General features: G+C 49.5%; 1 protein-coding gene and 1 pseudogene across 2 annotated transcripts; both read right to left on the bottom strand.

The window, feature by feature from the left end:
* Positions 1–48,131: 48,131 nt before the first annotated feature.
* LOC147124491 (uncharacterized) lies at positions 48,132–49,017 on the bottom strand (annotated as a pseudogene).
* A 5,014-nt stretch (positions 49,018–54,031) lies between these two features.
* LOC147124490 (uncharacterized) lies at positions 54,032–133,660 on the bottom strand. 2 transcript variants are annotated; one of them, XR_015078377.1, is made up of 4 exons: positions 92,981–93,047; positions 92,822–92,897; positions 58,482–58,736; positions 54,032–56,060 (listed from the first exon to the last, which is right to left on the bottom strand). XR_015078377.1 is itself a non-coding variant. In XM_085987811.1 (4 exons), exons 2-4 carry the CDS (start codon positions 92,855–92,857, stop codon positions 55,953–55,955), a joined length of 399 nt encoding a protein of 132 aa, XP_085843937.1. In that variant the 5' UTR covers positions 92,858–92,897; positions 133,398–133,660; the 3' UTR covers positions 54,032–55,952. The 2 variants fall into 2 exon arrangements, 1 of the variants encoding a protein (XP_085843937.1); XM_085987811.1 differs by lacking the exon at positions 92,981–93,047 and adding an exon at positions 133,398–133,660.
* Positions 133,661–144,179: the final 10,519 nt, after the last annotated feature.

Here is a 144,179-nt window from a genome sequence, read left to right as displayed (position 1 = left end):
GCCTTATTGTACAGATCTGTGCTCACCTTTGGAAGTGTCTTAGTGATTTGCAGTGAATGGTGAAACATAATGGTATCCCCCGCAATGGGGATGAATTATTTTTTATTCATTTATGGAATGTGGGCGTCACTGGCTAGGCCAGCATTTATTGCCCGTCCCTAGTTGCCCTTGAGAAGGTGGTGGTGAGCCGCCTTCTTGAACCACTGTAGTCCGTGTGGTGAGGGTACTCCCACAGTACTGTTAGGTAGGGAGTTCCAGGTTTTTGACCCAGCGACGATGAAGTATCGGCGATATACTTCCAAGTCAGGATGGTGTGTGACTTGGAGGAGAATTTGGAGGTGGTGTTGTTCCCATGCACCTGCTGCCCTTGTCCTTCTAGGCAGAACAAGTCGTAGGTTTGAGAGGTGCTGCCGAAGAAGCCTTGGGGAGATGCTGCAGTGCATCTTATAGATGGTATACACTGCAGCCACGGTACGACGGTGATGGAGGGAGTGAATGTTTAACATAGAAACATAGAAACATAGAAACATAGGAGCAGGAGTAGGCCATTCGGCCCTTCGAGCCTGCTCCGCCATTCAATGAGATCATTGCTGATCATCCAAATTCAGTACCCTGTCCCTGCCTTCTCCCCATATCCCTTGATCCCTTTAGCCTTAAGAAATATATCCAAATCTTTCTTGAATATATTTAAAGACTTGGCCTCAACCGCCTTCTGTGGTAGAGAATTCCAAATGTTCACCACTCTCTGGGTGAAGAAATTCTTCCTCATCTCTGTCCTAAATGGCTTACCCCTTATCCTTAGACTATGACCCCTGGTTCTGGACTCTCCGACCATCGGGAATATTCTACCTGCATCTCGTTTGTCCAGACCTGTCAGAATTTTATAAGTATCGATGAGATCCCCTCTCATTCTTCTAAACTCCAGCGAGTATAAGCCCAATCGACCCAATCTCTCCTCATACGTCATTCCTGCCATCCCAGGGATCAGCCTTGTGAATTTTCGCTGAACTCCTTCCTGTAGTGTCCGTGTGTAGATAAAGACACTGAAGACAGGAGTTGGTTCATAGGTATTTAGTAAGCAAGTCTGGGGGGGGGGGTTTCTAAAGGATATACACAATACACAAGCTTATATAGCCCAAGTGGCAATTACCGGCATTACGCACACCTGGGGCTCTTAAAGGCACATACACCACAATTCCTCCCCTTCTAGCTAACTAGTACATCATATTTTAAGTAATTATTAATTACATGTTATATGCAAAATAATATACATTGCTGTATTAATTAATTATAAGTTAGTCTCTCAGGAGGCTTCCTGACTCGGTCCGGATAATGCCTCGGGGGTGTAGTAGTTTCTGGTGGTGTAGTAGGTTCTTCTGGCAAGGCTGATTCGGCTTGAAGGCCAGTGTCGGGTTCATCGGGCTCCAGTATCACCGGATCGGAGGTAGATATGGGTATCTCTACTTCATCGTTAGATGTATAGAGTGGTGGTGTAGGTTGTCCCTTTTCGGATGACTTGATGATTTGGTCAGCATGGCGCCTTATTATGCTGTCTCCGATGTCCACGGTATACATCAGTGGTCCTAATCGTGTGCAGATAGTTCCAGGCTGCCATTTCTCGGTACGGTAGTCCCGGGCCAAAACCGGTTGGCCTATCTGGAAGGCCCTAGTTGGCCTTTCATTCATGCCCTGAAACTGCCGGTTCTCCACGTCCCTTCGGATGTTGGGCTTGACCAAATCCAGCCGGCATCTTAGGTTTCTATTGTAGAACATCATGGCGGGAGTTTGGTTAGTAACCATATGCGTTGCATTCCTATATGCAAATAAGAAGTTATCCACCTTGTGCTGAAGTTTTATGTCTTCATTACCCATGGCCTTGATGGCCTTCTTGAAGGTCTGGACAAACCTTTCAGCCAATCCATTGGTGGCGGGATGGTATGGGGCGGACGTGTAGTGCTTTACCCCATTGCTCTTTAAGAACTTTCTGAATTCTTCGGACACAAATTGCGGTCCATTATCAGAACATATCTGCTCCGGCAGCCCATTCCTGGCAAATATGGTCCTTAATACTGTGATGGTTTTTTTCCGTGGTGGTGGAGGACATCTTTATTACCTCCGGCCACTTGGAGTGTGCATCAACTGCGATTAAGAACATTGAGTCCATAAATGGACCAGCAAAGTCGATGTGCACCCTTTGCCAGGGAGATGAGGGCCACTCCCATGGATGTAGAGGGGCCTGTGGCGGAGCATTTTGGACCTTCTGGCATCCTAGGCAGCTCTTGGTCATGTCTTCGATGTCTCCATCGATACCTGGCCACCATACAAACGCCCTAGCTAGGTTCTTCATTTTCACTCCACCCAGATGCCCCTCGTGAAGCTCCTTTAGCACTTTATCCTGGAGTTTGGGTGGAATCACCACTCTGGATCCACACATCAAGGTTCCTCGGCACACTGACAGCTGTTCTCTTCTTTGCGAGAATGCTGGCAACAGTGGTTCGCCATGTGCTGGCCATCCCTTCACTGTTAAATCGTAGACCCGTGAGAGAGTAGGGTCATTTCTTGTCTCCCTTTCAATGGCAGAATTTGTCACCGGTAGACATTCCACTATGGTAGAGTGGAATATCTCTACTGGGTCTACTGTAGGTGCCTCTTCTATCATTGGCAACGGTAGGCGTGATAAACCGTCAGCATTCCCATGCTGTTTTGACCCTTTGTATTCAATGTTGTATTGGTGTGCCCCTAGAAAAAGGGATCACCTCTGTAGTCTTTGTGCCGTCATAATGGGGACACCTTTTTTAGGGTTGAATATGGAGATGAGGGGTTGATGGTCAGTCAGCAAGGTAAATTTTTGTCCGTGTAGGTAATGGTTGAATTTCTTCACTCCCCATACCAGGCTGAGTGCTTCCCTGTCTATCTGGGCATAGTTACGCTCAGCTGAGTTCAATGAGCGTGACGCAAAAGCTATCGGCCGTTCCGAGCCATCAGGGAATCTATGGGACAATACCGCTCCTATGCCGTAAGGGGATGCATCGCACGCCAGTCTGATTGGTAGTGATGGGTTGTAATGAGCCAAAATTTTCTCGGATGTGATTAAGTCTTTACATTTATGGAAGGCATGTTTACAGTCTTCGTTCCATTTCCAAATCACTCCTGTCTGTAGAAGATCATTAAGAGGGTGTAGAATAGTTGATAAGTTCGGTAAAAATTTATGATAGTAATTTATTAATCCCAGGAATGACCTTAATTGTGAAACATTTTCAGGTGCTGGGGCTTTTATAACTGCTTCAATTTTTTCAGGTGACTTATGCAACCCTTCCTTATTAATTATGTGGCCACAATATGATATCTGATTTTGGAAAAATTTGCACTTGGGGCGATTTGCTCGTAGGCCCCGTTCTTTCAGCCTAGTGAGCACCTGCTCCAAATTGGCAAGGTGCTCGTTGTCGTTTTCTCCTGTTATAAGGATGTCGTCTAGGTGGCATTGAGTCCCCGGAATCCCTTGCAGGACTTGCTCCATAGCTCTTTGCCAGATAGCTGGAGCTGATGCTATTCCAAAAACCAGTCGATTGTACTGGTACAGGCCTTTGTGTGTGTTTATTGTGAGATACTTTTTAGAGGTCTCCTCAACCTCCATCTGTAGATATGCCTGTGCCAAGTCAATTTTTGTGAAACGTTTCCCTCCGGATAGTGAGGCGAAAATATCTTCTATCCTCGGAAGAGGATACTGTACCGTGTGAAGGACCGGGTTTACAGTCACCTTAAAGTCCCCACAGATGCGAATTTTTTTCTGTTCCTCAGAGTTATTTTTCAATGTTTTTTTCATGACTGGAACGATGGGTGTTGCCCATTCGCTCCAATCTATTTTGGATAATACGCCTGCCTTTTCCAAATTCTTCAGCTCTGCCTCGACTGCCGGACGTATTGCGTATGGCACCGGTCTTGCCTTAAAAAATTTTGGAATTGCTGCATCTTCCACTTTTATTGAGGCGGTGATGCCTTTCAAGGTTCCTAGTTTCTCTTGAAACACTTCTTTGGCGTTGGCCAAGATGTCTTTTAATCGTTCAGGTATGATGTCATCATTGTTTTTTTCCTTACTGGTCACCGTCAGTGGCTGAATGGAGTGCCAGTCTAAACGTATCTTCCTTATCCATTCACGTCCCAACAACGGTGGACCACCATCTTGTAGAATGTATAAATACAACTTTTGTATTTCTTTGCCGTTGTATACCACAGGCACCCTTATTTTTCCTTTGGGGTAGACTTTCTGCCCCGTATATGTTTTTAAGATAATGGATGTGTCTTTTAGAGGTATATGCGAAAATAGCCTCTCGTAATCTCGTCGATTTATTACGGTTAGAGCTGATCCTGTATCTAGCTCCATTTTAACTGGGGACCCTGCTATTGTGAGGGTAACCCAAATGGTTTGGTAATCCTCTTTGGCAAGTACATTATGTAATTTGAGACAGCTTAGTCTCTTGTTTCCGGAGTCGCTATCGCTATTCTGGTCTTCGGAGCTATTGTCCGTCATCATTTGTACCTTCCTGTACTTTTCTTTATTGATTTTTTGTTTTCTGTCAGTGGATTTATTTTGTCCAGATTGGCATACCCGTGCAATGTGTCCAATCTTACCACATTGCCTGCATGCTTTGCCCTTGAACCAGCAGTCCCTCTGGTTATGGGTGGATCTGCCGCAGCGATAACATCTTCCGAACTCCTGTGTCATTTTATGGGTGCCGAAGTCCTGTGTCTCTTGTTGTATCTCTGCAGCTCCTTTTGCTGCTGCTTCGTATGATACAGCCATACTGAAAGCTTTGTCCAATGTTAAATCTTTTTCAGAAAGCAGTTTTTTTTGTGTTCCTTCACTTAAGAGACCGCAAACAAATTTGTCTCGAAGATAATCCGATAGTCCTGCTCCGAATTGGCAGCACTTTGATAGCTTTCTTAATTCGGTTAGGTAATCAGCGTTACTTTCATTCTTGTGTTGATTTCTCTTGAAGAACTTGAATCGTTCCGCTATCAGCAGCGGTGTTGGGTTTAAATACTCCTGCAGGGTATCAACAATTTCTTTAAAAGTCTTGTCCTTTGGTTTGGCTGGAGTGATTAAATTTTGTAACAGCCCGTATGTCTTCGCGCCCATTAAGTTCAGAAGTACTGAAGCTTTTTTTTCATCTGTTATTCCATTTGCAGTGCAATAAACCTCTACTCTTTCCACGTATGTGGTCCAATCTTCTATTTCGCCATCAAAAGCCTCAATATTACCAGATTTAGGCATTTCAGAAAAGATATGGCGCTTCCCGCGCTTTTTTTTTCTCTCTCTCTGCAGCAACGATATGGCGCTTCCCGCGCTTTCCCGCCGCTGCTACCGATAACAACGCTGTTTTACTGTGGTTTCCGTTTATTCACTGTTGGAGACTTGTTCCCGACGGAGGTCTAAACGCTGACCTGCTTGCCGCGCCGGCCGTCTCTCGAGTGCACCCTCCCAGTCCGTTATTGCTTGCCTCCGATTTCGCTGCCTGTCTCAGCTGTGGAGCCCGCCGCTGGAGCTCCAGCCTGACGCCCAGGAAGGATTAGCGCAGTACCTGTCACCAGCTTGGCCAGCTGGTGAAACCACAGTTTCTCTTACTTCCTTGAGTCTTCTGGACGCTGGAGGAATCGATGTCCTTGAGGTGCTGCCAAATTGCAGGTAAGTCCGTTTCCACTTCTTCGCCACTGTAGTGTCCGTGTGTAGATAAAGACACTGAAGGCAGGAGTTGGTTCATCGGTATTTACTAAGCAAGTCTGGGGGGGTTTTCTGAAGGATATACACAATACACAGGCTTATATAGCCCAAGTGGCAATTACCGGCATTACGCACACCTGGGGCTCTTAAAGGCACATACACCATAATTGCTCTTAAAGGCACATACACCACACTTCCATGGCAAGAACATCCTTCCTCAGATAAGGCGACCAAAACTGCACACAGTACTCAAGGTGTGGTCTCACCAAGGCCCTATACAACTGCAGCAGGACATCCTTGCTCAAACCCTTTTGCTTTGAAGGCCAACATACCATTTGCCTTCTTCACTGCCTGCTGCACCTGCATGCTTACCTTCAGCCACTGGTGCACAAGGACACCCAGGTCTCGTTGCACTGCCCCTTCTACCAATCTATTGCCATTCAGATAATAGTCTGCCTTTCTGTTTTTGACACCAAAGTGGATAACCTCGCATTTATCCATGTTATATTGCATCTGCCACGCTTCTGCCCAATCACCCAACCTGTCCAAATCATCCTGGAGTTTCTCGGTATTCTCCTCGCAGCACACACGCCCACCCAGCTTTGTGTCGTCTGCAAACTTGGAGATATTACATCTAGTTCCCTTATCTAGATCATTAATGTATATTGTGAATAGCTGGGGTCCAAGGACCGATCCCTGCGGTACCCCACTAGTCACTGCCTGCCACTTGGAAAAAGACCCGTTAATTCCTACTCTCTGCTTACTGTCCGCCAACCAGTTCTCTATCCAAGTCAATACCTTGCCCCCAATCCCATGTGCCTTAACTTTACATGCAAATCTCTTATGCGGGACCTTATCGAAAGCCTTTTGAAAGTCCAAATACACCACATCTACTGGTTCTCCCTTATCTATTTTCCCAGTTACATCCTCAAAAAATTCCAGTAGATTAGTCAAGCACGATTTACCTTTTGTAAATCCATGTTGACTTTGTCCGATCCTGTCACTGTTTTCCAAGTGCTCAGCTATTACATCCTTCATAATGGACTCTAACATTTTCCCCACTACCGATGTCAGGCTTACCGGTCTGTAATTCCCCGCTTTCTCTCTACCACCCTTTTTGAATAGTGGGGTAACATTAGCTACCCTCCAATCCATGGGTACAGTTCCAGATTCCAGCGAATTTTGGAAGATGATCACCAATGCATCTACTATTTCTAGGGCCACTTCCTTAAGTACCCTAGGATGTAGATTATCAGGCCCTGGGGATTTATCGGCCTTCAATCCCGTCAATTTCCCTAACACCATTTCCCTACAAATACTGATTTCTTTCAGTTCCTCCCTCTCATCAGACCCTATGTTCTCCAACATCTCTGGGAGGTTATTTGTGTCCTCCTTTGTGAAGACAGAACCAAAATATGCATTTAATTGGTCAGCCATTTCTTTGTTCCCCATTATAACTTCCCCTGCTTCTGACTGCAAGGGACCTACACTTGATTTCACTAATCTTTTTCTCTTCACATATCTATAAAAGCTCTTACAGTCAGTTTTTATGTTCCCTGCAAGCTTACTTTCATATTCTATTTTCCCCTTCTTAATTAATCCCTTTGTCCTCCTTTGTTGAATCCTAAACTGCTCTCAATCCTCAGGGTTACCGCTTTTTCTGACCAATTTATATGCGCTCTCCTTGGATCTTATGCTATCCCTAATTTCCCTTGTTAGCCACGGTTGAGTCATGGTAGATGGGGTGCCAATCAAACAGGCTGCTTTGTCCTGGATGGTGTCAAGCTTCTTGAGTGCTGTTGGAGCTGCACTCATCCGGACAATTGGAGAGTATTCCATCACACTCCTTACTTCTGCCTTGTAGATGGTAGAAAGGCTTTGGGGAGTCAGGAGGTGAGACAATCGCCACAGAATACCTACCTCTGACCTGCTATCACTGCCACAGTATTTATGTGGCTGGTCCAGTTAAGTTTCTGGTCAATGATGACCCCCAAGGATGTTGATGCGATGGTAATGCCATTGAATGTCAAGGGGAGGTGGTTAGACTCTCGCTTGTTGGAGATAGTCATTGCCTGGCACTTCTGTGGCACGAATCTTATCTGCCACTTATCAGTCCAAGCCTGAACATCGTCCAGGTCTTGTTGCATGTGGGCATGGACTGCTTCATTATCTGAGGAGTTGTGAATGGCACTGAACACTGTGCAGTCATCTGTGAACATCCCCATTTCTGACTTTATGTTGGAGGGAAGGTCATTGATGAAGCAGCTGAAGATGGTTGGGCCTAGGACACTGCCCTGAGGAACTCCTGCAGCGATGTCCTGGGGCTGTGATGATTGACCTTCAACCACCACAATCATATTCCTGAGTATGAAATGAACAGCTTGGTCATTGTAGGAGTGCTTTATGGTGCTGGTGTGTGGTGGTGTTAACCTGGTGCATCATGTGACAGCCAAGGTGTAGAGCATCAAGTGAAGTAAATCTGGCCATGGTGATGCCATCACTGGCCTCCTGGGCAGCAATGTGGTCAGGTGCTGATGCCCTGTTTCCTGTGCAGCATCAGGAGATTGCGGAGAAGGTTGGTGTTGTTGTTGGTGATGTTGGTATGCCTGGTGATGTAGGTGTTGGGGCTAATCCTAAGGAGGTGGATACTGACAAAATATCGGTAGAAGTGGAAACGGTAGAAGCAATGGAAGGGGTGAAAATTGATAGACAGGGTGGACTAGAAAGGCTGGGTATGCTTAGAGTGAATAATTCACCTAATCTAAATGGATAAGTTGCCTGATCTAGATGGCTTGCATCCCAGGTTGTTAAGGGAATTGGGGGAGGAGATAGCAGAAGGGCTTGCCATAATTTTCCAATCTTCCTTCGATGCGGGGGAGGTGCCTGAGGATTGGAAAGTGGCAAATGTGACACCATTGTTCGAGAAAGGGTGTAAGGACAATCCTAGTAACTACAGGCCGGTCAGTTTAACATCAGTGGTGTGTAAAGTTTTAGAAACAATAATCAAGGAAAAAAATTAACAGGCACTTGGAGAGGTTTAAGCTAATTAAGGAGAGCCAACACGGATTTGTAAAAGGCAGATCGTGTTTGACCAATCTAATTGAATTTTTTGATGAAGTAACAGAGAGGATTGATGAAGGGAATGCTGTCTACATGGCTTTTAGGAAGGCGTTTGACAATGTACCACATAGAAGGCTGGTGAACAAAATTGAGGCTCATGGAATAGGTGGGTCAGTGATGGCTTGTATAAGGAATTGGCTTAAGGACAGAAAACAGCGAGTTGTGGTAAATGGCTGTTTTTCAGACTGGAGGATGGTAGACAGTGATGTTCCCCAAGGGTCAGTGCTGGGGCCACTGCTTTTTTTGATATGTATAAATGACCTGGATATTGGAATACAGTGTAGAATTTCTAAATTTGCCGATGACACCAAACTTGGGGGTATGGCAAACAATGAGGATGATACCAATTGACTGCAACAGGACATAGAAAGTCTAGCAGAATGGGCAGACGAGTGGCAGATGGAATTTAATACAGAGAAGTGTGAGGTGATGCATTTTGGCAGAAGGAACAGGGAGAGGCAATATACACTTAATAGCATAGATTTAAGGAGTGTGTAGGGACAGAGGGACCTGGGAGTTAATGTGCATAGGTCCCTGAAGGTGGTGGGACATATTGAGAGAGTGGTTAGCAAAGCATATGTGATCTTGGGCTTCATAAATAGAAGTATTGAGTATAAAAATAGAGAAGTTATGCTGAACCTTTATAAAGTGCTGGTTAGGCCACAACTGGAATATTGCATCCAGTTCTGGTCACCACACTTTAGGAAGGATGTGAAGGCACTTGAGAGGGTGCAGAGGAGATTTACCAGAATGGTTCCGGGGATTGGGGATCTTAGCTACAAGGACAGGTTGGAGAAGCTGGATTTGTTTTCATTAGAGCAAAGGAGGTTGAGGGGTGATTTGATAGAGGTGTACAAGATTATGACAGGCTTGGATAGGCTAGACGGGGAAAGGCTGTTCCCACTAGTTAATGGTACAAGGACTAGGGGACACAGATTTAAGGTTTTGGGCAAGAGATACAGGGGGGAAGTGAGGAAAAACTTTTTTACGTAGCGAATGGTGAGGACCTGGAACTCACTGCTGATGGAAGTGGTGAAAGCGGAGACACTCGGTGTGATTTTAACTCAGGTGCGGGCTGGTGCCATGTTATCCGAATTTCGTGTTTCCCACACGAATCTAAATGGATGTGGGAGATTGACGCAATTTTAACTGAATTGGCCAATTGATTTCCAACATGTGGGAAGCATTTGCAAATGGGTTTTTCATGACTGAAAGTCCCCTCCGATTATGTCATAATTGCTGCTGCATTTAAGGTCCACAGCAAGCCTTGCTTCTTCTGCAGACTGCCAAGCTTCTTGACTGTGCAGAGTGAGGGGGCTGCAGCAAATATGACAAGTGGGAGGGCCAGATCAGCTCCTCGCTTTCACGAGGTGGCCCTGCAGGCATTAGTGGATGGGGCTAGGGCCAAAAGGGAGGTGCTCTTCCCTTCATCAGGGTGGAAGAGGCCTCCCACTCAGAGCAAGGCAGTGTGGATGCAGGTGGCTGAGGAGGTCAACTCCTTGGGAGTCAGCCGCAGAACCTGGATACAGTGCAGGAAAAGATTTCATGACCTTCAGAGCACTGGAAAAGTGAGTATGAATTTCCCATCATCCTCAATCTGATCCCCATTGCCTTTCCTCACCAGCACTCAGCTTTAGCAATCTCTTCCTCCACATCCCACTTGACACTGACATCCATGCACCCTTACCCATTCCCTCTCTCTCTATGCTCACCTTCACATAACTATTTCACCATGCACTCCTCACACTCCCTATCACTCTGATGCTTTGAACACAACTGACAGCACACAGGGAGGGCCCTTGGTCTTGCAACCTCACTCCATCTTTGTCTCCTTCTAAGTACCTATGCTATGCAATCTCAACACTCACTCCTTCATTCTCACTCAACCTCCACTTGTCTCCCTCATTGCAGGAAAAGAGAGCTCACAACAAAAGAGAGCGAGCCAGGACAGGAGGAGGGACAGCCTCAATAGCCCACCTGACCCCCTGGGATGAGGCCATCCTGGAAATAATGGGAATAGAGGATGATTCGCGCATGGGGGATGGACAGACCGGTGCAACACAGCAAGCTGGTTGTAGTGTATGTGCCTTTAAGTCAGAACTACTTTTACAGCTCTTGTATACTGTAGTACCGGCAGTGACCACACCTGTATATAAGCTTTGCGCATGCCTCTGTACCCCAGTCTTGAGACTACCCTCCTCCAGTAAAGACCTGTTTATTGTTAATGTACAGCATCCGTGTGATTATTTAATAACAGCATATCCACTGAACCACGGATCAAACAGTGGCAACGAGTGTCGATTCGAATCTACCTGCAACATAAAAAAAATAGTCGAGGCCAGGAACACGGGCGTCAACCACGAGCAACCGCCCAGCAGTCAGGCAGAGATTGAACTTCGCAGGGGAGGCTGTGGAGAGCCGGGCTTGGTTCCCCAGCCATGACGAGCAGCAAGAGACCGACAGCAGGTCCAGCGCAGACCCTTCCCGAGCAGCAGCGGCTGGAGCCGACCGACGGCGGAGAGAAAGCCGAGCAGCGTCGACGGGGTAATACAGAGGGTGAAGAGCACAATGCGCAGCCGGGGGTTGAACACCGAGCGGCGTCGAGAAAAAGAAAACAAACCAGAGAGAGAGAGGGTAGAGAAACAGCCGGGTTCTAGATTGGGCGGCATCGAAAAATATAAAAAGAAGAATGCGCAGAGCACAGCCAGGGCTCACGGGCTGAACAGGGTCTGCAGGGCGAAGAAAGGGGAGCGCGGGAGACGCCATTGAGCCGCCATTTTTAGAAGCCGCAGCGGAGAAGAAGGGCGAGCGCGGGAAGGAAGGAAAGCGCGGGAGATGCCATTTTGTGCCAGCGGAGAAGAAGGGGAAGTGCGGGAGGCGCCATTTTTGACAGTTAACTCACACCCAAGGATGCCGAAGAGCGGCAGTATCTCTATGTTCGACAATGAAGTCGAAGATTGGGCGACATATGTGGAACGTACTGAGGTGTACTGCAGGGCGAATGAAGTGCCAGATGCTAATAAAGCACTGGTTCTGTTAAATTCCATGGGTGCAAAAACTTATGGGTTACTGCGAAATCTAATAACCCCAGAGAAGCCGGTAAACAAGAATTTTGAAAGCATAGTAGAAATCCTACAGGACCACTTAAACCCCACACCGCTGCTGATAGCAGAACGATTTAAGTTCCATTAAAGGAACCAACACAAAGACGAAAGCAATGCTGAGTACCTAACGGAACTGCGCAAGCTATCGAAACACTGCCAGTTTGGAACGGGACTAGCAGATATGTTAAGGGACAAGTTTGTGTGTGGGCTACAAAGTGAAGGAACCCAGAAACGGCTTCTATCAGAAAAGGACCTTATGCTGGACAAAGCTTTCAGTATGGCAGTATCACACGAAGCAACCCCAAGGGGTGCTGCAGAGATACAATGGAGACCGCAAGAATATGGCACCAATGAAATGTCCTATGGAACAGGGAAGTGCTATCGCTGCGGCAGAACAACACATGACCAGAAAGATTGTTGGTTCAAGGACCAAGTGTGCAGACAGTGTGGGAAAGCAGGACACATAGCAAGAGTATGCAGGTCTGGGAAGAAACCCAACAGTAAGAAATCTCCACAGGAGAAGTACAAAAAGGTACACCAGGTGATGGACAGTGGTTCAGACGAACAGAAAAGTGACACAGACTCCGGAATCAAGGAGCTGGGTTGTCTGAAACTACATAAGGTAACAGAAATGGAGGATCACCAGACTATCTGGGTTACACTCAAGATAGACGGAGTCCAAGTGAAAATGGAATTGGACACAGGGTCAGCGCTAACCGTCATAAATCAAAGAGACTACAAGCGGTTATTTTCACACATACCCTTGAAAGCTACAGAGATTGTCTTGAAGACGTATACGGGGCAAAAAGTCTACCCCAAGGGAAAAATAAGGGTGAAAGTGACTCATAAAGGCCAGGAAATACCTAAAATGGATATATATGTATTGCCAGATGGAGGACCACCACTGCTAGGACGTGAATGGATCCGGAAGATACAATTAGATTGGCATTGCATACAGGCACTGAAGGTTGAGGCCAAAAAGGATGACGACGTCACACCTGGACAACTGTCAAAAATGCTAACTGACGCAAAAGAAGTGTTCCAGGAGGGACTAGGAACACTAAAAGGAATAACAGCAACGATTAAAATAGAGGAAAATGCAAGCCCAAAGTTTCTGAAGGCCAGACCAGTGCCTTATGTGATCAGACCAGCTGTTGAAGCAGAGCTGGAAGGGTTGGAACGTTCAGGAGTACTGTCCAAAGTGGACTGGAGCAAGTGTGCTACACCCATCATTCCTGTAATGAAGAGGTCGTTGAGTAATACACCTGGGGAACCAAAGAAGCTCCGCATCTGTGGGGATTTTAAGGTGACAGTGAACCCAGTCCTTCACATGGTACAATATCCGCTTCCACGAATTGAGGATATTTTCGCCTCGCTATCTGGAGGTAAACGCTTCACCAAAATTGATCTAGCCCAGGCGTACTTGCAAATGGAGGTAGAAGAAGCTTCGAAACAATACCTTACGATCAACATTCATAAAGGTCTCTATCAATACAACCGGCTGGTGTTTGGAGTAGCCTCGGCTCCGGCTATCTGGCAAAGGGAGATGGATCAGGTCCTGCAAGGGATTCCAGGGACCCAGTGTTATTTGGACAACATCTTGGTCACGGGCGAAAATGACGGTGATCACCTCACCAACTTGGAGAAGGTGCTCACCAGATTAAAGGAGTATGGACTACGAGCTAATCGCCACAAGTGCGAGTTTTTCCAGAAACAGATCTCGTATTGTGGCCACGTCATCGATGAAGAGGGGTTACATAAGTCCCCTGACAAGATTGAGGCAGTAGTCAAGGCTCCAGCACCGGAAAATGTGTCACAACTGAGGTCGTTCCTCGGGCTGGTAAACTACTACCACAAGTTCTTACCAAATTTGTCTACGGTATTACACCCACTGAACACCCTACTGCAAACAGGGGTACCATGGAAGTGGGATGATGAACGTAGGTGAGCTTTCCAGAAGTGTAAAGAATTGATCACTTCAAAAGAGGTGTTGGCCCATTTCAACCCAGCACTACCAATTCGTTTGGCATGTGATGCATCACCCTATGGTATTGGAGCGGTGCTGTCGCACAAATTCCCAGACGGGTTGGAGAGGCCAGTAGCCTTTGCATCTCGGTCACTAACCTCAGCCGAGCACAACTATGCCCAGATTGACAGGGAGGCCCTCAGCCTAGTATGGGGAGTAAAAAAATTCAACCACTATCTGCATGGGCAGAAGTTCACCTTGCTGACTGTCCACCAACCACTTGTCTCCATCTTTAATCCTAAGAAGGGTGTTCCAGTGATGACTGCACAGCGGTTACAAAGATGGTCCCTGTTTCTAGGGGCGAATCAATATGAAATAGAATATAAAGGCACGAAACAGCATGGGAAGGCTGATGGGCTATCGCACCTGCCACTGCCTACTGTGGAGGAAGCACCAGCAGTGGACCCTATCGAGATATTTTATTCGTCAATAATTGAACGATTGCCAGTAACGAACGCGGATATAGAGAAGGAGACCCGCAATGATCCAACGCTGTCTCGGGTATATGAATTGAATGTGAGGGGATGGCCAACTCATGGCGACTCACTGTTGCCAGCATTCTCATCCAGAAGAGAACAGCTGTCAGTATGCCAGGGGACAGTGATGTGTGGATCCAGAGTGGTGATTCCACCCAAGTTAAGGGAGAGAGTGCTAAATGAGCTACATGAAGGTCATCTGGGGGGAGTGAAAATGAAAAGCCTTGCTAGGGCTTATGTGTGGTGGCCGGGAATCAATCAACAAATCGAAGACCTAACTAAGAGCTGCTTAGGATGCCAGAAGGTCCAAAATGCACCACCACATGCCCCTCTACACCCATGGGAGTGGCCCTCCTCTCCATGGCAATGGGTGCATATTGATTTCGCTGGTCCATTCATGGACTCAATGTTCTTAATAGCAATGGATGCTCATTCAAAGTGGCCTGAGGTGATAAAAATGTCTTCAACCACGACAGAGAAAACGATTGCAGTCCTACGGACCATATTTGCCAGAAATGGTTTGCCAGAGCAGACTTGCTCTGATAATGGACCACCGTATCATCCAGCCACAAATGGATTGGCTGAGAGGTTCCGACAAACCTTTAAGAAGGCGATAAAGGCCATGTGCGACGATGAAATTCCACTACAGCATAAGATGGACAGTTTCTTATTAGCCTACCGAAACGCGACACATGCAGTTACCAACCAGACCCCGGCCATGATGTTCTTTAACCGAAGGTTGAGATCTCGTCTGGACTTGCTCAGACCAAATGTGCGAAGAAATGTTGAGGACAAACAATTCCAGCACATCAATGAGAAGCCGACAAGGAGCTTCAATGTAGGGCAACCAGTATTGGCCCGTGACTATCGAACAGAGAAATGGCAACCCGGAACGATAGGTACAAGGCAGGGGCCATTAATGTACACAGTGGATGTTGGGGAGAACATTGTGAGACGCCACGTCGATCAGATCTTAGCATCACAGGAACACGTCAACCCCATGTCTCGAGTACCTGGGGATGAACCCGACATACTGGTAGCATCTACCTCAGACCCAGGAGCAGTGGAACCCGATGAACTACCCGATGAAAAGGTAGCAGTGGGGAAATTAAAAACCAGAGCGTGTCAGGAAGGGGCAGAGGGTATGGAGTAAAAGGTAAAGTAATAAAAAGGGCAAAAGCAGGAACTAAGTGTCACAAAACATCTTTGAAAGTTCTCTATCTGAATGCACGTAGCATTTGAAACAAAATAGACGAGTTAATGGCACAAATAACTACATATGGGTATGATCTTGTGGCCATTACAGAAACATGGCTGCAGGGTGACAATGCCTGGGAATTAAACATACCAGGTTATTTAACGATCAGGAAGGACAGGCAGGAAGGAAGGGGAGGTGGGGTGGCTATGTTAATAAAGGAAGGAATCACTGTAATACAGAGAAATGATATTGGGTCAAAAGATCAGGATAATGAAACAGTTTGGGTGGAGGTAAGGAATAATAAGGGGAAAAAAACACAAGTGGGCATAGTCTATAGGCCTCTGTTGGACAGAGTATCAATCAGGAAATAGTTGAGGCTTGTAACAAGTGTCTGCTGCTACAGGATCTCCAGCTCCGTGTTGATGAGCTGGAGTCTGAGCTTCAGATACTGCGACACATCAGGGAGGGGGAGAAGTACCTGGACTCTGTGTTTCAGGAGGTGGTCACACCTATGAAGTTAATTAATTCAGATGTAGCCCATGGTCAGGGACAGGACGGTGTGACCATGAGTGAGGCAGGTACGGGGATCCAGAAGGTAGTGTTGGAGGAGCCGCAGCCCTTGCTCTTGTCCAACAGGTTCGAGCTTCTTACTCCCTGTGGAGACGGAAGCAGGGGCTGCAGGGAGGATGAGCAACCTGGCCACAGCACCGTGGAGAGGGGGGCCATTCAAGAGGGGGGAGTAAATAGAAATGTTGTAGTGGTAGGGGATAGTATTATTAGGGGGATAGATAGAGTTCTCTGCAGCCAAGAGCGAGAGTCCCGTAGGCTGTGTTGCCTACCCGGTGCCAGGGTTAAGGACATCTCCTCTGGGCTGGACAGAAACTTGGAGTGGGAAGGGGAGGATCCATTTGTCGTGGTCCATGTTGGTACCAACGACATAGATAGGACAAGGAAGGAGGTTCTGCTGAGGGAGTTTGAGCAGCTAGGGGCCAAATTAAAAAGCAGAACCACAAGGGTAATAATCTCTGGATTATTACCTGAGCCACGAGCGAATTTGGCTAGGACAAATAAAATAAGAGAGTTAAATGCGTGGCTCAAAGACTGGTGTGGGAGAAATGGGTTTTGCTTCCTGGGACACTGGCACCAGTACTGGGACAGGAGGGAGCTGTTCCGTTGGGACGGGCTTCACTTGGCCAGTGCTGGGACTAGAGTCCTGGCGGATCATATAACTAGGGCTGTAGAGAGGGCTTTAAACTAACTAGTGGGGGGGAGGTTCCTAGAGAGCAAATAATAAAAATGACAACAGAGAAGGTCAAAGACTTAGGTAGCAGTGGGGAAATTAAAAACCAGAGTGTGTCAGGAAGGGGTAGAAGGTGTGGAGTAAAAGGTAAAGTAATAAAAAGGGCAATAGCAGGAACTAAGTGTCACAAAACATATTTGAAAGTTCTCTATGTGAATGCACGTAGCATTCGTAACAAAATAGACGAGTTAAAGGCACAAATAGCTACATATGGGTATGATCTTGTGGCCATTACAGAAACATGGCTGCAGGGTGACAATGCCTGGGAATTAAACATACCAGGTTATTTAACAATCAGGAAGGACAGGCAGGAAGGAAGGGGAGGTGGGGTGGCTATGTTAATAAAGGAAGGAATCACTGTAATACAGAGAAATGATATTGGGTCAAAGGATCAGGATAATGAAACAGTTTGGGTGGAGATAAGGAATAATAAGGGAAAAAAAACACTAGTGGGTGTAGTATATAGGCCTCCGAACAGTCGCAACTCGGTTGGACGGAGTATCAATCAGGAAATAGTTGAGGCTTGTAATAAGGGAACATCTATAATTATGGGGGATTTTAACTATCATATAAATTGGACGAATCAAATTGGGCAGGGCTGCCTTGAGGATCAGTTCATTGAGTGTATTAGGGATGGGTTTCTTGAGCAGTATGTAACTGAACCAACCAGGGGGCAAGCAACCTTAGATCTGGTCCTGTGTAACGAGACAGGATTAATTAAAAATGTCCTAGTAAAGGATCCCCTTGGAATGAGTGACCATAACATGGTTGAATTCCATATTCAGTTAGAGGGTGAGGAGGCTGTATCTCAAACAAGCGTGCTAAGCTTGAATAAAGGAGACTATGAAGGTATGAGAGCGGAATTGAGTAAAGTGGATTGGGAAAATAGGTTAAAGGATAAGACGATACATGATCAGTGGTGTACATTTAAGGAGTTATTTTACAAATTCCAAAAAAAGTATATTCCACTGAGAAAAAAAGGGTGTAAAAGAAAAGACAGCCATCCGTGGCTAAGTAAAGAAATTAAGGATAGTATTCGACTAAAAACAAGGGCATATAAGGTAGCCAAATCTAGTGGGAGGATAGAGGATTGGGAAAACTTTAAAAGACAGCAAAAAATAACAAAAAGATTGATTAAGAAAGGGAAGATAGAATATGAAAGTAAATTAGCAAAAAATATAAAGACAGATAGTAAGAGTTTTTATAGTTATATAAAAAGAAAAAGGGTGGCTAAAGTAAATGTTGGTCCCTTAGAGGATGAGACTGGGAAATTAATGGTGGGAAATATGGAGATGGCAAAAACACTGAATGAATATTTTGTATCAGTCTTTACAGTAGAGGACACCAAGAATATCCCAACACTTGACAAGCAGGGGGCTATAGGGGGGGAGGAGCTAAATACGATTAAAATCACTAAGGAAGTAGTACTTGGTAAAATAATGGGACTCAAGGCGGATAAATCACCTGGACCTGATGGCTTACATCCGAGGGTTTTGAGGGAAGTGGCGGTAGGGATTGTGGATGCATTGGTAATAATCTTCCAAAACTCCCTGGACTCAGCAAAGGTCCCGGCAGACTGGAAAACTGCTAATGTAACACCCTTATTTAAAAAGGGCAGTAGACAGAAGGCTGGAAACTATAGACCGGTTAGCCTAACATCTGTGGTAGGTAAAATTTTGGAGTCCATTATTAAGGAGACAGTAACAGGACATTTGGATAATCATAATTTAATAAGACAAAGTCAGCATGGTTTTATGAAGGGGAAGTCATGTTTGACAAATTTGCTGGAGTTCTTTGAGGAAGTAACATATAGGGTGGATAAAGGTGAACCAGTGGACGTAGTGTATTTAGACTTCCAAAAGGCATTTGACAAGGTGCCACACAAAAGATTATTGCTTAAGATAAAAAATCACGGGATTGGGGGTAATATTCTGGCATGGATAGAGGATTGGCTATCTAACAGAAGGCAGAGAGTTGGGATAAATGGTTCATATTCAGACTGGCAATCAGTAACCAGTGGTGTTCCGCAGGGGTCAGTGCTGGGTCCCCAACTCTTTACAATCTATATTAACGATTTGGAGGAGGGGACCGAGTGTAACACATCAAAGTTTGCAGATGATACTAAGATGGGAGGGAAAGTAGTGAGTGAAGAGGACATAAAAAACCTGCAAGGGGACATAGACAGGCTAAGTAAGTGGGCAGAGATTTGGCAGATGGAATACAATACTGGAAAGTGTGAGGTTATGCACTTTGGCAGAAAAAGTCGTAGAGCAAGTTATTATCTTAATGGCAAGAAACTTGAAAGTACTGAAGTACAAAGGGATCTGGGGGTCCTGGTGCACGAAACTCAAAAGGTTAGTATGCAGGTGCAGCAAGTGATTAAGAAGGCCAATGGAATGTTGGCTTTCATTGCTAGGGGGATAGAATATAAAAATAGGGAGGTATTGCTTCAGTTGTAGAAAGTATTGGTGAGACCGCACCTGGAAAACTGCATCCAGTTTTGGTGTCCATACTTAAGAAAGGACATACTTGCTCTCGAGTCAGTACAAAGAAGGTTCACTCGATTAATCCCGGGGATGAGGGGAAGGACATATGAGGAGAGGTTGAGTAGATTGGGACTCTACTCATTGGAGTTCAGAAGAATGAGAGGCGATCTTATTGAAACATATAAGATTATAAAGGGGTTGGATCGGGTGGATGCAGGGAGGATGTTCCAGATGATGGGTGAAACTAGAACTAGGGGGCATAGTCTTAGAATAAGGGGCTGCTCTTTCAAAACTGAGATGAGGAGGAACTACTTCACTCAGAGGGTGGTAGGTCCATGGAATATGCTGCCCCAAAAAGCTGTCGAAGCTACATCATTACATAAATTTAAAACAGAAATAGACAGTTTCCTAGTAGAAAAGGGAATTAAGGGTTACGGGGAGCGGGCAGGAATTTGGACATGAGTCTAGGTTCGGATAGGTCATGGCCCTGTGGGTAGCGGAGCGGGCCCAGGGGCCGTGTAGCCTGATCCTGCTCCTGTTTTCGTGTGTCTAATGCTGTTCGATTCAGGAGATAGTCCTGTCATAGTGGATTGGCGGTTAGGATCAGATCAGCCATGATCTTATTGAATGGCGGAGCAGGCTCCAGGGGCCGATTGGCCTACTCCTGCTCCTATTTCTTATGTTCTTATGTTCTTATAAGGGAGCATTTATAATTATGGGGGATTTTAACTATCATATTAATTGGACAAATCAAATTGAGCAGGGCTGCCTTGAGGATGAGTTCATTGAGTGTATTAGGGATGGGTTTCTTGAGCAGTATGTAACTGAACCGACCAGGGGGCAAGCAACCTTAGATCTGGTCCTGTGTAACGAGACAGGATTAATTAAAAATGTCCTAGTAAAGGATCCCCTTGGAATGAGTGACCATAATATGGTTGAATTCCATATTCAATTAGAGGGTGAGAAGGTTGGATCTCAAACAAGCGTGCTAAGCTTGAATAAAGGAGACTTTGAAGGTATGAGAGCGGAATTGAGTAAAGTGGATTGGGAAAATAGGTTAAAGGATAAGACGATACATGATCAGTGGTGTACATTTAAGGAGTTATTTTACAAATTCCAAAAAAAGTATATTCCACTGAGAAAAAAAGGGTGTAAAAGAAAAGACAGCCATCCGTGGCTAAGTAAAGAAATTAAGGATAGTATTCGACTAAAAACAAGGGCATATAAGGTAGCCAAATCTAGTGGGAGGATAGAGGATTGGGAAAACTTTAAAAGACAGCAAAAAATAACAAAAAGATTGATTAAGAAAGGGAAGATAGAATATGAAAGTAAATTAGCAAAAAATATAAAGACAGATAGTAAGAGTTTTTATAGTTATATAAAAAGAAAAAGGGTGGCTAAAGTAAATGTTGGTCCCTTAGAGGATGAGACTGGGAAATTAATGGTGGGAAATATGGAGATGGCAAAAACACTGAATGAATATTTTGTATCAGTCTTTACAGTGGAAGACACTAAGAATATCCCAACACTGGACAAACAGGGGGCTATAGGGGGGGAGGAGCTAAACACGATCAAAATCACTAAAGAAGTGGTACTCGGTAAAATAATGGGACTCAAGGCGGATAAATCACCTGGACCTGATGGCTTACATCCGAGGGTCTTGAGGGAAGTGGCGGTAGGGATTGTGAATGCATTGATAATAATTTTCCAAAACTCCCTGGACTCAGCAAAGGTCCCGGCAGACTGGAAAACTGCTAATGTAACGCCCTTATTTAAAAAGGGCAGTAGACAGAAGGCTGGAAACTATAGACCGGTTAGCCTAACATCTGAGGTAGGTAAAATATTGGAGTCCATTATTAAGGAGACAGTAACAGGACATTTGGATATTCATAATTTAATAGGACAAAGTCAGCATGGTTTGATGAAGAGGAAGTCATGTTTGACAAATTTGTTGGAGTTCTTTGAGGAAGGAACATATCGGGTGGATAAAGGGGAACCAGTGAACGTAGTGTATTTAGACTTCCAAAAGGCATTTGACAAGGTGCCACATAAAAGATTATTGCTTAAGATAAAAAATCAAGGGATTGGGGGTAATATTCTGGCATGGATAGAGGATTGGCTATCTAACAGAAGGCAGAGAGTTGGGATAAATGGTTCATTCTCGAACTGGCAATCAGTAACTAGTGGTGTTCCACAGGGGTCAGTGCTGGGTCCCCAACTCTTTACAATCTATATTAACGATTTGGAGGAGGGGACCGAGTGTAACATATCAAAGTTTTCAGATGATACTAAGATGGGAGGGAAAGTAGTGAGTGAGGAGGACATAAAAAACCTGCAAGGGGACATAGACAGGCTGGGCAGAGATTTGGCAGATGGAATACAATACTGGAAAGTGTGAGGTTATGCACTTTGGCAGGAAAAATCGTAGAGCAAGTTATTATCTTAATGGCAAGAAACTTGAAAGTACTGAAGTACAAAGGGATCTGGGGGTCCTGGTGCACGAAACTCAAAAGGTTAGTATGCAGGTGCAGCAAGTGATTAAGTATGCCAATGGAATGTTGGCTTTCATTGCTAGTGGGATAGAATATAAAAATAGGGAGGTATTGCTTCAGTTGTGCAAGGTATTGGTGAGACCGCACCTGGAATACTGCATACAGTTTTGGTGTCCATACTTAAGAAAAGACATACTTGCTCTCGAGTCAGGACAAAAAAGGTTCACTCAGTTAATCCCGGGGATGAGGGGATGGACATATGAGGAGAGGTTGAGTAGATTGGGACTCTACTCATTGGAGTTGAGAGGAATGAGAGGTGATCTTATTGAAACATATAAGATTGTGAAGGGGTTAGATCGGGTGGATGCGGGGAGGATGTTCCCGATGATGGGTGAAACTAGAACTAGGGGGCATAGTCTTAGAATAAGGGGCTGCTCTTTCAAAACTGAGATGAGGAGGAACTACTTCACGAGGGTGGTAGGTCCATGGAATATGCTGCCCCAAAAAGCTGTAGAAGCTACATCATTACATAAATTTAAAACAGAAATAGACAGTTTCCTAGAAGTAAAGGGAATAAAGGGTTATGGGGAGCGGGCAGGAATTGGGACATGAGTCTAGGTTCGGATCGGTCATGGCCCTGTGGGTAGTGGAGCAGGCCCAGGGGCCGTGTAGCCTGATCCTGCTCCTATTTCGTGTGTCTAATTCTGTTAGATTTGGGAGATGGTTCTGTGATAGTAGATTGGTGGTTAGGATCAGATCAGCCATGATCTTATTGAAAGGCGGAACAGGCTCGAGGGGCCGATTGGCCTACTCCTGCTCCTATTTCTTATGTTCTTATGTTCTTATGCGTCAGAATCGCCTCTGCACCAAGAACAAGAACCTCCACAAAAGCGCTATCCCGAAAGGGTCAGGAATCCGCCCCAAAGACTGAATCTATAAATGGACTTTTGTTGTTTAATGTACATGTTGAAATGTTAATTGTTATTTGAATATTAGGGGTACTACTAATCTAAAAGGGGAGGAATTGTAGTGTATGTGCCGTTAAGTCAGAACTACTTTTGCAGCTCCTGTATACTGTAGTACCGGCAGTGACCACACCTGTATATAAGCTTTGCGCATGCCTCTGTACCCCCAGTCTTGAGACTACCCTCCTCCAGTAAAGACCTGTTTATTGTTAATGTACAGCATCCGTGTGATTATTTAATAACAGCATATCCACTGAACCACGGATCCAACACTGGTGACAGAAAAGTTTCTCATCTCTCTCTTTGACATTGCATGAGTCGCTGATAATGATTGTGAAGCTGTATCAGATGGACTTATGAGCATCTGCAAAAAGCTATGTACATGTAGCCTTTGCATCATATCTCTGACTCTTTCCTTTACTCCCCCACAGGACCATCACAAGCATCCGTCCCCACTAGCCAGGAAGAAGAGGCTAAGCAGCCAAACTCCTCAGAGGAAGCTGCAACCTCTGAGGACGCAGCGTCAGCAGAATTCAGCGCACCCAGCACCAGCGCAGACACTCACACCTCGGTGGGACTTTCGGGACATAGAGTAGTGTTGTCACCTGGTGTATCACAGCTCACAAGTGAGCATCAGCAGATTGTGGAGACAGGGACAGCAGCGGAGAGTCCTGGTCGGAGGGCGCAGGACTCTGCCAGCTCGGCTCAGCAGCATGTCGACCCTCTGCCTTGGGGTCCATCCATAAGATCAGAGGTGATGGAACTCCAGGCACAGATGCAGGAGTCTCTGGCAGGTTTTGTCTCCAGGGTCGCTGCAAGTGTGGAGCGAATTGAGGAGTCCATAGCGAACATGAGCAGAGCCTTTGTGGAGTCATTGGCGCATGAACGCATCACCACGGAAAGGATGGCAACCTCCATGGAAAGAATGGCTACCTTCGTGGTAAGGCTGGCTACCGTAGAGGAGAGGCTGTCTACGGTAGAGGAGAGGATGGCTACGGCTATGGAGGAGCTTAATCGCCAGGGTATGGAAAACATGGTCATTGTTCAGAATAGAATGATATCTCTTGAGGAGCGCTGGGCACCTATTGAACAGAGAAACCAGACCTTCATGGAAGTCCTTCTGAGTAGTATTGCCATTGCAGATACGGGTCCCCATGGCCCCCCTGATGTGCAGCAATGTGCTCGCCAGCCACTTCCAGGCGCTGGCCCCTTCTGGCCCATGCAGCTTCAGGTGGGTGAGCAGCAGCCTGGCGCTCCTGCTGCTGCTGATGTTGCTGGTGCTGCTGTTGTTCCTGGTTCTGCTGCTGCCGCGGCTGGTGCTCGAGCTCCTCTAATGCCCAGTTGGGAAGGAAATAAATGTCTCCCATGCTACTGGTATATGCCTCCATTGAGGAAGCGCTGAGTGAAGGTGGCGAGAGGGGTTTCCCTGGAGGCCACACTGGAGATGGGTGTGAGGCTCCAACCTTCCAGAGGTGTGGTTAAGCCTTCTAAAAGTTGCCCCAGACCTGAGACTATAATGATGGCTGATCAAATCTCCTCTTTAATGGTTGACCTGCAGTTGATAGTCAGCAATCCAATAGTGCTCCCACCAGGTTTCACATTCGTGTTTCCCACCAGGCGTGTTTTACATGGGAAAAGGGTTAAATTTACAAGGGCCTGTCAAAATAGGATTATAGAGGCCATTTAATGGTTTTTAAGGGCCTTAAAGACCAGTCCTGCCTGTTGGATGCGGGATGGAGTCGGGACCATCAGACACGCCTGAGTTAAAATTGCTCGATGTCGGGAACCAGGCAGGGGGGGTTCCCGCCTGCCATTTTTTGCGATTTTAACCCCCCGCACGCCTCCAAGCCCGACTCCACGGCTCAATGAAAAACGGGCCCTCAATGTTTTCAAGGGGAGACTGGATGGGCACTTGAGGGAAATAAGCTTGCAGGGCTATGGGGATAGAGCGGGGGAATGGGACTGACTGGATTGCTCTACAGAGAGCCGCACGGACGTAATGGGCCGAATGGCCTCCTTCTCTGCGTTATGACTCTACGGGCTGGATGGTGCCAGCCCTGGGGAGGCAGGTTTGGAGGCAGGACTGCCGGGAAAATGGCAGAATTTGGGGGCAGGTGCCCAACCCGCCCCCAACCCGCCTCCATGCCATCTTGCCAGGAGGCGGGTAGCCGACCCGCGCCAGGTCCCGACTCCTCGAGGCGGGAAGGGGATTAATGCCAATTAACTGCCTGTTAACAGGTAGTTAACAGGCAGTTTTTTGGCTAATCCCTATTTTGAGCCCTGAAGTGTGGGCTTCCCGACGGCTCCGAACCTCGCCAGGGTCAGCGAGGTGGGCCGTCGGTCTGCGGGGGTTGGAGGGGCAGAGATGTCCGGTGTGCAGGTGAGTAATGGGTGTATGTGTGCAGAGGTAAGTGTGTGAGGTGTTTGTAAAGTGTTTTAATGAGTTTTACTTACCTTCACTTCTTCCTGCAGGCTTCCTCCCTTCAGGTCTCAGGAGTCCCTCAGCTCACCGGCACAGAAAGCAGAATGGCAGCTGAACTGTCAAAAGCTGCAGCCTTCTGCTTTCTGGTCAGCAAGGCTTTCTAATTGAGTCTTGAGTAAAGACACAACTTAGAAGACAGATTGTCAGTGTTTGACAGCTTCACAGAGCTGTCAAACGATGACATTTCATCTGTCAAATGCTCTTGGCAGATGAAACGGCACTTGCTGACGTCACCTGTAACTGGCTTTCCCTTAATTGGCCTGCTAAGCCCACTGGGCAGGCTTAACAAGGTCAATCAAGGGAAAATAGCATGGGTTGGCCACAAGTCGATGGAGGCGGGACTAAAACCCAACAAGTAGGAGTCCCGCCTCCAAAAGCTCCCCATTGACAAAATCCAGCCCTATGACTCTATGATCGTTGTGGGATTCAGAGGACCAAGGTGAGATTTTTTCAAGGGCACCAATGTTGCTGGAATAGATGGCAGCTGAAGTTGAGATGACAGAAGCGATCTGTTAATGGTGAGAGAGCATGGTCCAAGGAAGTGACAGTGGACAGAGAGTTTACTCCAAACACTTCCAAACTGCATTCAGCTCAAAAGTGTGTTCCAAGTCCTGAAGGCTCAAGCTTCTGACATTGGAAAGTGACCAGCTGTGAAATGGTAGCTTTCATACCCCTTTTGCAGCTGTCACCTATTCGCAGCAATGGGGAGACATAGAGAATCCAACCTACTTACCTGACGTGATCTCCGAATGACGTGAACCCCGTTAAAAATGTGGGAAAATAGAAAAAGTCTGGCAAAATAGTAGTTAACAAGCACTTAACAAGCAGTTAACTATCTTAAGTGCCTCACCCGCCGCTTGGTGTCAGGTCTGTTCTGAAATCGCAGACCCGACACTTTGGAAACTTACATGGAGGCGAGTTCGCGGTGGGTGCCTAACCCACCGTCAATCATCTCGAATTTAACAGCTGACCCGCTGCCGAACCTGCACTCTGAGTGCCAGCAAAATCAAGCCCTTTGTGTTTGTCTTCACGGAAGAAGACGCAAAAAACTTCCCAGAAATAGTGGAGAACCAAGGATCTGGCGAGAATGAGGAACTGAAAGAAATTAGTATTAGCAAAAAAATAGTACTGGAGAAATTAATGAGACTGAAAGCCAATAAATCCCCTTGACCTGATGGCCTACATTTTTGAAAGAGGTGGCTATAAAGATAGTGGATGCATTGGTTGTCATTTTCCAAAATTCCATAGATTCTATAACAGTTCCTGCGGATTGGAAGATAGCAAATGTAACCCCACTATTTAAGGAGGGAGAGAGAAAATGGGGAATGACAGACCAGTTAGCCTGACATCAGTAGCAGGGAAAATGCGAGAATCTATTATTAAGGATGTGGTAACAGGGCACTTAGAAAATAATAATAGGATTGGGCAGAGTCAACACGGATTTATGAAAGGGAAATTGTGTTTGACGAATCTGTTAGAGAGTTTTTTGAGGTTGTAACGAGCAGAATAGATAAGGGGGAACCAGTGGATGTGGTGTATTTGGATTTTCAGAAGGCATTCGATAAGGTGCCACACAAGAGGTTATTAAACAAAATTAGGGCTCATGGGATTGGGGGTAATATACTAGCATGGATTGAGGATTGGTTAACGGACACAAAACAGGGAGTAGGAATAAACGGGTCATTTTTGGGTTGGCAGGCTGTAACTAGTGGGGTAACGCAAGGATCAGTTCTTGGGCCTCAGCTATTAAAATCTACCTCAATGATTTGGATGAGGGGACCAAATGTAATATATCCAAGTTTGCTGATGATACAAAGCTAGGTGGGAATGTAATTTGTGAGGAAGATGCAAGGAGGCTTCATGGGGATATAAACAGGCTAAGTGAGTGGGCAAGAACATGGCAAATGGAATATAATGTGGAGAAATGTGAAGGTATCCACTTTGGTAGGAAAAGTAGAAAAGCAGAGTATTTTTTAAATGGTGAGAGATTGGGAAATGTTGGTGTTCAGAGGGACCTGGGTGTCCTTGTACACAAATCACTGAAAGTTAACATGCAGGTACAGCAAACAATTAGGAAAGCAAATGGTATGTTGGTCTTTATTATAAGAGGATTTGAGTATAAGAGTAAAGACATCTTACTGCAATTATATAGGGCCCTGGTGAGACCACACCTGGAGTATTGTGTACAGTTTTGGCCTCCTTACCTAAGGAAGGATATACTTGCCATACAGGGAGTGCAATAAAGGTTCACCAGACTGATTCCTGGGATGGGAGGATTGTCCTACGAGGAGAGATTGAGTAGACTCGGCCTATATTCTCTAGAGTTTAGAAAAATGAGAAGTGATCTCATTGAAACATACAAAATTCTTACAGCTCTTGACAGGGTAAATGCAGAGAGGATGTTTCCCCTTGCTGGGGAGTCTAGAACCAGGGGTCACAGTCTCAGAATAAGGGGTCGGCCATTTAGGACTGAGATGAGAAATTTCTTCACTCAGAGGGTGGTGAATCTTTGGAATTCTCTACCCTAGAGGGCTGTGGAGGCTCAGTCGTTGAGTATATTCAAGATAGAGATCGATAGATTTCTGAATATTAAGGAAATCAAGGGATATGGGGATAGTGCAGGAAAGTGGAGATGAGTTAGAAGATCAGCCATGATCTTATTGAAAGGCGGAGGAGGCTTGAAGGGCCAAGTGGCCTACTGCTGCTCCTATTTCTTATGTTCTTATGAATAGGCCATATGGCCCCTCGAGCCTACACCGCCATTCAATAAGATCATGGCTGATCTTCGATCTCAACTCCACTTTCCTGCCCTATCCCCATTTCCCTTGATTCCTCTGGAGTTCAAAAATCTATCTACCTCAGCCTTAAATATACTCAACGACTCAGCTTCCACAGCATTTGGGGCAGAGAATTCCAAAGATTCACAACCCTCTGAGTGAAGAAATGTCTCCTCATCTCAGTCTTAAAAGGCTGGCCCCTTATCCTCAGACTATGCCCCCTAGTTCTAGACTCTCCAGCCAGGGGAAACAATCTCTCAGCATTTATCCTGTCAATCCCCCTCAGAATCTTGTATGTTTCAATGAGATCACCTTTCATTCTTCTAAACTCTAGAGAGTATAGGCCAATCTACTCAATCTTTCCTCATAGACAACCCTCTCATCCCTGGAATCAATCTAGTGAACCTTTGTTGCACCGCCTCAAAAGCAAGTATATCCTTCCTTAAATACGGAGACCAAAACTGTGCACAGTACTCCAGGTGTGGTCTACCAGAGCCCTGTACAATTGTAGCAAGACGTCCTTACTCTTGTACTCCAATCCTCTAGCAATAAAAGCCAACATGCCATTTGCCTTCCTAATTGCTTGCTGTATCTGCATGCTAACTTTTGGTGTTTCTTGCACTAGGACACCTAGATATCTCTGAACACCAACATTTAACAGTTTTTCACCATTTAAAAAATATTCTGTTCTTCTATTCTTCCTACCAAAGTGAATAACCTCACATTTCCCCACATTATACTCCATCTGCCAACGTATTGCCCACTCATTTAATCTGTCTATATCCCTTTGCAGGCTCTTTGTGTCCTCCTCACATCTTACTTTTCCACCTAGCTTTGTACCGTCAGAAAACTTGGATACATTGCACTTGGTCCCTTCATCTAAGTCATTAATATAGATTGTAAATAGCTGAGGCCCAAGCACTGATCCTTGCGGCACCCCACTAGTTACAGCCTGCCAATCTGAAAATGACCCTTTTATCATAGGAACATAGGAACAGGAGTAGGCCATTCAGCCCCTCGAGCCTGTTCCGCCATTCAATGAGATCATGGTTGGTCTACGATCTAACTCCTTTGGCCCATATCCCTTAACACCTTTGCCCATATCCCTTAATACCTTTGGGTAACAGACAGCTATCAATCTCCGATTTAAAATTAACAATTGATCTAGCATCAATTGCCGTTTGCGGAAGAGAATTCCAAACTTCTACCACCTTTTGTGTGTAGAAGTGTTTCCTAATTTCACTCCTGAAAGATCTGGCTCTAATTTTTAGACTATGCCCCCTAGTCCTAGAATCCCCAACCAGCAGAAATAGTTTCTCTCTATCTACCCTATCTGTTCCCCTTAATATCTTGAGAACTTTGATCAGATCACCCCTTAACCTTCTAAATTCTAGGGAATTTGTGTAGTCTCTCCTCGTAACTTAACCCTTTAAGTCCGGGTATCATTCTGGTTAACCTACGCTGCACTTCCTCCATGGCCAATATATACTTCCTAAGGTGTGGTGCCCAGAATTGCTCACAGTACTCCAGGTGTGGTCTAACCAGGGTTTTGTACAACTGCAGCATAACTTCTACCCCTTTGTACTCTAGTCCTCTAGATATAAAGGCCAACATTCTATTAGCATTTTTGATTATTTTCTGTACCTGCTTATGACATTTTAATGATCTATGTACCTGAACCCTCAAGTCTCTTTGGACATCCACTGTTTTTAGTTTTTCACCATTTAGAAATTACCCTATTCTATCCTTTTTAGGTCCAAAGTGGATGACCTCACATTTGCTTACATTGCAATCCATTTGCCACAGTTTTGCCCATTCACTTAATCTATCAATATCCCTTTGTAATTTTATGCTTTCATCTACACTGCCTACAATGTCACCTATCTTTGTGTCATCGGCAAATTTGGATATATGACTTTCTATGCCATCATGTAAGTCGTTAATAAATAATGTGAATAGTTGAGGCCCTAACACAGATCTCTGCAGGACATCACTAGTCACATCCTGTCAATTTGAGTACCTGCCCATTATCCCTGATGTCTGTCTCCTGCCACTCAGCCAATTTCCTAACCAGGTCAATAATTTGCCCTCAATTCCATGGGCTTCTACCTTAGATAACAATCTCCTTTATGGGACTTTATCAAAAATGCCTTCTGGAAGTCCATATAAATAATATCCATAGACATTCCTCTATCCACTACTTTAGTCACGTCTTCAAAAAATTCAATCAGGTTCAAAAAATTCAATCAGGCATGACCTACCTTTCACAAATCCATGCTGGCTCTCGCTGATCAACTGAAAATTTTTGAGGTGTTCAGTCCCCTATCCTTAATTATAGACTCCAGCAATTTCCCGACAACAGATGTTAGGCTAACTGGTCTATAATTCCCCGGTTTCCCTCTTTCGCCATTCTTAAAAAGTGGAGTGACATGCGCAATTTTTCAATCTATAGGGACGGTTCCTGAATCTAGAGAACTTTGGAAGATTATAGTTAGGGCATCTGCAATGTGCTCACCTATTTCCTTTAAAACCATGAGAAAGAAATCATCTGTCACTCTTTAGTGCCATTATTTTCTTCATTACTGTTATTTTACATACGTTAACTTTATTGAGTCCCTGTCCCCGATTCAATATTAGTTTCTTTGGGATTTCCAGCATGCTATCTTCTTCTTCTACTGTAAATTCTGTAAATTCTGACGCAAAATAATTATTGAACACGTCCGCCATTTCCCCATTGTCATTGACAATATCACCACTTTCAGTTTTTAAGGGGCCAACATTGCTCCTGACCACCCTCTTTTTCCTAATGTAACTGTAAAAATTCTTCATATTGATTTTGATATCCCTTGCAAGTTTCTTTTCATATTCCCTTTTTGTAGCTCTTACTATTTGTTTTGTGACCCTTTGCCCCTACTCTCTGTTTTCTGTCTGTTAAAGAATCCTTTATCCATGTTAATATAGCACCCCAACCCCATGTGCCCTTATCTTGCTTAATAACCTTTCATGTGGCACCTTATCGAATGCCTTTTGGAAATCCAAATATACTACATCCACTGGTTCCCCTTTATCTACCCTGCTAGTTACATCCTCAAAAAACTCTAATAAATTTGTCAAACACGATTTCTCTTTCATAGAACCATGTTGACTCTGCCTAATCATGTTATGATTTTCTAAGTATCCTGTTACCACTTCCTTATTAATGGATTCCAGCATTTTCCCGACGACTGATGTCAGGCTAACTGACCTGTAGTTCTCTGTTTTCTCTCTTCCCTCCTTTCTTGAATAGCAGGATTATATTTGCTACCTTCCAATCTGCTGGGACTGTTCTAGGATCAAGGGAAGTTTGGAAGATCACAACCAATGCATCCATTATCGCTGCAGCCACCTTTTTTTAGAACACTAGGTTGAAGGCCATGAGGTCCAGGGGACTTGTCGGTTTTTAGTCCCATTAGTTTTTCAAGTGCTTTTTCTCTACTGATATTAATTACTTTAAGTTCCTCGCCCTCATTAGCCCCTTGGTACCCCACTACTTTTGGTATACTTTTTGTGTCTTCTACTGTGAAGACCGATACAAATATTTGTTTAAAGTCTTTGCCATTTCCTTGTTCCCCAATACAATTTCTCCTGTCTCAGCCTCTAAGGGACCAATGCTTACTTTTGTTACTCTCTTCCTTTTTACATACTTGTAGAAGCTCTTACAATCTGTTTTTATATTTCTTGCTAATTTACTCTCATATTGTATTTTCTCCTTTTAATCAATTTTTTGGCTATTCTTTGCTAGTTTCTAAAGCTCTCACAATTCTTAGGCTTACTACTATTCTTTGCAACATTATAAGGTTGTTGGCCTTTTAGGGCAGGTGGACGTTCTGCCCCTACTAGGCCATTGTAGAATCCACAACTTAAGCCTGGGACTCGGTGTATGTGGGTCTCAGTCGAGATTGCAACTGATCTGGTGGATTTCCACTGGATCTATGGCGGGAGTTTGCCAGAACAGGCACAGATTTTTGAGGCCCGAGTTAACGGAAAAAAAAGTCAGATAAACTACCAGCTAAGGCACAAATAGAATAATTAGAGTGGAAACTAGACTGTCATGAGCATAGATGTGGTTTGAGGTCATATATAGCAAACTTGAGTATAACCCAATGATTTGCTATGAAAATAAATAATTTCCAACCTATTGCCCTTTAACAATTGTGGGGATGGAATTGAATAGCGCAGGTTGGCTGATCCCTGCTCTGCAATGGATAGGTCCAAAGAACACTTGACATCGGGCCTTGGTCCTCATTTAAATTAGACCGGCGAGCAATGTTCCTGTTAAGCTGCACAGCCACACTGCTCCACAGCCATCTGGAGGTCTTGTGCAGGTCGCTCACCTGCTGTTACATGGGAAAAACCGCACATGCAGGAACATTTGAATGGGCCACGCAGTCGGTTAAAGGGGCCACGTACCCCAAAAAATTACAGGGAACTTCGCTGGCAAGCTGTGGACACCTTTTGTGTGTCCTTAGGCAGCTTGCCAGTGAAGTGGATTTAACTTTGGCCATCTGTGGCACCAGCAGCTTCTGCCAGGTATCTCCTGGTAGGGAGGGCAATCGGCAGGTGGTGGGGGGGAGGCAATTGGGAGGATGGGGGAGGAGAACTGAGTGGTGAGGGAGGTGATTGGGATGGGTCCAAGTGGTACCTGGCACTGAACTTCTGGATTCCTCCTTGCTCCATATTTAGGTAAGTATTTTTTTTTAAAGCTTACCTATTTGGTGGCGGTCTCCAGCTAGGCCACATATAGACATGGGTACCCTGAATGCAGCAGGCCCTGTGCCAAATATCTAGGCCACTCAGTCTATACTATTTCCTATTTTTACAGTTTAAAGTGTTCATGTATAAGCAGCCCTTCCTGTTAGCTACAGAATTTACCGGAGTAGATTAACTACTGCACCAAAACATCCTGTCGTATGGTGCAACAACAGGCACTGTTTACAGTAGACTATTATGCCAGGCATCTGCAGTAGCTAAAGAAGTTGCATCCTTTACAGTGCCATAATCCTTCATATGTTCATACAGCCAGCACATGCTTTTATTACTTAAACTATCAGGTAAGTTCAAGCCAGTTGCAGGCTGAGGGGTTCAGATGAAGTTCCAAATCTGAGGGGTTCAGATGAAGTTCACAAATTGCTCAAGCTTTGCCTTTGTGGTTTGTGATATTATCTGAAAAGCATTCGATAGTGTTTGCAGATTCATTACGTACTCCAAATCAACTGTTAATCTAACATGTTGCACGAAATTGTATTCCTAACAACATGTTAGTTCAGCACCTGCTCCCCAGCCCGCAAAACAACAAATTCTCCAAAAAGATTAAGATCATTGGCACACAAATGTTTAAATTTGGTCCAATGGCATTGATGAAGGAATTGACATAGGATTGACATGCTGAAGATAACTCCTGAGTTGTCAAACATTTATGTTTTATGTCTTTCTTTTGGACCAGTGCTGAGACAATGATGATGGAAATGAAAGATTAGTATTGAGTTGCCTGACTGATATCTTCTCCTTCTTAGGCAGTCCCTCAGAACAAAGGATGACTTGCTTCCACATTAAAAATGAGTTCGCAGGTATTGATTAGTCCAATGCGGGACCTACAGTCTCTGTCACTGGTGGGGCAGACGGTGGTTGAAGGGGCGGGTGGGTGGGGTGCTTGGGTTGACGTGCGCTCCTTGCGCTGCCTGTGCTTGGCTTCTGCTTCCTCCCGGCGAAGAGACTCGAGGTGTTCGGCACCTTCCCGGATGCTTCTCCTCTGTTGTGTATGTAATATGTGTGCTACTTTGAACCTATGGACAGGACTGCACTACTTGTAGGGCGTAGTGATACGCAGTACCACTCCTGGCCATGGGGTATAAATAGTACTGTGGGTACTGATCTCCCCTCAGTTCCCGCCTGTGGGCATGAAGTAAAGACCTACGTGCAGTCCCTACCTCTAACCAGTAAAGACCTGTTTGAGTTATACGTTTAAGTCTTTGTGTTAATTGTTCAATACAATACACATACTTAACACTGGCGACGAGTCGGTTCGAACCCTGCGGCAGTTATTCCACGGCGGCTTCGTCCAAAGACAGGACGTTGAAGAGAGGTTTCAATCCTCAACACCCCACTCAAAACTGAAGGGCAGCAGAAATCCTGACAGCTTCCAGCGACTGGAAGCGACAGGCATTAGGACCCTGAAGCCTCCATAACCTCGTGGGTAAGCCAGAGCCCGGGAGGGAGCGAGCAAGAGCCGCGCGAGCGGGTGAGCCAGAGGCCGGGAGCCGCTTCAAGTGCGAGGCGCAGCGCGGGCCAGCGATCGGGACCAAAGATAAGGGCCGCACTCGGGCGATCGCGGCGAAGATAAGGGCCGCACTCGGGGGCTGAAGGGAGATGGCGTCGGGGACGGGTGAAGACCGCCAAGCGCGGGAAAACCGCCATTTTGTGGGCGGAGGACGACGGCAAGAGCGGGAAGCCGCCATCTTTGATAACAAGTAAAGAAAATAAAATCTGAGAAATTGCAAATCTACAATGCCTAAACACGGGAATATTAGCACCTTTGATCGTGACCTCGAAGAGTGGGCCATATATGTTGAAAGAGTAAAAAATTATTGTAAGGCCAATAAAATTCGTGACCAAGATAAAGCTCTAACATTATTAAATTTAATGGGTGCGAAGACATACGGGCAATTGAAACACCTGTTATCACCAGATGAACCGGCGGATAAGACGTTCGATGAGATTGTTACTGTCCTGAAAGATCATCTAAACCCCACGCCGCTGATGCTAGCGGAACAATTTAAATTTTACGACAGAAGGCAGCTACAGCATGAAAGCAATGCTGAATATTTGCTGGAATTGCGTAAATTAGCGAAATATTGCCAGTTTGGAACGGGACTGACAGATGCACTACGAGACAAATTTGTGTGTGGTTTATTTAAACAGGATACACAAAAGCGACTGCTCGAGAATGAGCTGACGCTTGAGAAGGCGGTCACTATGGCAGCAGCACACGAAGCCGCAGCGAGAGGCACGGCAGTAATGCAGCTACGGTCACCGGAGCTCAGTGCACACAAATTGGGTGTGAGTTCTGGCAAATGTTATCGTTGTGGAAAGACAACGCATGATCAGAACCAGTGTTGGTTTAAAAACCAAGAATGTAGAACTTGTGGTAGGCTTGGACATATAGCTAGAGTATGCAGGTCAGGGAAGAAGACCAGCAACAAGAAGTCACCGCAAGGAAAATACGCAAAGGTACACAAGGTGACCGAACAGGAGTCCGATTCAGACGCTAGCAGTAATGAACTGGCTAGCTTAAGCTGTAATGAACTGGCTAGCTTAAGAGTACTCAACGCTGGTAAGGGTGCAGACCTCCAGACAATTTGGGTCACTCTTCAGATAGAAGGAGTCCAAGTAAAACTGGAATTGGACACTGGATCGGCATTGACGGTCATAAATAAGAAAGATTACGGAAAGTTATTCCAACATATTCCCCTACAGGATACGGGGATTATATTGAAAACATACACGGGGCAAAGAGTGTACCCCATCGGGAAAATAGAGGTTGCAGTGGTCCACAAGGGCGAAGACAGTCAAATAATGGACTTATATGTGATATCTGAAGGAGGTCCTCCACTACTAGGACGGGAGTGGATTAGGAAAATGAATATGGACTGGCATTTCCTACAAACAATAACGAGTGAGAACTCGGTGAAGATAGTCGGCCCAGACTCTGGAACGGATGATGGTAAGCCCAACTCAGGTGCAAAAGACAAAGTTTCAGCACAGAATTCCACTGAGCAACAACAACATAGTTTAACTGTGGATTCTGAGTCTGGCAAGTCTACTGATGTGCCCATTTCTGAGGGACACCGGGCTCGAACTCAACTCCATTTCAAACTACAACAGCAATTAGAACAAATGCTTCGCCGTTTTGAGCAAGAGTTGAATGCAACGAAAGAGTTCTTTGATATAGAGTTGGTGAATCTGGAAAGACAACAGAAGCAGCTGATGGAGAAAATGGAGCAGGAGCACACAAAACGTCTGATGTCAGAGGAGTTAACGGTCAGCCAACTCCTGCATATGCTGAAGGACAGGACTCTGAAATGGGAAAAACTTGAACACGAACTTCAATATTCAAACGAAAGGGGTTCGGAGCTCTCAAAGGCTATTGGAAGAGCTGAGGTGGCAACACAGACTGAGATGACTGCAACAGAGCAGCCCTTGGATGCCAAAAGTACGCTGACTCACGTCAACGTAGAACAACAGACCGCTGAAACAGCTGCTCCGGTAGAGGGATTGAATAGTCCGATCAATCAATCTCCAAAAGAAGTTGAAGTAGTAAAATCTCAAATGAGATCATTAGTAAACGACTTGCTGAAAGCCCAGAAAAAGCTGGATGAAGAGGTACGCATGAAGAAGTCTCTTCAGGAAAGATGTCTGGACTTGGAACAAAAGCTGGCTAACGCCAAGCTGGGTATGGAGGAAATAGAAGACCCTCTCGCTGGCCTAGATCAGGACGACACCGAATATTACTATGTCCTGTCCTGCCCAACTTGTAACTTTGACTCCCACCATACAGAAATCATGGAGGAGCACCGAAAGTCTACGGAACATCGGGAGAAGGTGGCTCTACTACAGAAAAAGGAGGAAGAGAAGGAGGAACTGCGCATGCAGCTGGCAGCTGACAGTGGAGCCCAGAGAGTCTCCAAGAAGCAGAAAAGGAAAAGTCGAAACAGAAGATGACCCATCTGAACCATTATTACCTCTACCAGATCACACACGTGGTCCCTCCGAACGGAGCCAATTCAGTTCGGAAGTTCAAACTGTTAAATCCATGGAAGGACTATTGAATGAGTCACTCCAGCAATGTGAACCGACTACACCACAGAGATTGAATCTGTGAACTGTTTTCCGCAGAGACTGAATCTGTGATCTGTTTTGACATGAAGTTATCTATGTATCTATGTTATTCTGTTATGTAAACCTGAAGTTATATATGTATATAGGTTATTACGTTATGTTAAATGGGGAGATGACTGTAAAGCTAAGAAGGGAGGAATGTTGTGTATGTAATATGTGTGCTACTTTGAACCTATGGACAGGACTGCACTACTTGTAGGGCGTAGTGATACGCAGTACCACTCCTGGCCATGGGGTATAAATAGTACTGTGGGTACTGATCTCCCCTCAGTTCCCGCCTGTGGGCATGAAGTAAAGACCTACGTGCAGTCCCTACCTCTAACCAGTAAAGACCTGTTTGAGTTATACGTTTAAGTCTTTGTGTTAATTGTTCAATACAATACACATACTTAACATCCTCCACTTTGTGCGGTCTTGGGCCAGGGATTCCCAGGTGTCGGTGGGGATGTTGCACTTTTTCATGGAGGCTTTGAGGGTGTCCTTGAAGCGTTTCCTCTGCCCACCTGGGGCTCTCTTGCTATGCCGGAACTCCGAGTAGAGTGCTTGTTTTGGGAGTCTCGTATCGGGCATGCGGACAATGTGACCCATCCATCGGAGCTGATCGAGTGTAGTCAAAGCTTTGATGCTGGGGATGTTGGCCTGAGCAAGAACACTGACGTTGGTGCACCTATCCTGCCAATGGATTTGCAGGATCTTGCGGAGGCAGCATAGGTGGTACCTCTCCAGTGCTTTGAGGTGCCTGCTGTACATGGTCCATGTCTCTGAGGCATACAGCAGGGCGGGTATCACTGCTGCTCCGTAGACCATGAGCTTGGTGCCGGGTTTGAGGTCCTGGTCTTCAAACACTCTCTTCCTCAGGTGAACAAAGGCTGCACTGTCACACTGAAGGCGGTGTTGGACTTCGTCGTCGACATCTGCCCTTGTTGACAGTAGGCTCCCGAGGAATGGAAAGTGGTTCACGTTGTCCAAGGCCTTGTCGTGGATTTTGATAATTGGGGGAAGTACTGTGTGGCGGGGGCAGGTTGGTAGAGGACCTTTGTCTTACAGATGTTTAGAGTAAGGCCCATGCTCACGTATGCTTCGGTGAAGGTGTTGACGATGGTTTGGAGTTTGACCTCCGAGTGAGCGCAGACGCAAGCGTCGTCTGCATACTGTAATTCGATGACAGAGGATGGGACGACCTAGGATCTGGACTGGAGGCGACGGAGGTTGATCAGTTTCCCGTTTGTTCTGTAAATTAGCTCCACTCCAGTGGGGAGCTTACTGAGGGTGAGATGGAGCATTGCAGCAAGGAAGATCGAGAAGGGCGATGGTGCGATGACACAGCCTTGCTTGACCCCAGTTCATACGTGAATTGGGTCTGTGGTGGAACCGTTGGTCAGGATCACAGCTTGCATGTCGTCGTGAAGCAGGCGGAGGATAGTGACAAACTTTTGAGGGCAGCCGAATTTGAGGAGGACACTCCATAATCCCTCACGGTTGACAGTGTCGAAGGCCTTTGTGAGATCAAAGAAGGCCATGTACAGCGGTTGGTGCTGTTCCCTGCATTTCTCTTGTTATTGACATGCGGTGAAGATCATGTCCATTGTGCCCCTTAGTGGGCGGAATCCGCATTGCGACTCTGCGCGGAGCTCTTCTGCCACTGGGAGAAGACGATTGAGGAGGATTCTTGCGATGACTTTCCCTGTGGCAGACAGCAGGGAAACTCCTCTGTAATTACCGCAATCGGACTTGTCACCTTTTTTGAAGATGGTCACAATTACGGCTTCTCTGAGATCCCCTGGCATGCTCTCCTCCTTCCAGATAAGAGAAATGAGTTCATGAATTCACACCAGTAGTGCTTCTCCGCCACGCTTTAGTGCCTCGGTGGGGATTCCATCTGCTCCTGAGGCCTTGTTGTTCTTCAGTTGTCAGATGGCCTTTTCAACTTCATGCCGGGCTGGGGTTGTGCTGAAATGGTGACAGGTAGCATGCTGTGGGATGGAGTTGAGGACACTCATGTCAAAGACAGAGTCGTGTTTAAAGAGATTGTCGAAGTGCTCCTTCCAGCGGGCACTGACTGCCTATCTGTCCTTGATGAATATCTCTCCATTCTTGGCCCGCATTGGGGAAGGGCCTTGGGTACTTGGGCCATAGATGGTCTTGACTGCGTTAAAGAATCCACGCGCGTCGTGGTTGTCGGCTAGCTGCTGGATCTCCTGCGCTTTCTCCACCCACCATCTGTTATTTAGGTCGCAAGTTTTTTGTTGGAACTTGGCCTTCAGGCTTCTGTAGAACTGCTTTCTTGCTCTCGAGTTCTGTTGCTGTTTCCAGATCAAGAATGCCTTGTGCTTGCGGCTTATTAGCTCCTGGATCTCCTGGTCATTCTCGTCGAACCAGTCTTGGTGTTTCCTGGTCGAGTGACCGAGCGTCTCTTCACAGGTGCTGATTATGGAGGCCTTGAGTGCAGACCAGACGCTGTGGGCACTCTGTGCCTCTGCATCACTGGGAGTCGTCAGGTTGTTTGTGAGGCACAGGCTGAATAGGGCTTTCTTAGCAGGGTCTTTGAGTGCTCCAGCGTTAATTTTCCTGCGGCATTGTTTCTGTTGCCGCCGCTGTTTTGGTGCTACATTGATGGAGATGACAGAGTGGATTAGGCGCTGGTCTGTCCAGCAGTCATCAGCTCCTGTTATGGCACGGGTGATGCGGACGACCTTGCGGTCCCTCACTCGGACGATGACGTAGTCCAGCAAATGCCAGTGCTTGGAACGAGAGTGCTGCCATGAAGTCTTGTACTTGTCTCTGACAGAACAAGGTGTTGATTATGACGAGGCCATGTTCTAAGCATTTCGACAGGAGGAGGGTACCGTTGGAGTTGGCTTTCCCTACCCCCTCTCTGCCTAGCACACCTCCCCAGAGGTCTGTGTCCTTTCCAACTCTGGCGTTAAAGTCGCCAAGGAGGATCATCTTGTCGCCCATTGGGACTCGGGACAGGGATTGTTCGAGGCTGGAGTTGAATTCCTCTTTGGTCTCGTCTGTGGCTTCCAGTGTTGGGGCGTATGCACTGGTGACCGTAGTTCACTGGTTCTGGGCTAGGGTGAGTCGAAGAGTCATGAGGCGCTCGTTTATACCACTAGGGGAGTCTCTGAGACGCCCAACCAGTTCATTTTTTATGGCGAAGCCTACCCCATGGAGGCGGTGTTCTACAGGTTTGCCTTTCCAGAAGAAGGTGTAACCATCGCCTTGCTCCTTGAGCTGGCCTTCCCCTGCCCGCCAGGTCTCACTTAGGGCGGCGATGTCAATGTCGAAGTGTCTGAGCTCCCGGGCAACGATAACAGTACGACGTTCCGGTCTGTCACTGTTGGGGTTGTCCATGAGGGTCCTGACATTCCAGGTTCCGAACTTCATTTTAAAGGGTGGAAGATGCCTGTGCATGAATTCTTTTAACGTGGGGTGGCCGTTGCACACCAACTACCACACAGGCTTGACAGAGCAAGGTCTTGGTCCAATGGCAAGGGGATCCAAGACGATTGGAGACCAGGCTCTGCTACAATGGCCTAGCACACACACACAAACATACTGCTACTGTCCTCCTCCCTCCTTCCCGCAGGTCCTCTCTGCTTGGGTTTCGTAGGATGCATTGTGGTCCTCCCGACCTCGCTGTTGGCCCGTGCCGCACCTTCCCTGGGCTCCAACCCCGCTGCTGGTCCACGCTGCACCACTCCTGGGCCTTGACCTCGCTATAGGCTCGTCCTCGTTCCTGGGTCCTGGCCTCAGACATGAATGAGGCCTGACTGATATATTTTAAGCTCATCGAAGGAGGAGTTAATTGCACTGTAATGCATCATGAATTTATTCTCATCAAAACTATCATTTATTCATTTATTTCCCAACCCATATCATAGGTCGTGGGAATGCAGAATTTATTAATGCCATTTATCATTCTATTTTAGTAAGCCTGTTCAAAAGAGATAGAGCACGACCATGTGAAAGGCAGGCCAAGAGCTGGGAACAGGCTAGGCACATTGACCACGAAATTCGGTGGTTTAGCGCTGGCCACTAAGGCCGGTTTAGATTTTAAAATTGGCGGCTGACTCGTTTCCGTCCACCGTTGTCAGAGCTCGCTCCACATATTTAGATGAAGCATATTGTCAATGAGTGTGCAACGCTGATTTGACGCACCAACTGCCATTTTGGACATCACCACACCTTTTAACGCCCTCTCCTAATCATGACCAGCTGACCAAGCATTCAGCAGCTGGAAGGAGCCCTCAACAGCACTATTTAAAGGGATCATCAACAATTTGCTGCTCACTTGGTTTTTCAGTTCTCCTAGCTCTGTCTACGTTTATGCAACTGTTTGGAGCTTTCTAGAGTTGTTCAAAGTTGCTGAGGTCACAGGGGTGTTGCTGCTAGTGGAGAAGGCCTTGCTTCTCATTTAAAGAGTTCTGTTCACACCACTTGCTCACAGTCATGGGGGCTCTACTTGCAGTCCCACTCACGCTTGAGTATGATAGGGAGATGGAGCGGAGGCATTGAAGAAGATGACAAGGTGCTCGCAAAGGGAGGAGGAGGAAGGGCAGGAGGGTACTCAGCAGGATACCTTACCCACCTAGGGTCTTCCAAGAGCACTTCTCCTACCTGCACTTAAGCCAGGAACAGTGTATTAGGAGGCTCCGCTTCACCAGGGAGGTGGTCACAGAACTCTGCTACCTATTGGAACCAGACCAGCAGCCTCAGAGCAGGGAGATGATGGCTCTTACAGTGGTCCTCAAGGTCACCGTGGCTCTCAATTTTTTCACCACCAGATCCTTCCAGTCTGTAACAGGCGTCATAGCCAACATCTGCCAGCTCGCAGTCCATTGCTGCATCCAGGAGGTCACAGAGGCTCTCTTCTCCAGGAAAGGGACTAAATTGTCTTCTCTCTGAACAAAGAAAAGCAGGATGAGCATGCAGGTGTCTTTACCAGGATAGCGGGCATCCCCACGGTGCAGGGCACCATCAACTGCACACACGTGGCTTTGCGTGCACCATATAGCAATCCTCAGATGTTCTGTAATCGCAAAGGCTATCACTTACTTAATGTTCAGTTGTTGTGCGACCATGCCCAGCGCATCCTGATGGTCAATGCCTACTATCCTGGAAGCAGTCACGAAGCCATCATCCTGTGACAGTGCGGTGTGCCAGCAATCTTCCAGCCACCACGTCAAACCCAAGGGTGGCTGCTCTGAGACAAGGACTAGCCACTCTGCACCTGGCTGATGACTCTCCTCCACAACCCCACCACTCGTGGCCAGCATTCATATAATGACAGCCATGCTGCCACGAGGAACATCATCGAGCGGAACATCATCGAGCAGACCATCAGGGTGCTCAAGCAATGGTTCTGCTAACTTGTCCACTCAGGAGAAGCCCTCCAGTACTCGACAGAACGGGTGTCCCATTTCATGGTGATCTGCTGCATGCTCCACAACTAGGCCATCATGAACACGCAGCACTTGCCACCAAGGGTTCCAAGGCCATCTCAGGTGGAGGAGGAGGAAGAGGAAGAAGATGAGGAAGGGAGGAGGCAGGCAGAAAATCCCCATTCTGGATGTGCTATCCATGAGCACCTCATCAGACTCCGGTTCCAGTGAATGAAACCCCAGATCCCCATTGCTCACCACTTCCCCATCATACCGTCCCTCTCTCATGGAATATCACAGCGTCCTCCTGGGCACAAATCTGAAATGAGAGCCACCACAAAACACACATTTCAAACAAAATTCATAAATTTATCAAATTCAAACCAAAAGAAAAAAGTTAACTACTCACCCTTGTGCATTCCCTTAGTGTCTGTCTTTCATATGCCTTTTCCTACTTTAGTGCTCCTATGAAGTGCTCCCCCATTGGCTGCAGTATGTGTAAGGGTTGGGGCTTCTTTAAACTGGTTTAAAGTAATTTTCCTGGTCTTGCAGCCTTTGCCTGCACTCAGACCAATTCCAATAAAACCAATTTTAAAACAGCGGTTTCGAATCGCTACCCCACCTTCCAGTTCTGACTGCAGGGCTTATAATTATTGATATTAAAACAGACACGTAGTTTGGATGAGAGAAAAAAATCAAGTTTTATTAGCTAAAAGAAACTATAATCAAAATATCAAACTATCCCACACGCACACAGTAATTACAGCAAAATTGCTTAAAATGGGGTAAGGCAGACGGCAAAAACGAGGGGTAAGTGACTACAATGTTGGTTAAACAATCTTAGCAATATCCCCTTAAATTGCCATCCCCCAAACTCCTTAACTAGGTTGCTTTGCTGAAGAGTCAGAAACTCTGCTCACATGTGGTCCAGCGAAGTGAGAGAGAGCGAGAGAGAGAGAAGCTCACCTGTGGTCCCAGGAAGTAAAGAGAGAGATAGCTTCTGAGCAGCTATCTTTATACCTGGTGAGGCCCCTGCCGTTCTGCCTTGCAAGGGCTGTGTGCAAAATTCCCCGCCCAAAGGGTCCAATACACAAGAGAAAGCTGTGATTGGCTAACAGAGTGGTTGGACTGGATTAATGTGTCTTCCGGAGCTCCCTGGGCTGAAACAAAAGGGAAATACAACTGCTCTATTGTCCAGCATGCTAGGTGATTTAGACGCGTTCAATTCTTAAACGGATCCCATTCAAGATACAAAAGTCTCTTCTGCAGTTTAGATGTATCCACTCGATATACAAACAAATGCTAATAGCATTCAATTGCTTTGTAAACAAAGCATTGTCCTTTGTCTTCGGCCATGTGGTGACAGCCATTTTTTTATCCCTGGAAATTTAAAAGCACAACGCCCAGGGATTCTTTAATCAAAAAAATTGATCTTCAGAACTGTAAATTATTGCGAATTCTTACACATGGCTGGTGGAAAGCTGCTGACTTTCAGTGTGGGAGACTACAGATGGCCTTGCAGGATGACCTCAAGCAGCTCTGGGCCTAGATGGCCCAGCTGTAGACTGCTGCACCTCAGCATGGGTGGGAGCAGTCTGGGCTGGCTTGATGACAGACAGCAGCAAGGGCACTGGCAGAGTACTCATAGGTACTCATAGAAAGTTACAGCATGGAAGGAGGCCATTTCGGCCAACAAAGAGCTATTCAGCCTAATCCCACTTTCCAGCTTTTGGTCCATAGCCCTGCAGGTTACAGCATCCCAAGTGCACATCCAAGTACTTTTTAAATGTGATTAGGGTTCCTGCCTCTACCACCCTTTCAGGCAGTGAGTTCCAGACCCCCACAACCCTCTGGGTGAAGAAATTTCCCCTCAAATCCCCTCTAAACCTTCCACCAATTACTTTAAATCTGTGCCCCCTGGTTTTTGACCCCTCTGCTAAGGGAAATAGGTCCTTTCTATCCACTTTATCTATGCCCATTATAATTTTATACACCTCAATAAGGTCTCCCCTCAGCCTCCTCTGTTCCAAGGAAAACAGATCCAGCCTATCCAGTCTGTCCTCATGCTAAGATTCTCTACTCCCGGAAACACCCTTGTAAATCTCCTCTGTACCCTCTCTAGTGCAATCACATCTTTCCTGTAATGTGGTGACCAGAACTGCACGCAGTGGCAGTGGTGGGAGTACCAATGCTGTCATCCTGAGAGAGGACAGCAGGTTCTTGCTCCACTGACCCACTGCCACTCCCCGGGCAGCACCTCAGCATTCCTAGCAACCTGTTGGAGAACAGATTGCTGGCCTGCTGCAGCACCCTGAAAGCCCAGTCGATGATGGCCGCAGTCTGAACTTCTACTGCAGCAGTGAGATGTTGGGTCACTTCTGCCTGTGCTGCAATGGAAGCTGCGAGATCGTTCACCACACCCACCATCATATTTCCATCCTGCAAATCACAGGCTCCAAGCTTTGCGTAAAACCCCGTGCAGTGTTGGAGCCGGACTCCTCCATGCTCCTTGACGCTGACAAGAGGCTCTCTGACAGTCTTTGCTTTGCACCAACATTTCCGTGTGCATGCCCATCACCCTCCTTCTGAAGGCCGCACCATCGAGGCCATCATCTGAGTCCTGTGGAGGAGAACAATGCGTGAACCTGCCCTCTGGGGAACTCACACCCGAGCCTTTTCCCCTGGCCTGGCTGCAGCCCACTCGTGCCCAGTAACTCACCACATGCAGATCCCGCCTCTATACTACCCTCTAAAGTCCGCACGGTGCCATTTTCTGAGCTGGTATCTGCGAGTGTCAGATGCAGTGACGATGTGTCTACTTCTTCTTTACCTTCATCAGTCTCTTCCTCATGTTCAGGGACAGGCTGGCTAGCTTGTAATTATTATGTTTCTGAATGTAGAAAGGTACAAGGGTTGGGTTGTGGTGTGGGGAGGGGGGGAAAGCCAAATATCTATGCATACACCATCAGCAACTTGTGAATGTGAAGAGATTGTGGGATGAGGGGGAAGTGAGATGTGAGAAGAAGGATTAGGTATGAGCGTTTGAAATGGACTCTCACAGCCCCTCCAATTATTTGTAACACTGATTCCTCCAGGTCAGTTAGGTTCTCAAATCTCACTTGGCCACTTCCTGGCTGCTGTTGCTCTCTGCAGTTATGAGCCACCTTTCCCTGCAAGAGAAAGGGAAGTGTGTCACTGAGTGTAGTGCAATGTGTTTGGGTGATGTGTCTGCCATGATTGAATAGCTGGCAACGTGTGCAAGGTGTGAGTTGTGGGTGTGAGTGATGCAGCAGTGGTAAGTGTGTGAGGGTGAAGTGAAGCAATGATTGTGAGGTATGAGTGGTGATAGCTAGAAATTGTTAGTAGGTGAGTGAGTGGGGTGCAGTGCATTGAGCAGTGTGTGAGGCTTGTGGTGCAGATCATAGAATCATAGAATGGTTACAGCACAGAAGGAGGCCATTCGGCCCATTGAGCCCGTGCCAGCTCTCTGCAAGTGCACTTCAGCTAGTCCCACTCCCTGCTGTTTCCCCGTAGCCCTGCAATTTCTTTTCCTTCAGGTACTTATACAATTCCCTTTTGAAAGCCATTATTGAATCTGCCTCCACCACCCTCTCAAGCAGTGCATTCCAAATCATAACCACTCACTGCGTAAAAAAGTTTTTCCTCATGTCGCCTTTGGTTCTTCTGCCAATCACCTTAAATCTGTGCCCTCTGGTTCTTGACCCTTCCACCAATGGGAACAGTTTCTCTCTATCTACTCTGTCTAGACCCCTCATGATTTTGAATACCTCTATCAAATTTCCTCTCAACTTTCTCTGCTCTAAGGAGAACAACCCCAGCTTCTCCAGTCTATCCACATAACTAAAGTCCCCCATCCCTGGAACCATTCTTGTAAATCTTTTCTACACCCTCTCTAAGGCCTTCACATCCTTCCTAAAGTGCGGTGCTCAGAATTAGACACAATAATCCAGTTGAGGGCGGACCAGTGTTTTATAAAGAAATAACAACAGAAAACGCTGGAAAAACTCAGCAGGCCAGGCAACATCCATGCAGAGAGAAAGAGAGTTAACGTTTCAGGTCAATGACCTTCAGCAGAACTGAGAAAAAAGGCAGGAAATGAAACAGTTTAAAAGGCCAGTTTGGGGGCTGGGAAATGGGGGAGGGGATGAAAGCACAAAAGGGAAGTGAAGAGACATTAAGAGGTGAGATACTAAGAGGACAAGTAAAGAGACAAAAGATGGCTCTAGATGAAGTGTTAAATGCGCTGGCAGAATGAAAGACAGCTGCCATGTGGGAGAGAAAAAAAAAGGAAAAGGCACAAACCAAAAGTGTGGATAAAAAATATATAAAAATGTAATAGGGGCCGAGGTTATGATCTGAAATTGTTGAATTCAATATTGAGTCCGGAAGGCTGTAAAGTGCCTAACCGGAAGATGAGGTGCTGTTCCTCGAGCTTACGCTGAGCTTCCGTGGAACAATGCAAGAGGCCAAGGACGGTGAGGTCTGAGTGGGAATGGGGCGGTGAATTAAAATGACAGGCGATCGGAAGCTCAGGGTCACCCTTACGGACTGAACGGAGGTGTTCCGCAAAGCGGTCACCCAATCTGCATTTGGTCTCCCCAATGTAGAAGAGACCACATCGTGAGCAGCGAATACAGTATACTAGATTGCAAGAAGTACAAGTAAATTGCTGTTTCACCTGGAAGAAGTGTTTGGGGCCCTGGACAGTGGGAAGGGGGGAGGTATAAGGGCAGGTGTTGCATCTCCTGCGCTTGCACGGGAAGGTGCCGGGCGAAGGGGAAGGGGTGCTGGGGGTGATAGAGGAGTGGACTAAGGTGTCTCGGAGGGAGCGGTCCCTACGGAATGCTGAAAGGGGAGGGGAGGGGAAGATGCGTTTGGTGGTGGCGGAAATGGCGGAGGATGATCCGTTGAATGTGGAGGCTGGTGGGGTGAAAGGTGAGGACAAGGGGAGCCCTATCATGGTTCCAGGAGGGAGGGGCAGGGATGAGGGCAGAAGTGCGGGAGATAGAACGGACACGGTCAAGGGCCATGTCAACCATGATAGAGGGGAATCCTCGGTTGAGGAAAAAGGAAGACATGTCGGAAGCACTGGTATGGAAGGTGACATCGTCGGAGCAGATGCGGCAGAGACGGAGAAACTGGGAGAATGGAATAGAGTCCTTACAGGAGGCAGGGTGGGTGGAAGTGTAGTCCAGGTAGATGTGGGAGTCAGTGGGTTTGTAGTGAATGTTGGTCAATAACCTATCCCCAGAGATGGAGACAGAGAAGTCGAGGAAGGGAAGGGAAGAGTTGGAGATGGACCATGTGAAGGTGAGGGAAGGGTGGAAATTGGCGGCAAAGTGAATGAAATTGTCTAGTTCAGGGCGAGAGCAGGAAACGGCACCGATACAGTCATCAATGTACCGGAAAAAGAGGTGAGGGAGGGGTCCCGAGTAGGACTGGAACAAAGAGTGTTCCACATATCCCACGAAAAGGCAGGCATAGCTCGGACCCATGCGGGTACCCATAGCAACACCTTTAATTTGGAGGAAATGAGTGGAGTCAAAGGAGAAGTTGTTCAATGTGAGAACAAGTTCAGCCAGGCGGAGGAGGGTGGTGGTAGATGGGGACTGGTTGGGCCTCTGTTCAAGGAAGAAGCGGAGCGCCCTCAGGCCATCCTGGTGGGGGATGGAGGTGTAGAGGGATTGTACGTCCATGGTGAGGAGGAGGCAGTTGGGGCCAGGAAACTGGAAACTGTTAAAGTGGCGGAGGGCGTCAGAAGAGTCACGGATGTAGGTGGGAAGAGACTGGACAAGAGGAGAAAAGATAGAGTCGAGATAGGAAGCGATAAGTTCCGTGGGGTAAGAACAGGCTGAAACGATGGGTCTACCAGGGCAATCCTGCTTGTGGATCTTGGGAAGGAGGTAGAAGCGGGCTGTGCAGGGTTCGGAAACTATGAGGTTGGTGGCCGCGGGTGGAAGATCTCTAGAGGAGATGAGGTCAGTGACAGTCTTGGAAACGGTGGTTTGATGTTCGGTAGTGGGGTCATGGTCCAGGTGGAGGTAGGAGGAGGTGTCAGAGAGTTGGCGTTCAACTTCCGCTAGGTAGAGGTCAGTGCGCCAAACAACAACAGCACCACTCTTGTCAGCGGGTTTAATGACAATGTCGGGGTTGGATCTGAGCGAATGGAGTGCTGCAAGTTCAGAGGGAGGTAGGTTGGAGTGAGTGAGGGGAGCAGAGTAATGGAGACGGCCGATGTCACGGCAGCCGTTAGCAATGAAAAGATCTAGAGAGGGTAAGAGGCCAGAGGGAGGGGCCCAGGTAGAACTAGAATTCTGAAAGCGGGAGAAAGGGTCAGTCGTGCGGGGGGAAGACTCCTGGCCAAAGAAGTGAGCACAGAGATGAAGGCAGCAAAAAAGGAGCTCAGCATCATGCTGAGCTCGAAATTCTTTGAGGTGAGGGCGTAAGGGGATGAAGCTCAGGCCTTTGCTGAGGACTGATCGTTCGGGGTCAGAGAGGGGAAGGTCAGAGGGGATAGTGAAAATGCGGCAGGGGGTGAGATTGGGCGAATGGGGGTCAGAGGAAAGTGAAGGGGAAGAAGTGTCTCTTCACTTCCCTTTATTCTTTCATCCCCTCCCCCATTTCCCAGCCCCCAAACTGGCCTTTTAATTTGTTTCATTTCCTGCCTTTTTTCTCAGTTCTGATGAAGGGTCATCGACCTGAAACGTTAACTCTATTTCTCTCTCCATGGATGTTGCCTGACCTGCTGAGTTTTTCCAGCATTTTCTGTTGTTATTTCGGATTTCCAGCATCCGCAGTATTTTGCTATCGTATTAGTGTTTTATAAAGGTACATCATAAATTCCTTGCTTTTATAGTCTAAGGGCTCGATTTTGCCAGGCCCGAGGAGGCGGGATTGGAAGCGTGTGAGGAGTTAAAATCGCAAAACTGGCGGGCGGGCCCGGTCCAGCCTCCATCCCGCCTCTGAGCAATTTTCCCACATGCGAGTTTTCTGGCCCGGTCTCCATCCCGCCTCCAAGAGGCGGGATAGGCCCTTAAGGCCCTTAACAACCAGTTAACTGCCTCTATAATCCCATTTTGAGAGGCCTTTCTGATTTTAACAGTTTTCCCACATGCTGCACGCCTCCTCTGAAACACGCCAGTGAAACCTGGTGGCAGCACAAGTAGATTGCTTACTAATAGCTGCAGCTCACCATTAAAAAGGAGTTTTCACCAATCATCATTTGCAGGTGGTAGAACTTTGTTTTTTCAGGCCTGGGGGACCTTTTAACAGGCCTACTCATTGTTGTGGAAATTTGGAGCCTGACACCCATCTCCAGTGTGACCTCCTGGGAAACCCCTCTCCCCACCTTGAATGAGCGCTTCCTCAACTGAGATATATAGCAGAAGAATGGGAACCATTTATTTCCTTTCCTCCTGGACATCAGATTCGGATGAAGACCAGCCGCAGCAGCAGCAGGACCTTGAACAACAGCAGCACCAACTGCAGGAGCAACAGCAGGAGCACCAAGCTGCTGCTCACCCACCTGAAGCTGCACAGGCCAGAACGTGCCAGCGCATGGAAGCCCGTCGGCGCAGGAGATACCCCCCAAACAGGGTCTACAGACAGAGGATGAGCTACCTCAACATAACTGAGCAGCAGTGCCAAAGGAGGCTCAGACTTTCGCGAGAGGTAGTGGGTGACATCTGCGCAATGCTGCAGCAAGACCTGGAGCCCAGAGGAGCAGGTGGACACCCCTTATCAGTGGCCGTCAAAGTCACCACCGCATTCAACTTTTTTGCTTCAGGCTCATTCCAGGGGTCAGCAGTAGGCATCAGCGGTGTCTCCCAGGCGGCCACACACACTTGCATCACGCAGGTAACCGATGCCCTCTTTGCCATCGTGCACAATCACATCCATTTCTCCAAGGATCAAGCCAGTGTAACTGTGCGTTCGGTTGGGTTTGACAATCTGGCAGGCTTTCCAAGGGTGCAGGGCGTCGTTGACTGCACACATGTGGCCCTTAAGGCACCTCATCACAATCCAGGTATTTTTGTCAACCGCAAGGGCTTCCACTCCCTCAACGTACAGCTGGTGTGTGACCACAGGAAGGACATTTTGCATGTTTGTGCCAAGTACCCTGGCAGTTGCCATGACTCCTTCATCCTGCACCAGTCTAGTGTGCCTCCGCTCTTCAGTCCGCCAGACCAACTTAACGGATGGCTACTTGGAGACAAGGGCTAGCCCCTGAGGACGTGGCTAATGACGCCATTGAGGAGCCCATCCAACGAAGCTGAGGAGCGCTACAACGCCAGCCACATTTCCACCAGATCCATAATCGAGCAAACCATTGGCTTAGTCATAGAGTCATAGAGTAATACAGCACGGATAGAGGCCCTTCGGCCCATCGTGTCCGCGCCGGCCATCAAGCCCTGTCTAATCTAATCCCATATTCCAGCATTTGGCCCGTAGCCTTGTATGCTATGGCATTTCAAGTGCACATCCAAATGCTTCTTAAATGTTGTGAGGGTTTCTGCCTCCACAACCCTTTCAGGCAGTGAGTTCCAGACTCCAACCACCCTCTGGGTGAAAAAGTTCTTTCTCAAATCCCCTCTAAACCTCCCGCCCTTTACCTTGAATCTATGCCCCCTAGTTATTGACCCCTCTACTAAGGGAAAAAGCTCCTCAGCATCCATCCTATCTATGCCCCTCATAATTTTGTACACCTCAATCATGTCCCCCCTCAGCCTCCTCAGCTCCAAGGAAAACAAACCCAACCTGCCCAGTCTCTCTTCATAGCTGAAGCGCTCCAGCCCTGGTAACATCCTGGTGAACCTCCTCTGCACCCTCTCTAACGCGATCACATCCTTCCTGTAGTGTGGCGACCAGAACTGCACACAATATTCCAGCTGTGGCCTAACCAGTGTTTTATACAGCTCCATCATAACCTCCTTGCTCTTATATTCAATGCCTCGGCTAATGAAGGCAAGTATCCCATATGCCTTTTTTACCACCTTATCCACCTGTTCCGCCGCCTTCAGGGATCTGTGTACTTGCACACCCAGATCCCTCTAACCCTCCGTCTTGCCTAGGGTCTTTCCATTCATTGTGTATTCCTTTGCCTTGTTAGTCCCCCCAAAGTGCATCACCTCGCACTTTTCCGGGTTAAATTCCATTTGCCACTGTTCCGCCCATCTGACCAACCCATCTATATCGTCCTGCAGACTGAGGCTACCCTCCTCGCTATTTACCACCCTACCAATTTTTGTATCATCCGCGAACTTACTGATCATACCCTTTACATTCATATCCAAGTCATTAATGTAGACCACAAACAGCAAGGGACCCAGCACCGATCCCTGTGGTACCCCACTGGCCACAGGCTTCCAGTCACAAAAACAACCTTCGACCATCACCCTCTGCCTTCTGCCACTAAGCCAGTTTTGTATCCAATGTGCCAAGGCACCCTGGATTCCATGGGCTCTTACCTTCTTGACCAGTCTCCTGTGCGGGACTTTATCGAAGGCCTTACTGAAATCCATGTATACCACATCCACTGCTTGCTGAAGATGCGCTTCAGATGTCTGGATAGATCAGGTGGAGCCCTGCAGTATTCAGCAGCCAGGGTCTCCAGAATCGTCGTGGTTTGCTGTGCACTTCATAACATGGCACAGCATCGTGGCTTGCAGATGCCTGAGGAACAAGTGGCTCATCACATAGCCTCCTCAGATGAGGAGGAGGAGGAGGAGGAGAGCGACATCGACCAGCTTGCAGAGGCGCATCAACCAGCGCCAGCAGCATGCGAGCACATAGCTGGCCGGGATGCAAGGCACGCATTCATCATGGCCAGATTTGCTGAGCCTAACCAATCAAGCACTTTTGCCTCACAGCTTCTTACCAGAGCATCGACAATGGCCAAGAACCTGCAGTTCCTACCACTCTGACCACCATACTGACAATTGCAAGTCATCCTAAGCCCTCAATGTGGAAGCCCCATTTGCGATACGACACACGCCACAACTGCAACAGTTGACATCAGAATTTTTAATGACAATAACCAACTGATGGCTTTTCAACATTAAACATAACATTTCACCCAAGTGACTACCCTTGTGACTACTTGTGCATTCTCTTCCTCTTACGCATGCTCCTACGTGGTGTTTCCCCTGTGGCTTCAGCAAATGTGGAGGCCCCCTACTCACTTTTTTGCTGCTCTTGTCTCGACACCTTTGGCGGGCGTCCTCTGGGGTTGGGAACCTGTGAGGGCTCGGCAACAGTCTGCTGCTCCTGCGGCTGTGCAGGGGTTGAGACGCCGATCTCAGTTGGGTGGGGACTCTTGCTGCAAATCAGGGGGGCCATGAGGACCCGTTTTTGTACTGGAAGTCCTACTCCCGAGGACTTGCCTGAAGGTCTGGTTTGTTTGCTCAAGAGCTGACCATTGCTCCTCAAGAGATGTCAGTCTATTCTGAACAAATACCATGTTTTCCATACCCTGGCAACTAAGCTCCTACATGGACGTAGCCATCCTCTCCTCTATCATAGCCATCCTCTCCTCTATGGTTGCCAGCTTTACCATGGAGGTAGCCATCCTTTCCACGGAGGTTGCCATCCTTTCCGTGGTGATGTATTCATGCACCAATGCCTCCACAAAGGCTCTGCTCATGTTAGCTCTGGACTCCTCCATTCACTCCACACTCGCAGCGACCCTGGAGACAAAACCTGCCAGAGACTCCTGCGCCTCTTCCTGGAGTTCCAGCACTGCTGATCTTCTGGATGAACCCGGAGGCACAGGGTCGACATGCAGCTGAGCCGAGCTGGCAGAGTCCTGCGCCCTCCAACTAGGACTCTTCACTGCTGCCCCTGTCTCCACCATCTGCTGATGCTCACTTGTGAGCTGTGATACACCAGGTGACAACACCGCACTATCTCGCGAAGGTACCACCGAGGTGTGAGTGTCTGCACTGGTGCTGGGTGCACTGAATTATGCTGATGCTGCACCCTCAGAGGTTGCAGCTTCCTTTGAGGAGTCTGGAGGCTCAGGCTGTTCCTCCTGGATAGTGGGGACGGGGGCTTTCGATGGTCCTGTGGGGCAGTAAATGAAAGAGTCAGAGATATGAGGCCAAGTTTACATGCACATTGAATATTGCAGATGATCAAAAGTCAATCTGTTAGAGCATCAGAATCATTATCAGTAACTCATGCAATGTCAATGAGAGAGGTGATAAACTATTCTGTCACCTCCCAGGGGGTGAGCTGGGCTACTGAGGGTGGCCCTCCTCCTGTCCTTGCTCTTTCCCTCTTATTGTGAACTCTCTTTTCCTGCAATGAGGGAGACAAGTGGAGTTTGAGTGAGAATGAAGAAGTGAGTGTAGAGAATCCATATCATTGATGGTTAGAAGGTGTAGGAATTAACAGCGGGGTTGGGGTTATTTGTCTCTGGCCAGTCAGAAGCCTCTGAGCTGCTCTAGGAACCCCCGTGCGGTTTTAAAGCGCTCCCCTATTCCTGGTTCTGACCGCCGGACTTATTCGGCAGCGATGTGGACAGAAAAACGTGACTCGTGGTTTGAGTGCAAAACAGATCAGTATTTATTGAAACAAAAAGAAACAACATAAAAATCGATGCAGCACCGCTTGTGCCTGGTACAGCACTTCTGCATAACGCAGTACACTCAGTGTCCATCAGAGTGCTCCTTGCTCAGTGCAACACTTCTTTAAATACAGCACTTTAAAAACAGCTACACTGTGTTTACCACAGCACTTCTCTGCTAGGTACAACACTCCTTTATTACAATATGCAGCACTTTTAAAATACAGCCACTCAGTATCCACTGGAGCACTTCTCTACTCAGTGCAACACTCCTTTAAATACAGCACTTTAAAAACAGCTACACAGTGTTTACCACAGCACTTCTCTGCTAGGTACAACACCCCTTATTAATACAGTTTCAAATACAGAAACACCTTGCTCACTACAGCACCTTTGCTTAGTGGCTTTTACTTAAAACAGCACTTTAATACAGCTACTTTCGGTGTTCACTGAAGCACTTTTCTGCTCATGCAACACCATCTTACTTAAATAGGGGGGGAAGAAATGGACACAACGAGGGAAGATCGACTAAAATCACAGTTCTGACAAAATTCCCACTTAATTCCCACCCCTATTCTAAGTTGCCTTGTGAAAGGCCAGAAAAATATATGCTCACCAATGAAAATGCCTCCTCCGTGCCCTGCGATCTTTGATCTTCACTGCCCCAAAGTAAAAACACCCCAGTATTTTAGAAGTAAACTGCTGGTGTTCCACTTCTTCAGGCAGACTCCCACGTTGTAGAGAGCATGGAGGCGAGGCCACAGAGAGAGAGATGGCTTCTGAGAAGCTATCTTTTATACCCCAATTTGGGGCCCGCCCAAATCCGGATGTATCTGGGCTAAAACAAAAGGGATCCAAGCTGCCCCATTGTCTAGGGTGGGTTTGAATAAAGTTGCAGTTTAAATGTGTCCATTGTCTGTGATGGCTATCAAATAAAGATGCAGTGGTTTGAATGTGTCTTCATTGTCTGTGATGGGCCATCGAATAAAGCTATTTCCTTGATTGCTTGAGTAAATAGCCTTGAAGGTATTGTAAACAGAAAGTCATTGTCCTGTGGTCAACTGAAACTGCAGTCTCAAGTGGTTACTCCCTTGTGTACACAAAGTAGCAGTTTCTGTAAACACATCGATTGTCTCTGCAGGGAGGGGGTGAACTCCCCTTTGATTGGCAGTTTTGACTGCTCCATTGTCCTTTTCTCACAGACACAAGCTGCTCTTTCCAAGTCCTTTTGTCTTCGGCCATGCAGTCTGATGGCCATTTTGATCCCTGGAATTTTAAAAGCATATTACCCAGGGATTCTTTCATCAAAATTAATCTTCGGAGCTGTAGAAAATTTTGAAATGATTGCGAAATCCTAGAGTCCCCCCTCGGATACTAAAACTTGCTTGTAGTATCCTTGCCAAAAATGAGCAATAATTTCTGACCCCTCACAAACAACCTTCCCTTATACTTAACTAAATCTATCTTTGATCCCCTGACACCTCCATCTCCCCTGCCCAGAGAGAATCGTAGTACGGCAGGCATCTATTGACAGAAAACCCAAAATTAATTAAATAATCAAAGCATGGAGGGGGTCCCACGCCCCTGCAACGCTTATATTCATAATAAGTCAAGCATGGAGGGGGTCCTATGCTCCTGCACTGCTTGTAACATTATTTTAACATCTTTAAAGGGATTGTCACCCAGTCAAAATATCTGCAAAAAAAACAGATGGAAGACAACGAGCTTCCTTTTCTTTTTATTACAATGAGGCACTTTATTAAATGGCACTGTTCTTCAGCCAGAAATGTATTTTAAATATTCATGGAACTGCAGGCACAACAATTCCTAAGCATATGCAATCTGTTCCCTTAACTCCAAACAAGCAGTAAAAATTCCGTAAATTGTGTTTTCAGCAACTGTTTAAAAGTTGTGGGCATCCGCCTCCCGTGGTCCCCTTTTCTTCGCGAGCTGGGAGTGCTTTCTTCCTCGGGTCTCACGACACGCTGGTCCTCGGTGCCTTCCGGAACTCTGAAAAAAACAAAAGAAAACATCTCACCAGGTCCCCTGGCTCGGGGAAGTGTAATCAGGTCCCGTGACCTTGATCCACAGTACAATTCTGGAAGCGTACCACACTCAAAAACTTATACACTAATATGAATTTCAGTATAAAACAAAACTTCACGTTCTACCTTAATAACATGTTCTACCTTGATTCATTAATCACACATTACTTGACCAAAACTACATACAAGCGCCGCCCGTCTCCGGGCGGCCAGCTTAATCCCTGGTTGGGCTGCCACAGGCTGCTCCCTGTGGCATGGCTGGACTGATTCCAACTTCTAGTCCCTCGCAGCTTATGGCTGCTAGTTGGGGACCTCTGCTCCTTGGCCTCTCCCTGACTCGGGAGCCCACCCTACTCCACTGGACAGTGGGTGACCATACCTTCTTGGGCTGGGGTACCCGAAGAGATCTCCTAGGGAGTGTCGCCAGTGGGGCTACCGTGGCGAGCAGACCCTTAGCTCGGGTCACACTCCCTGCTGGCTGGGGACCTCCTCCTTTGGGTCCCTCCCTTCCCAAACCTGGGCTAGGGACAGGCAATCCCTTGCCACCAGCAGCCGGTGGCTGAGAGCCTTCCCCTTCAGGTCTAAAACCTGGTTCAGGCTCCTCCCCGGAGTCCCACAAGAGAGGGGGAATTGCTCGGGCCAAATGCTGGGGGGTCTTCTATAATCCCAGCTGCCTGTTCCCCTGCCCCCTGCTTAAACAAACCGCGTTGTTTGATATAACTGGCTGCCTGCCAGTAATCTTGTTCAAAATCATGCATAGCTCCTCCCCTAATGCAAGCCACAGTGCTTGCCTGTGCAGCCTGTGAACTTGGACCTGCTGTGAGCTGGGGATTTCTATTCTCAGGTTCACTCCCAGCTGCCTGTTTCCCTGTGGGTCCCATTAAGCTAACTGGGACCTTGTTAGACCGGGGTGAGTGGGTCAGGTCCTCCGAGTGGACCACCATGCTGGAGGCTCCAGTGTCCACCGAATATCTCCCCTGCAGCATCTCCACCCCCATCTCAACATAGGGCCTGCTCCCCTCAGCATTTTCACGGGGACATAGGTCAACAGGCTGCGCTGGCTCTAGTCATTGCTGGGAGTGAGGTGGGGCAGACGGGGTCAAAACACTGGTGGTGGCTGCTATTTTTCCCTGGTTAGTCAGAAGAGACCGCAGGGACCACAAAAATGACTCAATTGCTGCAGGAGGGAGGCCTGGCCCTACCTTTTGGGCTGGGGCTGTGGGACCCTTTCCCCTGTCCTTCCAAGGATTTTTACAGTCTTTTCTCCAGTGACCATCTTTCGCACACCCGTAGCAATTTAACCTAGCCTGAGAGGGCCAGTTCCCCTCCTGGTGCCACTCTTTCTTACTCTGGATCCCAGGCTTAACCTCATGGACTCTTCCCTTGGGTTGGGGAGCCTCGATACCCCTCATGTTCCTGAAGGCATGATTAGCCACATCCGGCGGATCACCGCTTCTTCAGTGGTCTGGGGGTTTCGGGGGTCAAACCAAGCCATGACCTGGGCTTGGATCTGGGGTAGGCTGTTTGTCATGAGACACCGGAGCCAGTGAGTCAATTGGACTGGGTCCAGTGCTGCCCACCCTGGCGTTCCCAGGCATGCGCTCCAGTAGACTGGCCACAGCCTGTCTGCGAACGCCTGCGGGGACTCCCCTGGGAGCTGCACCGTTCTTTCCACCCGAGCGAACGGGCTACCATCATTGAGTCCCATGGCCTCCAATACCTCATTCTTAAGACCATCATAATCCCTCTGCCCCCTTTTGCACTCGCCAGATAGGGCCTGGAGGAGATCACCTGCCAGGGAAAACAGCAGCATTTTTGCTTGCTCTGCCTCATCGCAGTCATTTACACAAGCTGCCTGCTCTATCTCCCTGAAGTGCAGAGAGGGGTCTCCCTTTTTAGTGAGCTTGGGGATGTGGCTAACCATGTCCCTGAGCTGGTGGGTGCCATACGGCACCACAAACTGATTCTGGATATCCCCTGGGTCATCTTCATCGACGGGTGGACCGTACCTTCGTTGTCGGAGGGGGTACACTGGTCCTGGTCCCGGCCTATCTAGCGGGGCCTGCTGTGCTACTTCCCATCCTCCACCCCGCTTTGCTGCCAGACCTCCTGAAAGCTCGGAGCCATGGGTGGCGGTCATGCAAAGGAGACAAAGATGGAGTGAGGTGGCAAGACCAAGTTGTTTTCATAGCATCACAGCGATAGGGAATGTGAGGGCTGCATAGTCGAATAGTTAGGTGAATGTGACCATAGAGAGAGAGGAATGCATAAGGGTGCAGGGATGTCAGTGTCAAGTGGGATGTAGAGGAAGAGGTTGTCAAAGCTGAGTGCTGGTGAGGAGACGCAATGGGGATCAGATTGAGGGTGATGAGAAAGTCATACTCACTTTTCCAGTGCGCTGAAGGTCATGAAACCTCTTCCTGCACTGCAGCCAGGTTCTGCGGCACATAGAGATGGCATTGACCTCCTGGGCCACTTGTACCCACACAGCTTTCGTCTGCTGGGGAGGCTTCTTCCTCCCTGAGGAAGGGAAGAGCACCTCCTTATTTCCTCTGGCTCCCTCCACCAGAGCTTGCAGGGCGGTGTCATCGAACCTTGGTGCAGACTTTGGCCTACTGCTGGACATATTGGCTGGAGGAATCTATCACAGCAAAGGGCATAAGGTTTGTAGTCTGCAGAAGAAGCAAGGCTGCTTGCAGGCCTTAAATCCAGCAGCACTGATGATGTCATCGGAGGTGACTTTCAGGATGGAAAGACTAAGTGGGCCAGGGGTTCCCACATGCTGGAAATCAATTGCCCAATTAGGGGAAAATTGCATATTTTTCCCACATCAAATTGGAGTCCGGTGGCTAACACGAAAAGCGACTGACTCGCCCCCAGCCTGCATCAATGGCAAAATCAAGCCCTGTGCCTCTACTTATGAAGCCCAGAATCCTGTATACTATTTTAACTGCTTTCTCAACCTGCCTGCCACCTTCAACGAATTGTACACATATACCCCCAGGTCTTTCTGTTCCTGCACCCCCTTAAGAATTTTACCCTTTAGTTTATATTGCCTCTCCTCGTTCTTCCTACCAAAATGTATCACTTCGCACTTTTCTGCGTTAAATTTCATCTGCCACCTGTCAGCCCATTCCACCAGCCTGTCTATGCCCTCTTGAAGTCTATTTTTGAGCAAGGATGTAACATTTGCAATTCACCATTCCTCTGGCACCACTCTGTAAATAAGAAGGATTGGAAGATTATGGTCAAAACCTCTGCAATTTCCACCTTTACTTCCCTCAGCATCTCAGGATGCACCCTATCTGGTCCTGGTGACTTATCTACTTTAAGTACAGCCAGCTGTTCCAGTACCTCCTCTTTATCCATTTTTATCCCATACAGTATCTCAATTACCTCCTCTTTCACTATGACTTTGGCAGCATCTTCTTACATAGAAACATAGAAACATAGAAGATAGGAGCAGGAGTAGGCCATTCGGCCCCTCGAGCCTGCTCCGCCATTTAATGAGATCATGGCTGATCATCCAAATTCAGTACCCTGTCCCTGCTTTCTCCCCATATCCCTTGATCCCTTTAGCCTTAAGAAATATATCTAACTCCTTTTTGAATATATTTAATGAATTGGCCTCCACTGCCTTCTGTGATAGAAAATTCCTTGGTAAAGATGCAAAGTACTCATTTAGCACTTCAGCCATGCCCTCTGCCTTCATGCATAGGTCTCCTTTTTGGTCCCTAATCGGCCCCACTACTCCTCTTACTTTTCCGTTTACTATTTATATGCCTATAAAAGACTTTTGGATTCCCTTTTATGTTAGCTGCTAATCTATTCTCATACTCTCTCTTTGCCCCTCTTATTTTCTTTTTCACTTCCCCCCTGAACTTTCTATATTCAGCCTGGTTCTCACATGTATTCTCAACATGACATCTGCCATATGCTCCCCTTTTTTGCTTCAACTTACTCTCTATCTCTTTCGTCATCCAGGGAGCTCTAACTTTAGTTGCCCCTCGTGGAAATGTACCTTGATTGTACCCGAACCATCTCCTCTTTAAAGGCAGCCATTGTTTGGTTATAGTTTTGCCTGCCAATCTTTGATTCCAATTTACCCAGGCCAGATCCTTTCTCAAACCCACTGAAATTTGCCTTCCTCCAATTAAGTATTTTTACTCTAGATTGCTCCCTGTCCTTTTCTATAGCTAATCTAAACCTTATGATCACTGTTCCTTAAATGTTCTCCTACTGACACTTGCTCCACTTGACCCACCTCGTTCCCCAGAACCAGATCCAGTAAGGTCTCCTTCCTTGTTGGGCCAGAAACATACTGGTCAAGAAAGTTCTCCTGAGCAAACTTCAGAATTTCTTCCCCCTCTCTGCCCTTTATACTATTACTATCCCAGTTTATATTAGGAAGTCCCCCATTATCTTGCACCGTTCTGTAATTTCCCTGCAAATTTGCTCCTCTATATCCTTCCCACTAGTTGGTGGCCTATAGAATACACCTAGTAGTGTAATGGCACCTCTAGTGTTTCTTAACTCTAACCAAATAGATTCTGTCCTTGACCCCTCCAGGACATTCTCTCTCTCCAGCACTGTAATATTCTCCTTAACCAATACTGCCACCCCACCTCCTTTCTTTCCTTCCTTGTCTTTCCTGAACACCTTGGGCTCGATTTTGCCAGGCCCAAGGAGGCGAGATTGGAGGCGTGTGAGGTGGTAAAATCGCAAAAAATGGCAAGCGGGCCCAATCCCGCCTCCATCCCACCTCCGAGCAATTTTCCCAAATGCATGGTTTCTGACCCTGTTTTCATCCCACCTCCAAGAGGCAGGATAGGCCCTTAAGGCCCTTAACAACCACTTTATTGCCTCTCTAATCCCATTTTGAGAGGCCTTTCTGATTTTAACAGTTTTCCCATGTCCTGTATGTCTCCTCTGGAACACGCCAATGAATCCTGGCAGCTTCACAAGTGAACTGCTTACTAACAGCTGCAGCTCCACCATTAAAAAGGAGTTTTCAGCAATCATCATTTGTAGGTGGCAGAACTTTGTTGTCTCAGGTCTGGGGAACTTTTAGCAGTCATACCCACTGTTGTGGAAGTTTGGAGCCTGACACCCATCTCCAGTGTGACCTCCTGGGAAACCCCTCTCCCCACCTTGAATGAGCGCTTCCTCAACTGAGGCATATACCAGAAGCATGGGAACCATTTAATTCCTTTCCTCCTGGACATCAGATTCGGATGAAGATCAGCCGTGGCAGCAGCAGAACCATGAACAACAGCACCACCAACAACAGCAGCAACAACAGGAGCGCCAAGCTGCTGCTCACCCACCTGAAGCTGCACAGGCCAGAAGGCGCCAGCGTGCGACCACATTGCTGCCCGGGATGCAAGGGACGCACTCATCTTGGCCAGATTTGCTTAGCCTGCACAATCAAACACTTTGGCCTCGCACCTTCTTATCAGATCATCGACAATGGCCAAGAACCTGTGGATTCCTATCAATCTGACCACCATACTGACAATTGCATTTTGCCCTAAGCCCTCAAGGTGGCAGTCCCATTAGTGAAATGACACATGCCACAACTGCAACAGTTTGCCATCAGAATTTTTTATGACAATAAGCAACTATTGGCATTTAAAAAATAAACACAACATTACACCCAAGTGATTACCCTTGTGACTACTTGTGCATTCTCTTCCTCTTACGCGTGCTCCTACGTGGTGCTTCCCCTGTGGATTCAGCAGATGTGGAGGCCCCCTGCTCACTTCTTGCTGCTCCACCTTTGGCGGGCGTCCTCTGGGGTTGCGAACCTGTGAGGGCTCAGCAACAGTCTGCTGCTCCTGCGGCTGTGCAGGGCTTGAGATGCCGATCTCAGTTGGGTGGGGACTCTGGTGGGGCTCTGGCCGAGGGCTCTACAGTGGCAGGGTCATGTGAGTGCTTGGAGAGGAGCCCTCACTTCCTTGTTGTATGCCACCAACATCCCTCTCATGGGTCAGCCCCACTTCAGAGCTGGCAAGTGGCTTGACAGCACCTTGCTGCACTGCAGGGGGGCCATGAGGACCCGTTTCTGCACTGGAAGTCCCACTCCAGAGGACATGCATGAAGGTCTGGTTTGTTTGCTCAATAGCTGACCATCGCTCCTCAAGAGGTGTCAGTATATTCTGAACAATTACCATGTTTTCAATACCCTGGTGACTAAGCTCCTCCATGGACGTAGCCATCCTCTCCTCTACGGTAGCCATCCTCTCCTCTACAGTAGCCAGCCTTACCATGGAGGTAGCCATCCTATCCATGGAGGTTGCCATCCTTTCCATGGTGATGTGTTCATGTGCTAACGCCTCCGCAAAGGCTCTGCTCATGTTAGCAATGGACTCCTCCATTCACTCCACACTCGCAGCGACCCTGGAGACAAAACCTGCCAGAGACTCCTGCACCTTTTCCTGGAGTTCCAGCACCGCTCTCCTTCTGGATGGACCCAGAGGCACAGGGTCGATATGCAGCGGAGTTGAGCTGGGAGCATCCTGTGCCCTCTGACGAGGACTCTCCACTGTTGTCCCTTTCTCCACCATCTGCTGATGCTCACTTGTGAGCTGTGATACACCAGGTGACAACTCTACTCTATGTCGCGAATGTCCCACCGAGGTGTGAGTGTCTGCGCTGGTGATGTGTGCGCTTAATTCTGCTGACGACGCGCCCTCAGAGGATATAGCTTCCTCTGAGGAGTCTGGAAGCTCAGGCTCTTCCTCCTGGACAGTGGGAATGGGGGCTGTCGATGGTCCTGTGAGGGAGTAAAGGAAAGAGTTAAGGTTATGAGGTCAAGGTTACATGCACATTGAATAGTGCAGATGATCATAAGTCAATCTGTTAGAGCATCAGATTCATTATCAGTGACTCATGCAATGTCAATGAGAGAGATGCCAAACTATTCTGTCACCAGCTTGCTGGGATGCGCCTGCCTGTCTGTCCCCCACTTGGGAATCCTCCTCGATCCCGGCAATTTCCAGGGCCACCTCCTCTGAGGTGGTGAGCTGGGCTACTGAGGGTGGCCCTCCTCCTGTCCTCGCTCTTTCCCTCTTATTGCGGGCTCTCTTTTCCTGCAATGAGGGACACAAGTGAAGTTTGAGTGAGAATGAAGGAGTGAGTGTAGAGATTCCATACCATAGATGCTTAAAAGGAGACAAAGGTCCCTCCCTGCGTGTTGTAAGTTGTCATTGCATCACAGTGATAGAGAGTGTGAGGGCTGCATGGTCGAATAGTTAAGTGAATGTGACCATAGAGGCATAGAGGGAGAGGGAATGAGTAAGGGTGCAGGGATGTAAGTGTCAAGTGGGATGTGGAGGAAGAAGTTGGCAAAGCAGAGTGCTGGTGAGGAGAGGCGATGGGGATCAGGTTGAGGGTGATGGGAAAGTCAGACTCACTTTTCCTGTGTGGAGAAGGTCATGAGACCTCTTCCTGCACTGCAGTCAGGTTCTGCGGCACATAGAGATGGAGTTGACCTCCTGGGCCACTTGCAGCCATACAACTTTAGTCTGCTGTGGTGGCTTTTTTCTCCCTGAGGAAGGGAAGAGCACCTCCTTATTAGATCTTGCTCCCTGCACCAGAGCTTGGAGGGAGGGCTCATCAAAGTGAGGTGCACACTTTTGCTTGCTGGTGGACATGGTCGGTAAATGAAGTTCTTCATACAATGTCCAAAGCGTTTCCAGTCTCCAGAAGAAGCAAGGCTGTTTGCAGGCCTTAAATCCAGCAGCACTGATGACATCATCGGAGGCGACTTTCAGGATGCAAAGACTAATTGGGCCAGGGGTTCCCACACGCTGGAAATCAAGTGCCCAATTAGGGGAAAATCACACTTTTTTCCCACTTCACATTGGAGTCGGGGTCCTGACACGAAAACCACCTGACACACCCCAGCCCGACCCCAATGGCAAAATCGAGCCCCTTATATCTAGGAATATTTAGTACCCAACCCTGCCCTTTTGTGAGCCAGGTCTCCGTAATTGCCAAAACTTCATATTCCCATGTGGCTATTTGCGCCGGTAGCTCACCAACCTTATTTACCACACTTTGTGCATTCACACACATGCACGGTAAACCTATCTTAGTCCTTCTTGTATTCTCTCTTAATCAGACCCCACCTAATACCGTACTATTTCTTACTCTAGCGCTATCTGTCTCTCCCAATCCTTTGTGCACCTTGGGGGCGATTTTTCCATTGGAGGCTTGTTGGAGGCTGGTTTCAGTTTTGGGCGGGTTCCAAACCCATCTCCACTGTCAGGTGGGAAAAATTTGCAATTTTTCCCTAATCAGCCAGTTAATTTCAGAGGTGTGGGTTCCCCTGGGCCAATTAGTCTTTCGGGACCAAAACTCGCCTCTGCTGACGTCACTTATCCAGCTTCATTTATGGGCTGCTTGCTGCCTTGGCTCATTCCACTGGTTTTTGGTCGATGCTGCACCACCTCCAAACTTTAATCTCATTGAAGAATGGGCAGCTCTAAGGCAAGGGCCTCCCCGAGGCTCTCGGATGAGGCACTAGGTATCCTGGTTGAGGGGGCGACAGCTAGCAGGGCGGTGCTCTTCCCCTCATCTGAGAGGAAGAGGCCTCCCAAAGAAACCAAGGCTGTGTGGGTCCAACTGGCAAGGGATATAACCTCCAGATCTGTGTGCAGCAGGACATGGCTGCAGTACCGTAAAAGGTTCAATGACATTGTAAGATCAGGGAAAGTGAGTATACCATCAGCTTGACCCTCCTTCTGCTTCCCTTCTCCTCTCATCACCAGCAATCTGCATTATCAATCTCCTCCTACACATCCCACTTTACCCTTACAACCCTTGCACCCTTCACCATCCCTCTCACTCTATGAACCCAATCACAGGGAGGGCCCTTGGACATGGAACCTCACTCCATCTTTGTCTCCTTCTAAGCATCTATGCTCTGGACTCTCTACACTCACCCAATCATTCTCACTCCAACTCCATTTGTCTCCATCACTGCAGGAAAAGAGAGCCCACAATAGAAGGGAAAGGGTGAAGACAGGAGGAGGGCCACGTTCCATAGCCATTCTCACCCAGGCTGAAGAGGTGGCCCTGGACATCGCCGGCGCAAAGGTGGAGTTGGAAGTGGGGGACGGACAGACGGACGATGCAGACCAAGCTGGTGACAGAATAGTTTTGCTTCTCTCTCATTTACACTGCTTGAGTGTTTGAAATGGCTGCTGGTGTACATTATTAGAATGCCACTTGAGCATCTGCACTATTGCATGTGCAGGCCACCCTTCCGTCAAATGTCTAACCCATGCCTTTACTCCCCCACAGGACCATCCATAGAGCCACCCACCCCACCTCCCCCACCACCCCACTGTCGATGAGGAAGAGGCAGCAAGATTCTTCAGGGGAACCTGCAACCGCTGAGGATGCAGCGTCAGCAGATGTAAGCGCACCCAGCGCAGATACGCACACCTCGGTGGGACCTTCAGGATATAGAGTACTGTTGTCTCCATGTATATCACATCTCACAGGTGAGCATCAGCAGGTGGTGGAGACAGGAACAGCAGTGGAGAGTCCTCGTCGGAGGGTGCAGGACTCTCCTAGCTTTGCTCCGCTGCATGTGGACCCTGTGCCTCTGGGTTCATCCAGAAGGAGAGCGGTGCTGGAACTCCAGGAGTAGGTGCAGGAGTCTCTGGCAGGTTTGTCCCCAGGGTCACTGCGAGTGTGGAGAGGATGGAGGAGTCCAACTCTAACATGAGCACTGCCTTTGTGGAGGCAATGGCGCATGAACGCACCACCACGGAAAGGATGGCAACTTCCGTGGAAAGGATGGCTACCTGCATGGCTACGATGGCTACCTATCTGAAAAGGGTATCTACCTCTCTGGAAAGGGTGGCTATGGTAGAGGAGAGCATGGCTACAGCCATGGAGGACCTAAGTCGCCAGAGTCTGGAAAACATGGTGAATGTTCAGAATAGACTGACGTCTCTGGAGGAGCGATGGGCAGCTATTTAGCAGAGAAACCAGAGCTTCATGGAAGTCCTTTTGAGCAGGACTGCCAGTGCAGATACGGGTCCCCATGGCCCCCTTCATGTACAGCAAGATGCTCTCAAGCCACTTGCAAGCGCTGAGGTGGACATGACCCATGAAAGGGAAGTTGGTGGCAGAGAACAAGGAAGTGGGGGCTCCTCTCCAAGCGCTAACACTTCCATGCCACTGCATAGCCCTCGGTCAGAACCCCACCAGAGTCCGCACCCAACTGAGATGGGCGTCTCTGCCCCTGCACTGCCGCAGGGTGAGCAGACGTTTGGCAAGCCCTCACAGGCTCGGAAACCCAGAGGACGCCCGCCAAAGGTGCCGAAGCAGGAGCAGCATGAAAGTGAGCAAGGGGCCTCCACTTCTGCTGAAGCCACAGGGGGGAGCACCATGTAGGAGCACGCGTAAGAGAAAAATAAAGCACCATTAGTCACAGGGGTAGGCACTTGGGTGATTGTTTCTGTTTATTGATGAAATGCCATCCCTGTGTGAATGTATTAAAATGAGGTGATCGCAAACTGTTGGCGTGATGGCATCTGTTATTTCGGCTTAGGCAGCTCCACATTGCGGGCTCCGCAACACTTGCGTGGTCAGAGTGAAAGGAGGCCAGAGAGTTATATCCATTGTCTATCATGTGTTAAGAAGGAGCCAAGCACATGTGCCACAATGGGCAACCTATGCAAATCTGGCCAGGATGAGTGCATCCCTTGCATCACGGGCAGCCGTGTGCTCGCGTGCTGCTGCTGCTGGTAGATGCACTGCCACTCGGTCCTCCTCCTCCTCCTCCTCATCTGAGGAGGCTATGAACTGAGCCACTTGCTCATCAGGAAGCTGCAAGCCATGACGCTGTGCCATGTTGTGCAGTGAACAGCAGGCCACGACCATTCTGGAGACCCTGGCTGCTGAATACTGCAGGGCTCCTCCTGATCTGTTGAGGCATCGGAATCACATCTTCAGCAAGCTAATGGTTTGCTTGATGATGGACCTGGTCGAAATGTGGCCGGCATTGTAGCGCTCTTCAGTCTCGTTAGCTGGCCTCCTGATCGGCATCATTAACCACTTCTTCAGGGGGTAGCCCTTGTCACCAAGGAGCCATCCGTTAAGTTGGTTTGGCGGATTGAAGAGCGGAGGAACATTAGAGTTCCGCAGGATGAACGAGTCATGGTAACTACCACAGAACTTGGCGCAAACATGCAAAATCTCCTTCTTATGGTTACACACCAACTGTACGTTGAGGGAGTGGAAGCCCTTGCGGTTGAGAAAGATAGCTGGGTTGTGATGGGATGCCCTAAGGGCCACATGTGTGCAGTCTATGACGCCCTGCACCACTGGCAAGCCTGCCATATTTGCAAAGCCAACTGAATGCGCGGCCACACTTGCTTGATCTTGAGAAGTGGATGTAATTGTGCGCCTTTGCGAAATGGGCATCGGTAACCTGCCTGATGCAACTGTGGACAGCCGACTGGGAGATGCCACTGATGTCTACTGATGATCCCTGGAAGGAGCCTGAGGCAAAAATGTTGAGTGCGGTGGTGACTTTGACAGCCACTGGTAAGGGGTGTCCACCCGCTCCTCTGGGCTCCAGGTGTTGGTGCAGCAGTGCACAGATGTTTCCGACAACCTCTCGCAAAACTCTCAGCCTCCGTTGGCACTGCTGCTCACTCATGTTGAAGTAGCTCATCCTCTGTCTGTAAACCCTGAGAGGGGGGAATCTCCTGCGGCGACGTGCTTCCATGCGCTGGCACCTTCCGTCCCGTGCAGCATCAGGTGAGTGAGCAGAAGTTTGGGGCTCCTGCTGCTGTTGCTGCTGAGCTGCCTGGTTCTGCTGCTGCCGTGACTGCTCCTCATCTGAATCGAAGGTCCATGATGAAAGGAAATAAATAGTTCCCATGATGCTGGCAGATGCCTCCGTTGGGGAAGCGCTCAGTCCAAGCAGGTTCCAAACCTGCACTCACTTTGTGCGATTTTCACAAATGTCCCACCTCTAAACCCGCCTCCTCAGGGCTGGGAAAATCGCGGACCTTGTTTCTCCTTTCTAATGCTGCATCCTGGTGCCCATCCCCTTGCCAAATTAGTTTAAACTTTTGCACTAGCAAAACCCCCGCGAAGATATTGGTCCCAGTTCTGTTGAGGTGCAACCCATCCGCCTGTACATGTCCCAACTTCCCCAGAACTGGTCCCAATGTCCCAGGAATCTAAAGCCCTCCCTACTGCACCATCTCTCCAGCCATGCATTCATCTGCTCTATCCTCCTATTTCTATACTCACTAGCTTGTGGCACCGGAGTAATCCAGAGAATACTACCTTTGAGGTCCTGCTTTTTAATCTCTTTCCTAGCTCCCTGAAATCTGCCTACATGACTTCATTCCTCTTTCTGCCCATGTCGTTGATACCCGATATGGACCACGACCTCTGGCTGTTCACCCTCCTCCCTCAGGATGTTCTGCAGCCGCTCAGTGACATCCTTGACCCTGGCACCAGGGAGGCAACATACCATCCTGGAATCACGTCTACGGTCGAAGAAACGCCTGTCTGTTCTCCTAACTATTGAATCCCCTATCACTATTGCCTTCCTGATCTTCCTCCTCCACCAGCCGGCCCCCCACCCCCCACCCCCGTACAGCTGAGCCACCTATAGTGCTGTGGAGTTGCCTCTGTCTGTACTCTCCAGAGGAACCATCACCCTCACAAATAATAGAGAGTGAGATGCACTCAGGGGACTCCTGCACTACCTGCCTGGTCCTGCTTGCCTGTCTGGTGGTCACCCATTCCCTCTCTGCCTGTACACTCTTACGCAGCGGGGTGACTACCTCTTGAAACATATTATCCACGTAGCTCTCAGCCTCATGAAAGCACCACAGTGATGCCAGCTGCTGCTCAAGCTCCGAAACCCGGATCTTGAGCTCCTCCAGCTGATGACACTTCCTGCACACGTGGTTCTGGGCACGGGAAGCATCCTGGAGTTCCCACATGCCACAAGATGTGCATTCCATGGGATTGAGGTGCCCTGCCATGCCTCTAGTTAATAGACTATTAACTAACTTAACAGAAATAAACTCAAGACTTAAAAGCTGCACACCAATCAGTTCCTTCCCTTGTGCTGACTCACTTGAGTTTTTTTTTACCTCGCTCCCTGGCGCTCTCGCTCCCTCCGGGCTCTGGGCTCTCCGGTCTACCTTTGTCTCTAGCCGCTCCTCTTGCTCTCCCGCAGGTCCACTCTCAGACCTATTAACTTAGAGTCCTTGGGTTCTGTGGCTCCACTCCTCCTTTTCAGTTAGATGTCTGAACCGCCTTCCTCCTCTCCACTGATTTCCTGCTCTCACCAAATTCTTCCACTCTGCTTGTGATCCACTCCGAGTGTGATGGTGGTATATGGCGTTTGATGCATTCACTCACCTTGACCAACTGTGTGAGATCATTAAACTTTTTGCGGCACTGGATCCAGGTCCTGGGGACAAGACTCATCACAGTGACGGATTGAGCTATCTCCTCCTAGATCCTTTTGCTGTTCAACTTTGAAGGCCTCTTGCCCCCATGCAGGTATAGGGCATCCCATCATCGTTGGACCTCCAGGACCAAGGCCTCCCGTGCCCGCAACTGAAAAATGTTTGCCCTTTCTCTAGGTTATTGCACCATGCATTGTTTTCACCTGACAATGAGATCCTTCTGCAACAAAGCACCTCCCCTTTAAGTAATGGAGAGAGCCTAGGCCAAACTTTATTGGCCAGTAGATTGCACCCAATATTGCCCCCCCCGTTGAGCGCTAAGCCAATTAGCAGCGTGTTTAGTGCTGAGATCAGTGCTGCAATAATGTAAATAAGCAGGCAGTATGAATTTTGCATGTTGCCTGCACTACTTAGAATGGGCGCAGGGAAATAATGCTGGGCAGTGCCCCCGCCCTTTTTCGGGCCTTATCCAATTTCTTGGCCATTGCGTCAAGTGTAGAAAACTAGAAGTGGGAGAATAACTTCTATAGGAGTGAAACAAACTTCAGTGGTATAATGAAGTGACTTCTCAATAAAGTCAAAGGGGGAAAAATTCATTAGCGACCATTTTGGGTTGCTAACATCACCTGGGTGCTAAATTTAGGGCCCGGCGAAAAATAGCACTGGCGATCACGAAATTCAGTTTTAGCACCCCAAGAGGGAGGTGGAGTGCTAATTCAAGTGCGCCACTTCCTTCTTAGAACGCTAACCCCGAATATCGAGGCGGTGCGTTCTGTAGCGCTACGCACTGGGCCACGTGGTGCTGCCACATGGAGGGCCCGTCCCCTCATTAAAGGGGAGGGCCCAATCCTACAACTCTGCGGGGCCCTACCTGGACCACTGGGGAGCGGGGTGCCGTGCCAGCAGCCCAGCTCTCAAGAGGAGTGCCGGGCTGCCAGAGCGCGGCACGGACTCCGCGTTGAAAGACGCAACGGGCCGTGGCAAGAAAGTCAGATGATTTTTTTTCCCTCGCCTGTCACCTCCCCTTTACTTACCACCCCTCGAGCTGCCTGCTGCTCCATTCCCGCCCCCAAATCGGTTGCTGTCATCACCTGATGCAGATTCCGGGGGCGCGGGCCAATTTTGCAGGCGGGGCGAAAATGGGGCGCTGCTCACGGTGATGATGTCGTCCTCGCCTGTGCAGCGGAGTGGGGCGCTACCGGTTACCGCCGCCGCTAAACTCCCACTGAATTTAGCGAGAGTTGTTAGCGGCACCGCACCCTGGCGAAAGTCGTTTGCACCCCATTTCACCGTAATGCACCGAATTTCTAGCCCAGAGTATAAGGACAACAAAATAAAGTTTTGCATACCCTTAGCTAACAGAGTTAAATTACATTACCACAGTGACTACACTTCAATGATACTTCATTGGGTACCCTGAGGTGTGAAAGATGTTGAATAACTGCAAGTCTTTCTTTCCCTTTTTTTTGATTGTTCCAATTGGCAGTGAATACCAAGGATAACTTTTTAAAATGGTTATCATACTGCTGGGATGGGAAGGGAGAAATGTTATTTATGGAGAGAAGCAGACCAGGGTTGAATAGTGACAATGATGTCGGAAGAGATAAATATTCTGGAGCTGTGTTAAATACTTTTGTGAATAAGGGAGTATTTATGCAAATTTTTCACCCAGGAGACTAAATCCACACCAGAATAGATTGCACCTGGTCTATTTAAAAAGCTGACTTGATGAGCAGAATGACCATTTGTCATAACGCGTTTGCTAATATTCTTATGATTCAATAAATCATTGTTTAGAACTTCTTTATTCAGCTTTGTAAGATAATGCTGGGTGTGAAGAAAACTCCAATTAGTGATGCCAAATTGTATTCACCTCTTGGTAAGTAGGTTTTATTCTGCTGGTCTAACTTTTTTTAAACTTTATCATTAACTAGAGGAACCGGATCCTAAAACAAGAATGAAATAAATGCAGATGAGGAACTAGTCTGGTAAAGTCATACTTGCAGTGTTTTTAGTGGATGTGAACTTGGCTGAGTATTCAAAAAAGAAAATGAAAGATTATTGATTCAGTTCAAAGAGAGAAGTTTACACTAAAACAGAAGGGAGATTAAGTGAATCCTCTACAATGATGTGACTGACGGGGAAGATCAGAAGCACTGAATAGCCTCTTCTTATACCTACTCATACAGATAAGCTCAAGCAGGGTGAAACGATTGTATACAGCAAGAAAAGAGAGAAAGAAACAATGAAGGATTAGACATAAGGGAATTAACATTTGCAATGGGATTACCTTACATGTGGTAATATTATTTTTGCTGACTACACTATGCTACCACTGGTGATAAAGTGCCACGTATGCTCATTACTGCTAATCTGCATCAACCAACGAAATAAACCCAGCTATAACGGGATGAACCACAATGATTAAAACATCAATTAAAGCCAGGTATTACTGGATGGAACTCCTTATTACATTTTTATGATTATCTAAATTAAATTGGAACTAGGGATAGTAGGTCTCACTGACCTGTCTTGATACTTGCTTACAGAATCTATCATTTGTTTTCATAAATGAGAATCTGCTAATAATCTTACAACTTCAAGGTTTTCATTAATCATAGAATCATAGAATGATACAGCGCAGAAGGATGCCAGTCAGCCCATCGTGCCTCTACCGGCTCTTTGAAAGAGCTATCCAATTAGTTTCACTCCCCTACCCTTTTCCTATAGCCCTGTAAATATTTCCCCTTCATGTATTTATCCAATTCCCTTTTGAAAGTTATTATTGAATTGACTTCTACCACCCTTTCAGGCAGTGCATTCCAGATCATAATGTCTCGCTGCGTAAAAAAATTCTCCTCATCTCACCTCTGGTTCTTGATAGGGATGTACTTCAGCAACTCACTGTGGTTACTATGACAGCACCTTCCTCCCTTCTGATCTCTACCAATGAGAAGGACAAGTGCAGCAATGTTGTGAGACCACCATCACCTCCATGTTCCCCTCCAAGTCACATATCGTCCTGATTTTACTAACTTCCAGAAAGCATTTGATAAAGTTCCGCACAAGAAATTATCAAAAATAAGAACACATGGAATTGGAAGGAACTTTATGACATTGGTTGATAATTGGTTGGGTGGTAGGAGACAGAGAGTGGTGTTCTCCAGGAATCTGTACTTGGTCCTCAGCTTTTCACCATATATATTAATGACTTGGAATGAAGGAATAGAGTTGTATATTCAAGTTTTCAGATGATACAAAGTTAGAAGGCACATTAAGTTGTGTGGATGCGAGGAGGAAGTTGCAAAGGGACATAGACAGACTGTGGAGTTAAATTTGGGGAAGTGTGAAGTCATCCACTTTGGATTTGACTAGAAAAATCCAAATTTTTTCTTAATGGTGAGAGACTAGGAGCTGCGTGGGAGCAAAAGTATTTAGGTCCATGTGCACAAATCACTAAAAGCTAGTGCACAGGTACAAAAAGTAACTTTAAAAAATAGAATGTTTTTATCTCAAGGCGATTGGAATTCTAAAATAAGAAAATAATATTTCCGTTATACAGAACCTTTGTCAAATCCCATCTGGAATACTGTGTTCAGTTTTGGGGACTGCACCTCAGGAAGGATATACTGGCCTTGGAGGGGTTATAATGCAAATTCACCAGAATTATATCAGGGCTAAAGGGTTGAATTGTGAGGACAGGTTGCATAAACTTGACTTGTATTTCCTTGAGTTTAGAAGGTTGATGAGTGATCTAAACGAGGTATTTAAAATGATTGAAAGATTTGATTGGGCAGATACAAAGAAACTATTGCCTTTTAAAATTAGAGCTAGGCCATTTTGGAGTGAAATCAAGAAGCACTTTTTCGCATAAAGGATAGTGGAAATCTGGATCTTACTCCCCAAAAGACTGTGGATGTTGGGTAGATTCAAATTTTCAAGATTGAGACGATAGATTTTTATAAGTTATGGGTAGCAAGAGAAATGGAACAAATGTGTGTAAATGGAGTTGAAGTACAAATCAGCTATGTTTTAATCGAGTGGAGGAACACACTCAAAGTGCTGAATAGCCTACTCCTGTTCCTAAGTTTCTCTGACTTGGATATTTATTGTCATTCTTTTATCACTGCTAAATCAATATCCTGGCACTCCCTCCATTGTAGGAGCACCATCAGCACAAGGACTGCAACAATTCAAGGCAACAGCCCACCACCACCTTGTCAGGATGACTAGGAATGGGCACTAAATGTGACCTTGTCAGTGTCCACAACATTCCAAGAACAAATATAAAAAAACAAGGCAGCACAAACACTCCTTTAAGGCCCAATAATCTTCTCAATAATCACCCTGGTAGAGATATTATGGTGTGTTTTAGAGCTCCTATGCTGCTGTTCGTGGAACTCTTAGTGGAGTCGTTATCCTTGGCTACACAAGCCATCCATTCACATGATTTTCTTCCTTGAAGAGCTCAGGGACGGCCAAATTTAAAAGGATAAAGACATTGGGCTAGATTTTCAGTATAGACAGTTTTGGGGCGCTAACCTTAGCGCCCGCCCGAAGTTAGCGCCCGCCCCAAAGTAGCGCCCCGTTGCCGGAAATTCAGTGGCTTCGCCCTAAGAGATTGGTGGAGCGCTAAAAGAGGCGTTCCACTCCTATCTTTAGGCGCTAAGCCGGCGGTCCAGAGGGATAGCGCCCAGGCGGGGCGCAGCGCGGGTACGGTCATTTTTGGACTGACAGCAGACCCCGTGGCGCCGACCAGCTCTTAAAGGGGGAAGGGACGGATTGGTCTGCTGCCACGCCCTGCACACTGCAGCCTTGCAAAGAGGCCTCAACACTGCTGCTCAGCCCCAGGGAGTCATGGCAACGCCAGAGAAGGCCCGTCAGCGTGCCCTGCGTTTCTCAGAGGGTGATCTGGACATAATGGTCACAGCTCTGGAGGTGAGGCGCAAGATCTTGTTCCCAGAGAGTGGGAGGAATCCAACCCACCACGACTACACCAAAGCCTGGAAGCAGATCGCCCAGAGGGTGACGTTCACCGGCGATGCCCCCAGGACCCACAAACAATGTCGTAAAAAATACAACGATCTGACCAGGATTGTGAAGGTGAGTAGCCTTTCCAGTCTCCTCCTCATTCTTGCATGTACACCTGACATGATGGGCAAAGGGAGCTGAAAGTCCTATTGGCCAGCCCTCAGCCAGCAGCATTGGGACAGTCATGAGCATCACATGGCCATTCGGCACTCTACACTTTGTCCAAGCTATTCCACCATGGGAGGCAGTGCACACTACATCAGGGCTTCACTCTGTCCACGCTATTCCACCATGGGAGGCAGTGCACACTACATCAGGGCTTCACTCTGTCCACGCTATTCCACCATGGGAGGCAGTGCACACTACATCAGGGCTTCACTCTGTCCACGCTATTCCACCATGGGAGGCAGTGCACACTACATCAGGGCTTCACTCTGTCCACGCTATTCCACCATGGGAGGCAGTGCACACTACATCAGGGCTTCACTCTGTCCACGCTATTCCACCATGGGAGGCAGTGCACACTACATCAGGGCTTCACTCTGTCCAAGCTATTCCACCATGGGAGGCAGTGCACACTACATCAGGGCTTCACTCTGTCCAAGCTATTCAATCATGGGAGGCAGTGCACACTACATCAGGGCTTCACTCTGTCCACGCTATTCCACCATGGGAGGCAGTGCACACTACATCAGGGCTTCACTCTGTCCACGCTATTCCACCATGGGAGGCAGTGCACACTACATCAGGGCTTCACTCTGTCCAAGCTATTCCACCATGGGAGGCAGTGCACACTACATCAGGGCTTCACTGCGCACTTACAGCCCGTCCTTTCTCTTGCAGGCTAAAGTAGTGTTTAATCGCCAGGCGCGTGCCAGGGGTGGCCGCGCCAAGCTGCAGAAGCTCACTCGGCTGGAGGAGCGCGTGTGTGTGCTCATGGGAGCCCGTGTGATTGTCCCCACAGCGTGCGGAGTATCCGACCCTCCACTGCCCGGCAATGGTAAGGACCTCGCCTTTTGGCCCTCTCGCGTCGCACTGGCCCATCCGAGCTACCTCCTTTGCCACTGTCCCACCAATGCGCTGAATGCCACCAGTCCTAACTCCCTCGCTGACGCCGTCTCCTCACTCTGAAGCTACTCTTGTGCATTCCTGCTTTCAGCTGGTGACGACCAGGACCCTGAAGCTGCCAGTGACAGCACCTCCGACCAGGAGGAGGAGGAGGAGCAAGCCGGACCTTCGGGGGAACAGTCACGTCCCGCAGGAGAGGAGGAAATGCTTGACACCTCCTCACTGGACGAGTGCCTGGAGGAACTGTCGAGGGCAATGCAGCTTCTGGGACCAGTGGCGTCCAGCCACCCAGGAGCCGTGCGCGTGGCCCGCGGCCTTCCCCCCAAAGGGGGGAAGGATCAGAGGGGAGTGCTGCTGATCGGCACACTCGCCGCCACCAACGCGGCAAGGGTCCCCTAGTTCGGCCCCCTCCTCCCCAGCGGGAGAGTCGCGACCCCAGTCCGGACACCTTCACCTCGGAGGAGGTGCGGAAGCTGGATAAGATGGCCGAGGATTCGGACCGGCGCCACACAGAGCTCATGAGCGTGGTGGGGCGCATGCCTGAGGCCATCGAGTCGCTGGCGACCAGTGTGCGCGAGTTCGGGGCAGCAACTGCCGCGAGTGGCCGCATGCTGACTGATGCCGTCAAGACCCTGGCGGCTGTGATGCGCGCGCACACCAGGACCACAGGGGCACTCACTGCTGCCACACGCGCTGTCTCAGGCAGGCATCGCCAGGGCAGCCGCCGCGCTGGACCATCCCAGCAAGCCGCCCCTCGGCTGATTGTTGCGGATCCTGCAGTGCGGGCCCGGCCGAGTGCCACCGCGCCACAGCACCAGCCAGCGCATCCCAGACGCCAGCTGGCCCACATTGCGCCATCCGTCGCCGCCATTCCCCCACTGGGGCGTCAAGGGCAAGCAGCTGCAGCTGATGGTGGCCAGGCTCAGGTGCGCCACTCAGCAGACGACCCCTCGAGGCCCAAACGCCGTGTAGGCCGCCCCCCAGCGGCATCTGGCGGAAGGGCATCTGAGCCTCAGGCACCTTCCCCCAGCCTCGCAGCAGCCACTGGGCAGAGCTTGCGAAGGAGCAGCAGGCCGGGCAGGGGAGGCAAAAGGCTGGGCAAGGTCTCGCCCTCGCGGGCCACTCAGTAGAGGGTGTGGCCAGCTTTCCTTTTATATGGCGGTGGCCATCTTTATTTTGCCCATGGTTGTGTTGTTGGAGGGCTTATTTTTTGCGTTAGGCCGACGTTGAGGCCCGGTTTGAAGAAAGGTGGAGTGACTCCTCCCCAGTTTGTGGGAGTGAGTCATTTGTTGGGCTTTTTGTGGGGCCCGTTTATTGTTTTTGGGGATTCATGTGGGAAGGGCTTTTCATTTTTGTGTAATAAAAAATTATCTTTATTCATGCAGTCTCCATGGTTGTTCTTCTTAGTGTTTGTTGGCTTCGCCGGCTGAGGGCTTGCGGAGCGGCTGCATTCATCTTCCCTCATGGCCCCTGGCCATTCCCTGACAGGGGGCTTAGAAGTACCGTGTAATAAGGTGGCGTCGTGCGGCCCTTGGCCCTGGTCGCTCCCTCCTGGGAACGTATTCCTGCTCCTCCTCCTCCTCCTCCTCATGCTCCTCCTGCTCCTCCTCCTGAGGTGCTGGTCCAACGTCAGGTGGCAGTGCCTGAGTCCTGCGGATAGCCAGGTTGTGTAGCATGCAGCAAACCACCACAAATTGGGAGACCCGGTCCGGCGAATACTGGAGAGCTCCTCCGGAGTGATCAAGGCAGCGGAATAGCTGCTTGAGGACCCCAATAGTTAGCTCGATGATGTTGCGGGTGGTTTGATGGCTCTCGTTGTAGGCCTCTTCAGCAGCGGTCCTGGGCGCGCGGAGCGGGGTCATGAGCCAGGTGCACAAAGGATAGCCTTTGTCCCCGAGTAGCCATCCTCTTGGGGGAGGCTGTGCCTGGAACATGTCATGCACAGTACTCTGCCGCAGGATAAAGGCATCGTGGCTGCTGCCTGGGAAGCTGGCATTGACTGCCATGATGCGCTGCTTGTGGTCACAGACCAGCTGCACATTCAGAGAATGGTAGCCCTTCCTGTTGCGATACTGCTCGCCATGCTCCAGAGGGGCCCGCAAAGCCACATGCGTACAGTCAATGGCGCCCTGCACCAAGGGGAATTCCCCGAGTCTGGAAAATCCCAATGCGCGCTGATGCTGGCTCTCCAGGGCCATGGGGAAGGAGATGAATTGGCTTCTCCTTCTGAACAGTGCTTCGGTCACCTGGCGGATGCAGCGATGCGCGCCGTACTGGGAGATGTTTGCTATGTCCCCAGCAGCGTATTGGAAGGAGCCGGTGGCATAGAAGTTCAATGCCACCGTCACCTTCACTTCCACCGACAGAGACGTCCTGCACCTGAGCTTTGGCCGCAGATCTCGGCGAAGCAGGTGGCAGATCTCTGCAATCACCTCCTTTCGGAATCGGAGCCTTTTAACACATTGCGCGGCACTCATGTTTAGGTAGGAGCGCTGCTGGCGGTATAGCCTGATTGGGTAAGGCCTACATGGCCGACGCCTGTAGCCCCCTCTGCCTCTAGCCAGGGCTGCCCCTCTCACAATGCGTCTGCGAGCCCTACGGACATGGAGCTGCAGCTCCGCGTTGGCACCCCATGCAACCCCCATCAAATCCTGGCAAACACTCTAATTTCCAAAAGGCCACTTGCAGCGCTCTGGCCTGAGTCCAAAAATACCTGGCTCTTGCTGCTTGAAACCAGTTAGCTATCCTCCTTGTTGTGTCTCCAGAAATGCGTTGCACAAGAGTGTTTTCTGAAAAAAGGCTGGCCTTTATATTGGAGAGTACGTCCCCTTTAATTTGCGCCCCCCGGGGCCCGCGCTGGTTGTGTTGCGTTCCTTTTTCCAAACGCTCCGGCCGCCAGCCGCACAATGGGGCGGTCCGACTGAAGTTTGGAATCGGGGCGCACAAAGGGCGTTGCACGAGGATGTGATGTCATTTTCTGCGCGCGCATCCGGGCGGGCGCTAAACTTTGTGCCGGCGCTAACGGGCAACTTATTTTGGGGCGGGGCGCAAACTGCGCTGCGCCCGGGCGCTACATGCATAGCGCCCGAAAATCACTTCCCTTAAGGCGCTAACTGCTGGCGCAAGCGACTGAAAATCTAGCCCATTGTGACAACGTCCAGTAACTCTAGTATTGATGTGCAAGGTTCTTTGCATGTTGTGATGTGCAATCTGTACATTCAGTGGAAGCTCTCCCTGTTGAGGAAGTTAAGGATGTTGACTATAGGTGCTCACAAGCAACATGGGCTCCACCTTTTGCATCCTGGACCCTGAAAAAGCAAGAACTCTGAAAAACTAGAGGACTCTGTCTCACTGCTGCCTTGCTATGATTCCAAAGTCGATGAAAACATACCCATACTGCACCCTGACTGATATTACAGTGATCTTCCAGGCTACCAGAAGTGATCCACTGCCATAAAATTTGAGTGAGGTCATCATTTTCATAGTCATACAGTAGTGAGGGCAGATGACCGTGACTACAGTCCTTGTGCATTCGGTGACTCAACTCCCCATTGCCTCTAACTTGAAGCACACTCTTCCAAAGCACATTTTCTGACTGAGGTCCTCATTGAACATTAAAACATAAGAACTTAAGAATTAGGAGCAGGAGTAGGCCATATGGCCCCTTGAGCCTGCTCCACCATTCAATAAGATCATGGCTGGTCTTTGACCTCAACTCCACTTTCCCACCCGATCTCCATATCCCTTGATTCCCCAGAGTCCAAAAATCTATCTGTCTGAGCCTTGAATATACTCAACGACTCAGCATCCATAGCCCTTTGGGGCAGAGAATTCCAAAGATTCACAACCCTCTGAGTGAAGAAATTCCTCCTCATCTCAGTCTTAAATGGTCAACAACTTAGCCTGAGACTATGCCCCCTAGTTCTAGACATTCCAGCCAAGGGAAACAACCTCTCAGCATCTACCCTGTCAACCCCCCTCAGAATCTTTTATGTTTCAATGAGATCACCTCTCATTCTTCTAAACTCCAGAGAGTATAGGCCCAATCTACTCAATCTCTCCTCACAGGACAACCCTCTCATCCCAGGGATCAATCTCGTGAACCTTCGTTGCACCACCACTAAAACAAATATATCCTTCCTCAGATAAGGAGACCAAAATTGTGCACAGTACTCCAGGTGTGGTCTCACCAAAGCCTTCTACAACTGTCCTTCCTCTTGTACTCCAAACCCTTGCAATAAAGGCCAACATACCATTTGCCTTCCTAACTGCTTGCTGTATCTGCATACTAACTTTCTGTGTTTCCTGTACGAGGACACCTAAATCTCTCTGAACACCAACATTTAATAGTTTCTCATCATTTAAAAAAATATTCTGCTTTTGTATTCTTCCTATCAAAGTGACTAACCTCACATTTTCTCATATTACACTCCATTTGCCATCTTATTGCCCACTTACTTAACCTGTCTATATCCCTTTGCAAGCTCTTTGTGTCCTCCTCACAGCTTACTTTCCCATCTAGCTTTGTGTCATCAGCAAACTTGGATATATTACATTCGGTCCCTTCATCTAGGTCATTAATATAGATTGTAAACAACTGAGGCCCAAGCACTGTTCCTTGTGGCACCCCACTAGTTAAACTGGAAACTGGCAAATGACCCATTTATCCCTACTCTCTGTTTTCTGTCCGTTAACCAATCCTCTATCCAAGCTAATATATTACCCCCAACCCCATGAGCCCTTATCTTGCATAGCAACCTTTTGTGTAGCACCTTATCGAATGTCTTTTGGAAATCCAAATATACTACATCCACTGGTTCCCCTTTATCTACCCTGCTAGTTACACCCTCAAAAAATACTCATAAATTTGTAAAACACGATTTCCCTTTCATGAAACCGTATTGACTCTGCCTAATCATATCATGATTTTCCTAAGTGCCCTGTTACCACTTCCTTAATAATGGATTCCAGCATTTTCCCAATGACTGATGTTAGGCTAACTGGCCTGTAATTCCCTGTTTTCTCTCTCTCTCCTTTCTTGTATAATGGGGTTATATTTGCTACCTTCCAATCCGCTGGGGCCATTCTAGAATCGAGGGAATTTTGGAAGATCACAACCAATGCATCCACTATCTCTGCAGCCACCTCTTTTAGAACCGTAAGATGTAGGCCATCAGGTCTGGGGATTGTTGTGTATGTACCTTTAAGGGAACAACTGGTCTCAGACTGCAGTACCGGCAATGACCACCCCTGTATAAAAGGCACTAACAGCCTTCTGTAGTTTCAGTTTCCCGTTTGTCTCCATTCAGTAAAGACTTGTTATGATCAACTCCTGCTGTCCGTGTCTCAATTATACACGGACATAATATTGGCGACGAGCAGATACGAACTTACCTACAGTCTGCACCACCTCCTGGGATCCATTCCTGAAGAGAAGTGAGCAGAGGTCGAGGCCAGAAGGAAGAAAGAAGCAGTAGAAACGGGCGTCGACCGTGGGCATCCGCCCCTGAGTCAGCGGAGTTGAAGATTGCAGGAGAGGCTGTCGAGAGCGGGGCTTGGTTCCTGTCAACGGTGCTTCAGCTAATCGGGCTGGTGGCAGGTAGTAAACTGATCCTTCCTGGGCTGCGGCGGTCTAGAACTCGAGCGGGTGGCTTGCAACGGGGCCGAGCAGGGTTGTCGGGAAGAGGAGAGAGAGAGAGGGTGGAGCACACAGGGCGCGGCCGGTGCTATGAAGCCGGGCAGCGTACAGACCCGAGAAGAGGGAAGCAAGAGTCCCACAGGGTTGTTCCACGACGGGAAAATATTAAAATAACAAAAAATATATATATATTAAATGTGTAGAAAGCCACGAGGAGCTGCAGGTTGCAACGGAAACCGCGGAAAGCAGCGCTAGCAACAGCGGGGAAGAAGGCAAAGCGCGGGAGGCGCCATCTTAATCCAGCGGGGAAGAAGGCAAAGCGTGGGAGGCGCCATTTTGTTAAATCGGGGAAGAAGGCAAAGCGCGGGAGGCGCCATTTTAGATTTCCAAGATGCCGAAGACTGGCTGCATCACTGCCTTTGATAATGCAATAGAGGACTGGACCACGGATGTGGAAAGAGTCGAGGTATATTGTGAGGCAAACGAAATAGCCGATGAGAAAAAGGCATCGGTACTGCTAAACTTAATGGGCGCAAGAACGTACGGCCTATTGCGGGACCTGATTGCTCCAGCCAAACCGAAGGCAAAGAGTTTTAATGAAATTGTTGCTATCCTACAGGAACACCTAAACCCTGCACCGCTGCTGATAGCAGAAAGATTTAAATTCCACAGGAGAACTCAGCATAAAGATGAGAGCAATGCTGAGTACCTTACGGAACTACGCAAGCTATCAAAGCACTGCCAGTTCGGAGCAGGACTGGCAGATACCCTACGGGACAAATTTGTCTGTGGACTCCTGAGTGAAGGAACCCAGAAGAGGTTACTCTCAGAGAAAGAGCTGACGCTAGATAAGGCTTTCAGCATGGTAGTATCATATGAAGCAGCAGCCAGGGTGTTGTGTATGTAATATGTGTGCTACTTTGAACCTATGGACAGGACTGCACTACTTGTAGGGCGTAGTGATACGCAGTACCACTCCTGGCCATAGGGGTATAAATAGTACTGTGGGTACTGATCTCCCCTCAGTTCCCGCCTGTGGGCATGAAGTAAAGACCTACGTATAGTCCCTACCTCCAACCAGTAAAGACCTGTTTTATTGTTACTGATTAAGTCTGAGTATTAATTACTTGAACAACTCACAGATTTAACACTGGCGACGAGTCTGATTTGGACCCTGCGGCAGTCACTCCACGGCAGCTTCGTCCACAGCCAGGACGTTGCAGAGAGGTTTCCACCCTCTCCACCCCACTGGAAGACATCCTGACCTCGGAGCCTCCATCGGCGACCGTCAGCTTCTTCTCCAGCTTGGTGGTGGGTAAGCCGTTGTCTGAGCCGGGCAGCGATGCGACAGGCAGTCGACCGCATTGGCCGCACGAACGGGGCTGGGGGAGCTGGAGGAATAGGGCGCGAGAGCCGCTTCGAGCGGGAGGCGTTTCAACAGAGCGATCGCATCTCCTGATAAGAGCCGAGAGCCGCTTCGCGATCCAGCGATCGCATCCGCTGATAAGGGCCGCACTCGGGCGATCGCGGCGAAGATAAGGGCCGCACTCGGGGGCTGAAGGGAGACGGCGTCGGGGGACGGGTGAAGACCGCCAAGCGCGGGAAAACCGCCATTTTGTGGGCAGAGGACGACGGCAAGAGCGGGAAGCCGCCATCTTTGATAACAAGTAAACAAAATAAAATCTGAGAAATTGCAAATCTACAATGCCTAAACACGGGAATATTAGCACCTTTGATAGTGACCTCGCAGATTGGGCCATATATGTTGAAAGAGTAAAAAATTATTGTAAGGCCAATAAAATTCATGACCAAGATAAAGCTCTAACATTATTAAATTTAATGGGTGCGAAGACATACGGGCAATTGAAACACCTGTTATCACCAGATGAACCGGCGGATAAGACGTTCGATGAGATTGTTACTGTCCTGAAAGATCATCTAAACCCCACGCCGCTGATGCTAGCGGAACGATTTAAATTTTACGACAGAAGGCAGCTACAGCATGAAAGCAATGCTGATTATTTGCTGGAATTGCGTAAATTAGCGAAATATTGCCAGTTTGGAACGGGACTGACAGAGGCACTTCGAGACAAATTTGTGTGTGGTTTATTTAAACAGGATACACAAAAGCGACTGCTCGAGGAGAATGAGCTGACGCTTGAGAAGGCGGTCACTATGGCAGCAGCACACGAAGCCGCAGCGAGAGGCACGGCAGTAATGCAGCTACGGTCACCGGAGCTCAGTGCACACAAATTGGGTGTGAGTTCTGGCAAATGTTATCGTTGTGGAAAGACAACGCATGATCAGAACCAGTGTTGGTTTAAAAACCAAGAATGTAGAACTTGTGGTAGGCTTGGACATATAGCTAGAGTATGCAGGTCAGGGAAGAAGACCAGCAACAAGAAGTCACCGCAAGGAAAATACGCAAAGGTACACAAGGTGACCGAACAGGAGTCCGATTCAGACGCTAGCAGTAATGAACTGGCTAGCTTAAGCTGTAATGAACTGGTTAGCTTAAGAGTACTCAACGCTGGTAAGGGTGCAGACCTCCAGACAATTTGGGTCACTCTTCAGATAGAAGGAGTCCAAGTAAAACTGGAATTGGACACTGGATCGGCATTGACGGTCATAAATAAGAAAGATTACGGAAAGTTATTCCAACATATTCCCCTACAGGATACGGGGATTATATTGAAAACATACACGGGGCAAAGAGTGTACCCCATCGGGAAAATAGAGGTTGCTGTGGTCCACAAGGGCGAAGACAGTCAAATAATGGACTTATATGTGATATCTGAAGGAGGTTCTCCACTACTAGGACGGGAGTGGATTAGGAAAATGAATATGGACTGGCATTTCCTACAAACAATAACGAGTGAGAACTCGGTGAAGATAGTCGGCCCAGACTCTGGAACGGATGATGGTAAGCCCAACTCAGGTGCAAAAGACAAAGTTTCAGCACAGAATTCCACTGAGCAACAACAACATAGTTTAACTGTGGATTCTGAGTCTGGCAAGTCTACTGATGTGCCCATTTCTGAGGGACATCGGGCTCGAACTCAACTCCATTTCAAACTACAACAGCAATTACAACAAATGATTCGCCGTTTTGAGCAAGAGTTGAATGCAACGAAAGAGTTCTTTGATATAGAGTTGGAGAATCTGGAAAGACAACAGAAGCAGCTGATGGAGAAAATGGAGCAGGAGCACACAAAACGTCTGATGTCAGAGGAGTTAACGGTCAGCCAACTCCTGCATATGCTGAAGGACAGGACTCTGAAATGGGAAAAACTTGAACACGAACTTCAATATTCAAACGAAAGGGGTTCGGAGCTCTCAAAGGTTATTGGAAGAGCTGAGGTGGCAACACAGACTGAGATGACTGCAACAGAGCAGCCCTTGGATGCCAAAAGTACGCTGACTCACGTCAACGTAGAACAACAGACCGCTGAAACAGCTGCTCCGGTAGAGGGATTGAATAGTCCGATCAATCAATCTCCAAAAGAAGTTGAAGTAGTAAAATCTCAAATGAGGTCATTAGTAAACGACTTGCTGAAAGCCCAGAAAAAGCTGGATGAAGAGGTACGCATGAAGAAGTCTCTTCAGGAAAGATGTCTGGACTTGGAACAAAAGCTGGCTAACGCCCAGCTGGGTATGGAGGAAATAGAAGACCCTCGCGCTGGCCTAGATCAGGACGACACCGAATATTACTATGTCCTGTCCTGCCCAACTTGTAACTTCGACTCCCACCATACAGAAATCATGGAGGAGCACCGAAAGTCTACGGAACATCGGGAGAAGGTGGCTCTACTACGGAAAAAGGAGGAAGAGAAGGAGGAACTGCGCATGCAGCTGGCAGCTGACAGTGGAGCCCAGAGAGTCTCCAAGAAGCAGAAAAGGAAAAGTCGAAACAGAAGATGACCCATCTGAACCATTATTACCTCTACCAGATCACACATGTGGTCCCTCCGAACGGAGCCAATTCAGTTCGGAAGTTCAAACTGTTAAATCCATGGAAGGACTATTGAATGAGTCACTCCAGCAACGTGAACCGACTACACCACAGAGATTGAATCTGTGAACTGTTTTCCGCAGAGACTGAATCTGTGATCTGTTTTGACATGAAGTTATCTATGTATCTATGTTATTCTGTTATGTAAACCTGAAGTTATATATGTATATATGTTATTACGTTATGTTAAATGGGGAGATGACTGTAAAGCTAGGAAGGGAGGAATGTTGTGTATGTAATATGTGTGCTACTTTGAACCTATGGACAGGACTGCACTACTTGTAGGGCGTAGTGATACGCAGTACCACTCCTGGCCATAGGGGTATAAATAGTACTGTGGGTACTGATCTCCCCTCAGTTCCCGCCTGTGGGCATGAAGTAAAGACCTACGTATAGTCCCTACCTCCAACCAGTAAAGACCTGTTTTATTGTTACTGATTAAGTCTGAGTATTAATTACTTGAACAACTCACAGATTTAACACAGGGGAGCTGCGGAAATACAACAAAAGCCACAGGAATACGGCACCCACGAAATGACACGGGGATTTGCAAAATGTTATCACTGCGGCAGAACTAACCATGACCAGAAGGACTGCTAGTCCAAGGACAAAATATGCAGGCAATGCGGAAAGATGGGACACATTGCACGAGTTTGCAGGTCTGGGAAGAAGACCAATGACAACAAAAAGGCTACTAAGGAACCGTACAGGAAAGTACAAAAGATGACGGACAGTAGTTCCGAAGACCAGATGAGCGATAGTGAATCCGGGAACAAAAGACTAAGCTGTCTCAAGCTTCACAATGTAATCGCAAAAGAGGATCACCGAACCATTTGGGTCACCCTCACGATAGCAGGGTCCCAGATCAAAATGGAATTGGATACAGGATCAGCTCTAACCGTCATGAATCGACGAGACTACGAGTGGCTATTCTCACACATACCCTTGAGAGAGACATCCATTGTCTTGAGGACACATACGGGGCAAAAAGTATACCCCAGAGGAAAAATAAGGGTGCCTGTCGAATACAACGGCAAGAAAATACGGAAATTGTATCTCTACATTCTGCAAGATGGTGGACCACCGTTATTGGGACGTGAATGGATCAGAAAGATAAGTTTAGACTGGCACTCCATTCAGGCACTGACGGTGGTGGGTAAAAAAGATGACGACATCACTCCTGGACGATTGTCAACAACCTTAGCTGACGCCAAAGAGGTATTTCAACAAGAACTGGGCACTCTTATAGGCATAACCGCCTCGATAAAAATAGAGGAGAATGCAATTCCCAAGTTTTTCAAAGCAAGACCGGTACCATATGCAATTCGCCCGGCCGTCGAGACAGAGCTGGAGAATCTGGAGCATGCAGGCGTGTTATCTAAGGTAGACTGGAGCGAGTGGGCGACACCCATCGTTCCTGTCATGAAGAAAACGTTAAGCAATAAGTCTGAGGAGCCAAGGAAGGTTCGCATCTGTGGGGACTTCAAGGTGACAGTGAACCCAGTCCTTCACACAGTACAATATCCTCTTCCAAGGATAGAAGATATCTTCGCCTCACTATCTGGTGGGAAGCGTTTTACAAAAATTGACCTAGCACAAGCATATTTGCAGATGGAGGTTGAAGAATCCTCTAGGAAGTATCTCATGATAAACACTCACAAAGGTCTTTATCAGTATAATCGACTGGTATTCGGAGTAGCATCAGCTCCGGCGATCTGGCAAAGACCAATGGAACAAGTCCTGCAAGGGATTCCGGGGACTCAGTGTTACTTAGACGACATCCTAGTGACAGGTGAAGATGACAGTGAACACCTTGCCAACCTTAAGCAGGTGCTCACTAGACTACGTGAACATGGGCTGTGAGCCAATCGCCCCAAGTGCGAGTTTTTTAAGAAACAGATATCGTATTGTGGCCACGTGATTGATGAAGAGGGGTTGCATAAGTCCCCTGACAAAATTGAAGCGGTAGTTATGGCTCCGGCGCCTGAAAATGTGTCACAACTGAGGTCATTCCTCGGATTGGTGAATTACTACCATAAGTTTTTGCCGAATTTGTCCACAATTCTGCATCCACTGAATGCCCTACTACGAAAGGGAGTAGCATGGAAATGGAGCGATGAATGTAAGCGGGCCTTTCAGGAGAGTAAGGACCTAATCACTTCAAGAAAAGTATTGGCTCACTACAACCCATCGCTACCGATAAGGCTGGCGTGTGATGCGTCTCCCTATGGCATTGGGGCGGTACTGTCACATAAATTCCTTGATGGTTCAGAGAGGCCGATAGCTTTTGCGTCACGCTCGTTAACTTCAGCCGAGCGTAACTACGCTCAGAGTGACAGAGAGGCCCTCAGTCTGGTGTGGGGGGTGAAGAAGTTCAATCACTACCTGCACGGTCAGAAATTTACTCTACTAACGGATCATCAACCTCTCGTCTCCATTTTCAACCCTCAGAAGGGCGTACCGATAATGACGGCACAACGGCTGCAGAGGTGGTCCATTTTTCTAGGGGCACACCACTATGACATCGAGTACAAGGGTTCTAATCAGCATGGGAATGCTGATGGATTGTCGCGCCTACCGTTACCGACGGTGGAAGAAGAACTGGCGGTGGATCCAGTGGAGTTATTCCACTCGAGTATAGTCAAATGTCTCCCTGTGACGAATGCAAACATAGAAAAGGAAACACGAAATGACCCGACACTCTCCTGGGTCTATGATTTAACGGTGAAGGGATGGCCAGCACATGGCGAACCACTGCTGCCAGCATTCTCGCCAAGAAGAGAACAGCTGTCAGTGTGCAGGGGGACCTTGATGTGTGGATCCAGAGTAGTAATTCCACCTAAATTGACGGATAGAGTGCTCAATGAGCTTCATGAGGGTCATCTAGGTGGGGTAAAAATGAAGAACTTAGCCAGAGCGTTTGTGTGGTGGCCGGGAATCGATAGAGAAATCGAAGAGATGACCAAGAGCTGTACAGGATGCCAGAAGGTCCAAAACGCCCCACCACAAGCTCCTCTACATCCATGGGAGTGGCCCTCATCTCCATGGCAAAGGGTGCACATTGATTTTGCTGGTCCCTTTATGGACTCGATGTTTTTAATTGCGGTGGATGCACATTCAAAGTGGCCAGAGGTAATAAAAATGTCCTCAACCACCACAGAAAAAACTATCACAGTCTTACGAACCATATTCACCAGAAATGGGCTGCCTGAACAGATTTGCTCTGACAATGGACCACAGTTTGTGTCTGAAGATTTCCGGAGGTTCTTAAAGAACAATGGTGTTAAGCATTACACATCCGCCCCATATCATCCAGCCACTAATGGATTGGCCGAGAGGTTTGTTCAAACATTCAAGAAGGCTATCAAGGCAATGTGTAATGAAGATATACCCCTACAACACAAGGTGGATAACTTCTTGTTTGCCTACCGGAATGCGACACATGCGGTTACCAACCAAACTCCAGCCATGATGTTCTTCAATCGAAGACTACGATGCCGCTTGGATTTGGTTAAGCCAAACGTCCGAAGAGATGTGGAGAACAGACAGTTTCAGAATATGAATGAAAGGCCGACCAGGAGTTTTAAGATAGGCCAACCAGTTTTGGCCCGGGACTACCGCACAGAGAAATGGCAGCCAGGAACGATCCGTACACGGCAAGGACCTCTAATGTATACCGTGGATGTTGGAGAGAGCATTGTAAGACGCCATGCTGACCAGATTCTAGAGTCACTGGAAAACGTCAACTCCACACCACGATCTGATACACCTGGCGATGAAACCGAAGTACCAATTGCATCTACCGCAGAATCGGTGATATTGGAAGCAGCTGAACCAAACAACGACATTGATCCCGATTCAACCTCACCAGAAGAACCTAATACCCCAAAGAGGCATTATCCAGACAGAATCAGGAAGCCTCCTCAAAGACTGAACTTATAATCGCTTAACCTCAACCAATGTATCTAGCAACCGTAATTGCAATTGTAATTAGTTATTATTTAGTTGTTAAATGAATGTTATGTACTGTTTATCTAAAAGGGGAGGAATTGTTGTGTATGTACCTTTAAGGGAATAACTGGTCTCAGACTGCAGTACCGGCAGTGACCACCCATGTATAAAAGGCACTAACAGCCTTCTGTAGTTTCAGTTTCCCGTTTGTCTCCATTCAGTAAAGACTTGTTATGATCAACTCCTGCTGTCCGTGTCTCAATTATACACGGACATAATAGGGATCATAGAATCATAGAATGGTTACAGCACGGAAGAAGGCCATTCGACTTGTTGAGCCTATGCCAGCTCTCTGCAAGAGCACTTCAGCTAGTCCCACTCCCCTACCCTTTCGCATAGCCCTGCAAATTTCTTTCCTTCAGGTACTTATCCAACTCCCTTTTGAAAGCTATGATTGAATCTGCCTCCACCACCCTTTCAGGCAGTGCATTCCAGATCTTAACCACTCGCTGCATAAAAAAGTTTTTTCTTATGTCGCCTTTGGTTCTTTTGTCAATCACCGTAAATCTGTGTCCTCTGGTTCTCGACCCTTCTGCCAATGGGAACAGTTTCCCTCTATCTACTCTGTCCAGACACCTCATGATTTTGAACACCCCTATCAAATCACCTCTCAATCTTCTCTGCTCCAAGAAGAACAACTCCAGCTTCTCCAGTCTAATGACATAACTGAAGCCCCTCATTCCTGGAATCATTCTCGTAAATTTTTTCTGCACCCTCTCTAACGTCTTCACATCCTTCCTAAAGTGCAGTGCCCAGAACTGGACACAATACTCCAGTTGGGGCCCAACCAGTGTTTTATAAAGATCTATCATAATTTCCACACTTTTGTACTCTATACCTATATTTATGAAGCCCAGGATCCCATAAACCTTTTTAACTGCTTTCTCAACCTGCCCTGCCACCTTCAATGATTTGTGCACACATACCCCCAGGTCTCTCTGTCCGTGCACCCGCTTCAGGATTGTACCATTTAGTTTATATGTCCTCTCCTCATTCTTTCTACCAAAATGTATCACTTCACACTTTTCTGCGTTAAATTTCTTCTGCCACGTATCCGCCCATTTCACCAGCCTGTCTATGTCTTTCTGAAATCTATCACTCTCCTCCTCACTGTTCACTATGCTTCCAAGTTTTAAGTCATCTGCAAATTTTGAAATTGTGCCCTGTACACCCAAGTCATTAATATATATCAAGAAAAGCAGTGGACCTAGAACTAGGTCCTAGTCCGATAAACAATCGTTCACCACTACTCTCTGTTTCCTATGACTTAGCTAATTCTGTATCCATGCTGCCACTGTCCCTTTTATTCCATGGGCTTCAACTTTGCTGGCAAGCCTATTATGTGGCACTTTGTCGAACGCCTTTTGGAAATCCATGTACACTATGTCAATTGCATTATCCTCATCAATCCTTTCTGTTACCTTTTCAAAGAACTCAATCAAGTTAGTTAAACACGATTTGCTTTAAACAAATCCGTGCTAGCTTTCCTTAATTAATCCACACTTGTCCAAGTGACCGTTAATTTTGTCCCTGATTACTGTTTCTAAAAGCTTCCCCACTACTGAGGTCAAACTGACTTGCCTGTAGTTGCTGGATTTGTCGGCTTTTAATTTCATTCATTTCTCGAGCACATTTTCTCTACTGATATTAATTACTTTAAGTTCCTCACTCTTATAAGTCCATTCGGTCCCCGTTATTTTTGGTATTTTTGAACCTGTGTTGCCTGTATAATCTATAGGGATGTGAGTAATATCTGATTGGGTGCATCCTTCACAAATGCTGCCTCACAGCCCTTTCCTCCACCCTCTCCTGCTCTAACTCCAACTCCTCCTCCTCCTCCATGATAATGGGATACAAAGTTATGCCCATAGGGAATGCTAGACCTGCTCTTGAGAAGCCCTCACTATGGATGAGTGGCGGGAATCATCCATTTCCCAATTGCGGTAATTGCTACTCTAACTTTCAGCACTCAAAACCTCTCACTTCTGCTAATGTTAGCTGACATGGCAACAGCTGCACCTTAGATTTCTCATTTCAACCTATCCCTTGTGCATTGCAAGCAAATAAACCAAGGAATTTGGAGCTCGAGTGCCATTGGCTCTCATTTAAATTCAAACTTGGTAGCTAGGGACTGGGGAGGCAGACCTCAGGAAGGATAAAATTGTGTTTGGAAATTTGGGAGGATTGATTATGGGGCAGAAAATGGTAAAAACAACTTCTGCCTGAACTTGCTGTTCAGGGGGAAAAAAATACCGATTGTACGCTGAAGACCTGCCAAAGCTTAGGGTTAAATTTCTGATAATACTTGTACTCAGTTCCAGGTTGCACTGAGTATGCTTCCACATCATAACCCTTGGATCTTAATGCCATCAGATTTAATTTAAAATAGCTGTTTATATTTGACTTGTCTGTCCAATTCCCCAAAGGTGTTCTGTCATTCTTCCCCAGGTTCATTTCAGTACCAGAAGCTTCCCCTAACAGTCAAGTTACCTTTATTGTTCTGTGAACTGACAAGAGTTGTCTGTAATTAAAACAGCTACATCATCCATATACACCTGGACTTTCATATATTCTTCTTTCCCACTTGGCCTAGCAGCACATCTTGGAGATAATTTTGACTTTGGGCGATAGTGTAAACCGGATGATATTGATTCAGCCGCCCGTTATACATCTCTCCGGATTTTAATTTCCATGAAAATCGGTAGAAATGTGTAACGGGCAGCTGAATCGATATCATTCGTTTTACACTATCGCCCAAAGTCAAAATTATCCCCTTTATGTTTGCCCCATCATGAAGAACCTACAGGAAAGGCTCTAAATATATAATACACAATAAAGACAGAGGAAACCCTTGACAAACACTTGACTTAACTGAGAACCGTTTGGAAAGATTCCCAGTAACAAACTCCCCTCTTCGCAAAATGTTATACGGTAACATCCATGACAGGAACCAATTGCTAATATTCAGCTTCTTTAAAACTTTGAGCATGAGTTCATGGCTTACCTTATCATATGGCTTTTCTTGATCTAAGTTAATTACAAACAGAGGAATTTCCTTTCATCACCAAAATTTAAGATGTGTCTCACTGCAGTCATTTTTTCTCATGTTAAGCAGCTGGGTACCCTACACATCTGTTCTGGGTGAATTATCTGTTCCATTACAGTCAAACCAAAATTTTTGCCAACATTTTATAATCAGTATTTAAAATGCTTAAATTCTTCCTCCAATTTTTAATATCATTTCATTTCCCTGTCTCCTTCCCTTTAAAAATTAGTTATAATTCCCTCCCTCAAAGATGTGAAACAAAAGAAGCTCGTATTTCAAGACATCCCAGTAGACTAAGACTCTACATTTACCCCTGAAAGCTCATCCTTCACTAGGGAAGGCATTCCTTTGGTTAATTCATTCCTTATTAAAGGCAAAACCATGAATTTCTTATCGTCTGCCAACCAACACCTACTTTTCAACACAACATTTAAAAAAACATGTTAGTGTCTATTACCTTAGACTTCTCCAACTGAGCAGAGCGAATGCACATGGTCTTAAAGCTCCTCCTTCTGGCTATGTTTCCTATTCTCCTGCAAGAAAATCACATCTACCTTAAAATTTGCCAGTTATGTTAGATATTACCACACTGTTCTTAATTCCTAAAACTCCTCACATTCACAGATTCCACTGTTGTTCTCATTTTAAAATAAGACGCAAACATCCCCATCCACATGTTTAACCTCTGTTCCTTTTTTTCAATTACTTCTTAACTTCATGTTCACCAAAATACTCTTCAAAAAAGAGAACTATATTTTTTAACCCTAGATTCCTTAGATTCTGAGTAAGAACTGGGAAGCCAACCCCACATTGTGCTATAGGGATACCAAAAGAATATGGGTGTGAGGGGGTTCTGCTTCCTATCCACTCTACTCATATCTCCAAATCTGCAGTTCTCCAATCTCATTACACCCCTCCGTGAATTTCCTTTCATCCACCTTATCTGTGCTTTTTCTGCCTCCATGATCACCTCCTCAGAAAACTCCTCAAATTGATTAAACAGATAAAATCTGCAGGTACAGTGATGGGCAGCAGGGATGATCCCAGGCTAAGTGCTTTGATCTGTGACGATAAACTTCATGCCTTGGGTTTTGGGCATCAATCTGTGGAACAGTGGTCCCGAGGTTGTAGTCAAAACGGTGTTAGAAACATTTTGGAAAAACTATGAGATCATTGCCGAAGGAAGGTAAAATTTGGGATAATAACCAAATGGTTGGGGCCTCCTGAGCCTTTCCTGATTTCCCTTAAAGGGTCAGAGAAGACATTTTTACAGAGCTTTCTTTACTTGGCTACATGTTGCTGTGTTTTGTTTTGCCTCTCCCATAAAGGTGGGGGGAGTGGAGGGGAAAAAGTGGTGGGGACACAAGGATGAATCCAGTAAGAAGTGGGATGCGCCCTTATGGGCTTGCTGGCCTTGTTTAATTCTAAGTACATAACATAATGGGGGGAAAATTCGGTATCGACCATTTTGGGGCGCTAATATCGCCTGGGTGCCAACTTTAGCACCCGGTGCTAATTAGCGCCGGCGACCACAAAATTCAGTTTTGGCAGCCCAAGAGGGAAGTGGAGCACTAAATCAAGTGCTACACACTCCTCTTAGGACGCTAACGTCGGGGAGCGGGGCGCTACCACAGAGCGCTACTCAAGCGCTGTTAATTACAAGGACTCAGACAGACTGGCGCCTTCCAGTTCGTAAAGGGGAGGTTCAATCATGCTGCACAGCCTCACTCTGATCATTGCTGCTTCTGACCTGGGCCTGCAAGGAGCTGCAATCCATCAACCAGAAATCTCCTGGCTGATCAGATGCCCAGGGAGAGAGCTCGCCGGTTCAGTGACCAGGCAATGCAGGCTCTGGTTGCGGCTGTGGAACGCCGATGGTGCTGTTCCTGGACACTGGCAGGAGGCCATAGCCGTAGGACTTCAGGAGGATGTGGAGGGAGGTGGCCCAGTATGACTCGGCCAGAGTGTGGTCCACAGGACTCACACCCAGTACCGCAAGAAGTTCAACGACCTCACTCGGGTGGTCATGGTGAGTACATGCTTCAAAAACCTCCACATCCCACCATCTCAAACTCGCCCTGTGCACAAATGGTATAAACCACCAACCCCAACACACTCACCCACCAATATGTCCAACTACTAAAAGTCACATCCATATCTCACGCCTTGCATATATTAACTGCTATTCAACTATGGTAGGCACATCTGCCAAAAACATGACTGCACACTCACACGCTGTCCTTTTTCTTGCAGGCCAAGCTTGCTAATAACAGGAGGGAGCAGCAATGCATGGGAGGAGGTCAGGCGGAGCTGCACCCCCTTACAGACCTGGAGGATCGCGTGCGCAGCATCATCGCGGCCCAGGTCGTGGGCGCTGTGGCAGTCAGAGAGGTTGACCCACTTGGGGACAACAACGGTATGTTCATCACCTCCCTCTTCTCTTGTACCACTTCCCCCTCACGGCACAAGCCCTTCCCACTTTCCATCTAAGTATACTGTCTCCATTCCTTGCTCCCTTCCTGCCCCCCTCCCTTGACGTTATACCCACTCTTGTGCCTTTATACTTACAGATAATCAGCCACCACATGACCAGCCTGTCCCTCAGCCTCCCAGTGGCAGCAACGTGGGAGAGGAGGAGGAACAACAAGCCAGAGCCTCACTGCTTGTGTCTCCCGAGGGCGAGAGGTCCAATAATGGGGCCACGCGGTCGCTGGAGGGAAGCCTAGTAGATGGGTCTTATGTGGGTGAAGCTCCGGGACTCAGCAGGCTGCAGCAGCACCACGGGGAGGGGGAAGCTCGGGGCCATCTCCCCGGAGGGTGGGACCGCACGAGTTCTGCTGCATAGGACTCAGATGAGGACCTCGATGTGGAGATGATGACCAGTCGGGCGATGGGCATGCACACCAAGCTCATGGGTGCAATGGCAAGGGTGTCCAAGAGCATGGATGCACTGGCTAGGAGCATGGAGGAGTCCATCTCCAGCATTGAACTCATCTCTGCGCAAACCATCGAGCCCATCCTTGGCAGTTTGCCAAGGATGGTCGCCTCACAGAGAGACCGTGGAGACCCAAACCTCATGTGCGTGTCATGGGTGAAGTGGCAGCATCTATTGCAGCACAGGCCGAAGCAACGCAATGGCTTAATGCTGTAATGGAGTCAGTGGTTGGTGGTATCCAATCTCAGACTGCTCTCATGCAGTCTCAGATTGATGCCACGCAAGTGCCGACTGCTGCCATCCTCGCTGGGTTGCCCACAGTCCACCGGGGATCTCACGGTGCAATAGCAGGCCAGCAATCTGTGCTTGAGCAGATTGCTCCAGATGCTGAGGTTCTGCCCCGGGGGAGTGGCAGTGTGTCGGTTGAGCAGGAGGTGCTGACCTCTCTCAGTATGACAGCATTCCTGCTGCCACCACTGCCACTCCGCCATTTCACTTGTTGCAGCCTGTAACCCAGCCAGCCCAGACTGCTGCCGCCCATGCTGAGGTGCTGCAGTCTGCAGCCAGGCCTTCCAGGCCCAGAGCTGGTCCAGGGCATCCTGCAAGGCCATCTGCAGTCTCTGGCTCCCAGACTCAGCAGCCTTCCACCAGCCTTGCTGCAGCCACTGGGGCCACATTACAGAGGAGCAGTAGAGTTGGGAGGGGGGAATTGCAAAGGGGAGGGAGATCATTGAGGAAGGTGTTGTGTATGTGCCTTTAAGAGAAGAACTGATTCTATACTGCAGTACCGGCAGTGACCACCCCTGTATATAAAGCCATAGCAGGCTTCTTTATTTCAGTCTTAAATGACCCTCTGTTCAGTAAACACAGCATTGCTGGCTGTGCAGCTGCAAGCACGAGCAGAGGGAGCAGCCAGACTTGAAGAGTGGTCTAAAGTGGTGGTCCCCTGACTGTATTGGTTTCTTTGTGGGTTCAATGAGGAGACATTTATGAAAGAGAATGTCTTTTAATCTAAAGCTTTGTTCAACTCTTTTATACAGCTTTTACAGGAGACATGATGCTGTGATGCATCTAGAACGAAACCAAAACTAAAACTAACTGCCTTGCTTCTCTCGGTCACATGCCCTCTGCTGGTCAGGCACAAGCAATCAATACATGCAATCATGCTATTAAGGCATCATAATCGAACAGGCAAATACCTTCTCTATTTGCTGATATCATTACATCTCCTTTTCTTAAAACAAAAGTATTTTACTTTTAACTAACAACATGTTTTCTTTGTATTAATCTGCATTTTAACTGTAACACTTAATGAACTTACATTATCATTATCATGATCAAGGTTTTTTAACCTTGCTTTGTGTGTTCACATGAAATATGTCAATACACTAGAACTTGAAGAAAGAATAAGATAACATTACCTCCTTCTATAACAATAGTCCTTAAATTTGCTCAATGAGTCTCTCAGGAGGCTTCACGTGTCTTGAGGATTTTCTGATTGCTTGTCCTTGAATCTGAGTTGTTGCCTCAGATGATTGGTTCTCAGCTGTATGATCAGGTTGTTCAACAGTATCAGTCTCTTGACCTGCTGTGGCTGGTCCCATGAGAAGATCTCGACGATTTCTTCTCAGAACAGCACCCTCATCTGTCTGAATGGTGTATGATCTTGGTTGAACTTCACTCAGGACAGTTCCCTTCTGAGTCCATGTGTTTGTTTTGTCTTTCAACCTTACTTGGTCACCAGTGTGGAGTTCAGGTAGGTTTTGTGTTCCTCTGTCATGGTAATACTTTTGCTTTTCTTTCTGTTGTTCTTTGAACTTCCTCACTTTCTCCCCCTCTTTTGTTTTCAGGAGGTTCTCCGGGATGGGTAGGTTTGACCTTAGCCGACGTCCCATCAGGAGTTGGGCTGGTGACATACCACACTCGAGCGGCGTTGTGCGGTATACAAGCATGCTCTGGTAGAAGTCAGTTCCACTGTCTTTTGCCTTGTACATCAGTCTTTTCACTGTCTGGACCAATTTTTCCATTAGTCCATTGGACTGTGGAAAGTGAGGACTTGACGTTGTGTGGATAAAGTCCCACTCTTTGGCAAAGTGTCGGAAACTTGCATTGTAAAACTGAGGTCCGTTGTCTGTGAAGACTTCGCTTGCCACGCCATGTCTGGAGAATATGGCTTTCATACATGTTATCACAGCATCTGCAGTGGTGGTGTGCAGTCTACAAACCTCTGGATACAGGGAGTAATAGTCTGTGACTACAAGATAGTCCTTCCCTTGACATACGAATAGGTCAGCGCCTACCTTCTGGTAAGGTCTGTCTGGTGCTGGGCGTGGCTTTAGTGGTTCTACCGGATTGCTTGCTCGATATTTCAGGCATATTGTGCAGTTTGACACCTCATTTGTCACATCTTGGTTGATTCGTGGCCAGTACACCACCTCTCATGCTCTTTTCTTACACTTTTCGATTCCCAGATGTCCTCCATGGATCTTTTTTAGCATCTCTCTTCTCAGACTCTTTGGGATAACTATTTTACTTCCTTTGGAGATGATGTCTTCGACCACTGATAGTTCCGCCCTGCAGTTCCAGTACTCTGCTATATCAGGTGAGCAGTCTTGCTTCATGTTGGGCCATCCATCCAAGATGCTTTTTCTCAGTCGTCTCATTGTTTCATCTTTGTTTGTCTCAGTCTTTATGAGCTCCATTTTTGCATCTGCTATGGGCAGTGCACTTGTGATCATGTCCACGTAGGCGTTCACTTTGTCATCCATTGTGGTGTTTGCGGGCTCACTTGGGTCTACAGCTCTGGACAATGTGTCTGCTGTATACATCAGCTTACCTGGTGTGTACGCAACATTCAGTGTATAGCGTTGCAGCCTGATCATCATTCTTTGTATTCTAAGCAGACAGCTATTTAGTGGCTTTTGGAACAATGCAATCAAGGGCTTATGGTCAGTCTCTACACTGATTGCTTGTCCTGCCAGAAACTGGTGAAATCTTTCACAGGCGTGTGTGATGCTGAGCAGCTCCTTTTCTATTTGAGCATATCGCGTCTCCGCATCTGTCATTGAGCGCGATGCATATGCAATAGGTTGCCAGTAGTCATATTGTTGCAGAAGAATGGCACCGAGCCCACTCTGTGATGCATCTGATGATATCTTGATGGGTCTCGCTGGGTCATAAAACCTCAGAACTGGTTCCTCTGTAAGCAGTTTCTTTAGATCGCTCCATGACTTCTCATGCTCATGATTCCATTCCCATTCTATGTTCTTTTCAGTTAGTCTTCTCGGTGGCGCCATCTTTTCTGAGAGGTTGGATATGAATTTCCCCATGTAGTTGATCATTCCATTAAACCTCTGCACGTCCTTTTTGCATTGTGGCTTTGGCATATTCTCAATGGCGGACACCTTTCTGGGATCTGGTCTGATGCCCTCACTGCTAAGGATATCTCCCACGAATGTCAGTTCTGTCACCCCGAGCTGGCATTTCTCTCTATTCAGCTTCAGGTTTGTTTTCCTTGTTGCTTCCAGCACTTTTATCAGTCTCTCGTCATGCTCAGTTCTCGTGGTTCCCCATACTATGATGTCATCCATTGATGTATCAACTCCCTCCAGATGCTCATAGATCATATGGATAGTTTTGTGATACACTTCAGGAGCTGAGGCAATGCCAAATGGTAACCTTAGGAATCTGTATCTGCCAAATGGACTGTTGAACGTGCACAGTCTTGAACTTGCTTCGTCCAGCTTCATCTGCCAAAATCCTGATGATGCATCTAACTTGCTGAAATATTTTGCATTTGCAAACTGTGCCATGATTTCCTCACGTGTAGGAAGCTTGAAGTGCTCTCTCTTTATTGCTCTGTTTAGATCTCTTGGATCCAGGCAAATTCTGAGCTTTCCATTCTTTTTGTCCACTACGACGAGGGAACTCACCCACTCAGTTGGCTCATCTATCTTCTGAATCACGTTCAGGCTTTCCATCCTGTTCAACTCTGCCTTGAGTTGCTTTTGAAGAGCAAATGGAACTTTTCTGCATGGATGTATGACCGGTGTCATACTTTTATCTACTCTGATCGTGTGTTCTCCTGGAATGCAGCCTAGACCCTCAAATAGGTCGTTGTACTCTTTCATGAGTTCATCATAGACTGCCTCTCCTTTGCTTTCCACAACAAGGACTCTCTTTACCAGGTTCAGTCTCTCACAGGCTTTTAAACCTAGTATGGCTTGCACATCCTTTGGCACCACGATTAATGCTAGCGTGTGCTCTCTGTCCTTGTGTGTTACTTTGACAATGCATCTTCCTTTCACTGGTATATCAGTACCTGAGTATCCTGTCACTTTCACTTTTATTCCATGTATCTTTGGTCTGGGTCTAATTTTCTTAAAATCAGTCTCTGATATCAAATTAACTTGTGTTCCAGTATCCAATTTAAATGGAATGTGTATGTCATTCACTTTTAGTGTCAACATCCAGTCTCTTTCTTCTTTGTTTTCAGAAACAACATCTACGTTGAACTCCTCTATCTCGCTTTCATCTACTGCATGGACCTTGCTTTGTTGCGCTTGGTTCTTGCAGCAACGGGCATAATGGTTGTTTTTGTTGCAACTATTGCATTTTTTACCATATGCTGGACACTTTTTTGGTGTATGCTGTGTACCGCATCGACTACATGTCTTTCGATTGTCCTTTTCATTTTCGTTCACTGGCCATGCCTCTTTTTTCACATTGGCGCTCTTTTTGTTAAACGGTTTGTGTCCGTTCTTACTCACTGCATCCACGTTGCAGCTATTGTCACTGAACAGCTCCTTTGCTTGCAACTTCACAGTTTCTGTAGCCCTACACAGTGCTATGGCTTTTCCCAGGTCGAGATCTTGCTCTCTTAGCAGTCTTTCCCTTAGACCATTATCTGGAATACCACACACCAATCTGTCTTTTATCAGCGAGTCTGTCAGTCCCCCAAATTCACACAATTTGCTTCTGTTTCTCAGTTCAGTCACATACTGATCAATAGTCTCACCCGTTTTCTGTACACATGTGAAAAATCTGTGCCTCTCAAACGTCACGTTACGTTTAGGTATGCAGTAGGCCTCAAACTGTTCCATTATTTTATCTAGCTTCATTTTGTCTCCATTAGCAGCGAATGTGAAGTTATTATACACCTCCAGCGCTTCATCACCCATGACATGTAAGAACGTTGACGATTTCTTTTTATTACTTTTCTCGTCAGCTCCGATTGCTGATAAATACAACCCCACATGTTGTTTGAATCTCCTCAAATTTTCAACCACATTACCTGTCAACTGAAGCGTCGCCGGTGGGTGTAAACCTTCCATTTTTTCACTTCGTTAGCTATTCTCTAATGGTAAGTAACGATGTTCTCTTTTGGCTTGCTAATTTGTGGAGAGCTGATTTAACTTCAGATTTTTTCTCTTCATCTCTTTCAATCACTTCTGACACCATGTATTGATTTCTTTGTGGGTTCAATGAGGAGACATTTATGAAAGAGAATGTCTTTTAATCTAAAGCTTTGTTCAACTCTTTTATACAGCTTTTACAGGAGACATGATGCTGTGATCCATCTAGAACGAAACCGAAACTAAAACTGACTGCCTTGCTTCTCTCAGTCACATGCCCTCTGCTGGTCAGGCACAAGCAATCAATACATGCAATCATGCTATTAAGGCATCATAATCGAACAGGCAAATACCTTCTCTATTTGCTGATATCATTGACCAGGCAGAGGAGGAGAACGCTGGACCACCACCACCTCCACCTCCACCATCATCATATCAACTGAGGTGCTTGTAGGGAGAGGACAGAGGAGGAGAAGGAGAAGGGAGGCCAGCAACAACACCAACCAGGGGAGAGGCCTTTCCCATTACTGCCTCCCCAAATTGGCCTCCACTTCAGGAGAAGGAGAGAGGGGAGAGAAACCAGTATCAACCAACACCAACTGTTCGGAAGGAGGGAGGAATATCACCTTTCAAAATATCTACAGGTGGGTGTTATTTGGGGCACTCTCCCAAAGACTTTGTATTTTAGGTGGGGGGAGAAAAGAAGAAAACAAGGCCGGATCATCAAGGGGTGGCTGTGTGTGTGTGTGTGTGGTTCTTGTTAAAAACTAGGCCGCACACACCACTAATTAAGCAGCCCTTCTATTGCCTGACCTGGGCCAGCTGGAGCTGCCTAGGTTAAGTGGTTAATTCCATTAATTACATCATTAAGACCTGGTGCAGGACTGAGCCTGGGCATCTCCAGCTTTCCCAGGCGAAGACATCTTCTCCCCCTGCCAGAAGACCACCACCATCAAAGACTTTTAAATCCCATCGGAGAGTGCACCCCTGCCAACACCCACCCACCATCCTGAGTGGCAACACTGTCCTTGCCACCTCCCTCCTTCTCACCCCCCCTCTCTCTCTCTCTCTTTGTCTTTCTCTGCCTTTCTCTCTGAGGCACCTCATTTCATCTTTTAATTGCCTATTGAGCAGAGGGGAGAAGGCCCCTCTCCCAATTTCAACCAATAAGGGGAGAGGTGTGTCTTCATTTTAAACAGCTCCCTCTGCTCAATAGAGGACCAAAAAATACCTGAGGCCATTAACACCTTCAGGCCTGTGACTTGGGGTGAGTGTAGCCCTTATAAAAACACCCCATAATGGCGACTGCATCTTCGCCGGTGGTGGGGCCAGCTAGGACTTATGCGGGAGTGTCAGCCACAGCCACAGCTGCTCCCGCTGCTTCTGCTGCCCCATCACCCTTTAAACTTATAACAAAAAAGCTTGGGGTGAAGAGCTACACTCACCCCACTACGACCATTGAGGCCTGCGTTAAAGCCATGGCTGGGGTTGTCGGCCCCTCAGCCATCGTCGCGGCCTCAAAAATGTATGGGAAGGCTGTGTTCTTCCTGGGGTCGGAGCGGGCGGTGTCCCTGGCCGTCGCCAAGGGGCGCTCCGTGGGTGGGACCTTCCTGCCGGTGGATCCTCTCGAGGCCACCGCGCAGAGGATCGTCCTTTCCAACGTCCCGCCCTATGTTCCTGGTGAGCCCCTCCTTCCCCATTTACGTCAACTTGGGGAAGTGAGGTCGGGGATTACACCCATCCCGCTCGGCTTCCGGGAAGCCAGCCTTCGCCACGTCTTCTCCTTCCGGCGCCAGCTGTTTATCCAGCTGGCGCGGGAGGAGGACACCAACGGGGCTTTCGTCGTCCTCCACGAGGGGACCACCTATCGTGTCTTCTGGACGTCGGACGGTGTGCGGTGCCACGCCTGCAAGGAGGTGGGGCACATCAGAAAAAACTGCCCCGCCTCCAAGGCTGCCAGATCGTCTGGCGTGGCCGAGGCTGGCGCCACCACCGCTCCTCCCCCCGGTTCTGTCCACGCGTCGGGAGCCACTGATGCGCGGTCGGAGGCTGATGCCATCAGGGCCTCCGGCGGGGGGGAGGGAGCGCGTCCGGGCTGATAGAAGGCGCGGCAAAAATCAAAACACCTCAGGGCGGGTCCCCCCGTGGATGGCCAGCCCCTAAACTTAGAGCCCCTGACACCCGCGCTCCTCGTGGAGTTGGTCGGGGCAGACGTGAGCGGGAGGGGCCTCGTGCCTGAGCCTGTGGCCGCAACCGCCGTGGCGGAAACGCCATTACCTGCGGCCGGGCTCGGGCCCGAGGAGCCCGGCAAACCTGCTCCGCCGGAGGGAGCTGAGGAGGAGGTCTTTGCAGACATGGAGGTCGCCCTCGCTCGCTCCGTGCTAAAAAGAAGGCGCGACCCCCTGGAAGAGGAGGAGGACCGGGAGGAGGAAGGTCCCTCCGAGCAGGGGGAGTCGTCGCCCGCCGCGGGTACTGCACCCACCCCCCCTGCTGTCACCATCACCAGCGATCGGCAGGGGTCGCCTGTCCCTCGGGAGGCTGAGGCAGATGTGTCTGTCCAGCACGTGCCTCCCGGGGACGGAGACGAGACCCTGCCCGTGGGGGGGGTCGCGGAACAACCCGCGGCGGAAATAGATGTTCTATCGGTGCCATTACCCCTCGCCGGGTCGGGCGGCCTGGGGTCTGGGTCAGCTGAGCTCGAGGATTATTGAGCTCGCCCAATGCGACCCGGACATCTCCCAGGGGCTGCTCGACCTGGTAGAGGTTTTTATTCAAAACACCCCATCTGCTGGGTCGGAGGTTGGTGGCGGGGAGGGGGATGGCCCCCTGGCTGCGTCTCTGGTGCCAGACGTACTGGAGGAGCTGGGAAATGTTCTCTCCCCGGTTTCTCCGGTCGTTCCGGCGTCTGGGGCGGAGGGGGGCTCTGAACCGCCACCGTCTTCTGGCCCAGCACCCCTGGAGGAGCCCAGGGAGAAATCCTCTGCCATCGATCCTGGGGGTGGGATCCGGGCTGAGGCGGGGCTGGCTGGTGCGGCCGATCTGTTCGCTTCGCACTGCGCGGCGGACGGCTCGGCCGCTGGTGACGACCCCCTGGAGGAGGATGGGGACTCGGTGATGGGCACGGAGGACGATTCGGATTCCAGCGCCGACGAGGCAATGGATGACCTCGTGCCCCTTGCCGAGTCTCCCCTCATTCCCGTAAGGGAACTCCGGGATTTTATGGCTATGTGCCTGGGTCAGCACAATAAGGTCCGGCTGGCCCTCGACAGGTGGTCGGAGCTGGCGCTGCTCATCATATCCGTCCGCGCCGCCGTTAAGTTCATGGGCGCGGACGAGGGTGTGAACCCGTTTGAGCTGCGTCGGCTCAGAACATTTCTCACTGGGCTGCTGAGGAAGTGGCGGCTGACTAGCGGCTGCGCTTCCTCCCCCCGTTAGGTGTAGGTAGATGTTGCACTATGCTTCTGACATGAAGATAACCATAGCCTGCCTCAATATCAACGGCAGCAGGGAGGCGCGCCGCAGATTCAATAACTTCTCGGTTCTTCGGGACGGGAAGTATGCGGTGTGCTTCCTGCAAGAAACCCACACCGTTCTGGGAGACGAAGCCACGTGGCTCCTGGAGGGGCAAGGAGGGGTCAGCATGAGTCACCTCTCCAACAATTCCAGCGGGGTGGCTATCTTGCTGGCCCCGCATTTTCAGCCGGAGATCTTGGGGGTCAAGGAGCACGTGCCGGGCCGCTTGCTCCAGGTCACTGTTCGCCTGGGGGGCGTGCCGCTCCATCTAATGAACGTGTACGCCCCTCAGACCGGTGCGCAGCAAGTGCGCTTCTTCGAAGAATTGTCTGCTCTTTTGGGCTCCGTCGACGTGGGCGAGTGCGTCATCCTCGGGGGGGATTTTAACTGCACCCTCGAGGCGAGGGACCGTTCGGGTCCCCCGCGAAGCCCGGCGGCGATGGAGAAGTTGAGGGACCTGGTTGGGTCCTTCGACTTGGTGGACGTCTGGCGAAATCTCCACCCCGACTCCAGCGCCTTCACTAGCGTGAGGTCTGGGGGAGGAAGGTTCAGAATCGACCGCCTTTACATTTCCCGGGCGTAGGTCTCCTGCGTTCCGGCGGCTTCCATGCGGCCGGTGCCGTGCATGGACCACCACCTGGTATGGGCGGAGCTCGCTCCGCTGCGCGTGCGGGGGGGTCCGCGTACTGGCATTTTAACAACCTGCTGCTGGAGGACGCACGGTTCCGGGATTCATTTCGTCGATTCTGGGCTGACTGGAGAAGGAAGCAGGGGTTCTTCCCCTCCTTGAGGCTACGGTGGGATATGGGCAAGGCTCATATCCGTCTCTTCTGTCAGGAGTACGCGAAGGGGTCGACCAAGAGGCGGGAGGCCCAGGTCAGGTGGTTGGAGAAGGAGGTGCTCGACCTGGAGTCCCATCTCGGTCAGGTTGTCAAGGACCCGGCCCTGCGGAAGGTGTACGAAGAGAAGAGGGGCGCGCTGAAGGACCTGCAGCTTGTCGGGTCCGGAGGCGCGTACGTGAGGTCGCGGATCCAGCTCCTGCGGGACCTGGACCATGGCTGCCCCTTCTTCTACTCGCTGGAAAAAAGACGGGGGGTCCGTAAGCAGCTCTTGGGGCTGCTGGCCGACGACGGATCTCTGGTCTCGGATCCAGAGAGAATCAGCGCGGAGACCCGCGCCTACTACGGGGCTCTGTTTTCTCCGGATCCGTCCAGCGAGGATGCGCGCAGAGTTTTGTGGGAGGACCTGCCGAAGGTCAGCCCGGAGGGCGCTGAAAAATTGGACGCTCCGCTAAGCCTGGCGGAGCTGACCGGCGCCCTCCGCCAGCTCTCTAGGGGAAAGTCCCCGGGGCTGGACGGGCTGACCGTGGAGTTCCACAGGACATTCTGGGATGTCTTGGGGGGGCGACTACGCGCGGGTCCTGGGGGAAAGTTTGGCGACCGGGGAGATGCCCCTCTCTTGGCGCAGGGCGGTCATTGTCCTGCTGCCTAAGAAGGGCGATCTCCGCCTCCTTAAGAACTGGCGCCCGGTCTCCCTCCTCAGCACGGACTATAAAATCTTTGCCAGGGCCATGTCTGCTCGCCTTGGCACCGTGCTGGCCCACGTGATCCACCCCGACCAGTCCTACACGGTCCTGGGCCGGACCATCCACAATAACATCCATCTGGTCCGGGACCTGGTCCACCACTCCCAGAGGGCTGGTCTGTCGGTCGCCTTCCTTTCCCTGGATCAGGAGAAGGCGTTCGACAGGGTGGATCACGAGCATCTCTTCGGGACTCTGCGCGCATTCGGGTTCGGGACGCATTTCGTCGCCCGGATCCAACTTCTGTACGCCGCCGCAGAGTGTCTGATTAAAGTTAACGGGTCCTTGACGGCGCCCCTTCCCTTTGGGAGGGGGGTGCGTCAGGGATGCCCCATGTCCGGTCAGTTATACGCCGTTTGCGTGGAGCCATTCCTGCGCCTCTTGCGGAAGAGGTTGACGGGACTGGCTCTGCAAGGGCCGGGCGTGGAGGTGGTCCTCTCGGCTTACGCCGATGACGTTCTCCTCACGGTCACGGATCCCGCTGACTTGCGGAGGATGCGGGAATGCCAGCAGATTTACTCGGACGCATCCTCCGCCAAGATCAACTGGGAGAAATGTTCTGGACTCCTGGTGGGTCAGTGGCAGGTGGACTCCCTGCCGGAGGAGTTCAGGCCTTTCGCCTGGAGCACCACGCACCTCCTCTATTTGGGAGTCTACCTTAGCCCTGCCGAGGACGCCTGGCCGGCGAACTGGCAAGAGCTGGAGGCCAAAGTCACCGCTCGCCTAGGACGCTGGACAGGACTGCTCCGAGTGTTGTCCTACAGGGGTCGAGTGCTGGTCATAAACCAGCTGGTGGCCGCCATGTTGTGGTACCAGTTGGTCACTTTGATCCCTCCCCCTGCGTTTGTCGCCAAGATGCAGAAGAAGCTCATCGACTTCTTCTGGGACAAAAGGAAGCACTGGGTCTCTGCCGCGGTTCTGTGTCTCCCGCTTAGGGAGGGCGGTCAGGCGCTGGTGTGCCTTCGCACCCAGGCTGCGACTTTCCGTCTTCAGACACTGCAGAGATACCTGTACGTCGAGAATCCTCCTAGATGGTGTGCGCTGGCAACGTTTTTCTTCCGCCAACTGCACGGCCTCAATTACGACACGCAGCTCCTGTTCGCGAAAGTGGGCTGCAGGCGTGCCGGCCTGCGGGAGCTGCCTGTCTTCTACCAGGAACTACTATGGGTTTGGAACTACATCGCTTCCAGGCGGAGCTCTCCCCCGTCAGGAGCGGCGGCTCTACTTCGGGAGCCGCTGCTCAGGAATCCGCACCTCCACGAACGTGGGTTCGGGTGGCTGGCGGAGGGTAGGGCTGTGACTGGCAAGGTGACCAGAGTCGGGGACCTGCTCGATGGCGGAGGAGCGGGCTGGATGGCGCCGGAGGAGCTGGCGCAGCGCCTGTCCTGGGCCAACGTCCGGCTCGCGGTCGAAGCCATCGAATCGGTGAAAGCGACACTGGGCCCCGACTCCACTAGGTGTATCGAGGCGGCTCAAGCACGTGGGGCGATCCCGTCCGAGCTTACCCCCGTTCGGACGGAATTCCTCATCGGTGCCCGGCCCCGAAACTCCCCTCGGGAACTGGTGCCTCACAACTTGAGCCGTCTCGAGGAAATACCCTCCATGCCTTTTCATTCCGCGCGGAGGGATTTCCTGTACGGGCTGCTCCTGCACACTCTCCACTTTGCCATCTTCGTCTACCATCCGGACACGCCTTGGCATGGCGTCTTGCCGACTGGCGGTGGCGGAGGTCCCCAATGGAGGGCTCTCTATGCGGGAGTCCTCCCTTGTTCCATCGGGGACTTGGCCTGGAGGGTGTTGCACGGAGCGGTCCCGTGCAATAAGGTTTTAAGCAGGTTCAGGGACTCCCAGGCCGCCTGCATTTTTTGCAGCCTGGAGGAGTCCGTGTTTCACGTTTATATGGAGTGTGAGAGGTTGCAGCCCCTCTTTCACTACTTGAAGGGGCTGCTCCTCGATTTCTGGTTGCACTTCAGTCCCACGCTCTTGATCTACGGTCACCCGGTGCGGAGGGGAGCAGACAGGTTGGAGGACCTCCTTGTGGGCCTGCTCCTGGGCCTGGCTAAAAGAGCCATCAATTGGTCCAGGCAGTGGGCGGTCGAGGGGGTCGTCCAGCCGGATTGCCTGCCTCTCTTCCGCGGCCATGTTCGCGCCCGGGTGGCCCTGGAGATGGAGCACGCGGTGTCCGCCGGTGCGCTTGAGTATTTCCGCGACCGGTGGGTGCCGGGGGGACTGGAGTGCATCATCAACACGGAAAACCAAATTTTAATTTGATTTGTTAAGTTTTAGTTGAACTTTTGTTTACAGTCAATTTGTTTTTTTGTTTTTTTTGGTACGAACAAAAAGAGTACCCTTTGTTCCAGCATTTCCTGCCTGTGCAGCTGCCTCAGTCAGCAGGAGGAGAAGGAGCAGACAAACCAGGAGAGTGGAGAGTGTAAAGTGGTGGTCCCCTGACCAGGAAGAGGAGGATATCGTTAGACCACCACCACCTCCACCTCCACCATCATCACAGCAACTGAGGTGCCTGGAGAGAGAGGACAGAGGAGGAGAAGGAGAAGGGAGGCCAGCAACAACACCAACCAGGGGAGAGGCCTTTCCCATTACTGCCTCCCCAAATTGGCCTCCATTCCAGGAGAGAGGGGAGAGAAACAACCAACAACTACCAACTGTTTGGAAGGAGGGAAGAACAACAGTGTCTTTCAGGTGGGTGTTATTTGGTGCACTCTCCCAAAGACTTTGTATTTTAGGTGGGGGGAGAAAAGAAGAAAAAAGGGCCGGATCATCAAGGGGTGTGTGTGTGTGTGGCTCTTGTAAAACACTAGCCCACACACACCACTAATTAAGCACCCCTTCCTATTGCCTGGCCTGGGATAGCTGGAGCTGCCTAGGTGATCAGCCCAATTGTACATCGTTAAGACCTGGTGTGGGACTGAGCCTGGGGCATCTCCAGCTTTCCCAGGTGAAGACATCTTCTCCCCCTGCTAGAAGACCACCTTCAAAGACTTTAATTTTTCATCGGAGAGTGCACCCCTGCCGACACCCACCCACCCACCATCCTGAGTGGCGACCCTGACTTTGCGGCCTCCCTCCTTCCCACCCCCCCTCTCTCTCTCTCTTTGTCTTTCTCTGCCTTTCTCTCTGAGGCACCTCATTTCATCTTTAATTATGAATTGCCTATTGAGCAGAGGGGAGAAGGCCCCTCTCCCAATTTCAATCAATAAGGGGGAGAGGTGTGCCTTCAATTTAAACAGCTCCCTCTGCTCAATTGAGGACCAAAAAAATACCTGAGGCCACATTAACACCTTCAGGCCTGTGACTTGGGGTGAGTGTAGCCCTTTTTTAGAAAACACCCCAGAATGGCGACTGCATCTTCACCAGTGACGGGGCCCGCCAAGACGTATGCGGGAGTGGCAGCCACAGCCACAGCTGCTCCCATTGCTTCTGCTGCCCCGTGACCATTCAGACTAATAACAAAAAAGCTTGGGGTGAAGAGCTACACTCACCCCACTATGACCATTGAGGCCTGCGTTAAAGCCATGGCTGGGGTTGTCGGCCCCTCAGCCATCGTCGCGGCCTCAAAAATGTATGGGAAGGCTGTGTTCTTCCTGGGGTCGGAGCGGGCGGTGTCCCTGGCTGTCACCAAGGGGCTCACCGTGGGCGGGACCTTCCTGCCGGTGGACCCCCTCGAGTCCACCACGCAGAGGGTGGTTATTTCAAACGTCCCGCCCTATGTTCCTGGTGAGCTCCTCCTTCCCCATCTACGTCAACTTGGGGAGGTGAGGTTGGGGATCACACCCATCCCGCTCGGCTTCCGGGAGGCCAGCCTTCGCCACGTCTTCTCCTTCCGGAGCCAGCTGTTCATCCAGCTGGCGCGGGAGGAGGACACTGACGGGGCATTCATCGTCCACCATGAGGGGACCGCCTATCGCGTCTTCTGGACGTCGGACGGTGTGCGGTGTGTAAGATTCGAAATTTTCAGCAATAATCACGCAAGAAAACAGGATAAAATAAGACAGTTTATTGACCAAAGTAAGCTTGCACAGAAAAACCTTTGATAAAAGGGCATACAAAATGGCCGCCGGGCCTCGTGATCAGTTTCTGGACCATTTGATTTCTGTCACTGCAAGCCAGACAGGCTTGTGGATTGAAAACAGTAAGCCCGCGAAAGCCAGTATCGGGAAACCGAAACTCAGGGAAACAGCATACATATTCAATGGATTCTAAGTACAGGACGGTTTCAGGCAAACAGGATGGGGCCCATCAAGATATGGGCGGACAATGCATGAACACTTATACCCATTTAATGTACAAAGGAGAAACCGTTTAACAGCCATCAAGGGAAATCTCCAGACCGATCAATATGTGAACCGAGCCACGGTGACAATGTAAAAGACATTAAAAGACATTATCGGCCAGGAAGGCCAGTTAAGTTATCACCGGCTCCCGTTACAAGACAAAGCGCCCCTGCAGAGATTTCTGCCCGCCAAAATTAATACAAAGACAGGACTATGATTTGGCGGGAGATAAGACTGTCCCAAAAGGGTATAACTATGGATTGAAAGTCCATCAAAGTTACGGTTACACAGATCCAGGATCAAGTTCACGTTTCACTTCTTCGGAATTCGACCAAGACGTTTCTTCTTTTCGAGGACGCTTCGGACGGACTTTTCAGTGAAAGGCAGCACTTCGATTTCGGGACACGATCGGTGTTCAGCCAGACAAGGCTCGGCCACGACGGGAAGACGACGAGGGTGGCCCGGGTGCTGTTGTCGGGAGATCATCGACGACCCAGGCCGAAGGAGAAGACACCCTCGGGAAAAACCGACGATCCAGGTCGGATAAAAAGGACATTCCGAGCCTAGCCAGGCAAGGCCTCGACACGTGCATCCATTTCTTCAATATCACATTGGTGGCAGGGACTGCTCCATGAACCCAAATCCACAATAGTGGATCTCAACCTTGACGAGCGCTCATCAAGGCTGTGTCTACCCCGCCGCCTCGAGAGAGAGAGAGAGAGAGAATATCGACTGCGCCAGAAGTTTCCAGATCCACGTGACGACGGAAAGCTGTGCTAAAAGATTGCGAACCCCTTTTTGCGATTCTGATAGTGGTGAGCATGATCCCGAGTTCCTCAAACCGAAACTTAGTTTAGGTATTTAGGGGAGGGAGTAAGGTTAAATCGTAATGTGTTTCCCCTTTTACGACGTGCCGTCTGTTCCCCATTTCCATAGAGTCAAGTTCATAAATTTGTGCATGATTGTAGTTACTTTAATCTGTGCCTATGACATGTATTTTGTAATGCTTCAAACTGTTTAAAAATAAAAGCATCCGTTTCGTGCTATTCAACCTGGTCTATTGAGTCCTTTCTCTGCACTACAGTTCTCTGCATCTAAGTCCAAGGTCTAGAACCGTAGGGGAGAGTGGGTCGAACCACTCAAGGGTAATTATTGCACAAAGCCTGGCAGGAGACCAGAACGAGCAAGAGAAACCCCCTACAGAAATGGCGACCGCGGCAGGACCTTGGCAGCAGGAAAGTAGTGTGTTAGATCAAGGTCTGAATAAACGAAATGTGATGGATGAAAGAATAGCGGATTATGTTTTTGGAAAAGTCAACCTCACAAAACAATGGATATCTGACCTATTAAGGGATAGGCGCCCGCTAGACGCAGCCATCAAGTGGACAGAGGGTAAAGAGCATAAGAAATCTGTAGAAAAGGCGGTCTGGCTGATGTGCTACAAGAAGCAAGTCCAGCTTTTGGACCAAGTCGTTGCAGCACAAACAGCCCAGATCAAAGGGTTGCTTACAGACGTAGAGGAAAAGTTTGCGGGAGGTCAAAAACTGATTGAATCGCTTAACGCGCTGAATCAGGAACGCCACTCCACAACTCGCTGCCACGAAACCCGTGTAGAGTATTTAAAATGTCAGGTCATTGAAGCCAAGGCCTGTGAAGGTAGAATGAGAGAGAGGTGTTTCCGTCTAGCTAAGCAAATAGAGACCCAAGAGGAAAAACTTCTGGGAGCCAGAGCAGCATATAAGATGGCCATGGAGGATAGATCTGAGAGCACCGACCACAGCGCTTGCCGCCGGGAGCAAGAGGACCTGAGAACGGCCCTAGCCAAGGCAAACGGGTTGGTGTGTCTCATAAACCCACCAGCGAGCCAGCTATTGCTAGCCAAGGAATCCAAAAGACCGATTCCACAAGAGATAGTTCAGGAACCAACCCGGAACCCTCTGCGCCTCCTGCTTATGATGAGTCTTGGACTCCGGGGAAGGAAACGGAGACGGTAGATGAAGAGATTCTTGAGGTAGAGCAACACCAGATAGTAGAGTCGGGGCCGGCGCCGATGTGTCCAACTCGACACCGGAGGCTCGGTCCGAATGAAGACAATGGCGAGGACGGACCCCTTGTGAATCAGATCATAATGCCCCACAGCGCACAACAGCTGAGGGCAATGATAAGTCACATCCCAAAACTCTCCGAGTCAGGAGATCCCTCCGTCCATTTTAGGGACGTGGAGCAGACCGCAGCAGTTAATGACTGCGACGGGGCTGAACAGTCTAAGATGCTGCTGTTCTCCCTGGACAGCTCGCTCCTCCAGTGTCTCCCTGACGAGAGCAAGAGAGGGCACAGGGAATATGAGTTGTTACGGGACGAGATCCTGGAGATTATAGGAGAGGGTTTCGGAACTCCGTTCCTCCGTTTAGAAAAGACAGTGCAGCTAGAGGGAGAACCCCCACGGGTTTTCACCGGAAGGTTGTGGCCCGTGTATCGGCGCAGCTGCCCGGGAGGACCGGAACGGAACGCACTAAATGATGAACAAAGGGCTCATTGGCTCCGGTGCCCGGTAGCAGGTTGCTTGCCAATAGTGAGGGAGCAGGCCAAAGCATGGTTTGACCCCACTAACGCCCGCTCCACGGAGGAACTAGTACTTGATCAGCTCACGATCAGTTACAGGAACAACAAGGGTAGGAAAACACCTGTTTTAAAAGGAAAGGTACATGAGGCAAGGCCCGCAGCTTCTGCTAAAAAGGAATGGCATCAGGAGGGGAATCGCCCTCCCCAAGCCAAGAGCAGTTGTTACGGGTGTGGGAAGGAAGGTCACTGGCGCCGGGACTGTAAAAATCCCTGGAAGGATTTAAAGGGAAAAGCTCCCTCAGCCCCAGCCCAAACGCCCATCCGGGAGAAAGGAGCCGATGTGTCGATCCATCCCGCTGCGATCGAGTCAGTTTTAGAGGCAATGCGGTCTCTAATGACCTCGCAGGGGAAGGTGGCAGTCGCCAACGGCCCTGTTGCTCCCCCAGCCCCAACCGATGTGCCCAATTGACTAAAGCCAGCGCAGCCTGTCGACCTGTGTCCTCCAGAAAGACATGCACAGGAAGAGACCTCCTGTAAAATGGAGGAATACCTGCGGTGCCAGGTTGCGGAGGCTAAGTTAGTTGAACAGGTTTTAAGGGAGGAGAACGCCAGGTTAACAGCGAGGGCTGGCAGTTTAGAGGGTCAGCTAAGGGTTTTTAAAATGGTTCATGACCAGTGTAAACTGTTTAAGCCAGGTGCAAAAGAACCAGCAGGGAAAGCCAGGTCTGAGAGTAAAAGCAATAAGCCTGAGGCAAGTAAAGAGTCACAGACCACACAAGCTGGCGTTGCAGCCTGCTTGAGGGGAGGAGCCATCCCGCCCACCTGGGAGGCTTCCCCGATGGCCTGGGACTCGGACGAGGAGGGACCCGAACAGCAAGGTCCCGCCCTCGACACGATTCTGGAGGAGGAGGAGTCGGAGGACGGAGGTTCCGCCCTCGACTCGAGCGTGGGGGAGGTAGAAATTGGGGGCAGAGATCCTCCACCTGTAAGGACAGGTGGGGAGGAGCCGTCTGCCACAGACCCAATTCCCGAAGGGGCGGAGCCTGAGGGGAGGGAGCCGAAGCCCACAGTCGTGGAAGAGCCACGGGCTGTGAGAGCAAAAGTCCCACCCAAAGGCCCACTCGCCAAGGGAGCCTGCCCAAATCCCAAAGGGGCGGAGCCTGAGGGAAGGGAGCCGAAGCCTACTGTCGTGGAAGAGCCACGGGCTGCGAGAGCTGAGGTCCCACCCGAAGGCCCACTCGCTAAGGGAGCCACGCCCAAAGTACCTTCTCGCAGGTCGGCCCGAACGCCTCAGCCTGTAAAGTCTTGGCCCGAGTCACCCACTCCCAGTAGACACCGACTTCAGAAATCATTAAGAAAGCACAGTCCCCGTTTAACAGCAAAAGGCTGCGGGGAACCAGAGATACAGGTCACTGCAGCCCCGCCACAGGGAGCGGTGAGCTGCAGTCCGATCAGGGATTAGGCAAGCCGCCCGGCGGAGGGCGGTGCTGTACATAAGTTAAGTTAGGTAATTATGATGATAGTTTAAGGAATATAAAGTTTACGGTGTTAAGAAATGTTAAGAGTACAATTTTGAAGTCTGCCCGGTATGTGTGCTTGTTTGGGAGCGGGGTCCAGGAACCCGCGCGTCCATTTAATTAGGCCAGCACCTATTGGGAGCCTGGCTACATCATTTTATTGGTTACAGAAACCTGAGATATGATGAAAAAGATTCTCATCGTGTTCGTGGCGATCGGGTGCGGGTGGGCCTACCGAGGCCGCACCAAGGACGTCATCATCTTTGGGTGTTCCGGGGACACAGCCCCCATCGCAACGGATGGGACAGGGGAGCGAGAGGTTGAGGAAACCGCCACCTACTTCCACCAGGGGAGATGGCCAGGTTGGCTGGGGACGAATTCTACGGAATACTCCAGCAATTTCGGTTTTGCCTACCAAGAGACTTCGTTAACGTGCCCTCGGGTGAGGATCCTTGCACCCAGAGTCAGCGTTACCGTGGGAAAGAGGATCTGTCTGGTGTGTAATGGGAACGTACCACTAAGGCGATGGTGGTGGCTGCGAAAGCTGGGAAAGGACATGAAGAACTCTACGGTCGAGTGGGAGCGACTGGGTAATAATACCCATCGGACTATTACGGGGACTCACGGACAATTACGTGTGTGTTGGGACAAATGGTGGGAACCAGATGAAGGAATATATGTCTGTATGTGGGGTTCAAAACGCGTTTGCCCCAAGGGCGTATCCATCTTCTTCCAGAGGCAGTGGCAGGATGAAGGAAAGGGGATGAGATGGGATGTCAGCACTCGAGCGTGCGGAGCCCCATACTCCCCTATTCCGGTAAACGCCACTGAACTCATCACCCGTCCACACAAGCCCCTGCCCACGCTTCCGGTAGCACTAGCCCAGAAAGAAGGGTGCCCAACCACCACCAAGGGACCCGGGAACGGTTTAGTATTGGTACCCACCGGTCAGGTGCTGTACCAAGGGGTACACTACGTGGTGGCCTCAGTGATTTTAAACCTCACTGAGGTACGATTGCCGGAGTGGTGTCCCAAAGAAACGGAACAATTATACCAGGTCCTGTTAACCCGAATGTTTAGACAGTTTTACGAGTTTGACTTTGCCAACATCGACAAAGACAAATTATACACCACACCACCAGAAGTTTTGGATCGAGTCGGGAGGCAAAGAAGGGGTACAGTAAATGACATATTCACTGCTTTTAATACCGGGACATCTGTCGTCAACGCTCTAGATAACGTGGAGCTGCAGACACAGATCAACGGTTTAAAAGCCCAGTTAAGGAACATACTGACAGACGAAAATAAGGTAGTGGGTTCTGAGTTACATGAGGACCAGGCCATGACACTACACTTTAAGGAAATAATAGCTGAGCTGGAGAAACACGCGAGAACGGTAAATGCGCTCATTAAGGAGGATCGGAATGCGTCCGATCAAGCTGCGCAAAACGAGGCCTGTATGCTATACGGGGCGTGGTTACTGGGCGAGGGCCGCAGTAATCTTGAGGATTTAAAACAGGGTTTGGTCCCGTCCTGGATCAGCAACAAGCACTTGCAAGCGCTCCACCCTTTTGAGAATGCATTAAGCCCGTGCCAGCTCAGACTAGCTGCAGAAGCGGACGTTCGAATCATACTATCATGGGAATAGTGGTAAGAATGCCGGTGTTGGGTCCCGCAGCAAAGCCCGCCCCGATATACAGGGTGGAGAACATTGGAGTCATTCAGGGGGGCGCACACATTCGTTACGCAGTGGTCCCGCCTTACGTCATCAGATGGGAGCGTACGATGACAGGCACCGACCTCTCGGGGTGTCGGAGCCGGGGAGCACACATCATCCTGTGTCCCCAGCACTTGAATGCCTTTTTGAAACCACAGTGCGGGTTCAGAACCGCTAGCGCGAAGCCGATAAATTGCACCATGGAGGCAATGGCAGAGGACCATGTGCCCCCGCAGGTAGCATATATCGGGGGTGGGACATACTGCGTCACCACTGCAGCGCCTCACTACCGCTACGGACAACACGAGTGGTGTTCGATCAGTGATAGCAGTTTCTGTTTCAAACCCAGGGCCGGGGTTCAAGTGGCACAACAACGAATTGTCCCCATTCATGCACCCTCCACCGTTCACCTCACTGTCAAAGAGAATTTCACGGACTTGGAACGATTCGTCGCGCATTTTGGTTATGTCATTCCCCCTCTTCCCGAACACCTCACCAAGATTTTAAAAGCCGTTATAGTTTCACAGAAACATTTTTACACACTGGAGCAGAAGACTTTAGAGATAGGAAAAGACATATTGGACATAGTCATCCCACCATGGTGGGACTTGTTCACTAACATAGAGGTCCCGGCCTGGATTAGAATAGCATCCCACATCCTAGTAGTGTGTCAGGTTTTAATTGTGATATTTTTGCTATTCATGCATTGCAAAAGAGGCAAATGCCTCCAGAGGCACAGGAACACAGGAGAATGGAGAGAACGCTATGTGCGAATGGGGGAAGAAGACACCCCACTTTAAGTTGCTAGTATTGAAGGTTAGGCGTCCCTCCATTTTTAGATTTTGGCCACTTGCGTGATTTTGTTTTAAGCATATGAATATTGTTATGTTATTAGTCGTTCTTAAGTTTTTGGATTAATAAAAGGTGCATGCAGGTGATGCAAGAGGGTATCAACCCCTGCACATCTGACAGATGAATGTGTTATAGTTTAAGAAGTGCTGCCTATGATTGTCCAAATGTGCACAAAGTAATTTTCGGGTTTTTTTTCGGAAATGGCAACTGCATGTGTCGTGAGGGTCATAGATAGTTAAGTGCCAGGAATGTTTGGATGTGGGGAATCAGGGAAAATTTGCTCACCAAGGATCATTGATACCTCTAGCAAGCTATCAGTATCACAGGGGGGCCTGTAAGATTCGAAATTTTCAGCAATAATCACGCAAGAAAACAGGATAAAATAAGACAGTTTATTGACCAAAGTAAGCTTGCACAGAAAAACCTTTGATAAAAGGGCATACAAAATGGCCGCCGGGCCTCGTGATCAGTTTCTGGACCATTTGATTTCTGTTACTGCAAGCCAGACAGGCTTGTGGATTGAAAACAGTAAGCCCGCGAAAGCCAGTATCGGGAAACCGAAACTCAGGGAAACAGCATACATATTCAATGGATTCTAAGTGCAGGACGGTTTCAGGCAAACAGGATGGGGCCCATCAAGATATGGGCGGACAATGCATGAACACTTATACCCATTTAATGTACAAAGGAGAAACCGTTTAACAGCCATCAAGGGAAATCTCCAGACTGATCAATATGTGAACCGAGTCACGGTGACAATGTAAAAGGCATTAAAAGACATTATCGGCCAGGAAGGCCAGTTAAGTTATCACCGGCTCCCGTTACAAGACAAAGCGCCCCTGCAGAGATTTCTGCCCGCCAAAATTAATACAAAGACAGGACTATGATTTGGCGGGAGATAAGACTGTCCCAAAAGGGTATAACTATGGGTTGAAAGTCCATCAAAGTTACGGTTACACAGATCCAGGATCAAGTTCACGTTTCACTTCTTCGGAATTCGACCAAGACGTTTCTTCTTTTCGAGGACGCTTCGGACGGACTTTTCAGTGCAAGGCAGCACTTCGATTTCGGGACACGATCGGTGTTCAGCCAGACAAGGCTCGGCCACGACGGGAAGACGACGAGGGTGGCCCGGGTGCTGTTGTCGGGAGATCATCGACGACCCAGGCCGAAGGAGAAGACACCCTCGGGAAAAACCGACGATCCAGGTCGGATAAAAAGGATATTCCGAGCCTAGCCAGGCAAGGCCTCGACACGTGCATCCATTTCTTCAATATCACATTGGTGGCAGGGACTGCTCCATGAACCCAAATCCACAATAGTGGATCTCAACCTTGACGAGCGCTCATCGAGGCTGTGTCTACCCCGCCGCCTCGAGAGAGAGAGAGAGAGAATATCGACTGCGCCAGAAGTTTCCAGATCCACGTGACGACGGAAAGCTGTGCTAAAAGATTGCAAACCCCTTTTTGCGATTCTGATAGTGGTGAGCATGATCCCGAGTTCCTCAAATCGAAACTTAGTTTAGGTATTTAGGGGAGGGAGTAAGGTTAAATCGTAATGTGTTTCCCCTTTTACGACGTGCCGTCTGTTCCCCATTTCCATAGAGTCAAGTTCATAAATTTGTGCATGATTGTAGTTACTTTAATCTGTGCCTATGACATGTATTTTGTAATGCTTCAAACTGTTTAAAAATAAAAGCATCCGTTTCGTGCTATTCAACCTGGTCTATTGAGTCCATTCTCTGCACTACAGTTCTCTGCATCTAAGTCCAAGGTCTAGAACCGTAGGGGAGAGTGGGTCGAACCACTCAAGGGTAATTATTGCACAAAGCCTGGCAGGAGACCAGAACGAGCAAGAGAAACCCCCTACAGGTGCCAGGCCTGCAAGGAGGTGGGGCACATCCGGAAAAACTGCCCCGCCTCCAAGGCCGCCGGATCATTTGTTCGGCCGAGGCTGGCGCCACCGACGCTCCTCCCCCCGGATCTGCCCGCGCGTCGGGAACGTCTGATGCGCGGTCGACGTCGGGGGCCGATGCCACCAAGGCCTCCGGCGGGGGGGAGGGTGCGTGTCTGGCCGGAAAGAAGGCGCGGCGGAAAAATAAACACCTTGGGGCGGGTCCCCCCGTGGATGGCCAGCCCTTACCCCTTGAGCCCCTTACACCCGCGCTCCTCGCGGAGTTAATCGGGGCAGACACGAGCGGGAGGGGCCTCGTGCCCGAGCCTGTGGCCACAATCGCCGTAGTGGAAACGCCATTACCTGCGGCCGGGCTCGGGCCCGAGGAGCCCAACAAACCTGCTCCGCCGGAGGGAGCTGAGGAGGAGGCCTCTGCAGTCATGGAGGTCTCCCTCGCTCCCTCCGTGCTAAAAAGAAGGCGCGACCCCCGGGAAGAGGAGGAGGACCGGGAGGAGGAAGGTCCCTCCGAGCAGGGGGAGTCGTCGCCCGCCGCGGGTACTGCGCCCCCCCCCGCTGTCGTCATCACCAGCAATCGGCAAGGGTCGCCTGTCCCTCGGGAGGCTGAGGCAGATGTGTCTGTCCAACGCGTGCCTCCCGGGGATGGGGACGAGACCCTGCCTGTGGGGGGGGTCGCGGAACAACCCGCGGCGGTAATTGAAATTGACCTTCTATCGGTGCCATTACCCCTCGCCGGGTCGGGCGGCCTGGGGTCTGGGTCGGGCGAGCTCGAGGATAAGGAGCTCGCCCAATGCGACCCGGACATCTCCCAGGGGCTGCTCGTCCTGGTAGAGCTTTTAATTCAAAACCCCCCATCCGCTGGGTCGGAGGTTGGTGGTGGGGAGGAGGATGGCCCCCTGGCTGCGTCTCTGGTGCCGGACGTTCTGGAGGAGCTGGGAATTGTTCTCTCCCCGGTTTCTCCGGTCGCTCCGGCGTCTGAGGTGTCTGAGGTGGAGGGGAGCTCTGAACCGCCGCCGTCTTCTGGCCCAGCACCCCTAGAGGAGCCCAGGGAGAAATCCTCTGCCGTCGATCCTGGGGGTGGGATCCGGGCGGAGGTGGGGCTGGCTGGCACGGCCGAGCCGTTCGCTTCGCACTGCGCGGCGGACGGGTCGGCCGCTGGTGACGACCCCCTGGAGGAGGATGGGGACTCGGTGATGGGCACGGAGGACGATTCGGACTCCAGCGCCGACGAGGTGATGGATGACCTCGTGCCCCTTGCCGAGTCTCCCCTCATTCCCGTAAGGGAACTCCGGGATTTTATGGCCACGTGCCTGGGTCGGCGCAATAAGGTCCGGCTGGCCCTCGACAGGTGGTCGGAGCTGGCGCTGCTCATCGTATCCGTCCGCGCCGCCGTTAATATCATGGGCGCGGACGAGGGTGTGAACCCGCTCGAGCTGCGTCAGCTCAGAACGTTTCTCACTGGGCTGCTGAGGAAGTGGCGGCGGACCAGCGGCTGCGCTTCCTCGCCCCGTTAGGTGTAGGTAGAGGTTGCACTATGCTTCTGACATGAAGATAACCATAGCCAGCCTCAACATCAACGGCAGCAGGGAGGCGCGCCGCAGATTCAATAACTTCTCGGTCCTTCGGGACGGGAAGTATGCGGTGTGCTTCCTGCAAGAAACCCACACCGTTCCGGGAGAGAAAGCCACGTGGCTCCTGGAGTGGCAAGGAGGGGTCAGCATGAGTCACCTCTCCAACAATTCCAGCGGGGTGGCTATCTTGCTGGCCCCGCATTTTCAGCTGGAGATCTTGGGGGTCAAGGAGCACGTGCCGGGCCGCTTGCTCCATGTCACTGTTCGCCTGGGGGGCGTGCCGCTCCATCTAGTGAACGTGTACGCCCCTCAGACCGGTGCGCAGCAAGTGCGCTTCTTCGAAGAAGTGTCCGCTCTGTTGGGCTCCGTCGATGTGGGCGAGTGCGTCATCCTCGGGGGGGATTTTAACTGCACCCTCGAGGCGAGGGACCGTTCGGGTCCCCCGCGAAGCGATGGAGAAGTTGAGGGACCTGGTTGGGTCCTTCGACTTGGTGGACGTCTGGCGAAATCTCCACCCTGACTCCAGCGCCTTCACTAGCGTGATGTCTGGGAGAGGAAGTTTCAGAATCGACCGCCTTTACATTTCCCGGGCGTACGTCTCCTGCATTCCGGCGGCTTCCATGCGGCCGGTGCCGTGCGTGGACCACCACCTGGTGTGGGCGGAGCTCGCTCCACTGCGCGCGCGGGGGGGTCAGCGTACTCGCATATTAACAACCTGCTGCTGGAGGGCGCGCGGTTCCGGGATTCGTTTCGTCTGTTCTGGGCCGACTAGAGAAGGAAGCGGGGGGGCTTCCCCTCCTTGATGCTATGGTGGGATGTGGGCAAGGCTCACATCCGTCTCTTCTGTCAGGAGTACGCGAAGGGGTCGACCAAGAGGCGGGAGGCCCGGGTCGGGCAGTTGGAGAAGGAGGTGCTCGACCTGGAGTCCCATCTCGGTCAGGTCGTCGAGGACCTGGCCCTGCGGAAGGTGTACGAAGAGAAGAAGGGCGCGCTGAAGGACCTGCAGCTCGTCGCGTCCCGAGGCGCGTACGTGAGGTCGCGGATCCAGCTCCTGCGGTACCTGGACCGCGGCTCCCCCTTCTTCTACTCGCTGGAAAAAAGACGGGGGGTCCGTAAGCAGCTCTTGGGGCTGCTGGCCGACGACGGATCTCTGGTCTCGGATCCGGAGGGAATCAGCGCGGAGACCCGCGCCTACTACGGGGCTCTGTTCTCTCCGGATCCGTCCAGCGAGGATGCGTGCAGAATTTTGTGGGAGGACCTGCCGAAGGTCAGCCCGGAGGACGCCGAAATATTGGACGCTCCGCTAAGCCTGGCGGAGCTGATCGGCCCCCTCTGCCAGGTCTCTAGGGGAAAGTCCCCGGGGCTGGACGGGCTGACCATGGAGTTCCACAGGGCGTTCTGGGGCGTCTTGGGGGGCGACTACGCGCGGGTCCTGGGGGAAAGTTTGGCGACCAGGGAGATGCCCCTCTCTTGGCGCAGGGCGGTCATTGTCCTGCTGCCTAAGAAGGGTGATCTCCGCCTCCTTAAGAACTGGCGCCCACTCTCCCTCCTCAGCACGGACTATAAAATCTTTGCCAGGGCCATGTCTGCTCGCCTTGGCACTGTGCTGGCCCACATGATCCACCCCGACCAGTCCTACACGGTCCCGGGCCGGACCATCCACGATAACATCCATCTGGTCCGGGACCTGGTCCACCACTCCCAGAGGGCTGGTCTGTCGGTCGCCTTCCTTTCCCTGGATCAGGAGAAGGCATTCGACAGGGTGGATCACGAGTACCTCTTCGGGACTCTGCGCGCATTCGGGTTCGGGACGCATTTCGTCGCCCGGATCCGACTTCTGTACGCCGCCGCGGAGTGTCTGATTAAAGTTAACGGGTCCTTGACGGCGCCCCTTCCCTTCGGGAGGGGGGTGCGTCAGGGATGCCCCATGTCCGGTCAGTAATACGCCGTTTGCATGGAGCCATTCCTGCGCCTCTTGCGGAAGAGGTTGACGGGACTGGCTCTGCAAGGGCCGGGCGTGGAGGTGGTCCTCTCGGCTTACGCCGATGACGTGCTCCTCACGGTCACGGATCCCGCTGACTTGCGGAGGATGCGGGAATGCCAGCAGATTTACTCGGACGCATCCTCCGCCAAGATCAACTGGGAGAAATGTTCCGGACTCCTGGTGGGTCAGTGGCGGGTGGACTCCCTGCCGGAGGAGTTCAGGCCTTTCGCCTGGAGCACCACGCACCTCCTCTATTTGGGAGTCTACCTTAGCCCTGCCGAGGACGCCTGGCCGGCGAACTGGCAAGAGCTGGAGGCCAAAGTCACCGCTCGCCTAGGACGCTGGACAGGACTGCTCCGAGTGTTGTCCTACAGGGGTCGAGCGCTGGTCATAAACCAGCTGGTGGCCGCCATGTTGTGGTACCGGCTGGTCACTTTGATCCCTCCCCCTGCGTTTGTCGCCAAGATGCAGAAGAAGCTCATCGACTTCTTCTGGGACAAAAGGAAGCACTGGGTCTCTGCCACGGTTCTGTGTCTCCCGCTTAGGGAGGGCGGTCAGGCGCTGGTGTGCCTTCGCACCCAGGCTGCGACTTTCCGTCTTCAGACGCTGCAGAGATACCTGTACGTCGAGAATCCTACGAGATGGTGTGCGCTGGCGACGTTTTTCTTCCGCCAGCTGCACGGCCTCAATTACGACACGCAGTTCCTGTTCGCGAAAGTGGGCAGCAGGCGTGCCGGCCTGCGGGAGCTGCCTGTCTTCTACCAGGAACTACTATGGGTTTGGAACTACGTCGCTTCCAGGCGGAGCTCTCCCCATCAAGAGCGGCGGCTCTCCTTCGGGAGCCGCTGCTCAGGAATCCGCACCTCCACGAACGCGGTTTCAGGCGGCTGACGGAGGGCAGGGCTGTGCCTGGTAAGGTGACCAGAGTCGGGGACCTGCTCGATGGTGGAGGAGCGGGCTGGATGGCGCCAGAGGAGCTGGCGCGGTGCCTGTCCTGGGCCAACGTCCGGCTCGCAGTCGAAGCCATCGAATCGGTGAAAGCGGCACTGGGCCCCGACTCCACTAGGTGTATCGAGGCGGCTCAAGCATGTGGGGCGATCCCGTCCGAGCTTAACCCCGTTCGGACAGAATTCCTCATCGGTGCCCGGCCCCGAAACTCCCCTCGGGAACCGGCGCCTCACAACTTGAGCCGTCTCGAGGAAATACCCTCCGTGCCTTTTCATTCCGCGTGGAGGGATTTCCTGTACGGGCTGTTCCTGCACACTCTCCACTTTGCCATCTTCGTCTACCGTCCGGACACGCCTTGGCGTGGCGTCTTGCCAACTGGCGGTGGCGGAGGTCCCCAATGGAGGGCTCTCTATGCGGGAGTCCTCCCTTGTTCCATCGGGGACTTGGCCTGGAGGGTGTTGCACAGAGCGGTCCCGTGCAATAAGGTTTTAAGTAGGTTCACGGACTCCCAGGCCGCCTGCATTTTTTGCGGCCTGGAGGAGTCCGTGTTTCACGTTTATAAGGAGTGTGAGAGGTTGCAGCCCCTCTTTCACTACTTGAAGGGGCTGCTCCTCGATTTTTGGTTGCACTTCAGTCCCACGCTCTTGATCTACAGTCACCCGGTACGGAGGGGAGTGGACAGGTTGGAGGACCTCCTTGTGGGCCTGCTCCTGGGCCTGGCTAAAAGAGCCATCAATTGGTCCAGGCAGCGGGCGGTCGAGGGGGTCGTCCAGCCGGATCGCCTGCCTCTCTTCCGCGGCCATGTTCGCGCCCGGGTGGCCCTGGAGATGGAGCACGCGGTGTCCGCCTGTGCGCTTGAGTATTTCCGCGACCGGTGGGCGCCGCGGGGACTGGAGTGCATCATCAACCCGGATAACCAAATTTTAATATGATTTGTTAAGTTTTAGTTGAACTTTTGTTTACAGTCAATTTGTTTTTTTTTTGGTACGAACAAAAAGAGTACCCTCTGTTCAAGTAAATACCTGTTTTATTGTTCTCCTGCAGTCCGTGTATTATTTATACTCGGACATTACACTGGCGACGGGCAGGTTCGAACTCACCTGCAGTACTGCATCACCTCACCGGGATCTTTTCCCTGAAGAGAAGCTTCTTCGAGGTTGAAGTCAGAAAGGCGGGCGTTGACCGCGGGCAACCACCCAGGGATCCATCGGAGAGTTGCAGGGGAGGCTGTGGAGAGCTGGGCCTGGCTCCCCAGTCGAGGTGTTCCAGCAAGCCGTTCTGGTAGCAGGTAGTGCGCTGACCCTTCCGGACTGCGGCGGGCTCAGGCTCGATCGAGCGGCTCTGCAAAGGGGCCGTGCAGCGTTGTCGGGAGGAAGAGAGAGAGAGAGGGTGGAGTGCACAGGGCGCGGTCGGTGCTCAAGAACAGGGCAGCGTGGAGAGGATAGAACGTGGGGAAGGAAAAGTGATACGCGCCGAAGCCACGGGTCGCCGCCATTACCCTGTAGAACGCTAGGAGCAGCGTGGTAGCAAGGGGAAGAAGGAAAAGTGTGGGAGGTGCCATTTTATTACATTGGGGAAGAAGGAAAAGCGCAGGAGGCGCCATTTTGGTTTACATTGGGGAAGAAGGAAAAGCGCAGGAGGTGCCATTTTATTCCATTGGGGAAGAAGAAAAAGCGCGGGAGGCGCCATTTTAAATCACTCAAGATGCCGAAGAGTGGCAGTATCACTGCTTTCGACAACGAGGTAGAAGACTGGACCACATATATGGAAAGAATTGAAGTGTACTGCAAGGCAAATGAGGTGGCCGATGGAAAGAAGGCGTCGGTATCATTAAATTTGATGGGCGCGAGAACGTACGGCCTATTGCGGAATTTAATTACCCCAGCTAAACCAATGGAGAAAAGTTTTGAAGAGATTGTTAATATCTTACAGGAACACCTAAACCCTACACCGCTGCTGATAGCAGAAAGATTCAAGTTCCATAAAAGAAACCAGCACAAAATGAGAGCAATGCTGACTATCTTACGGAACTATGCAAGTTATCGAAGCACTGCCAGTTCGGAGCAGGACTGGCAGACACCTTGCGGGATAAGTTTGTCTGCGGGCTCCAGTGAAGGAACCCAGAAATGACTACTTTCGGAAAAGGACCTGATGCTAGAACAGGCTTTCAGCGTGGCAGTATCCTACGAAGCAGCAGCACGGGGAGCTGCGGAAATACAACAGAAACCACAGGAATACAGCGCTAACGAAATGGCGTATGAAGCAGAAAAGTGCTATCGCTGCGGCAGAACAACCCATGATCAGAAGGACTGCTGGGTTAAGGACAAAGTATGCAGGCAATGTGGGAGAATTGGACACATAGCAAGAGTCTGCAGGTTGGGAAAGAAAACCAACACTACAAGAACTACTAAGGAAAAGTACAAGAAAGTAAAGAAATTGACAGACAGTAGTTCGGAAGATCAGGAGCGTGATAAGGACTCTGGGAGCAGGAGACTAAGTTGTCTAAAGTTACACAACGTGATCACAAAGGAGGATCACCGAACCATTTGGGTCACCCTCATGATAGCAGGGTCCCCAGTAAAGATGGAATTGGACACAGGATCAGCCCTAACTGTCATGAATCGACGAGACTATGAGCGGCTATTCTCACACATACCCTTGAAGGACACGTCCATTGTATTGAAGACATACAGGGGGCAAAAAGTCTACCCCAGAGGAAAAATAAGGGTGCCAGTTGAATACAACGACAAGGAAACACAGAAACTGTATCTATATATACTACCAGATGGAGGACCACCATTATTGGGACGTGAATGGATCCGAAAAATACAATTGGATTGGCATTCCATTCAGGCGCTAACTGTGACTGATAAAAAGGATGATGATGTCACACCTGGACGACTGTCAAAAATTCTAACTGACGCGAAAGAGGTGTTCCAACAAGAACTTGGGACTCTAAAAGGAGTAACGGCAACGATAAAAATCGAAGATAACGCAAACCCAAAATTTTTTAAGGCCAGACCGGTAACTTACGCGATCCGCCCAGCCGTTGAGGCAGAGCTGGAGAGTTTGGAGCGTTCGGGTGTGCTGTCCAAGGTGGACTGGAGCGAGTGGGCCACACCCATCGTTCCTGTAATGAAGAAATCATTGAGCAGCACGCCTGGGGAGCCGAAGAAGGTTCGCATCTGTGGGGACTTCAAGGTAACTGTGAACCCAGTCCTGCACACAGTACAATATCCACTTCCACGGATAGAAGATATTTTAGCCTCACTATCTGGAGGGAAACGCTTTACAAAGATTGATCTGGCCCAAGCGTATCTACAAATGGAGGTGGAAGAAGCATCTAGGAAATACCTCACGATAAACACTCACAAAGGCCTTTACCAGTACAATCGACTGGTATTCGGGGTAGCATCAGCCCCGGCTATTTGGCAGAGGGCGATGGAACAAGTCCTGCAAGGGATCCCGGGGACCCAGTGTTATTTGGACGACATCCTGGTTACGGGCGAAAATGACAGTGAACACCTTGCCAACCTAAAGCAGGTGCTCACGAGATTACAGGAATATGGGCTACGAGCCAACAGCCCCAAATGTGAGTTCTTCAGGAGACAAATCTCGTATTGTGGCCACATGATTGATGAGGAAGGGTTGCATAAGTCGCCGGACAAGATTGAGGCTGTAGTCAAGGCTCCAGCACCGGAAAATGTGTCGCAACTGAGGTCGTTCTTCAGGTTGGTGAACTACTACCATAAGTTCTTGCCGAATTTATCCACAATTCTGCACCCACTGAACGCCCTACTGCAAACTGGAGTAACATGGAAATGGAGTGATGAGTGTAAGCGTGCCTTTCAGAAATGTAAATGCCTAATCATTTCAAAAGAAGTATTGGCCCACTACAATCCAACACTACCGATTCGGTTAGCATGTGATGCGTCTCCCTACGGCATCGGAGCGGTGCTATCACACAAATTCCCTGACGGTTCAGAGAGGCCAATAGCCTTTGCGTCGCGCTCGTTAGCCTCAGCCGAGCGTAACCGCCCAGATTGACAGGGAGGCCCTCAGCCTGGTGTGGGGTGTGAAGAAGTTCAATCACTATCTGCACAGGCAGAAATTCACCCTACTGACTGATCATCAGCCCCTGGTCTCCATTTTTAACCCAAAGAAGGGCGTTCCGGTGATGATGGCGCAACGGCTGCAAAGGTGGTCACTTTTTCTAGGGGCACATCAGTACGACATAGAGTACAAGGGTACGAAACAGCATGGAAACGCTGATGGGCTGTCGTGCCTACCGTTGCCTACGGTAGAGGAAGCACCTGCAGTGGACCCTGTTGAGATATTCCATGCGACCATCGTCGAATGTCTACCTGTTACAAACTCAAGTATAGAGAAGGAAACCCGAAATGACCCGACACTCTCTCGGGTCTATGATTTGACGGTGAAGGGATGGCCAGCACATGGCGACTCACTGTTGCCAGCATTCTCGCCAAGGAGACAACAGCTGTCAGTGTGCCGGGGGACCTTGATGTGTGGATCCCGAGTGGTAATTCCACCCAAGTTGAGAGATAGAGTGCTCAATGAGCTTCATGAGGGTCATCTGGGAGGGGTAAAAATGAAGAGCCTAGCCAGGGCGTTTGTGTGGCGGCCGGGAATCGATAAAATAATCGAGGATATGACCAAGAGATGCACAGGATGCCAGAAGGTCCAAAACGCCCCACCACAGGCCCCGCTACATCCATGGGAGTGGCCCTCATCTCCATGGCAACGGGTACACATTGATTTTGCTGGTCCATTTATGGACTCAATGTTCCTAATCGCTGTGGACGCCCATTTGAAATGGCCAGAGGTCATCAAAATGTCCTCCACCACCACGGAGAAAACTATTGCAGTCCTACGGACCATCTTCGCCAGGAATGGCTTGCCAGAACAGATTTGCTCCGACAATGGGCCATAGTTTGTGTCAGAGGATTTCCGGAGGTTTCTGAGGAATAATGGGGTGAAGCATTACACATCTGCCCCATATCATCCAGCCACAAATGGATTGGCTGAGAGGTTTGTTCAGACCTTTAAAAAGGCCATAAAGGTAATGCATAATGACGACATACCACTACAACACAAGGTGGATAATTTCTTGTTTGCTTTCCGGAATGCGGCACATGCAGTCACCAACCAAGCTCCAGCCATAATGTTCTTCAACCGAAGGCTAAGATGTCGCCTGTATTTGCTCAAACCAAACATAAGACGAGATGTTGAGGATAAGCAATTCCAGCACATAAATGAGAAGCCAACCAGGAGCTTCAAGATAGGGCAACCAGTCTTGGCCCGTGACAACCGAACAGAAAAATGGCAGCCAGGAACGATATGCACACAGCAGGGACCACTAATATACACAGTGGATGTTGGAGAGAGCATCGTGAGAAGCCATGCTGACCAGATTCCAGAGTCACAGGAACAAGCCAAACCCATACCACGAGCAGGTGCACCTGGTAATCAACCCGAAGTGCAGATTGCGTCTACCTCAGAAGCAGTGGTATTGGAAGCCGACGAACCAACCAATGACAATGAGCCAGAATCAACTCCGCCACAAGAACAGGATACTCGAGAAAGGCGCTATCCAGTCAGGATCAGGAAGCCTCCTCAAAGACTGAACTTATAAATGATTATTTCAGTTGATGTATATAGTACAGAGAAAATTGTAATTGTAATTAGTTATTATTTAGTTCTTAAATGAATGTTATGTACTGTTTATCTAAAAGGGGAGGAATTGTTGTGTATGTGCCTTTAAGAGAAGAACTGATTCTATACTGCAGTACCGGCAGTGACCACCCCTGTATATAAAGCCATAGCAGGCTTCTGTATTTCAGTCTTAATTTACCCTCTGTTCAAGTAAATACCTGTTTTATTGTTCTCCTGCAGTCCGTGTCTTATTTATACTCGGACATTACAGAAGGGTGAGTAAATAATACATTTATTAGCAAATGGTGGGAGTGTGTGTAAATAATTTGATGTGTTTGTAAATATATTGTTAAGTTTGGTAACAAATAGTTCTGTTTGCTAAGAACAAGTTGTGTTTGTTGATAAATTGTTGTGTTTATTTATTCTTGGTTGTGTTTCATCAGAGTTGTGCAGAATAATAAAATGTTAATTTGATGTCGCACATATTGTGATGTTTCTCATTTGAGCTTTGCCTGGTGATAGGGGTTGCGAGCTGGCTGTAATAATGTGGTTGTTCTGCACAAATGCCATGTGCTCTCTCATTTATTGGAAGCGCTGTGTAATGAGGCATTCACGAACGGCCCTTGCAGAAGCAAGATTGAGTGGCTCCCTCCTACATTGGTGCTGCTCCTCCTCCTCTTCATCCTCCTCCTCCTCCTCCTCCTCCTCCTATCCCCTGTTGAAGCCTGGAAGGAGCCATTGGCGTAGAAATTGAGAGCGACTGTGACCTTCACTGCCACTTAGAGAGATGTCCTGGTCCTGAGCTGAGGATGGAGGTCTGGCTGCAGGAGGTGGCAAAGCTCTGTGACCACCTCCTTGCTGAAGTGGAGCCTTCTAAGGCACTGCTCCTCTGACAGATGAATGTAGGAGAACTGCTCCCGGAATACCCTGGGAGGATAAGGCCTCCTGTTGAGAGCCCTGTTGGCCCTCCTCCCTCTGGCCACGTTTTCCAATCTTTCTCTCTGCCTCCACTGCCTCCGATGGTGAAACTGTGCCAATACAGCCCTCATTAAATGATGGAAATGTTGCACTATCAAATGTAACACAAATGAAAGCGATAAATTTTTCTCGGGAGCAAAACTCCTTCAAGTAGGAAAAGCTCAAATCGGTAAAAATGCCTGTCTGCTTCTGTCAAACTGACAAGGCAGCGTTGTTTGCCGACTAAAAGAAAACCCAGAAGTTCACACCTTTAAATAGCACTCCTCCAGCTCTCAGCCTACTGCAAACCGCCTCCTCTACCTGTCATTCCTAATGGTAGGCGCTGAGGCAGAGGGTGAGAATGAATTTCCGGTCCGGTGTGCTACCGGGGCGATCCGCCGCCAGATGACATCACAATCTCCGGCCGCAGGCGGGCGTGGAGATAGTGGTTAGCACCGCCGCAAACCGTCAGGTGAAGGTCACCAGCGGCGCCAACATCGCCGCATCTGGGCGATAAGTCATTAGCGCCCCATTACGCCCCCGGAGGTGCTAACGGGAGGCACTAAGGTACCCAATTTCTAGCCCATATTTTATTTTTAAAAAATTCACCTTTAAATTTTAAATATTAGCTCTAGTTAGAGGGCAACCAATGCACAAAGCTAGTGGAGTAAGATCATTTTTCATAGTCTTAAACCTTTCTTGATGGTTTGGCAAGAGGTGCAATTCCATATTTTTAAGATATGTACATGTATGGGGTGGTGGGGGTGCAGAATTCAGGGCGTTTATTGAAAGAAGGGTGTCTGTATTGCATGTGGGATATGATGTATGATTTGGGCTGGGATAGCAAAGGAAAATCTATGCCTGTATGTTTATGGTGGGCATGTCATTATTGTTGGAATTCCGTCTCAATCCATATATAATCATCAGGCATAACAACAGAAAATGCTGGAAAAACTCAGCAGGCCAGGCAACATCCGTGGAGAGAAAATAGAGTCGATGTTTCGGGTCTAACCCTTTTTCAAAACTGGAAAGGAAATGAAATGGATCGAAAGGCAGGGCTGAGAGAGAACAAAAGAAGTGAGGAGACATTAAGAGGTATTCAAAACGAGACGAGATGGTGATAGGACTAGTGGAGACAAAAGATGGCTCTAGATTAGGTGTGAAATGCACTGGCAGAATGAGAGACAGCTGCCATGTGGGAGAGAGAAAAAAAAAGCGGGGGGGGGGGGGCGGGGGGAAAGGGCCAAAACAAAGATGTGGATAAAATATAAACAAAAATGTAATGGGGGCCGAGGTTATGATCTGAAATTGTTGAACTCGATATTGAGTCCGGAAGGCTGTAAAGTGCCTAATCGGAAGATGAGGTGCTGTTCCTCGAGTTTACGTTGAGCTTCCGTGGAACAATGCAAGAGGCCGAGTACAGTGAGGTCTGAGTGGGAATGGAGCGGTGAATTAAAGTGACAGGCGACCGGAAGCTCGGGGTCTCCCTTACGGACTGAACAGAGGTGTTCCGCAAAGCGGTCACCCAATCTGCATTTGGTCTCCCCAATGTAGAGGAGACCACATCGTAAGTAGCGATATAGTCATCAGGCCTTTTGCTACCCAGTATTAAAATTTTGAAATTTGGCAGAGCTCTGTCACAAAAGAGGAAGCCCAAGACCAATAAAATAGGTCAGGTAATCAGGAACTGAGACGTTGATTTAGACTTGCATAGTGATGTTTCACTTGATAAAATTAATGTGCTGTCTACCCTTCCCAATTACCATGCGCCCCCACTTTCACCACAATGATAACTTACATTACAGTAAATGTCACATAAGATGGCCACAATTACATAAAGGTAAAGCACTGATCAAGGAACAGTGGGATGAACAATTTGATCAGTAGGACAACAAGTGTATGAGAAAAGTTATAAAACAAGTTAGTCTGGTAACTTGTATATTATATGACTATTATATGATTCATAACTCATAGCCAGAAATAAAAGGAGAACTGAAAGATGCCAATAGAATTCACAGATGGTCACATCTCATAAGCTTACATTGCTCTGCATATGTTGTTGCATAACAGTCAGCAAGGATGCAGTGGAAATATTTATGGTTGGAATTCAGATCAACTGTAAACATGGCTCCACAACCAGCAAACCCCCTCCACATGTCACTTCACTCTGTCACTGACAAAGAGAGAATTGTCGTATGTCACTTGTCCTGTTTGTTGCCAAGAATGGGGTGGTAGGTAAATGGAACAAAGAAATTGCTGACTTACCTCTGGTGGCTCATCTTTGCGGTTTACGAGTGGGCCTCAAATTCAGCGGTCAGTGTTTCCGTTACCATTCCTCCCCACTGATGAATCTCAAATGTGACCTCCCCAGCTGATACCACACCTGCTCTCCCCTCTCCCTGCCTGCTCCCCCCGCCCCAACACACACACACACACAAAGGCTCTTCAACTCGCCTGCCTGTTGTGTGAAAACAGCAAAAACACCAGGAACAAAATTTAAAAACTTAGTTATCCAGCCGGCCGTCTGCTCTGAGGATGTATAGTAAACCTATTAGCTGGCATCAGGAAAATATAAATAATCCACAGCCTTGGGTGGCAGTTGGTTAAAATAATAATCTAAAAAACTTAGAAGAAAAGCAGCCAATAAAAAAGGCCATGTGCCTGTCCAGACTGCATCTACTGTGTATGACACATGACGTGTGTAAATCAGTGGTAAGCCAGGTGTGACACCATTAACATTAACATTGAAAACTCCTATTACAGTGCCACCTACAGGCATAACCAGTACTACACTGTAGTACAAGTGAAACAGCAATTTACTTGTACTTCTCGCAATTTAGTATACTGTATTCGCTGCTCACGATGTGGTCTCCTCTACATTGGGGAGATCAAACGCAGATTGGGTGACTGCTTCGCGGAACACCACCGTTCAGTCCGTAAGGGTGACCCCAAGCTTCCGGTTGCCTGTCACTTTAATTCACCGCTCCACTCCCACTCAGACCTCACCGTCCTCGGCCTCTTGCATTGTTCCACGAAAGCTCAGCGTAAGCTCGAGGAACAGCACCTCATCTTTCGATTAGGCACTCTACAGCCTTCCGGACTCAACATAGAGTTCAACACTTTCAGATCATAGCCTCGGCCCCTATCATATCTATATATATAAATCGGTACTTCTGTCATTCTGTCTATCTGTCTGTCTGTCTGTCATCGCGTGTGCATTGCGGGTATGCACTCGAAAGTTACAGGGCGTACCTACGCGCGCGTTACCGCCAAAGAAAGCTTACGCTTCCGAGACGGTTTTAAACGTATTTACGTTTCGGCCAGGCTAAAATTGCGCCCGCGGTATCCCAAAAACCTTCAACATTCCGCTCATTAGCATCTCATTATCCGCTCATTAGCGACAGAGTGACCGACAGAGTGACCTCGAGCTTGACCAATCGTACGCCAGGTTGCTGGCGTGTGCCGCCGGGCCAAGCGGTGCGTGTGTGGCCGGGCTTTATCGTTCTGAACCGAGGTGAGTCGCCGCCATCTTGATTCCAAACTTTTCCTTTCTTTTTCCCGCTTTCTACGTCTTAAAAAAAAACGTTGCTTTTAAAACACATATTGTTTTTTAAAAAAATGATTTAGAAAGTAATTAACTTATCTAATCTCATTAATTTTCCTACCTTTCCCCGTTTTTCCAGGTAGGCCTAGAAGCCTCGGCGTCTCCTCCGCACCCACGCCCGAGCTAGGCACCTCCCGGCCCCACTCGAAGGCTGGAGGGCCAGCCTCAGCCCAGCGCCGCTAGGGTGCGCGCGCAGCAGGAGCTGAGACCCGCTGTCTCTCTCTGGCTGGCCGGGGGGCGGGGCTTGCTGAGCGTCCAGCGTTACCCTGGCAACCGGGCCCGCCGGACGTCTCGCGCAGCCGCAATCGGCGGTCTTCACCTCGGGGCGGGGCCGCGACCCTCGGGCGGGGGGGTGGGGGGCCGCGCACGCAGCAGGAGCAGCTGAGACGCGGCATCTCTCTCTCTGGCTTGGTCAGCGTCACGGTTACCCTGGCAACCGGGCCCGCCGGCCGACAGTCTCAGCTCCTGCTGCGCGCGCAATCGGCGGTCTTCACCTCGGCGGGGGCGGGGGCGACACCCGCCCTCCCCTGCCCTCCCTTCCCCCCCTCCCTACCTTCCTCCCCCCCGCCCTCCCTTCCCCGCCCTCCCCCTCCCCTCCCCCCCCGCCCTCCCCCTCCCCTCCCCCCTCCCTGCCCTCCCCCTCCCCTCCCCCCTCCCTTCCTCCCCCTCCCTCCCCCCCTCCCCCTCCCCCCTCCCCCCTCCTCCCTCCCGCCCTCCCTTCCCCTCCCCCTTCCCCTCCCCCTCCCCCTCCCCTCTTCCCCCTCCCCTCCTCCTCCCCCCCTTCCCCTCCCCCTCCCCTCTCCCCCTCCCCTCCCCTCCCCCCCTCCCCCTTCCCCTCCCCTCCCCCCCTCCCCCTCCCCTCCCCCCCCCAGTCGCTCTCTCTCTTCCCCCCAGTCGCTCTCTCTCTTCCCCCCAGTCGCTCTCTCTTCACCCCAGTCACTCTCTCTCTCTCTTCCAACAACAACATTCCCTCGAAAAAGCCTCGGCACCGCCGGGCACTTCAGCTAGTATGTATATGTAGGAATGTCTAGTTCCTATCAAGAGACTGAGGTCGACTCAGGCGATCAAACAAACAATGTTTAATGTAAAACTAATTGGCCTAGAAATTGAGTTGATGCCGCGCCAGGGCTTTAGCGCCAGAAATTTAGCGCCGGCGCTAATTCCCTTGCGCGCGCCAAAAATTCAGTAGCGCCGCGCCCAGACGGCTGCCGGCGCTACTGGCGGGCGTGAGCGCCTCCCAATGGGCGCTGACTGCCGCATTGCGGCGCTAATCCGGCGCTGCAGGACCCGATGCGGTGCGGCAGGCTGGGGAAGTGCAGGCCTCCTCCTTCAGTTAAGGAGGAGCTGCCTGCACCCGCCCGCTGTCCGTTCAAATATTGAAAAAAATGAGCCCGGCACCTCGGACAAGTGCCGGGCTTGCAGGCCAGATGCATCTGTTCCGCGGGGGGTGGGTGGAGGAGTCCGGGGAGGGAGGTGCGGGCAGGCGGCTGGCGGGAAAGCGGCCGGCCGACGCGCGACCTTAATGCGCCGGCGCTAACTCGGGGAAGACTCGGTTGCCAGAGTCTTAGTTGCGGCTGCCACGGGCGAGGCGGCCACAACTGAATTTCGGCGCTGGGGCCCGTCGGCATGGCAACAGGGACGCTGCGCACACCGATGACGTCATCGGTGCCGGCGCAGCGCTACCGGCTTAACGCCGACGAAAGGGCCCCACTCAATTTCCCAACTGGCCATAACTCCGGCGCTAGGCCCTCTAGCGCCTCAAATGCGGCGCTAAGGCTACTCAATTTCTAGGCCATTGAGTTTAACAAACAGATGCAGGAAAACTACGAATACAGGTCTAGTCAGTTCGGAGGCTCCACGAGGACTGCTTGGGCGGTTCCCTGGCTGGCATCATGACGTCATCACGTTTTTCCCGCCGGTGGGGGATTACGTGATGAACGGCGTGACATCATCGCGTTTGCCCGCGCTCTTAAAGGGACCGCGCTCTGTACATGCAAACAGTATATACAAAGATACAGACTCAGGCTGTAGTTAACATATTGTTAAAGGGAATTATATACATTTGATCAGAGTCCCTTAGTGGCTCCACCACATGCGCCCCCCCCCCAGAATTGTCTTTAACAGAAAAAGTGAAACAGCGAGGAGGCCTGACAAGCCTGTCAGAGCGACTTCCGTACACTTGGAGTGGAAGCTACTGGATGGCGGGCGGGCTAGCGGGCGGTTGCGCTTGATCTGGCACGGTGACTGTGGGCGGTCGGCCACGTTTTGGTGGCTGTGCAGTCTCGACTGGGCGGTCAAGGTCCAAGTGTGCCGACTTCAACCGGTCAACCGAAATGTGGTTCGGTTTACCTCCCATATCCACCGAGAAAGTTTTGTCTCCCGGCTCTTGCACGCGGAAAGGACCAGTGTAAGGGGCCTTGAGCGGATCCCGATGAGCGTCGTGGCAGATGAACACATATTCGGCGTTCTTCAGCTCTGCTGGGATGTGGGAGCTCTAAAAGCCATGATGCAATGTTGGTACTGGTGCAAAACACCTGGCTGCCTCCTGGTGGCTGATGAGTTGATTGGATGCGGACAATAGCTCTGTTGGAGTCGGAAGGAAATCCCCTGGTACGCGTAGCGGCTAGCCATAGACGAGCTCTGCCGAGGATGAGTGAAGATCTTCCTTGGGTGCCGTGCGAAGACCCAACAGGACCCATGGTAGCCTGTCCACCCATCCAGCGCCTTGGAGGCTGGCCCTCAGTGCAGCTTTGAGCGACTGTGAAACCGTTTGCACAGGCCGTTCACCTGTGAATGGTAGGCTGTGGTGCGATGTAGCTTGATGCTGAGCCCCTAAGCCACTGCGTTCCAGAGCTCAGAGGAAAATTGCGGGCCACGATCAGAAGAGATGTCTGCCGGTACCCTGAAACGGGCGACCCAAGAGGAGATGAATGCCCTGGCTACGTCTGCCGAAGTGGTGGATGACAAAGGAACTGCCTCTGGCCATCTAGTGGTGCGGTCTACCATCGTAAGGATATGTGTAAACCCATGGGAAGGTGGAAGTGGCCGCACCAGGTCCACATTCACGTGATCGAACCGTCGCTCCGGAACAGCAAAGGTGGCCAATGGAGCTTTGACGTGACGCTGCACCTTGGCCTTTTGGCAGACCACGCAGGTGTTGGCCCAGTCGCGGACATCCATATGCATGCCCCGCCAAATGAACTTGGACGACATCAGCCTTTGCGAGGCCTTCATGCCAGGGTGTGACAACCTGTGAATGGCGTCAAACACTTTTTGGCACCAGGCGACTGGCACGATAGGGCGAGGATCTCCTACGGAGACGTCACAAAGTAGCGTGGTGCCTGCAGCGTGGAATTTGACGTCGGCCGCTTGGAGGCTAGAGGGGCTGGTTCGGTAAGCTTGCACCTCTGGATCCGAGGCTTGATCCGCAGCCATGAGGGTATAGTCAATGCCGAGCTGGACTGCCTGAATGGTCGCGCGGGAGAGGCAATCCACCACCAGGTTGTCTTTACCGGCCACGTGCTGAATATCAGTAGTGAATTCAGAGATAAATGTTAACTGACGCTGTTGTCGGGCTGACCACGGTTCGGCAGTCTTGGCCATAGCGAAAGTTAGTGGTTTATGGTCTACAAAAGCAGTGAAAGGACGTCGTTCCAGCAAGAACCGGAAATGGCGGATGGCCAGAAAAAGAGCCAGCAACTCCCGGTCGAAGGTACTGTACTTCCGCTCATTTTACCGTAGTTGACGGCTGAAGAACGCCAGTGGTTGCCATGTTCCATTTACCCACTGTTCCTGCACTGCGCCGATGGCGTAGTCTGACGCATCGGTGGTGAGGGCGATGGTGGCACCTGGCAGCGGGTGCGCCAGCATGGTCGCATTGGCGAGGGCGCTTTTTGTGTCAACGAACACCCGGTCCATGTCGACCATCCAGCTTACCGGGTCCTTGCCAGACTTGCCCCTAAGGGCCTCGTACAGGGGCTGCATGAGCAGAGCTGCCTTAGGCACGAAGCGGTGGTAAAAATTTACCATCCCGAGGAACTCCTGCAGGGCCTTGATCGTCTACGGGCGCGGAAAGGATGTCACCGCCTCTACCTTTGCTTGCAAAGGCACCGCTCCCTCCGATGCAATGCGATGTCCCAGGAAATCAATGTGGGGCAGACCAAACTGACACTTGGCCAGGTTGAGAATCAGGCCGTGTTGGCTGAGGCGATGAAAGAGGGTGCGTAGGTGCGCGATGTGTTCCTCCTTATTTCGACTGGCCACAAGGATGTCATCTAAATAGACAAAAAGGAACTTGATGTCCCGCAGCACGGAGTCCATGAGGTGCTGGAAGGCCTGGGCAGCGTTTTTCAACCCAAAAGGCATCCTCAAAAATTCAAAAAGGCCGAATGGGGTGATGACTGCGGTCTTCTGCACGTCCTGCGGGTGTACCGGGACCTGGTGGTAGCCTCGGACCAGATCCACCTTGGAAAACACGGTGTTCCCAGCCAAATGGGCAGAGAAATCCTGAATGTGGGGGATCGGGTATCGATCAGGAGTGGTAGCGCCGTTAAGTCGCCGATAGTCACCGCATGGCTGCCATCCACTGCCAGGTTTTGGTACTATGTGGAGAGGTGAAGACCAGGGACTATTTGGCCGGCGAATAATCCCCAGGCGTTCCATCGTAGCGAACTCCGCCTTCGCGACTGCCAGCTTGCCGGGTTTGAGGCGCCGGGCCCGCACGTGGACCGGGGGGCCAGTGGTAGTGATGTGGTGTTCCACACCATGCTTCGTGGCCGTAGAGGAGAACGTAGGTCTGGTTAGGTCCGGAAATTCACCGAGCAGGCGAGCGAACTCGTCTGGAATTGGGAAAGCGCAGGAGACGGTGCGCGACATGGTGGTACCACGGTGGCAAGGAATGGAGTGAAACGTGGCCGTGTTGATCAGCCGCCGGTTCCTCACATTGACCAGGAGGCCGTTGGCACACAGGAAATCCGCGCCGAGGATGGCTTGTGAAACCCTGGCCATAACAAATTCCCAAACAAATCGCTGGCCGCCGAAGCACACCTGGACCCGCCGTTTGCCGAAGGTCCGGATAGCTCCGCCATTAGCCACTTCGAGTGAGAGGCCGTGCCTCCCAGCTTGAAGATCAATAGCGGATGTGGGTATAATGCTGCACTGTGCGCTGGTGTCGCATAGGAACCACCGACCAGACATGGAATCGATGATGAACAACAACTTGCCAGAATTTCCGATTGACATCGCAGCCACGGGGCACCCGTCAGACCCGTTCTTCTTTTGCCGGGGTTGCAGTTGGTTTTTTTTGGGAGAGAAGCTGCAGGGAGGGCGGCAACATCTGGCTTTTGCGCCAAACCGCACGTGGTAGGAGCACAGCCCCGAAGGTTGAGGAGCTGGGGTGGCATCTGTGGGGGATGGGCGACTCGTGGCAGCGCAGTACTGCTGCGTCACCGCGAAAATCTTGTCCGCTTCGGCAGCAAGCGCTGCACAGTTTGAGACTTTGGACCTGGCCAGGGCAGCTTGTACTTGCTCCGGTAACTGACTGAGGAAGAGCTCCCTAAAGAGGAAGCATTCCGGTTTGGAGCCAAGGAGCGTGAGCATTTGGCTCCTGAGCTCAGACGGCTTGGAGTCCCCGAGGCCGGGCACAGCGAGCAGTCGGCAGGCGCGCTCTGACTTCGTGAGCCCGAAGACCTGTAACAACCGCGCCTTGATTGTTTCATACTTGCGGTCGTCCGGGGGGTTCTCGAGCAGGCTGACGATCTGCGACGCGGTGGAGCTGTCGAGTGCGGAGACCACGTAAAAATAACGGGTCTGATCTGCAACAATGTTCCGTAATGCAAACTGGGCTTCGACCTGGTGAACCACGCGGTCGCTTGTTGCTCCCAGAATTGCGGCAGCTTCAATGCAACGGCGTTCGTTTCCATGCTTCGTTCCTTCTGCGAAAACCATTCGCATCACGTCGGGGTCACCAGTGTAGGAATGTCTAGTTCCTATCAAGAGACTGAGGTCGACTCAGGCGATCAAACAAATGATGTTTAATGTAAAACTAATTGAGTTTAACAAACAGATGCAGGAAAACTACGAATACAGGTCGAGTCAATTCGGAGGCTCCACGAGGACTGCTTGGGCGGTCCCATGGCTGGCGTCATGATGTCATCACGTTTTTCCCGCCGGTGGGGGATCACGTGATGATCGGCGAGACGTCATCGCGTTTGCCCGCGCTCTTAAAGGGACCGCGCTCTGTACATGCAAACAGTATATACAAAGATACAGACTCAGGCTGTAGTTAACATATTGTTAAAGGGAATTATATACATTTGATCGGAGTCCCTTAGTGGCTCCGCCACATATATATCTATATATATATATTTTTTTTTTATCCACACTCTTTGGCCTAGAAATTCAGTAAGGCGCTGCCAACTTTGCGGCCAGTTACCGCCCAAAGAGGGCTTCTGCGCCAATAGAGGAGTTTGCGCTGCTATTCAGCACAGCGGTAATGGCAGCGGTAGCCGTTAGCGCTGCGCCGGCACCGATGATGTCATCGGTGTGCGCAGTGCCCCGAAACCACCCCGCTACCGGCCCGACCCCCATATTGAGTTGCGGCCGCCTCTCCCGCAGCGGCCGCAAACAGCGATCAGAAAACGGGGCCGTACTGTAGCCTTAGTGGGGCGCTTTAAGGTGGAGGTGCGGCTGGCCGCTTTTTCGGCGGCCGCCTGCCCGCACCTCCTTCCCCGGCCTCCTCCACCCACCCGCCCCCGCGGCATTGCCGGCTGCTTTCCGCGAACCCGGCACTTCTCTGTGGTGCCGAGCTCATTTGCCGGCAGTATCCAGCGGCGATCTCCCCGTTGCAGGCACCTCCCCCTTAAGAGAAGGAGGAGGCCTGCAGTACCGCAGCCTGCCGCTCCGCAGCGGGTGACGCAGCGGCGCCTAGAGTTTCAGCGCCCCAAGCGGGGGCGGGCACACCCTGGAATAGCGCCTGGTTCCGACTTGGGGCGCCAAAACTGAATATCTGACGGTCGCAACTGGCTCCGCGCTCAGCGCTAACTTTTGGGCTGTAAGATTCGAAATATTTCGTTATATAATCACACGAGACAACAGGATTAATAACACAGCTTTATTGACCAAAAGAAGCTTGTACCGATAAAACCTTTGATAAAAGGGCACACAAAATGGCCGCCGGACCTCGTGATCAGTTTCTTGGACCATTTGATTTCTGTTACTGCAAGCCAGACAGGCTTGTGGATTGAGAACAGTAAGCCCGCGAAAGCCAGTATCGGGAAACCGAAACTCAGGGAAATGGGCATACATATTCAATTGGATTCTAAGTACAAGACAGTTTCAGGCAAACAGGATGGGGCCCATCAAGATATGGGCGGACAATGCAAAAACGCTTAAACCCATTTAATGTACAATGGAAAAACTGTTTAACAGCCATCAAGGAAAATCTCCAGACCGATCAATATGCGAACCGAGTTACGGTGACAAAGTAAAAGACATTATCGGCCAGGAAGGCCAGTTAAAGCTATCACCGGCTCCCGTTACAAGACAAAGCGCCCCTGCAGAGATTTCTGCCCGCCAAAATTATTACAAAGACTGGACTATGATCTGGCGGGAGATAAGGCTGGCCCAAAAGGGTATAACTATGGATTTTGAAAAGTCCATCAGCGCCTCTTCTACCTCGGTAGCTTCGGAATTCGAGCAGGACGTTTCGGACGGACATTTTCGGAAAGGACAACGTGGTCGGTGTTCAGCCAGACAAGGCTCGGCCACGACGAGAAGACGACGAGGGTGGCCCGGGTACCGTTGTCGGGAGATCATCGACGACCCAGGCCGAAGAAGAAGACACCCTCGGGAAAACCGACGATCCAGGCCGGAGGGAAAGGACATTCCGGGCCTAGCACTTCCGTGCCTCAACATCCCATCGAGGTGTTTTCCTGTTCCATGAACCAAAATCCACAACAGACTTAGTGGATGTCAGCCATGACGAGCGCTCACCGAGGCTGTGTCCACTGCCTCATCGCCTGAGAGAGAGAGAAAAACAAGCTGCGCTAGAAGTTTCCAAATCCACGTGACGACGGAAAGCTGTGCCAAAAGGCTGCGAACCCCTCCTTTTCGCGAGTTTGAAAGTGGTGAGCATGATCCTGAGTTCCTCAAGTCGAAACTTAGTTTAGGTATAAGGGGAGGGAGAGGGTAAGGGTAATCGTAATGTGTTTCCCCTTTTTCGATGTGCCGTGTGTTTCCCATTTCCATGGAATCAAGTTTATAGATATGTGCATGCTTGTAGTCACTTTGATCTGTGCTTATGATATGTATTTTGTAATGCTGCAAACTGTTTAGTAATAAAAGCATCCATTTCATGCTATTCAACCTGTCTATTGAGTCTTTCTCTGCACTACAGTTCCCTGCACCTAAGTCCAAGGTCTAGAACCGTAGGGAAGAGTGGGTCGAACCACTCAAGGGTAATTATTGCACGAAGCCTGGTAGGAGACCAGAACGAGCAAGAGAAACCCCCTACAGGGCCCAAAGTGAATTTCTAGGCCTTTGTCTTTTTTACTTCTCCCCCACATGGCAGCTGTCTTTCATTCTGCCAGCACAATTTACACTTCATCTAGAGCCATCCTTTGTTTCTTAACCTGTCCCATTACCATCTCCTTTTGCCTTGAATATCGCTTATCCTATCACAGACCTTCCCTTTTGTTCTTTCATCCCCCCACCCTTTCCCAGCCTCTTCACTTGCTTAAAAATCTGTTCCATTTTCTGCTTTTTACCAGTTCTGGCAAAAGGTCATCGACCTGAAACATTAACTCTGTTTCTCTCTTCACAGATGCTGCCTGACCTGCTGAGTTTCTCCAGCATTTTCTGTTTTTGTTTCAGATTTCCAGCATCTGCAGTATTTTCTTTTTGTCCTGCAGATACTATAACGGCTTCCAATAGGAACAAGCTTCATATAAAAATGTTCAATCAAACGTGAGCTCCAACATAGCAAATTTAACATATACCTATTAAATCCCCATGGCATTGTTGATGCTGAATTAGAGGATTTTCTGTTTTATAACAAGAGAGTATTTATGTCATGCATGGCATAACATCAGGGCGAATTAATTATAGGGACTGAATAAGTCAAATTCCATTTTTTGAAAATGTATTCTTGGATTTTTACTGTTGCTTTGGGGGTATAATTTTACAAGTCTGTCCGTTATCCTGTGAAAACTGTATATGAGTAGCCTTTATTTCTCCTATTTCTTATCTACATGCTGCCCCTTGGCGACATCATCCGAAAACACAGCATCAGTTTCCACATATATGCTGACGACACCCAGCTCTACCTCATCACCACTTCGCTCGACCCCTCCACGGTCTCTAAATTGTCAGACTGCTTGTCCGACATCCAGTACTGGATGAGCAGAAATTTTCTCCAATTAAATATTGGGAAGACCGAAGCTATTGGTCTTCGGTCCCTGCCACAAACTCCATTCCCTAGCCACCAACTCCATCCCTCTCCCTAACATCTGTCTGAGGCTGAACCACACTGTTCACAACCTTGGTGTCATATTTGATCCTGAAATGAGCTTCCGATCACATACCTGTGGCATAGAAGCATAGAAAAATAGGAGTAGGAGTAGGCCATTCGGTCATTTGAGCCTGCTCCACCATTCAATATGATCATGGCAGATCCTCTATCTCAATACCATATTCCCGCTCTCTCCCCATATCCCTTGATGTCTTTTCTGTCTAGAAATCTATCTATCTCCTTCTTAAATATATTCAGTGACTTGGCCTCCACAGTCTTCTGCGGTAGAGAATTCCACAGGTTCACCACCCTCTGAGAGAAGAAATTTCTCCTCATCTCAGTCCTAAATGTCCTACCCTGTATCCTAAGGCTGCGACCCCTCGTTCTAGACCCCCCCAGCCAGGGGAAACATCCAGTCTGTCTAGCCCTGTCAGAATTTTATACATTTCAATGCAATCCCTCTCATTCTTCTAAACTCTAGTGAATACAGGCCTAGTTGACCCAATCTCTCCTCATACAACAGTCCTGCCATCCCAGGAATCAGTCTGATGAACCTTCGCTGCACTCTCTCCATGGAAAGTATATCCTTTCTTAGGTAAGGAGACCAAAACTGCACACAGTATTCCAGGTGTGGTCTCACCAAGGCCCTGTATAACTGTAGTAAGACATCCTTGCTCCTGTACTCAAATCCTCTTGCAATGAAGGCCAACATACCATTTGCCTTCCTAACTGCTTGCTGCACCTGCATGTTTGCTTTCAGTGACTGGTGTACAAGAACACCCAGGTCCCTCTGTACATCAACATTTCCCAATCTATCACCATTTAAATAATACTCTGTCTTTCTGTTTTTTCTACCGAAGTGGATAACTTCACATTTATCCACGTTATACTGCACCTGCCATGTATTTGCCCACTCACTCAACTTGTCTAAATCGCCTTGAAGCCTCTTTGCATCCTCCTCACAATTCACAATCCCACCTAGTTTTGTGTCATCAGCAAACTTGGAAATATTACAGTTGGTTCCCTCATCCAAATCATTGATATATATTGTGAATAGCTGGGGCCCAAGCACTGATCCCTGCAGTACCCCACTAGTCACCACCTGCCACTCCAAACAGACCCATTTATTCCTACTCTCTGTTTCCTGTTTGTTAACCAATTTTCAATCCATGCCAGTATATTACCCCCAATCCCATGTGCTTTAATTTTGCACACTAACCTCTTATGTGGGACTTTATCTATATAATACTAACTAAAGTTAAGACCACCTATTTCCACCTCCACAACATTGCCCGTCTCTGCCCCTGCCTCAGTTCATCTGCTGCTGAAACCCTC

Source organism: Somniosus microcephalus, chromosome 1 (assembly GCF_052327205.1).
Source record: "Somniosus microcephalus isolate GS21.2 chromosome 1, FLI_Smic_1.0, whole genome shotgun sequence".
NCBI classification, from domain to species: domain Eukaryota; kingdom Metazoa; phylum Chordata; class Chondrichthyes; order Squaliformes; family Somniosidae; genus Somniosus; species Somniosus microcephalus.
Note: the sequence above shows the minus strand (reverse complement) of the source record. Positions and strands in the feature narration are given on the sequence as shown.

Excerpts from the sequence above, each read along its gene's own strand:
- LOC147124490 (XM_085987811.1), bottom strand. The coding sequence starts at position 92,857 with ATGTGCATTCGCTCTGCTCAGTTGGAGAAGTCTAAG. Across the intron at positions 58,737-92,821 it reads CTCAGTTGGAGAAGTCTAAG|ATTCCTCCAGCCAATATGTC; the intron begins GTAATAGACACT and ends TTGCTGTGATAG. Across the intron at positions 56,061-58,481 it reads ACCTTCAGCGCACTGGAAAA|AGTTCCGGAAGGCACCGAGG; the intron begins GTGAGTATGACT and ends TGTTTTTTTCAG.